The sequence below is a fragment of the Podarcis filfolensis genome (genome assembly GCF_964270895.1).
Source record: "Podarcis filfolensis genome assembly, chromosome: 6".
Taxonomy (NCBI): domain Eukaryota; kingdom Metazoa; phylum Chordata; class Lepidosauria; order Squamata; family Lacertidae; genus Podarcis; species Podarcis filfolensis.
Genome location: NC_139609.1, coordinates 64,793,636 through 64,926,304, shown reverse-complemented (window position 1 = coordinate 64,926,304; position 132,669 = coordinate 64,793,636). Strand labels below are relative to the sequence as shown.

General features: G+C 43.2%; 2 protein-coding genes and 1 long non-coding RNA gene across 5 annotated transcripts; 1 reads left to right on the top strand and 2 right to left on the bottom strand.

Moving 5' to 3' along the window:
* Positions 1–11,999: 11,999 nt before the first annotated feature.
* On the bottom strand, positions 12,000–13,926 carry LOC310764165 (putative CENPB DNA-binding domain-containing protein 1). Its single transcript, XM_083617610.1, has 2 exons — positions 13,362–13,926; positions 12,000–12,436 (listed from the first exon to the last, which is right to left on the bottom strand). The coding sequence occupies exons 1-2, from the start codon at positions 13,842–13,844 to the stop codon at positions 12,143–12,145; spliced, it is 777 nt and encodes a 258-aa protein (XP_083473736.1). The 5' UTR covers positions 13,845–13,926; the 3' UTR covers positions 12,000–12,142.
* A 31,328-nt stretch (positions 13,927–45,254) lies between these two features.
* Positions 45,255–51,195, bottom strand: LOC310764193. The gene is made up of 3 exons (XR_014549049.1): positions 51,080–51,195; positions 48,376–48,478; positions 45,255–45,416 (listed from the first exon to the last, which is right to left on the bottom strand). It is a non-coding gene; the product is annotated as an uncharacterized lncRNA (long non-coding RNA).
* A 9-nt stretch (positions 51,196–51,204) lies between these two features.
* Positions 51,205–97,012, top strand: SLC16A1 (solute carrier family 16 member 1). 3 transcript variants are annotated; one of them, XM_083617512.1, is made up of 5 exons: positions 51,205–51,550; positions 80,136–80,393; positions 90,204–90,347; positions 91,430–92,296; positions 92,995–97,012. In XM_083617512.1, exons 2-5 carry the CDS (start codon positions 80,177–80,179, stop codon positions 93,270–93,272), a joined length of 1,506 nt encoding a protein of 501 aa, XP_083473638.1. In that variant the 5' UTR covers positions 51,205–51,550; positions 80,136–80,176; the 3' UTR covers positions 93,273–97,012. The 3 variants fall into 3 exon arrangements, with proteins under 3 accessions (XP_083473638.1, XP_083473639.1, XP_083473640.1); XM_083617513.1 differs by having other exon boundaries at positions 51,473–51,573; XM_083617514.1 differs by lacking the exon at positions 51,205–51,550 and adding an exon at positions 52,545–52,672.
* The last annotated feature ends 35,657 nt before the right edge of the window (positions 97,013–132,669 follow it).

Genomic DNA, 132,669 nt, shown 5'->3' with positions numbered 1-132,669 from the left:
AAACTTTTTCAGCAACCCCTATATTGTAGTATAAGTTTTCATGGACTATATAATACATACACAGTGAAGGGCTGTAAACTGTAGTCCATAAGAGTTAATGCTGTATAAGCCTACACACCCACACAGCTTTTTTTAAATAACACTATTCACCATTACGGAGTATCACCACCTCTTTTTTTTGCTGCCCATGACAGCCATTTTAGGCTAGCACACTCAACACCTTTGTCAATATATTTGCACTGGTACCTTATTTTTCACCAAGAAAGCACTGTATGGGGGTGGGGAGAGTGTGTGTTTTAAGGAACCACACGAGTCTTTTTTGTGTTTGCTGCAACAAACTAATGCAACTACCCTTCTGGAAATAGAATATACCCTAAAGTAAATGATATCGGTATAATAAGGTTACCGTCTTTCGATTTTCCAAAAGTAGAAAACAAACAAACCAGTGCTTATTTGGGTTACTCTTAGGACTCATGTGCCTTTTAGTATTTGCAACGCAACCGCAAATCTAACATTCTGTTCCCATCACAGCATCTCCATGCTACTTGAAAAGACTTTGTCTGTTGAATTTATGTCTGATGTGCATTTGTTGAAGGCACAGAATACCTGTCAGAGAAGATATTGTGTACAGTGCCTCTGGTCAGGCAAAACAGAGCAGTACCAAATAACAGTCCATTCAATATTGAGTACTTCTAGATCATATTGAATGGGAGAAAATTAAACACATTCTTCTCACTCAAAACCGAAATATGAAAGTGTTCAACTTTGGGTAGATCATGCCCTATGTACTTAATATAGGAAGAACTCTAAGTGAATCTTCAAAACTCTTTGGTCACTGTCATCAGTGGTCTAGTTTCAAACTGTGCTCTTTTTGCAATAATACAAATTCTTCCTATATTCACATTTCTGTTTCTTCTCAGCAGAAGCTGCTCTTAGTTTGAAATTTCCTTTAAGTAGTGGCACATTCCATTGTACTCCTGTATTGTAATTGTTGTTAGCTGGTACACATCTGCTAATTTTGAGAGGAAGTCTTTTCTAGCAGGTTCAACCCAGTCACACTTACATTGTAACTATATCAGCTCTTTCCCACCTCACATGACAAATTTGTCAAGTTTCTGTTTCTCTCTCTCTCTCCCCCTAACTGGATTAGAGGTTAATTACAAAGTGGGCCTATTGTGATTTCTTGTGTTAAATATGCAAGAGGTTTGCTTACTAACAAAGGATTATAATAGACACTGTAGCTTTTTGCTTTTTTTAAGGAAGTCTGCTGTTTGCCCTGAATCTGAGTGTTTGCTGTCAGTTTACATTAAAGAGAAAATATTTTCCACTATATATATAACAAATCATGGAACAATGAAGACAGAGAGGAAAATGCGCACGTGAGGTTGCCATGGTTTGGAAAACACCATGTCTGTATTGAACCTTACTGTCAAAACAAACAACCTGCAAAAACAATTGAGCATAGATATTTGTGGTATTACCTTTTGCAACCATTTCCTTATTCATCTCATAGCACTTTTCCAAATCCCTAGATTTGAAAAAGCAAAATGAAGAGAAGGGATACAGCCAGACTACTGAGCTAAGGCTCCTCCCTAGAATGAAAGCATATAACTAGGTAGAGAAAGACACTGTTGTGGCACTGTTTAAGTATGTGTTTCCTGTAATTCACGGACACAATTACCTATGTTCCTTCTTTCCATTATATACAGAGGAACAACTTAATGTGAGCTACCACATATGATTAAAATATAATATGGAAAGTGGTCCTCTTAAAACTCAACTGAAATCATTTATTTTTAAGTGCTTTCTTACTAAAGCTACAGGAACAACTGACCTGATTGTGAGCCTATGATGTGGGAGAATATTCCACTGAAATTTAGTTGCTTGGGGTTGCTGCCCTATTCTCATCTTAGGGAGTAAATCCCATTGAACTCACTGGGAGTTACTTCTGTGTAAGGCTACAGAGAGGCCAGACTGTAAAAGCTGAACATTTGCTCAAGGAATGAGGAAACACAAAAGTGTATAAGCCACTTTTTGGACAGGTTTATGCCACCAACTAAGAAACTGTTGTGCAAGAAATTATAAGTTGTTAGCTACAAAACCCTTAGTTCAAATCTTGCCTTGGCATGAACTTACTTGGAGACCTCAAATCCCTGCCTCTTGGTCTCAGCCATGCATTTGCAACTTGGGTTCAATACTACCCAACTACTTGACAAGTTAGTGTAACAGGGGTCAGCAAACTTTTTCATCAGGGGGCCGGTCCACTGTCCCTCAGACCTTGTGGGGGGCTGGACTATATTTTTTAAAAAATAATAATGAACAAATTCCTATGCCACACAAATAACCCAGAGATGCATTTTAAATAAAAGGACACATTCTACTCATATAAAAACATGCTGATTCCTGGACTGTCCACGGGCCAGATTTAGAAAGTGATTGGGCCAGATCTGGCCCCAGGGCCTTAGTTTGCCTACCCATAGTAGATAGCAAAAAGGAGTTATCACATTTCCAAATATAATCCTATACTTATTTTTTTTTAGTAAAAAAAATACTTGGAAATGTGATGTCAAAGACTGAGCTTGCTACAACACTTCTCTTCCAGGTGTTAAGATTCTTTCATATGCAGTATAACTCTTCCTTTTTAAAAAAAAATTAATCACCTATGTAGACCTTCACATCCTTTGATGTTAGAAGAATAGCTGTAAAGGAAGTACCTAGCCACACTGTTCGCTATGCTGATTTGTGAGAAGAGCCAGTGGTAGTCTGCTGAAAGTGAATGTTTAGGGGCATCCTAAAGTATGGTATGGGACGCGGGTGGTGCTGTAGTCTAAACCACGGAGCCTAGGGCTTGCCAATCAGTAGGTCAACAGTTTGAATCCCTGCGACGGGGTGAGCTCCCGTTGTTCGGTCCCTGCTCCTACCCACCTAGCATTTCGAAAGCACATCAAAGTGCAAGTAGATAAATAGGTACCACTCCGGCAGGAAGGTAAACAGCATTTCCGTGCACTGCTCTGGTTTGCCAGAAGCAGCTTAGTCATGCTGGCCACATGACCTGGAAAAACGGTCTGCGGACAAACGCCAGCTCCCTCGGCCTATAAAGCAAGATGAGCGCTGCAACCCCAGAGTCGTCTGCGACTGGTCCTAACGGTCAGGGGTACCTTTATCTTTTAAGGTATGGAGGGGTTTTTCTTAGGGTATGCAAGACAGAAAACCAAAACCAAAATGAAAGTCTGTTCTTATTAAGTATCTTCTATGAATGGGATTTGTTGGTGTGTACTCCCTACTACCCACAGGTAGGATGGAAGAGTTGGTCATTACAGCCTACTTCCTGTTGTGCAAGCCCTGCTGAGAACCTCCCAGGCAACATTCCATTCAGTTCTCTACAAGTGTTTATTGGCAGGACCAGTTAGACAGGTGTTGCCAAAATGCAAGAAAAACATACCCCCCCCCGCCTCGGGTGCTTGCCAGGTGTGGGGGAAAGCCACCCAGGAAGTGACAACACCCTCTGTTTGATCCCCTGCTTCCAGTATTATTGTGATCATGCTTGCCTTTCTGTACAGTACAGATTCATTTCGGCTAGCTGATTTCTCTCTCTCTTTTCTGGGTCAAGCTCACTTTTCCATCATTACCGCCCATCTCTCCTAGTGAGGCATCTTCCAAGCTTTTGAAGATAAAGACGTCTACAAAAACCTTGTATTTCCTGAATCACCAAAGAAAAATATGAATTCCTGCTGTATTTCTTTCTGAAAATGGACAGTTTATGTCTCCTGGTTCAAGGAGCTTCTGGGTATTCAGTGTGTCTGCTGAATCATGGGGACTTCAGCAATTCCCACCCCCCTCAGAAAAAAACTGATGTTCCATCAGTTTGAGTGGCTATTATGAAGTGGAAAGTTGATTTGAGGGTTGTATGTGTGGACTTGATGTGTTTACTGACTCTGATAAGCTTGTACTTTTTGTCTTATCACAGCAGGGATGAAGTAGCACCTCTTATTTCAAAGCAGGGGCAATTATGTTATCTCTGCGGGTGCTATTTGCCAATCTTCCACATGCCCAGTAAATAAGCTCTTCCAAATAAGCTAAGCAGCAGAAGAGATTTGTTACACTAACATGCAAGGCTACTAGTATTTTGAAAAATTCCAAAGTCCAACCAAAATGTCAAGCTTTTGAGTCTCCTAGAACTCATAATCAGGTAGATGTTAAGCAAGATGGGAAGAAGTTGAACGGAAAAAGCTGGCTGGGTACTGAATCCATAGTGTCTGTGTTGGTGAAAAATTCATTTTTGCTATATAGGCAACTATCATTTTGTGCATGTTGAAGGTACCATTGCCTCCTCTCAATAAAATCAGGATGATTACTCCATGAACAGGTCATTTAGAAGTAACCCTTGTTTCTCTGAAAGTCATCATAAATGAAGGGGAGATGGAGGAGGAGGAGGACAGGAGCTTCCTCTATCTGTTCATACTCCTCTCTCCTGCATTTAATGACACCCACACTTTGAAACACACTCCCCTTGGAAATTAGGATGGCACCAACAATTTGTTCTTTTAGGTGCCTCCTTAAGATTTTCTTGTTAAATAAAGGCATTTTCAGAGTAGCATTGTTGGATATTGTTCCTGTTGGTTTTACATATAAATTAAATGTATTTTCCATGTTTCCATGTTGCTGGGCTTGGTTTTGGTTTTTGTTTTTATATCACCACAATATTTTTGAATGGTTGGTGGTTCATAAATTCTTTGAACAAACAAACACATTTATCATCTAGTTAGAAACTATCTTTCCAGTGAGGACAAAGCAAAACGTTTATTTAACACTTCAGTCACACAACCTGCTCGGTGCCTGCTGAGCTCAGCTTGTGCTAGCAGCAGTCATACAACCTCCCTCTGAGAATGTGCTACCAGATTGAACTCAACATAGACTAACTGTATTTCCAGCGGCATCTGTGTTTCCGAGCCATAAAATCTCAGCACAAAGTCTCCACTTCGGAGAGATCCCCGTCTCCACTCCTGCTTGCACGCAAGTAGGAGCGGGATTGGGCAGCTCAGCTGAGGAGCACCCGGCTGCCTTCAGGTGGTGCAGGGGCTCTCAGATGCAGCTTCCGGGCTGCCTCCATCTTCCCCAACCCCAGCTGAGCAGCCCAATCCCATTCCTACTTGCCTGCAAGCAGGAGCAGACTGGGTGGGTGGGTGCGACATCCGTTGCCTGCTCTCTTGCCAGCCCAGCCCGATTTGAACTGTATTTTTCTCGATTTGAACTGTATTTATTTTTCCTGATTTGAACTGTATCCTGTACCCTGTGGTGATTTTCTTGAGTCAAAATGAGAGTACCCCTAAACATTTTTTAGGAAAAAAAGCACTGAGTTATACCATAAAAATATATATCAATGGAAAGATAATTTAATGAAGAATGTAATGTAATGTAATGTAATAATTGTTATGAATAATTTTAATAAGAATGTAATGTAATAATTTTTATGAAGGATTATTTATTACAACAGCAGTCATAAAGAAGAAACGTGAAACACACAGAAAAAAATGAGATATACAGATTAAATTCCCGTGTTGGCACTTTGTGATAAATAAGTGGGTTTTGGGTTGCAGTTTGGGTACTCGCTCTCTAAAAGTTTCACCATCACTGCACTATAAGGTAAATGTTTCCTTAAGAAGATAGCTCTGAGCGATCCAGCCCCCCCCCATTTAAACCTATTGCCAATTTCCCTAAATCGCTCCAACTCACATTAATCAAGCACTGGGGACTACACCTGCAGTCTTCACTCAGGTCCATAGTGTCTTTCTTCTGAGGTCTCTCAGGCATCTCTCAGTACTTCTACTGCATTCTAGGCTGAACATTTGTTGCTAGCTCAGGTATTCAGCAAGGCTGCTGCCTCTTGGCTTTAGAACTCTCTCAAAGGCTGTCTCTTAGACACTTTTCTGTGCAGACTTCCTCAAATCCAGCTAGTGGTTTCAGCTCTCGTCTTCCCCCAGGTGTTTGAAGCCTCTAGGCCTAGATGTTTTCTTCAGTCGAATTTTCCATCGTCTTCCTTACATACCCTCAAGCGGTGCTTTTTTCTGGCTGTACACAATGGTACGCAGTACGATCACCTTGCAGGGGGGAGGTGGCAGGAGGGTTCTCTAACCCCTTTAAAGCATCACACTCCTTCCCTAAGCTAGGCAAATGCTTCCCGGGCTTGGAGAAGGAGGCATGAGTTTGTGTCCCAGCAGAATGTTGGATGGTATGACCAGGGCCAGATTTAGGTTTGATGAGGCCCTAAGCTACTGAAGGTGGGGGCCCTTTATATGTCCAGCTGTCCTTTGTCAACAACAAATTGTCACTGTTTTTTGGTGTTGAATATATGCTATATGGCAATTTATGGACCTAACAGGTATCCAAAGCCATTTACACATAACAAATAGGAGCCTACACAACACAAAACACTGTTGCTGTATGTACGTAAATTTTATTTTATTTGTTTTTTATCTTTATTTTGGAAATGTGCATCCAGTTTTTTATTTCCTTTAAAAAATTTTGGGGCCCCCAAGAGAATGGGGCCCTAAGCTATAGATTGTTTAGTTTATATGTAAATCTGGCACTAGTATGACCCGGTAGTGAAAATAGGCACACACAGTCAGGTACTGAGACTACAGAAAAAGGTATGGTGTTGCAGCAAGTCATTTAATTATCATGCCTCATGTAACAACTATATACCAATATCTTAATGAAGTTCCAGTAAAGCATGTACCGTATTTTTCGCTCGATAACACGCACCTGACCATAACACGCACATCGTTTTTAGAGGAGGAAAACAAGGGAAAAAACATTCTGAATGAAACAGTGGATGTATCATTTTTGTGCTTCATGCTGTGGCCACAGACATGTGATCTGATGGTGAATTTGGGGTGACCCAATGCAAAAATCCTGAGAATCCCTGTGGATCCATGCTTTGTAACCACGTTTTTGCACCATTGCAGCCCCAGGCAACAGTGGGTGTGTGATTTTGGGGGGGGCAGGCTGTAGCCATGGACATGCTATGTGCTCTGATGGTGAATTTGGGGTGACCCAATGCAAAGATCCTGAGGATCCATGTTTTGTAACCACGTTTTTGCACCATTGCAGCCCCAGGCAACAGTGGGTGCGTGATTTGGGGGGGGCAGGCTGTAGCCATGGACATGCTATGTGATCTGATGGTGAATTTGGGGTGACCCAATGCAAAGATCCTGAGGATCCATGTGGATCCATGCTTTTTAACCACATTTTAAGTGGGGAAGGAAGGAAAAATACAGAATGGACAAGGAGCACGAGAGGGGTGTGCAGAGAAGCAGCTGGCTAAGAATGCAGGAGAGGGGTATAACGGGAGGGAGGAAAGGAAGGCAAAAGTTTTCCCTCACCTACCCACCCAAGCCAGCCAGCTCTCTCTCTCTCTCTCTCTCTCTCTCTCTCTCTCTCTCTCTCTCTCTCTCTCTCCCTCCTGCATGTTTTCAGCAGCACCGGAGCACAGAGACGACACTCTGCTTTCCCCTCTGCTTGCCTGGAGGGGAGGGGCTTTCCCTGCTCTTTGTTCCGTTTGAGCAAACACAGCAAGGAAACAGAGGAGGGTGGGCAGTAAGACCCTGAGGCAGAATGCAGGAAAGCAGCCACTTCCTCTTTTCAGGTTTCCCTTCTCCGAGACGCGCGATTTGATTTTTGCCTGATTTTTTTTGCCATTTGGCTCCAGGGACCACACATTCGCTCAATAACACGCACAGACATTTCCCCTTCCTTTTTAGGAGAAAAAATCTGCGTGTTATAGAGGGAAAAATACGGTAATTGTTTTACATGTAATTGTTTTTCCTGGCCCCGATTAATTTTTGCACCCAGGGCAACCACCCAGAGTACAGGCATCATTTTTTCTCGTAACAAAGCACTGGTCAAAGCTCACACAGATCAACATTCACTGAGGTCTGAGACCTGCCTTTTATGCCAGAACAGGGTCTCTCCAGCCAAATGTTTTAAATTTGGATGGAATTCAGACCCCGCTCTCCCCAGTCAGGCCAAAACTGATGGGATCGAGCAGTAGGTTCACTGCCTTAATCAATTAGAACTCACTGGTTTTCAATCCACTGTGTCTAAAGACTGAAACCTCGATCTCAGAACAATTTTTGTTCTGACACAAAGTGGCAGTTAATTGAACAGCCACCAGCAGTCTCCCCTCTGATATTTTGCATACATCACAGCCCATAACAGAGAACTGAGACATTTTATGGCCGGTTAACTCTTCCATTTTTTAAAGTGAATTTCCTTGTCCCTTCTTTTAAATATTTTACCCCAGAAATAAAACCTGATTTATTCAAAGGGGCAAAAAGCAAGATCTTATGTCCTGGAGAAGACTGAGCCCAAGTTATTTTCCTTATCATCTAGTTTTCTATAGGGAGGGTTTTTTGTATGGAGAAATATTCCATTAGAATTAGGTGTTGCCTACCACTGACAGATACCTGTTCCTATACTGCCACCAAGTGTCTGCATGAAAGCTCACAGTCTGATACCTGATGTTTTTCTGAGCTCTGTTCCAAATGGTGTTGGCAAAAACGTTTGAAAATCAGACTGCAAATGCCCTGGGTTGCCCTCAACCCAGGGCAGACAATTCACAGCTACCTGCTGCAGATCATAGCAATGCTGCTGCCTGCCACCATCACCGGTAGCTGCATCATGAGGGTCTCGCTGATGCCAGGGATGCCACCAGAAGACATTTTGCTGAGCGTCCCTGTCATAGCTGGCATCAGGCCATACCCAGAAGCAGCAGAGAAGAGCATGAACAAAAGGACTCGTGAAAGGGTGGGGTGAGGGGCACAATGGTTACATCCTGTCTCAGTACCCCAGAGCACTGAAAGACAAGAGGCAAGTTCCTGGCAACCTATTTATTCACGTAAATCAGGAAAAAAGGAACCTTTGTCCCTCCAAAAGCTGTTTGGCTTTATCAGCCCCAGGCAGCATGGTAGTCCCTTGTGGCAAAAACATAGAATTACCCAGAATACAGTTTCCCTCTTTCTGTGCCATACTGATTTGGGGTTTATTTTTCTCAGTTTAATGCTAACTACCAAAATGGTCCATCTTACCCACTCTAGCATTAGGCTTCGAGCTGCCTGGTTCATCCTGGAATCTTGTTGTGCTTTTAATGTTGCTAATCTATTCTACCCAGTATTACTAATGCACAATGTGTGAACAACTCAGCATATGCGTCCATCGTTTTATGGAAGCACAGTTTCTTTTTGGAATTCTTTGGTTAGATTTCCACTAGATGGCATGAGCATTCCATTTTTTGCTCCAGCTCTGGGGCAAACAACATGCTGTATAACTTTCTGGAGGGATAGCTGTGTCAGCCCGTTCCAGAAATGATGGCAAAAGAGCCTTGTGGTCCCTTAAAAGCCAGCAGACTTGTTGCAGAATAAGCATTTGTGGACTAGAGCCTGCCTCATCAGGTGTACAAAGTTTTATCTTCAGTTGGCAGGTTTTATTTATGCATCTTTCTAAGTTGCCTTTGAAAACTATAGCTGTGCCAAGGTGGTTTACATTAAAAGACAATACAGGTATACAATGCATTTCATATGTTTTTTGGCTGTTGTTGTTGTTTAATAGCAACTATCTGTGGGCTGGTTGTAGTGTTCAGGATTGTGACTGTGCTGTATGGAGAGGGCTTTAAAACTCTTTCCTCCCATGCTGATGTCCTGCCCCCACCTGTTATTTGCCCCCAAATTGATCCAATGGGAAGCTTTCTTCCTGGATAAAAAGCAGCTGGGAGAGGTGCAAGTTCATTAGGACTACAGTATGAGAGCAAAGGGTTAACCTTCTGCATACAGTGCTACCTTGGATTAAGTACTTAATTCGTTCCGGAGGTCCGTTCTTAACCTGAAACTGTTCTTAACCTGAAGCACCACTTTAGCTAATGGGGCCTCCTGCTGCCGCTGCGCCGCCGCTGCACGATTTCTGTTCTCACCCTGAAGCAAAGTTCTTAACCTGAAGCACTATTTCTGGGTTAGCGGAGTCTGTAACCTGAAGCGTATGTAACCCGAGGTACCACTGTACCGGAACTGATTCTGATTCCCCGGCAGCTGCTTTTTAAAAACCTGGATCATCAAGCTATCTATATACATATACATGCCTACAGAGCAGCTTCAATCCCATTTTTGGAGATGCTGGAGAATGAACCCGAGACAAGGAAACCATGGAAGGGGGTGAGGGAAATCGATGTTTAGTTTTCATTGTAATGTTTTATTGATGGTGGGAAATTGTAATGATGAGAAACATATCTACTGTCCTCAAATAACTGGGGGAGCATTGTAGGCTGTGGTACAGACCATGGCTATTTCAAGGCCTGGTGGAGTCTGGTTTTATTCCTGGTGCCAATAACTGGCTGCTACCCAGGAGCCACAGGACTTGGACAGGTGCACCTATATTGCTGCTGAACTCAACTGCCTCTGTTACTTAAAACCATGCAAAACTTGGTCCTCTGCATATTTAGCTTCCAATTAAGTGTGCCTATTAGGATTTCAGCTTGTTTGATTCCCTGTATATCCACATACCTCCTATCCTGAAAGCCTCAAACACTTTTCCCATTAAAGAAAACATGAAGCCTTTCATGATATTAAGGCAATAATGACTTGGATTATTTGGAAGGCCTGTCTTTTGATGTTGTGTACTATCACCGTAGCAAGGCACGAGAGAAAATGAAGCACCGTAGTCCAGCCCCAGCAAAGCTGTTTGCTGTTATGAACACAAACCTAGTCATAAATTGGCAGGCCTTAACAGTATATCATCTATACCTGCTAGAAGATCTTTTTCCTGTGGCTCTGGACATGTTCTTTCTCTGGTAAATGAGTTACTTTCTGACTGACAGGAAGCTGATAACATCCTTCAGATTTGCATGCTGTCTGCACCTGTGCTCTTTAGCCCTGGAACCTTGAAGTCACAGTTATTTGTATGATCCTGTTGTCTCTTTCCTTGTTTTGGTCCATTCTGCAGAACAGAACACTTGGAATAGCTGGTGTTATGAAATATTTTTTCCTTTGATCTAAGACGAGAGGGGGAAGAATGCCTTGTCATTTATAGTCTGGGTTCATACAGCGACCAAGTCATAAGATACTAAAGATTCAGAAGAGATGCTTCATATTGATTAATGCCTTGTGTCTTACTAGTATACCAGCTTTTCTGATAAATTGTTTGTTTATTAAATTTCTATACTGCTTTATATTTTTAAGAAAAAAATCTCAAAGCAGTTTCTAAGCTACTGTAATGGCTTTTGGGGTTGCTTGTGTGTAATTTACCGCGGCTCTGGGCTAGGTTGGCTGGTTAAACCGTTTCTCGCTGGACAGCCATCCACTCCGTGGCTGTTCAGTCGCTGGCAGAATCCGTCAGTGGGCGTTTCTTAAACCTCTTCCAGCAAAGAAGTTATTTGACGCCAAGTCGCCGCCTACTTTCCCTGCGCGGAAGTCTTCTGCGCAGGGTGGGTGTGGGCAGCGGAGGACCTGTGCTCTCCCCGCTGGTGTCCAGTGAAGAGTCCCGGAGCCTGCTCTCTGCTTCCCCCATTGGCCCCCCTCTATCCCTGGTGTTGCGCTGATTTTCTTCCCCAGCCGGAGACCTGCCTCTCTCCCTGCTTGGCCCCTCTCCAGCATCACTGTGGAGCCTCGCCTCCTCCGCTAGTTCCGATGGCAGTTCCCTGACAGCTACATTACAACATTAAACAGAGAGCATAATTCTTGTATTTCCGGGAGTTGGACTAGCTGAACCTTGGGGTCCTTTCAAATATTATTCTAAAGCAATCTAGAATAAAACATTAAAGAAGAAAGTCAAATATAAAGGATATATTCAAAGCAGCATAACTACAGTGGTGCCTCACAAGACGAAATTAATTCGTTCTGCGAGTTTTTTCGTCTAGCGAATTTTTCGTCTTGCGAAGCACGAAATCCCATAGGAATGCATTGAAATTCAATTAATGCGTTCCTATGGTCAAAAAAAGTCCAAACAAAGCCAAATTTCGTACAACAAGAGTTTATTAACTGCTCTTTAAAGTCACACATACTGTAAAGAGCAGTTCAAAAATTGAAGGAAAAATAAATTAAGTTTCTAAACATGACAGAAAAACATTTAAAAATCAACAAAGTGTACTGTACATTTTCTAAGACTCTGGGGGACCACTCGAAGAAGGTTCCTCTTCCACTCTTTGCTTCTTGCTGAAGAACCTGTCCATGGTCTGCTGCTTCACCTGCCTTTTCAGCACCTCCCTGAAGGGCGACATGACCCTCATATCATAAGTGTTCCCAAGGTCATGTGCCAGGTCCTTGTCAGGGTGGTGCCGCTCTGCAAAAGCCTGCACATCCTTCCACTTCTGGCAAATGTCCCTCAGTTCTTTGGAGGACAGCCGTTCCTCAGTTGCTTCCTCCTCTTCCAGCGAGGCCTGCTCCTGCGCAGCCTCTGCCTGCAGTTCGACCAGCTCTTGGGTGGTCAGCTCGTGGTCGTGCTCCTCCACCAGCTCGCTGACGTCCTCCTCTGTGACCTCCAGGCCCATGGTCCTCCCCAAGGCAACAATGTCCTGCACCACTGTTGACTCTGGTGCATCAGAGTCACTTGGTGCCACACAGTCTGGCCACAGGCTGCGCCAAGCGCAATTCAAATTTCTCTGGCTGATCCCGTTCCAGGCCGTGGTGATCATCTTCAAGCAGGTGACGATGTCGAAGTGGTCCTTCCAGAATTCCCGCAGGGTGATGGTGATGCAATCAGTCACCTCGAAGCATCGCCTGAAAAGCTCCTTGGTGTAGAGTTTTTTTGAAATTGGCGATGACCTGCTGATCCATCGGCTGGAGCAGTGGCGTGGTGTTAGGTGGCAGGAACATGATGTTGATGAAGCTGAACTCCTCCAACAAGTCCTCCTCAAGGCCTTTAGGATGAGCAGGAGCATTGTCCATCAGAAGCAAAGCCTTCAGTGGCAGGTCGTTGTCCAGCAGGTACTGTTTGACAGCAGGGCCAAAAGCAAGATTGACCCAGTCCACAAACAGCACACGTGTGACCCAAGCCTTGCTGTTGGATCGCCACATGACACTTAGCTGCTCCTTGTCAACCTTGTGTTTCTTGAAGGCCCGTGGGTTCTCCGAGTGGTACACCAGCAGGGGCTTGATCTTCAGGTCGCTGCTTGCGTTGGCACAGAAGAGCAGGGTCAGACGGTCCTTCATGGGCTTGTGGCCAGGTAACTTGGCCTCCTCCTGAGTGATGAAAGTCCTTTTGGGCATCCTCTTCCAAAACAGCCTGGTCTCGTCGCAGTTGAAGACCTGCTGTGGAACGTAGCCCTCCGTCTTCACAACCTCCAGGAACTCCGCTGCAAAGTCTTCAGCCGCAGGAACATCAGAACTGGCAGCCTCTCCCTGCCTGACCACGCTGTGGATTCCAGATCTTGTCTTGAACCGGTCAAACCAACCTCTGCTTGCCTTGAAGACTTCTGGCTCGCCTGAGGTTCCTGGCTGTCCCCGGACGAGGTCTGCGTGCAAGGCCTTGGCCTTCTCGCAAATGACGGCCTCAGTCACTGTGTCCCCTGCACGCTGCTTCTCTTCTAACCAGATGAGCAGCAACTTCTCGACCTCCTCCAGAACAGCTGGGCGGTTCTTCATGATCCTGGTGACTCCCTTGGCTGCATCCATCGCAAGGATCTTCTCCCTCATCTTCAGGATGGTCCCGATGGTTGATGGATTCCTGCCGTACTCCCTGGCGAGGTCTGTCACACGCATTCCACCGTCGTGCTTCCGGATGATCTCCTTCTTCATTTCCAGCATCACCTTCTCCTTCTTCCTCTCGCCGGCCTCTGCAGCAGCAGTCTTCTTGGGTCCCATGGCAGCACAGCTCCTTCGTAAACTCAGAAAAAGAAAAAAAAAATCAGTGCTTCACTTCCAAAAAATTCAAAAGCACCCAGCCACCCACCACACAGAAAATCAAACACAGAACCAAGTCCTAGAATTCCAAACACCCCAACCCAAAATCCAACCCCCCCAAAAAAAGTTTTAAAAGTCTAACTTACAAAATGGCTGCAAATCACCAAAGTCTTCAACATCCTCAAATGGCTGCAAAAGAAGTTTTGGAAAAGCTTTAAAAATCACTAAAGTCTTCAAAAACCTCAACTGTTCCCCCAGCCACCCACCCACCACACAGAAATTGCAAACCCCTCCCCAACTGTTGCAAACCCCTCCCCAACTGTTCCCCCAGCCCCTCCCCAACTGTTGCAAACCCCTCCCCAACTGTTCCCCCAGCCACCCACCGCACAGAAATTCAAACCCAGAAAATTTTTTGAAAAAACAACATGGCCCAATGGTCACAGAAAATCATAAAAATGCAGAAAAAAATCCACACAAGCTCCCAGATTCTTGCAAACCTCTCCCCAACTGTTCCCCCAGCCACCCACCACACAGAAATTCAAACCCAGAATTTTTTTTTAAAAAAACCACATGGCCGAATGGTCACAGAAAATCATAAAAATGCAGGAAAAAACCACACAAGCTCCCAGATTCCTGCAAACCTCTCCCCAACTGTTCCCCCAGCCACCCACCACACAGAAATTCAAATCTAGAAAAATTTAAAAAAAACACCACATGGCCCAATGGTCACAGAAAATCATAAAAATTAAAAAAAAACCACACAAGCTCCCAGATTCTTGCAAACCCCTCCTCAACTGTTCCCCCAGCCACCCACCACACAGAAATTCAAACCCAGATTATTTTTTTTTAAAAAAACCACATGGCCCAATGGTCACAGAAAATCATAAAAATTTAAAAAAAAAACCCACACAAGCTCCCAGATTCTTGCAAACCTCTCCCCAACTGTTCCCCCAGCCACCCACAACACAGAAATTCAAACCCAGAATTTTTTTTTAAAAAAACCACATGGCCCAATGGTCACAGAAAATCATAAAAATTAAAAAAAAACCACACAAGCTCCCAGATTCTTGCAAACCCCTCCTCAATTGTTCCCCCAGCCACCCACCACACAGAAATTCAAACCCAGAATTTTTTTTTAAAAAAACCACATGGCCCAATGGTCACAGAAAATCATAAAAATTCAAAAAAAACCCACACAAGCTCCCAGATTCTTGCAAACCTCTCCCCAACTGTTCCCCCAGCCACCCACCACACAGAAATTCAAACCCAGAATTTTTTTTAAAAAAAACCACATGGCCCAATGGTCACAGAAAATCATAAAAATGCAGAAAAAAAACCACACAAGCTCCCAGATTCTTGCAAACCTCTCCCCAACACCAAGTCCTTGAATTCCAAACACCCCAACCCAAAATCCAAAAAACCCCAAAAAAGTTTTAAAAGTTTAACTTACCAAATGGATGCAAAAGAAGTTTTGGAAAAGCTTCAAAAATCAGCAAAGTCCTCAAAAACCTCAAAAAAGGCTACCACACCGCATGCTATGTGTTGCTCCTCGAAGTTCAAGTCGCAACTGCACCTCTTCAAGCAATGCACGCTGGGTATTAACGGTTTTACAAAAAAGGAAACAAACTTGCAAGACGTTTTCGTCTTGCGAAGCAAGCCCATAGGGAAATTTGTCTAGCGAAGCACATCGAAAAACGAAAAACTCTTTCGTCTAGCGAGTTTTTCATCTTACGAGGCATTCGTCTCGCGGGGCACCACTGTAACAGGAAACTAAAATATTATCTTAAAGATTTTAAAGCAAAACATTACAAAGGAGGTCAAGTACAGAATGCACATTTACTCACTCCAATGACATCTCTCTAGATTTTATTGAGACGGGCACATGAATCACTTCCCAACCAACTCATGGCTTGCAAAATCGGATATGGAGATTTGCATTTCCTTTAGGCTGTGATTGCCATTGAGTATGGCAACAGCATGACCTATAAACAAGGTTGAAGTATCAACAGGCTTGGGGAAAACGGAAGGTTTTGCAGAAGTGCAAAAAGCATTTATTTAAAAAATCCTCTTTGGAAGTTGGGCCTTCTAAAATAGTTCAGTGAGTACTGATTATACTCAATGCAGCCTGTTGTAAGGGAAGATTCTAGGGTTGCCATATTTCAAAAGTAAAATTCCTGACAAAAATTTGGCAAAATTCCCCTGACCCCATTTTTACACCCAAAAACCAGGACGTCAGGAATTTTCCTGACGTATGGCAAGCCTAGAAGAACAGAATGGCTGGAATCTTGAACTCAGAACTACAGACTGCAACATGTAGCTGCAGTTTCTCACTGAATGCATAAGGAAGGTTATTTTTCTAGGGGAAAGCCTGTACTGCATCTGGAAAATGTGTTATGTGAACCAGCCCTTACAGTTCATGGGACATTTCAGAATTACACACATTCTGGATAACAGCAAGCTTTGCTCCTGAAGCATTTACTTGAATGTTCCTCCCAACACCACATTTTCCTGATACAGGACTATTGTGACTAGTTACATTCATTGGAAGGTAAGTGTGGTATATGAATGAAATAAACACAAAAAAGTGTATTGTACTCTGTGAGATAGACATGGCCACAACTGAACCACCTCCCATAATGTTGCTGGTGAGTAGCAGTGTGTATCAAACCTTCTATTGCAATATTTTGCAATGTGGTATTAGTATTAGTCATAAAAATATAGCATGCAAAGTGGCCTTGAGAGTGTATGGCAGTTGCTGACATGAACTTCTTTGATTTCTCTTGGAACCACCAGTAGATGGCATTAGAAGGCTAAGCAACAGGGTTTAACCTGGCGGTCTTGATGACCTGGAGAGGTTCTGAAAACAATCAGGTTTCTGAGACTTTTTGAACTTTCAAAATGGGCTGTACCTCCTGGGCCTACCCAACCCAGCATGAATTTGTTCCACGCGTGAGAACCCAGAGATCTTTGCGTGCCCTTCTGTGCAGACAGCCTACCTCTGTGTGCAAGGGCCTGAGGATGAGGACATTAATCTCAGCACTGGAATTAGAAAAGGCATAGATGCTTCTTAACGCTTCAGAAAGCCTAAAGGCAAAGCAGCAGCTCTTTCTGAACCACCTTCTTCTCAAATCATGTTGGCATGATAGGGCACTGAAACTGCCGCCATCCACAATCTGCTACGGATCATTGAGGATCCTCTGCCCATAGGCAGATTTAGGGGAGCGTGACCAGTTCAGTTGCACTGCGCACGGGGCCTCACAACTGTAATGTAAAATGGAAGGCGAGAGGTGGGGGCACCAAATTTTGGTGTTGCACAGGGCACCGTTGAAATTTGAGACACCAAAGCCCACTGCTGCTCTGCCAGGGCTCATTCAGTGCACCTACCGTAGGTTCTTGCTGGTGAGAGAGAAGGTTGCCACCTGGTCTTGGATTTGATTCCCACCTTGGAGCTTCATGCAGGAGATGCTGACAAAGCTTGCCTCCACCACAGCTGGGATTAAATAGTGTACTGCTGTTCCATTTCCCACTTCAGCAAAGTGATTTGCCCATTCCTCACCGTTGCACCTGCTAACAAGTGAATTGGTAGAAGAATGTCAGCTCATTTGAAATGCCTGCAAAGCTTCTCTTGCTTGACAGGGAGGGGACTGCTGTCTCCCTTCCCTCCCCCGATAAAATCGACCCCCAACACCTGTAGCAAACACCACGCACAAAGTGAATCTGGAAAACTGCCACACAGCAACGTCTCTGTAAAATAGTGGTTACTTGCTGCAAAAAACTAGAACAAATTTTATCAAACATGTTTTGATTCAGCCGGAGGCAGTGCAGTTGGTAAGAGCATTGGGGAAACCGGGGTTCAAATCTCTACTCAGCCATGAAGCTCACTTTGGACCAGGCACTGTCTCTCAGCCTAAACTACCTTACAGGGTTGTTATGAGGATAACATGTGCAGGGGGAGAACTGTGTATGCCACCTTGAGCAGCCTTGAAGGAAAGGTGAGATATAAATGTAATAAATAAGTAAAGAAACGCTAGTGTGCACGTTCAAGACCGCTTAACATAGCTTAATTATCTCACAACTTCATTGAACACCCAGTCAAATTCACAATCAAGGTGGTAAGAGGGGTAGATTTTTCTCCACTCCCTTTCAGTGTGTATTTGCTGATGAACTGCTTTGACTTGTATTGATTCTATTGCTATAGTTGCTATCAGTGAAATAATAAGTAGGCACAGCACATGCTTTAAAAAGGCACAGGTTTTGTGGTGTGTGTGTTTACAATAGAATACACATTTAAACCTTGCTGTAAGTCTTATCCTCCTGCCCCTGAGTGGCACAACTCCTTTGAGATCTCCTTCATCAGCTGGTATTCGGAGACAAGCTGCCTCTGATCCTGGAGATAACCGAAATCTAAGCTCTTTGAGATAAGTCACTATTGTTTCTTGCCACACACACGGAAAACAACAGCCAGAGGTGCTACTTTGCTCATGTCCTGCTTGTGGGTTCCCATAGGCACCTGTTGAGCCATGGTGGGAGAAAGGATGCTGCACTAGATAGTCCTCTAGTCTGATTCAACAGGGCTCTTCTTTGGTTCTTGTTATGTCCCAGCAGACCCCAGGACAGCAGAAGCAGCTGCCTGCAGGAAGATTTACATAAAAATGCAGTAACCAAGCCAGCACACCTTGGTAAGTCACCTCCTCTAGGGCAAAGGATTTAAAATGCTTTTCTCAATTCTGAGCTGAACCAAGAGGTACACGAAAAAGAAAACCAGCCAACCTCATGTAATGGCAGCTCCAAATTAGAAGGCTCCTGAGCGTGCTTTGCAGAGCTTCACTCTGCCCACTTAAAATTTCTGGCTCCACTATCCCATATCCTGCTATGAATCAGACCAAAGCAGTTGCATTCTGGGGTAGTCTCCTTCCTACCTAAGGCCAGACCATTTTGTAACAAGCTGCACCTCTTGTGGTCCGGCACCTAGGCATATTTGTCAAGCCCTAAGGACAAAACAAACTCCCCCTGAAATGCAGGGAGGGAGTCCTAAACCCTGAACTTCTGTGGTAGCTCTCTGATGGGATAGCCACCCCACCCCCACCCCCACAATGTCCACATGTTAAAACATCACATTTACATAGAGCCCCAAATATACATTGCAAATGTGTATGGGCTTCAACCATGAGATCTGTACATCACAAAACGTATAGGGCGTTCAGTTTGTGGAGGCCCCATGGGAAAAGTGACCTGCAATGCACAGAGAGGGCAAGTGTTGTGTAAGTAGCCAAGTATTGCTCAGGAAGAAACTATTATCAAATTGATGGGATTGTGCGCAGTGTATCCAGTGACTTCTAGATCTTAATCTCTGAGCCATTCTAGCACAGCTGTGTGCCCTGAAGCTGTGAGAAAGGATTTGCATCTTTAGAAGAATATCTTCTAAAATGAAATTGGCTACATGTACAAAACTTGCATAAGTTGTGCTTGTGCTGTTATTAATTACAACAAGAGATTTAGTATGCTTCTACCTCTTCAAACTTAAATAAGAGTTGTTTGGTGAAAGAGATTAATAGTGGTTGGCAAACAGAATAATTTGAGCAATGTAGTTATCTTTTTTGGGAAATATGCCTCTCAGGGAGTATGAAATAAAGAAAAAATAATGATCTTCCCATATTGGGTTTTACAAGAAATAAATTAGGTACAATTTAACATTTAGCCCAGTGTGCAGGTCAAGAGCTGAAGTAAATTTCAGAAAACCAAGATCAAAAGGCTCCCCTCAAGGAACCACAAAGCAGAAACACAAACAGCTAACCTTTACTCAGAGTAGACCCATTGAAATTAATGGACCTAAGGTAGTCATGGCCATAAATTTCAGTGTATCTACTTTGTGTAAACAAATATAACCCACAATCCTGACTGAATGAAAATGAGAACTGCAGTCTCAAAATCTACAGATAAAGGTAAAATAATTCAAAAATCGTGCATCACTCTTGAAACAATACATAAATATATAATTGAAGTAACAATGCCAAATAACACCACTTAGACACATTTAACAACCCAAGGATTGACCAAGGGTCATAACCCCCCCCCCCATTTTATCATATTTAAACATATGTACCACCACCATTTTTCCCCTCTAAAAACCAGCAGAATTCATGGGTTATATACAACAACATCATCCTATTAGTGCAAGGCCTTTTGCCTGTGCAACAGGATTTCTGCTACTTCTTCTCTCGCCAATGGCCTCCCGTGCCCCAAATTCTTCTCCAGAGGGTTGGAGGACCCCCACAACATATTTGGGGTGGCAGAAGGGAAGGAAAAGTCCTAGAGGTGGAAGCGATTTCATAGAGCAATAAGCTTCATCCAGTCCAATAAGCTTCATCATGAAAAATGATTGCTCATTTCTATTTTTTTCAGATATATGTAGGTCAATGAGGAAAGAAAACTAATATTTAAAAACAAGGTTAAAAACAGCTCTATAATGTTCTGTGTTTCCAACATCATGTTACATGAAGAGGAAGCAGAGGCAATTTAGGTGTTTAGAACAAAGAAATAATTTTCTAAGCTATACATCAATCCGTGGTATTACAAGAAGAGTGATCCAGTGACATGTACATGAAGTTTCATTTGTGGGGAGAGAGTTTTGAAACATTTGTGCATTTATATAAGAAAGGCAATTTACAACAATAAAAATTCAATTCACTTAAAAATAGAGTATTAAAAGCCTGAACAGAACGGCTTAAACAGAAGCAATATTAAAATATGTTGACTGCCAGATCAGAATATACACTCATTCTGATAGTCCATGAACAATGTATACATTTTTAGTGCATGTGGTTCCCTAAATCCCCTTAATATCTTGAGATCTATGGCTGACCCCATCATTAGCAGAATGAGGCAGTTGCCTCAGGCAGCAAATACTGGAGGACAGCTCTGGCAGCATCCATAGCCATTACTTCTGAGCCCTGGCTATTCCTTTCTGTTCCAGATCACGGCTATGTTTGCCACACAGTCCACCAGGTAGCCCCTAAACTAACCTGTTGCCCTCAGTGGGAGATGCTGTGTTGGATAAATTTAAAAGAGGGTTCCTAAACTGGAGGTTACCCTCACAAAAACCCAAAAGAAATAAAATGCAGGCTCCAAGTGAAAATATAGGCCTTTACTGAAATACAAATGTGTGTAGGGACAGCCTCAAAAATAGACAGGAGACTGCAAAGAACCACAGCCAAAACAATATTTTTTATACACTTCTAGATTACATATGTGATTTCTATTCACCAGTCAAAGGATCACAGCAATCTTTATAGTTGCAACCCAATGTCATCATGTTGAACAAATCAAAATCATTTGGCTCTTTGGATCATCCCTCATCATCATGTGATTACATATTTTTGAGTGTCTTTCCTTATTAAAGCTTTGACTAATTTTCGTATTCATTAAATGTCTCCCAATCTCCTCTTTCATCTGTTTACAAAACGATTCAAGATTAACCACAATTGCCATGCCTAGCCGATTCTCTTTTCATGCTTACAGTGGCCACCATAGATTTTAACAGTTTGTTCTTTTCAGTGCTGTGGAACAGACATTCTGTTACCCAAAAGCAGCTTGTGCTGTACAGTGGTACCTCAGAAGTCAAACAGAATCCATTCCAGAAGTCCCTTTGACTTCCAAAACATTCGGAAACCAAGACGCAGCTTCCGATTGGCTGCAGGAAGCTCCTCCAGCCAATCGAAGCCACGGAAGTTGCGTCGGACATTCGGGTTCCAAAGAACATTTGCAAACTGCAGCACTCACTTCCGGGTTTGCAGCGTTTGGGAACCAAAACCTTTGACTCGCAAGGCGTTTGGGATCCAAGGTACGACTGTACTATAAAAGGCACTGGAGCTGGAATAAAGGGTAATATGTACTCAGTCAAAAATGCCTTCAGATTCAATGGGATTCAATGGCCTACTAACAAATTTAGGCTGCGGAATTAAAGTTGATTTAGAGCTCTTGCACAACAAACCCACCTCCCCAGAAATCAGATTTTTGTGATAAGGAAGTGAAAGAAAAATGCAGTGGAAAGCTTAGGATAGCACCCGCTTTGATGCGATGTTGTGTAGCCTCCACATGAACAAATCTGAGTGAATGCTCATTAAATAGCCGACATCATTTAATCTTCCTGAAAACAAATCAGGATAACAGATCAACAGATACATTGTCTGGACATGCCAAAAAAGCTAACTCTAGTTTGGGAAGTTCTATGCCAGAAAGTCAAAGGATATGTTGTTTCTTTGCATACATGAACCTCATAGGCCTCTGAGTAACAGGCTGTACTCCAACTGGGGCACAGGGTATCCCTGTGGAAGCCAGCAGGGATGTACTAAGCTAAGGTCAGGCCCTTTGGTTTAAAAATGTCCTAAAGCTGCAACAGGATTCAAAGGCCATTTTATTTTACAAACTTGAAAGCCAGAGCAAAGTTCAGCCAAACATAGGATACACACACTTGGCACAAGCTGGACGCAAAAGCTGTGAGTCTGTTCGTACCGATGACGACCGTCTGACAGCTACATTACAAAGTACTCAGCACTGACCCCAAGAGAAGCGGGTTGCCTCATCTTCCATTTTCTCTGCCTTTGCTGGATGCTCCTTTCCCCTCTGCACCCAAGTGTGATCAAACTTTGCTCCTCATTGCCCAAATGCTAAACATTATACAAGTTGCAGTAGCGAGTTGGCCTTTGGGCTTTAACTTTTCCCCTCCCGGACATCAGCAAGTTCAGACCAGTTTGCAAGGTGCACTGCTTACAACTTTACATTTCTTTCACAAGAATATTAACAGTAAGGCTGGAAGATCATGCATTAATCTAAGCACAGGGTACCTCAAAATGTGGTAAATTCCATCTAGCCTCTTTCTAGACTAGTCACCCTTTGTGGATGTAAGGGTGTGTGTGTGTGTGTGTGTGTGTGTGTGTGTGTGAGAGAGAGAGAGAGAGAGAGGAATGTGCACTTGTGTATTTGTATAATATAAACTCACTGTTTTGTTTTTATGGGTGTTTGTGTGTAACTTGATAAAGTTGCTATTTAAAAAATAATAATAATTTGAAGTTCTGTTTAAAACTTTGTGGTCAGTTGCCTTGAGACACTGATTAGGGTATTGATACAATATCTTCAAGCTCAACTTTCATGATGTACTGGTTCAAATTACCAAATCACACAACTGGCCAATCTCAACTTTTATTAGTTTATTTATTACATTTATTCAGTGCATTTTTTCTGGTGGGGTACGCATACCCCTAAACATTTTGTGAATCTTTGTACTTTTGTCTATTTACTGTATTTATTTTTCATGATTTGAACTATAAAATAGTTATTTTCTTGAGTCAAAACGAGAGTACCCCTAAACATTTTTTTAAGAATAAAGCACTGCATTTATTACATTTATATGCCACCTTTATCTTCCAAGGATCTCAAGGTGGTGTACATGGTTCTCCTCTTCTCCGCTTCATCCTCTCCACAACCCTGTGAGGTAGGTTAGGCTAAGAGATGGTGATTGGCCCAAGGTCACGGAGTGAGCTTCATGCTGAGTTGGGATTCCAACCCTGGTCTTGCAGGTCATAGTCCAACACTCTAACCATTACACCATCCTTCATTTGAGGATCACAGGACAGTTTACAATAAAAACGCAATCTTCCATGGAGCCTTGTGGCTTCATATTTTCAGTTGTCATTTTTTAAAAAGCACTTGGATCCAGAAATAAGGGACAAAAGTCTCTTGCTTCAATGAACTGTAAATTACTTCCTGAAGTTCTTTTAGTTGTATTTGGGGATCTCAGCACAGATTGCCGACTGTTTTCTTAGGGAGTATTTAAATGCAATTCTTGTTGTGTCCACTTATTCTTTATCCCAAGACCTGTCTTTGACATCTTCACATGCTTTATTGCTCTATTTCCATAAGAAAAAAATCTTTGAAATGCACAAGGCTGTTTAAATCAGCATGGGGTCATAAAGAGTCTCTTGTGCATCAATCCTAGGGAGGAGATCACTTGTGATAACTTGTGACAGGAGACCCTGAGCTTTCAGCACGAGAGGCACATTTCCCTGTTGCCTTCTCTTTTCTAGTTGACTTGGGACCAACTTACACGCAATGAAGGGAGAGCTGTGTTTTCAAATGAGCATCTTCCTAATCACCTGCACTGCAGTTTTAAGTGGCATGTGGGCCACTTTCCATCTCCACTCAGTAGAAAAACTAGGTGCATCAATGGCATGAGGAAGCGTCAACTGCTATCTATGCACCCCTTTAAATAGATACTTTAAATTGCACTCCTACCACCTGCTTTAGATGTGATTGAGGCACACCAGTTGGTTATGCTGCTATTACATTAAGTTAATCTCTGCTGGTTTTGCTCCATCTCTCCTTTTGTTTCTATGTCTGAGCTATTTAATCCTGCCATCCTTGAGGTCTTCTCCCGGTGCCCATGAAGGCTTTGAGCCCCGCCCCCCGCTGGTCCACTAACTCCCCCCCCCCCCGCATGAGGTGGTAAAGGTATTACCTTTTTCTCCCTTGAGTAGAAGGAAGGAGTTCAAGACTGATGCTCTTTCCCACTTCCACTTTCAGCTCATTGTGCTTTTCAGGGCTAAGATCGATTCAGCTGGATCTGATTTTTACATAGTCCATTGGAAAAGCGAAGTCTGTATATGTGCATGTACTTTCTCTCTTTCTGTCTCTTGCGGGGGTTGGAGTGAGCAGAAACCTGAGGGGTTTTCCTATGGCACTTGCTCAAAAACCCAAATATGCCTACGGAACTAAAATGTTGGTGACCCCCTTACCTCTCGCATGATCACACAGTAATTGATGCTGTAACCAGCATACCACAAAGGCAGTTACTGTTGCTTGAGTCTCTTTTCTAAAGGGCGGGCAGAGAAAGTTGTTGCTCCCTGATTTTCACCAAACTGCTTAAGGCAGCCAGTGTGGTGACATCCAAAAAATTTGAGGTACAATTTGTGTCATCATGCTCTTTAATACATGGATCCTTGTGGATCAATTTAAAATAGATATTGTCCTCAGTTTGAATGGGGAGACCAGCACTTTTGCTGATTTGGGTGGAATGGGGTTAGTATACCTTTCAAATACCAGTTAGCGGTTCTCAACTTGTGGGTCCCTGGATGTTGTTGGACTACAACTCCCATCATCCCTAGCTAGCAAGGCCAGAGCTCAAGGATGATGGGAGTTGTAGTCCAACAACATCTGGGGACCCACAGGTTGAGAACCACTGTGAGTAGCTACTTGAGTAATTTCTGCTCTATGCTAAACTAAGCTAGGCTAGGAAGGGAGGCATGTCTGCTATCCCCACCCCTGATGCATCCTGCTGACCCCACCTCCTTACCTAATGCACAGAGGCAGGGCCAACTGGGCTCAGCTCTGCTCCATCCTATTCCATTTAGTTAATGCAAGAGTAGCCAACATGGTGTCATCCAAATTATGTTGGACTACAATTCCATCAGCCTCTGCCAGTATGGCCAATGGTCAGGGATGGTGGCAGTCATAGTTCAACATTTGTTGGCTACCCGATTAACACATGGAGACAACATCTGAATGGTGTTTGCAAGGCCTCTGGAAAAGAACAAACCCGGAACAGCCCAAACTTTTTATTAGCGCTCTCTCTCTTTCTGCGTTCAGTTTGTATTATTTTTGGATTCCTCTGGGGAATCACTGGAATTAAGAGATAACAAATAACCTCAATGAGTTCAGGCCACAACGCTCCCAGGATCTGGTAGGATGTTGAGCGTGCCCATAGTTCCCCAGGGGTAGGTTAGTTAGTTGGACACATTTGGGTTATTGGCTTAGAGGCATCTGAGGTCAGCATCTGAGTGCATCATTCCTCAGTGCTCCGCCCATCCCCATGTGCTTGTGTGGCACTGTGAGTTGATGACACCTTCAGTCCCTGCCCTGGTATGAACCACAACAAAGCAGGCCTGTTGCGCACACATTCAGTGTGTATGTGAGCATGTGTGTGTGAGAGAGAGAGATCTCAAAGGGAAGCTGAGTCCAAGACTTTATCTTGCATAGGGCTTTGTGCAACCCATCACTAATAACATCAGGGTGTTCTGCCAAGTTCTCCAACGAACCTGTGACTTTATCCAAAATGACGGGGGGGGGGGACTGATTTATTCTACCAAAAAAGTGGCATTAAATAAACGTGACCTGAGAGAATCCCAGCTCTACAATTCCAGTCCTGTTTGGGCCTGTAGGGAGAGATGAAAGCCTTCCCTATAATTCCACTGTGCGACCCGGAATCCCCCCTACTTGATCTGCCAAAGCCTTTGGCTGCTGTAGAGCCCTGCATTTGATTGCCCTGACAGAAGCGGCTTATTAATTGCACTAATGAGGGGCTCAGCAATAAGAAGCAGGGCAGAGAAAGATGGAGAGAGTCCAGTGTGGCTAATAAAACGTTTGAAACCCAACAGAGCACAAGGTCACCCTGTTGCCAAGCTACTAGCTAAGCTGCCTGCCACACTAAATTGAGGACCAGGAGGTGACTCTGGGGGAAAATACCCTTCCCCAGAGAAGTTGCATTCTTAACAGGACAAGCAATGTTTTATTTTCTTAAAGTAGATGTATGTTATAGCAGGTTGGAATGATGTTGAAGCCTTCCATCTCTGGCCTTGGTGTAAGAAATAGCTGGGTTTTTAACAAATTCAAGAGCGATGTGTGTAAATTGGAAAGTAGACTGGACCACAAAATATGTTATTAAAGAAAACATTGAAAATGATTACACTTCCTTATCATGCTAGTCCCTTCCTTAAAGCCTGAAGCCTGGCTAGAAGAAGGAGAGATACAAATTCCCATGTTGCTTTCCGATGACAGGATCTTTTCAGTGGTGGTTTGCTGATTGTGGAATGCCCTCCCTAGTGTGGCTTGCCTGTCTCCATCAGCAGGAACTTAAAAACATTCCTGCTTACTCATGTACTTGGTGGCTGAAGAATACGGATCACTGGATGAAAGTATGTTTACTTGTAATTGCTTTTAGATTGTATTTTACTATAACTGTGTTTAGATGTTTTTATTTATAATTGTTTTTATAACATTTTAATCTGTTTTAGAATGTTTTTGGTCTTTAAATTTTATATCTGTATGCTGCCCTGGTCTACTTGCAGAGGAAGGGCATGGTATCCAATAAATAAAATATTAAGAATGAGTATTGGAGCCACCCTGAATATGTATTATCTGTGTTCTGGTCAGATGAACAATCCCCTTTTCAGATCGGAGCTCGAGGTGCTATCTAGAGTTTCCTAAGAGGACTTGCCATGGCAGCAGAAGAGTATATGGACTGCTCCTGCAAAAATCGTTCTGGGAGGATGGTGGGAGACAAAGGGCAATGGAAAAGGAGGGGGCATGAGATGCTGAACACCATCAAGCCAGGTTTGTGTGGAAGAGTAGGCATGGGGAAGTGGAATGCAAGAAGGATGAGAATTAAGCTGGGGGATCTGGACCTGTGCTGGGGGCCTGCATAAAAGAAATCAGGGTTGCAACTGCAGATAGAGAGTATGCAAGAAGATCTGTACCTCAAAGAGACAGTGCCAGAGAGTAACAGCAGTACGGACTCAGCATGAAAGTTTTGTAAAGACTTTACTCTGCTCTATGCTTTTAAATAGGGGTGGCCAACTTCCAACAGACTGCGATCTACTCACAGTTAAAAACTGGCAGTGATCTACTCCCTTTTTGGGGGTTCAGGTCAAAGTTGTTGAGCTTCTTTAGGGAGGGAAGACCCGTTTTTTAGGGGTGCAGGGCAAAGATGTTGAGCTTTTTTTAGGGGAGCCAAAGTTTCTTTGGGGGGGAGCCACTGATCTACTGGTGATCTACCACAGACATCCAGTGATCTACTGGTAGATCACGATATACCTGTTGGACATGCCTGCTTTTAAAGAAGTTTCCTGTGTCAGCAGCAGCATGCTGTGGCAACACCTCAGAAAATCCTCTTCATTTTAACAAAGCATCTTAGTAAAATATATGACCTTATGTGCCTATAATTTTGTTTGGAGAGTATTTGGGTTTTATTGTGTCCTGGTCTTTGGTCTTTTGGATCAGGAGCTGCAGCTAAATTGCTTGCACCTAGCTAGAGCCACTGGAAAAGAGGGTCTTGTTTTTTCAGACTTCCCAGATTCTGAGATTTCAAAGACTCAGCATGCTTGCCACCAGCATTTGGCACGTACATGGAGAAGAAATTTCTTAATCATATTGACTCATAGTAGATAATCATTAATGAAACATGACTGATGTGATATATACAAAGATTATTTTTTGAAACCAGAGGAAAAAACCTGATAAAATGTTTCTTTGCCAGTTTTGACAAATTGGGAAATGATTCTCTGGGGCTATTGTTCTGAGCAAGAATAAATCCTTGTTGTCTTAAAAACAACCATAAATTTGATTGTCCAAAATACGGTAAAAGGCGTATTGGGGAGAGTGAAGAATTAATCATTATGGGAGGAGCCATCCCCTTCCAGATGCAGCCTGAGAAGGACCCCTGTAATTCTTTGCACTAGTGATAAGTGGTGTTTTATAGTAAAATAAACCACTGCGATCCATTAGTAAGTTGCTGTGTCTGTTCTTATGGAAAGTTTGAGAACAGCTCTAATTCTCTAACACTGTGCAGCACAAAATTCTTAAGATAGTATATCCTTGGAACACATGGTGGATGAGAAGTTAGATTCAAAGAGCATCAGACTAGCCTCAAGCCTCTTTGGCTTCTTAACCATATTTATCTTATTGCTTTTCTGCTATTTGGCTGACCAAATAGTAAAGGAATGTTCTGATAGATAGAAGGGGAATTTAAGCTGGATTTAAGCTGACAAAGGTTTGGGTTTCTGAACATACATGAGATGGGAGCCAATAAACAAAGGCTGAATCCTGATAAGGCAGAGGTGCTTCTCCCCAAGTGGTTCTCATCAGGTGGATGACCTCTGTAAGGCATTGCACTCCCTGTTGAGAAACAGGTTCGTAGTCTGGCAGAGACCCTCGATTCCATTCTGCCACTGGCATGCCAAGTGGATTCTGTTTATGTCCAAGCTTAGGCTGGTTCACCATCTACAACCATTCCTGCACTGGGACAGCTGGTCTCATTAGCCATTGCTCTAGTGATCTCCCATCTAGACAACTGCAGTGTGCTGTACGTGGGGCAGTCCTTGAAGATGGTCTGGAAATTGCAGCTAGTGTAGAATGCAGTTACCAGCTTGGTGAGCTTTATGGGAACAGTAGTCTTGAAAACACTACACTAGCTGCCAGTGAGTTACTGGGCCCAAATTACTAAATGGCCTGGGGCCCAAGTACTGAAAGATTGCCTCCATCAACCATCTCAGTGGTATTAACACATTTAGACTCTCCTGCGGAGTAGCTGGCATGAGACGGAAATCCCAAAACAGCAAAATAAAAAGCTGTTGCCCTCCTGACATGTTCTTGCCTTGTTCTAGTATGAGTGCTGCTTATCCTCTGCTCAGCCGTGCTTGGCTAAGTCTGTCATGTTTTCTGCTTTGCCTTAGTCTTGCCATGTCTTAGCCAAGCTCACCAACCGACTGCTGAGGCCTGGGGTAGCTGGGAATCTTGGTTCCGGAGCAGATGAGGCAAGGAGGATCAGTTCAGGAACTTTTCCTAGGAAACAGTTGCTCAGACAAAAAAACCAAGTCTGGAACAATCCTTATATTAATTCTTAATTCTAATCAGATCTTAGTGATTCTATATCGGGGTGGGGAACTTCCAGATATTGTTGGATTCCAGCTCCCAAGAACCCTAGACAGCAGGGTCAAAGGTCAGGGTTGATGGGAGCTGGAGTCCTGCAACATCTGGAGGGCCACAAGTTCCCCATCTCATGAGCCTCATACTTGTTGCCTCTGACACAGATGCCAGTCATTTCCTGGCAAATAAAAAATGAACAAAGCACCCACTGTGAATGACAAGCTCTTCTTAAGATCCAACCTCAGTCCTCTCATCTACAATCTAATTCTAACCAACTCATGCTGGGACACAGCAAGACTGATCTGTATTTCACTCATTCCATTTCCAAAAGCCAATTTCCATATCACTTTTTTGTTTCTTCTAATCCATACATTTCCCTGTTTATCCATCACCAAAAAAATAAAAAATAAAAATACAAAAGAGAATGCCAGTTTGCATAAAATGTGCATATGCTAATCTAGTTCTTACTCTTTTCCTCAGCTTAAATTGGTGGGAAACTGGTGCTTAGACATCACTGGACTGGAATTAGTCTGTCCCAGCTACTTATGAGTGGTGCATCCACGACACGTTTTGAATTTATTTTGCAGAGCAGATACATCCTAAACTGGACATTCTCAGATAAATGTATTAATTGTGAAATCCTGCACATGTTCCATCTTAAGGCTACAGTTAGCTTAAGCCAAGCTTTGTTTGATTTCTCAGCATCCCAGCCAGGTTTGCTATCTGTGTGCAATGGGCAACTTCAGTACTTTTAATGCATGGATAAGAACCTGTAGAATTTGGGTATCCTTTTGCGTGTGTGTCTTTTGACAGAGTGCCCTGCATTCTAGTTCACACACAATGATCACATTCGGCTCTAATCTAACTCATTTCAGGTGTAATCCGCACAACATCCCTGTAAGGTAGGCAACCTCAGATCATCTAAGTCAATTCCTGACTGAGATTAGGTTTAGAACTGGGACTGTTGTCATTCACAGCACACATTCTTAGCCACTCGTGTAACATCCGCTCTTTTGCTCGCCTACATTCTGCTAGAAAAACAGAGTACCTTTGTGGAAAACAGATCTCAACAAAACTTGCAACTTTTCAAAATTCTTTGCTGTGATCAAAGAGCAACTTACAAAAGACTTCATTGAGGTACTAGCATAAGAGCTCTCTAAAGAAGTGCTGGATCAGCTTTTGCCCTCAATAGCAGGAAAAGTTCCAGATCCAAGACCTTGCGCTTTTGAACTTGGGGTATAATGTTGCAGCCTTGACAGGGGATGGGGAAAGGGTAATAATACTCTCCTACAGTATTTCGTACTCATACAGACAGTCCCACTGAACTATCTGTAAGTATCTATAACCAGGGCGTCTTTAAACTCAGCAGCAAATGTTTTGCTTTACTTTAGAATAGTTTAGGAAGAGGGTCCAAATCGTAGGCCACAGCCTTGGAATAAAATAAAAAGAAAGGATCTTCCAAATAAATATTTATTGGTGAGTGTGATGCCAGCTGGTTTGATTGTGTCTTAGCTGTTTGTTCTCTGGAGTTCCCTGGCTGCATGACAACCTCTTTGAAATCTGGGGAAGCAGCTGAGTTTTGATGACTTTCCTTAGGAACTCTAGCAAGCCTAACTACTCCTTAGTGAAATCTGAGCATAGCTATGAGACATAGTTACAGTGGGTGGTTAATAGATATTCCCTTTGTGATGATAATTGTAGTTTGAATGCATGTGTGTGTGTGTGACAGAGAGAGAGAGAGAAGCTGTCTAACAGAATTTTCAGCTCGTTCACCAAACTACAGTTCACAGTCGCTGAAGAACTCATCAAGGAGACATGCTGGGTGTATTGGTCATTAAATCCAAAGACTAATTGACCAGCTGTCACCACTGAATGGTAACCATCACAAAAAGACAGCAACAGCTACAAAAAGAATCAAGAGTGGATCCCAACACACGTGGGCATCCACAGAACCCACCCATCCTGTTTCTAGGGAAAAGTCCAAATTCTCTGGTTCTGTGAGGCTAGGTAGGTTGGAGAGTAGACTTAAGCCCTTTAAAACTCTGTATATGTGTATTTATTAGGGAAATAAGTAATTTTGCAGGCATGAAAGATTGGGAAGACAGAAAAACACTAGGTATTGCTGCCTACTATGACTTTTGGGTGTTTCAAATTCTTTCAAAGGTTCCAAATTCTTAAGCCATTTTTAACTGCATGCTGGTCACGTCTTTTTTCTTTAGCAAACAAAGGGGTCTTTGTTGTCCCCAGAGTCCTTTGTCTCCTGCCACCTCCCCCCCCCCCCCAAGGAACAAAGTGAATTCTATGAAAGGGGAATTTCCTCTTCAGAACTCTGATAAACTATGCAACTCTACCTTCCATTTGTTGTGGGGGAGGGGGGAGGTAATTTGGATTATCTGGGTTTAAAGAGTTTCCATCACACCTCTGGGATACAGGATGTCTGCTTTGAAGGTTGGGCTATCAGGAGGAAATAGGCAAAGTTGCCCAGCTATTAAGGGAATTTTGAGAACACTTAACTCAAAGGAAAACAAATGCTGAGATAAAAAAAATGTGTGATGTTTCCATTTCACAGGAAAAACTGCAAGGAGCATGGTCACACCTTATATATGCTCTGGCCTGAGCAAAGTCTGTTGGGAACAAGGCCAGAGCATGGACCTTTCTTGACTAAAGTTTGCAAAGATGAAATCGGGCTTCTCTGCTGTCATTGCAGTTAAACTGTTGTGCAGTCTATCCATTTTGAAACACAGACATGATCTGACTTTTTTCTTTGTTGTCCATAGTCTAATGAATGCTCATAATCAGGGTAAAATGTGGCATTTTTGAAAAGCTTTTTGGGAAAGCTGACTGGATGATTTTAACCTTCCTTTGGCAAGTAACTTGTATTTGCTTTCTGGCTACTTATTCATGTTTTACGGTTGCTTCAAGATTCTTTAGTGTTTCTCTTATTGTTATGGTGCTATAAAACACCATGCTGTTTATGGCAGATAATGTGGCTTACAATTGACTTTTCCGCTTTCTCATGGTGATTAGTGAGAATTTAAAACAGGGTTGGCTAAAGTTTGTCCCGGGGGACCTGATCAGACCCCCAAGCAAATTTTTCTAGCCTCTCAGCAAGACCCCATTGAGTTTGGTGGCAAAAAGAACAAAAATAAATAAATCAGCCCAGCACTCTGATGGGATGCAATAAGCCCCCAACATTCATCAACTGATCAATCAATTGATCAATCAGATGATAATTAACTACAAACCACAAAATTTGGCAAACCCTCCAAACCTATGTCATGGATAGAGGAGGTTAACCAATCGTGTCTTAAAGACACAATCACATATTTTGAAAAGGTGAAGGAGCTACTGGGTGTGATCCCATGGTCAGAAATATTAAATGAGAAGGGAGTTCAAGAAGGATGGGAGTTTCTAAAAGGAGAAATACTGAAGGCCCATATGCAGGCAATACCAACAAGAAAGAAAAGTGGGAGGCATCTAAGGAAAACTGGTGTGGCTGCATAAGAAGCTTACAGATGAGCTGAGAGTCAAGAAGGGCATGTATAAGAAATGGAAGAAAGGGAAATAACAAAGGAGGAGTATACACTAGTAGCCAACAGTTGCAGGGGGGGGGGGAGTCAGGCTGGCTAAAGCTCAGAATGAGCTCAGGCTTGCAAGAGAGGTTAAAAATAATAAAAAAGGTTTGTTTGGCTATGCTCGAAGTAAGAGGAAGAACAAGCAAGTGGTAAGTCCTTTGCGTGGGGAACACAGAGAAATGCTATTGGGTGACAGAGAAAAGGCAGACTACTCAAAATGATGTAAGGAGGGAGCTACAGTCCAAGATAGGAAAATATATAGTAAGGGAACACCTAGCTACTTTAAATGAATTCATATCTTCAAGGCCTGATGAGCTGCATCCAAGGGTACTAAAGGAGCTTGCAGATGTAATTTTAGAGCCTTTGTCTCTTACCTTTGAAAATTCTTGGTGAACACCTGAGGTCCCTACAGACTGGAGGCGGGCAAATGTTGTCCCCATCTTTAAAAGGGGGGAAAGGAAGACCCAGGTGACTACCAGCTGGTGAGCTTGACATCGATACCAGGGAAGGTCCTAGAACAGATAATTCAACAGTCGGTCTTTGAGCATTTAGAAAAGAATGCTGTGATTACTAAGACCCAGCATGGGTTTCTCAAAAATAAGACATGCCAGACCAATCTGATTTTTAAAAAAATGGAATTACAAACTTGGTGGATCAGGGAAATGCTGTGGACATAGTGTATCTTGATTTCAGTGAGGCTTTTGACAAAAGTCCCCCATGAAATTCTCACGAGGAAGCTGGTAAAATGTGGATTGAACAAGGTAACTGTTAGGTGGATTTGTAGCTGGTTGACTGACTGAATCCAAAGAGTACTCATTAATGGTTTCTCATTTTGCTGGGGGAAAAGTGACAAGTGGGGTGCCGCAGGGTTCTGTCCTGAGCCCAGTGTTTTTTAATGACTTGGGTGAAGGAATTGAAGGATGCTCATCAAATTTGCAGATGACACCAAACTGGGAGGGGTAGCTAATGGCACAGAAGACAGAATCAGAATTCAAAATGACCTTAACAGATGGAGAACTGAATTTCAGTAGGAACAAATGTAAGGTTCTGCACTTAGGCAGGAAGAACCAAATGCAGAAATATAGGATGGGGGACACAACACCTGGCTTACTAGCAGTACATGTGAAAAGGACCTAGGGGTCTTGGTGGACCACAAGCGGAACATGAGTCAACAGTATGATGCAGCAGCAAAAGAAGAAGAAGAAGAAGAAGAAGAAGAAGAAGAAGAAGAAGAAGAAGAAGAAGAAAAAGCTAATGCTATTCTAGGCTGCATCAACAGAAGTCTAGTGTCCAAATCAAGGGAAGTAATAGTATCACTCTATTCTGCCTTAATCAGACCACACTTGGTCCAATTCTGGGCACCACAATTTAAAAAGGATGTTGACAAGCTGGAACTTGTGCAGAGGAGGCAAACAAGATGATCAAGGATCTGGAAACTAAGCCTTATGAAGATCACTTGAAGGAGCTGGGTATGTTTAGCACAGAAAAGAAGAAACTAAGAGGAGATATGATATCCATCTTCAAATATCTTAAGGGGTGTCACATGGACTAGGAAGCATGCTTGTTTTCTCCTGCTCCGGAGGGTAGGACTCAAACCAATGGCTTCAAGTGGCAAGAAGGGAGATTCCAACTAAACATTTGGAAAAACTTTCTGACTGTAAGAGCTGTTCAGCAGTGGAACAGACTCCCATGAGAGGTGGTGGAGTCTCCTTCCTTGGAGGCTTTTAAACAGAGGCTGGATGGCCATCTGTCATGGATGCTTTAGCTGAGATTCCTGCGTTGCAGGGGCTTGGACTAGATGACCCTTGGGGTCCCTTCCAACTCTAAGATTCTATAATATATTATATGTCTTGAAATTCTGGCTGGGCTCCTCACCTCATCTCTACCATTCAGCGTGGCACACAGCCTGAGAAGTGGATTTCAGTCCCAAAAGCAAGAATCCTATTAGATTTAAACACTATGTGGATGCTTTTGCTTCTCAGGCAATTGTTAGGGAGACCAAGAGTGCATTGCCAAACCCTGCCTGCCTCCACGTGCCACTTACCTCTTGTTTGAACTCCTCCGGGTGTTACAGGGCTGCCTTCTGCAGGGAGCCTCTGTATATGATCAAGAACCAATGCAGGGAGCTTTCACAAGTAGAGGAAGCTCCATGCTGCAAACAATCATCCTTCAATTCATGGAGGGATATAAGGAGGGAAATGGTGACACGCTTGGTGGGGGTCTTTCCAGTGTACCTTCTCTTTCTCCTTTGAGGCAAAGAAACATCCTCATAGTGTCCTGGTGGCCATTGGATCAGGCTCAGATTTCCCACTGATGCAATTGCAAGAAAGCTGTAGATGGAGTACCTAATTTACTTGCATTCTTCACCTGAAGGGAGAAAGATGGAACCTTGTAAGATTCTAGAAAACCAAGGTTGAAAGTAAAGGCAGGCAGGCAGATTGCAAGAGTCTGATGAACTGAATTCCTGTTTTGTTTGTTTCCTTCTTCTTTACAGCAGACAGTAAAACTAAGGTTGAAACTAGAGGTGGCTTTCTCTCGACAGCTGCTGAAGGTCATCAGCCATTTAGCACCATATGGTGTAATAGAAAGCTGCTTGGTGTGTGGAGCCTGTTAAATAGAAAGGTGCTCAGGGTGTGGGCAACAGTAAGCTGCTTTAGGAATTGTTTGCAAGAAGCATCGAAGTATTATGTGGATTAAGATGTGTTTGCACTGTTTGTATGCAGGTTATTATGTTGCAATGGATTAATTTAAGTTTAATACTTAGCTTGATGTCCAGAACAACAAATTAAAGTGGAATATCAGTGAGACACTGATAGGGCTGGCTCTACAGAGTAGTATAATTTATATAGTACTGTGCCTCCTGCTGGAAGAAAAGTACATTCCAGCAGACTCCTCTCACTTTACTGTCATCTTACAGAGACCAGCCCAACCATTAGGCAAAGTGAGGCAGTAGGCTCAAGTGGCAGAAACTAACCTGTTGTTCATAGGTGTTCCTGGGATGGAAAGAAAATTCAGCTGCCAGTTTCTGTACCTGGAATTTGGTTTGTGTGTGTCACCATCTTGTTCTTTGTCTCAGGCAGCAAAATGCCTTGGGCTGGCTGCTTGTTTTCGCATGGGTAGTGGGGAGGAGGGAGAGCACTAGAATCAGGCAGGGCCTGTAAAATAAGTTGCCAACTGCCTGGTGACAATCCTGCCAGTGCAGATCCAGAGCGCTGCCAGAAGAATGTCTCTCTTTGGCTAGTTTTGAGGCAGAAGCCAGTGTTCCTTCTGAAACATAGTATTCATAATGTGGTTGACTGATGACAGATGCTGGCATACTTTTTTGTTAGTGGAATTTGCTTGATATCTGTATTTGCTGGATATTGGAAGAAAAACAGAATTTTGGCATGTCACAGAGATTAGAAGGTTTAATCTAGATTCCCTATCTGGATTTAAAATGTTGTGTAACAAGTTGGAACACTAATGGTTGGGTGGGTGGTGCAATAATGAATCTTTTCTTTTTAGTCTGATCTCTGCTGTGAACTCATCTTGTGACCTTGATAGACGAGTAATAGATTAGCTATGATGATACACATTTAATAAATTTGTTACTGGATTAAATCCTGGAGCTGCAAGAAAGTCATAATCGTCCATGAATTAGCCCTATTAAATCTGTGTGACATGAGTAGATGAAATAGCAGTGTGGATAAATTATTTCACAAGAATGGAAATGGCAGGGGCGGGCTGTCTTATAAAGGTGGTAGTAAGAGATAATTAAAGCTTTGAAAATGCCAGCCCCTTTGTGTTTAATGGATCATGACCACAATTAAGTGTGCATAGGATTGTTCTCTCAGGATCATGCTCACAACTATATGACAAGGTATACAGAAGAGTTTGGATTTGATATCCCGCCTTTCACTCCCCTTCAGGAGTCTCAAAGCGGCTAACGTTCTCCTTTCCCTTCCTCCCCCACAACAAACACTCTGTGAGGTGAGTGGGGCTGAGAGACTTCAGAGAAGTGTGACTGGCCCAAGGTCACCCAGCAGCTGCATGTGGAGGAGCGGAGATGCGAACCTGGTTCACCAGATTACGAGACTACCGCTCTTAACCACTACACCACACTGGCTCACAACAGCCCAACAATGCAACAACATAAAACCCCCAGCAGCATACAAATCAATATAGCTACCGTAATTTGACCCAACAACCCCCACCCCCCTCTCACACAAAGAAAACTCATTGCAATCAACTGAATGCAACCAACCATGCTCTGGGCTCTCCAACCTCTTGCATCGCCAACAAAAGCAAACAGATAGACAAATAAAGAACCTATCCTCGTGACCCTACACATACACTAAGCAAAAGTATGAAAGATCATTACTCACCCTTCTTTCTCCCCCCTACTTCTCCATTCTCTCCCCCGTAACCTCACAATGTCTATGACAGCAATGTCTCACATTGAATGTAATCAACCTGTAGAAAGGACTCTATGAATTGAAAACAGAGACATTGTATGTACTGTTGTTATCCATGAAAATCTTTCAATAAAAAGATTTCTTTAAAAGAAAAAAGAACTATATGACAAGCCACCTTTGGGATGCTAAATTGCTAATTTCCTCTGCACCTTTACCAAATATCAGGTTTAGGAACCACTTGTGTCTATCTTTGGTCATGTGTGTGTCTTTTTAGCACCCAGGTATCCATTACCCCTCTCTATCTGCTGCTTGGGGTGCCTTTTGGCCAAAACATGGTATATCAATAAACCAGAACAGAACACAAGGAATAATAGACAAGGGCCATAGCTCAGTGGTCAAGCACACACTTTGCATGTAGAAGGTCTTAGGCTGAATCCCTGATTTCTCCAGATAGGGCTGGGGAAAATGCCTGACCAAATCCCTGGGTAGCCACTTACAATAAGTGTAGAAAATATTGAGCTACATGGACTTATGGTCTGACTTGGTATAAGGCAGTTTGCTATGTAATAGGGAAAGATTGCAGCTCAGAAGTAGAAAACATGCTTGCCATACAGAAGGTACCAGGCTGGATCCTCTGCATCTTCAAATATGGCTGGGAGATGCCCCAGTTTGAAACCCAGGAAACCCATTCCCCATCAGTGCAGAGACAGTACTCAGCAAGATGGAGAATGTTGAGACTTGGGTGTTATGCAGCTTCTTATGTTCCTGATGTTTGAACTACACTCCACCATGTACTGTGGTAGCATGTCAGTATCACATGTAGAGGCTGAAGAGTCACCGGGCAGTGGATTTCCTGCATTGATAGGGGAGCAGACTAGATGGCCTTTGAAGTGCCTTCCATCTCTATGATGGAAGGTACTTGCCACTGGCATGCTAACACCCGCTTCCTGGAAGCTCTATCTGGTTCTGTTAAACCCCTTCTGGACCCTTGCCTTAGGAATTATACTGACACATTTGGGCTCTCTACACAGCTTTCTCCCTGAAGGATATCTAAACAGCATATGAGAAGCTAAAGCAGTGGGCAACAGGAGAGAAAGCATTTATCAATGTTAAGATGTCTGATCAAAGAGCATTGATCAAAGACTGTGCTTATGCCCCAGAGAGCTGACAAACAGAACCAACAGTATCTGGCAACCTCATGCCTCTAGAAGTTTTGGATTGTCAGTTCCTGACAGCATGAAGAGGACAAAGGCTACACTTCTGAGTGTCTTGTGATCAGGTTAGGAGACACTGGGTGATGCTAGAGTGACACACAGGATTAGTATCCATCAAAACATTCTAAAATTACCTTCCAAATAGCCAACTGAGGAATTTCATATTTCCTTATTTTGACAGCACAGAAGTTGCTTGACCTGCCACTAATGCTTGCTGATTTGAAAGGGTATTTTTAAAATTAGCCTGTCTTGTAAAAAGAGAACGTTTGTATATTGTGTAGATTGCTATAGGGAAGAAGTGGCTTCTACAAACTTGTTGAAAACTGGAAATGTACTGTATTCCTTCTGCTGTTCTGCAGTTGCTAACTGATTTGGTTCACTATTCATCCGGATGGTGCCCTGGATGGATTGCTAATTGGTTCTCATATTGCATGTAGAAAGTGTCCCAGAGATGCAGAAAGCCTCACAAGTCTCTTTCTGCTGTTTTTATGCAACATCAGCCCTGCCAAGTTCATGGTCTCTCTAAGGACTGCTGGAGCAGGATGCTGAGCTGATGGCTCTATTCCCACCACACATGTCATCTTTATTCATGCAGTGGCTCTGGGAGTCAGGATTTCCCAAAATGAGCAAGAAAGTGCAGCTTTCTCCTGGCTTCTGCGGGCCACTTAACTCATTTCAGGAAATCCCAAGTCCCTCTTGCACAAGATAGCAGCTATATTTGTGTTTTGAAAAAGCTGTCCTACTCCCTCCAGTCAAATAAAGAAATGTGCCTATTTTAGGCCAAAATATCAACTGGGTTTGTTTCAATCTGTTTGGAGACAGTAAACTTGGTGGTTGGAATTAAGGGAGAAGCATCCTCCCTCCTCCTCTGTTGCCAATGCTATGGATCTGCTCCTTCTTGGGGACTGCAACCCTACACAGAACAGGCCTGTCTCCCCAACCTTTTGAGTCAAGAACATGGAACACATAACACCTCTGCATTATCAGGATTCAGCTTCGGTTAACAGGCCCACATCCAGCCCACCAATGGTTCCAGCTTTCTGTCTCCCTCCTCTCTGCCTCCTGTGGGGCAGTGTGAGGAGGCACCTCTCTTTGGAGCGGGGGGGGGGCAGCTCAGAGACCAAGGGCAGCATCTGTGGCTGCTCAGAGAACTCCCAAGGAGAGGGGAGGAGAGAGGAGGCTAAGGGAACACTCCACAAGGGAGGGTGTTCGAAAAGGGGTGAGGGGCTGCTGGCTCTGCAGGCAAGGGGTGATATAACTGGGCTCATGAGCCCCACAGGGGCACCGCAGAAAGAATGCAGTTGGTCAAGGAAGCTGTGGACCCAGAAAAGGTTGAAAACCTCTGCTTTACAAGATAGGTGTTGTGCTCAGTGGCATTCCTCTGCAATCTACAGTTTACCTGTAGTAGTACAATTGGTCCTCTTAGGCCAATGAATATAACTACGGATTTGGGTGGAAAATCACATACCTCGCTACCTACTGCTGAAATCAATGGAATGCCCTATTGTGACTGGTGGAAAAGCAGGCCCAATGTATCTCATGCTGAGCTTCAAAAACAGTTAGAAATAATTGCTTATAATTGCATTGGGCTCAAAGCCAGGAGACTGGGAGATTTGTGAAATATTGCCTACTTTAGAGTTTACAGCATCAGGATTTTTCCATTTCACCATCTACCTTCCATCTGGTTGATGTATCTGTGCTTTAAGACTGATGTATTAGAGGTATCAGAAAAGTGATAATCCTCAGATTATGATTATTTGATTAAAGCAATGGGTTCTGGACCTTTTGTTTTGGCATAAGAATACCTTCAGGCCCTCATCTTGCCACCCGCCTAGCTACCACAACATTGTCATAATTTCTTCTACTTAAACTACCTTATTGCTTCTTAGGTGGATCATCAGAACCTAAATTGAACCTGGAATTCTGGTCATCAATACATCATTCTGATTGGTGCATCTGCCTCTTTGGTGGAGTTTTGTCTGTTGACCAAAAATCCATGTCTCTCCTGTGGCCAGTAAGGTTGCTTGAAATCTTCACGTCCAAGCATATAAACTCACAATTGATAGTAAAGGGCAAGTAAATCCAAACATGTAGTGTTGCATGTACTAACTACCGTATTTTTCGCTCTATAAGACGCACCAGACCACAAGACGCACCTAGTTTTTGGAGGAGGAAAACAAGAAACAAAATATTCTGAATCTCAGAAGCCAGAACAGCAAGAGGGATCGCTGCGCAGTGAAAGCAGCAATCCCTCTTGCTGTTCTGGCATCTGTGATAGCTGTGCAGCCTGCATTCGCTCCATAAGACGCACACACATTTCCCCTTGCTTTTTAGGAGGGAAAAAGTGAGTCTTATAGAGCAAAAAATACTCACAGCTGTAGCTGTTGTTTCTTCTGGTAGCTGCATCTCTGAGGCTGACCCCACATGCCCTTTGGTTTGGAGTCCTTGCCTCTATTAGCTGATGAAGAGGATTCTCACTCCTGGTCCCTAACAGATAAAGAGGACCGGAGGGCCCCATCTGGCCCCTGAGACTGAGGTCTCCCATCTTTGCTCAGTGGCAACAACCTTGGGGACAGGACACACACACACACCCTGCCCCTGTAACAGCCAGTTTGGGATATGCATTACTGCTGTTTAGGAAGAGTAGCTGATAAAGAATATGAAATACACTGATATCTGGCAAGAGAGGCCAGCAACAGAAGGGACAGAGTAAAGAACAGAGACACACTACTGTATTTTAATTAGATTCAAGAATTAACCATCTGCTCCCCAGCTGGAAATCCTCCCCACAAAGTACCCCTGTACAACAATTAGGCTTGAAAAAAGCTTTCTACTGCCTACAGTAGAAGGCTGCCCCCCACCGCGCAGCCTAACTGCAGTGGAAGGAGGATCAAGGAAAGCATGCAGCAGGCTTTTGATTTCCCTTTTTCCTGTAGAAGTGCTGTATAGTATAGGCAGCATATGTGGCTCACCTCTGACACAGTTTCTCCTCACAACAACCTGTGAAGTAGGTTAGGCTGAAAGTGATTGCTCCAAGGTACCCAGTGAAGTTAATGTTTGCCTGGGGATTTGAACCCAGGTCTCCCCAGTGCTAGACTAACACTGTTGCATTATATGGGCTTATCATGCTCTGTTAAAGAACTGTTCAAATTCCAGTTGAAATATGATTGAGTTGGTTTACGCAGCAGTCAAAGAAAGATGAGCCCCCACCTTAGATAACTGCAATTTGAGATCTGTGCAATTAATACCCACACACCGTCTTGTACAGCTACTGTTTGATTTCCTTTGCCTTAAATAGTTCCCTCAGAAACTGAGATGCTAAGTTCTTTTCTCCCTGAGAAGAAGTGAACTACAGTAAGTAAGGATGTGTGAGGACTCTTCCGCACAGCACTTAACTTTCCACAAGAGGCAACACTCTCACCTGATACCAACTTACAGGCAGGTAAGTTATAATGCAATTTTACATCTATCATCTCCAACCAGACTTTCAGAGTGTCTGCAGACTGTCAGCATTTTGCAGGAAAGGTTCCAGCGCATACTGGGGAATTCAAGTTTGCACAGTTATAGTGGATTAAAGCACTCTATTGCTTTAGTTGCAAGAAATCCATTTCTAAGGGACCTTTGAGGTTAGGAAAGGAACAGGGGAAAGCACTGAAAAGTATGGAAATATGTATAAACAGCACACAATAATGAATGCAGAATTAATGCTCTTTGTCACATAACCTCCTTGGAAATATTTCAGAGCAAATGTTCAAAGAAGGCTGGGTAGGGCCAGCCCTATACATTTGGCAAAATGGTACTTCCCTCCCCACCAGGAAAGAACTGGTGAGGGAAGATCTACATCAGGAACAAGAAGGAAAGAAGGATTGGTATCAGACTCTGCTGCCCCAATGAATTCTGCCACCTGATGATGTTGCCTCAGCTTGCCTCATGGGTGGGCCAGTCCTGATGGCCAGTGGTACAGTGCAACCACAGCATAAACTAGTTACAGGTAAGTAGCTGTGTTGGTCTGCCGTAGTCGAAACAAAATAAAAAAATTCCTTCCATTAGCACCTTAGAGACCAACTAAGTTTGTTATTGGTATGAGCTTTTGTGTGCATGCACACTTCTTCAGATCTGTGAAGTGTGCATGCACACGAAAGCTCATACCAATACCAAACTTAGTTAGCATAAACTTTGTGCAAGTAAATCGGGGTGAATGCCCAATAAACAGGTAATCTGGCTCTCTTCTCGGAAGCACTAAAGAGAATTACATTTTGACAAAACACCCCAATAGCCTGCTTAAAATCTATGCCTTGGTGATTCCCATCAATGATGCATCTCCTGACTGATAATGTCCCAAAGTGAAGCCATGATTATTACTCACACATAGTAATTGGTTATTTGCTTAGCTAGTTACTGGCTGTCAATCATGCATGCTCCCAGCTGCTAGATCTGATTTTCCCAGTTGAAAATCCTCTGCTTGTTCTCATGCATGGCCGCTACTCACAGACAAAGTTGGAATGCCCCTTGGCTGGAATAGCTATATATGTGGCACAATGCCCAACTGCCAGTGCTATAAGCCAGTCGCAAAACTCCTGTGCCAGAGTTTACACTGAGACCCAATTCCAGTGTAATGTTCTGCCCTATAAGAGTGCTCTTGGAATGAATCCCATGGAGGAATACTTGTGGAAACTATTGTGACAGAAATAAAAATCCATGGCTTCCCAGGGAAGGTCCAGGAGTGGGGTACCATATACCTGCAATTGGCTTCTGCCTGAGGATCTTTAAGCTGTAACATGGACACTGATTTTCAGTTCTGACACGTTTTCCACATGTATTTCTTCTTGGGAACACTGTCAGTAGCATCCCTATGGAAGAAATTATCACACCAGCTCTGCCAGCATTAGAGATTCTAGCAAAACGTGCTGCCCACCATTTAAATGAGGCAAAAGAATACAAGCAATATATTTTTGTGGGGGAAAAGATGGAGCTGGCAAGATCACTGTGTCTTAGTCTGGGTGCCAGTTCCTTTGCAAGCCATCAGGAAAGGAGGTGGAAAAAGTAATTGCACCATTGGCACATATGGGGTGAATTGTCATTTACTTACTCTGATTTTTAAGGGAAATTTGCCCATTGGAAACAACAGAAGCTGTTTATATCGGCCAGCTTACAATGATCAGCTTATAATACTTTGATGCCCAAACAGTGCCTGATCCCTCATGGATCACTGAAAATCATGAGTTCAATAGATGAGCCCATCAACTTTTGGGGGGCAGCCCACTCAAATATTTTATTGGGGGGAGCGAAGGGACCTCGGCTCCTAAGAGTTGACTCCTGGTATTGCTGGCCAGGACCAGACTTGCTTAGTTTCACAAGAAACAACACCAGTATATTTGAAATCATTCTTAGTAGCAGTATACATGCAGCAATAATATGACTTCCCATCCTATATACAGAATATTAAAAGCTGGGAAACAGAAAAAGCTGTGTTCAAGAGATAGAAATTCAAGAGTCAGCTTTGATTTGATTTTTTTGGCTCTAGGACCACATGCAAGTAGAAGGTGTGATCAAAAGTGGGTGTGGCCACCAGTATCCCACTCATACAGGACACTCAGCCTTTATCCTAATGAATTGACTGATTTATCAAGCAACTGCCATGTGTACTCATTTATTTTATTTTTTTGTTGGCCTGTTGCAGGGTGGCAGCAGAAAAATGTGCTTGGGTGCCTGTATGAGGTATCTAAGTTGAGAGTTAACTGCTGTTTTAAATTTGTGTTTGTAAGCATTGCACATTTTGTTTTTAGTATGTATGATACAGCAAGCCTCCTAAAGATACTGACCTAGATTTTTATTCTTTAACTTTGCTATTTACTCATAAAGCGGGCCCATCTAACAAGTAAATAGCAGGCCTGCAGAATGATCCGTCCCTCTCTTGCCAATCCACACTCTTGCCTGCATTGCATTCCATGACGTAGGTAGTTGATGTTCAGAATGTCTCAGGTTCAGTCCTTGAATCCCCTGCCTGAATCTCCTGGAGAGGCACTGCCTGTCAGTGTGGGGTATACTGAGCTAGTTGGACCTGTAGTTTGACTTGGGATAAGGCTTGGGATAAGGAAGCTTCCTATGTTCTGTGCACTTGTCTGTGTTGCCGTCGGTTAAATACAATACTGTTATACAGATACATCCTAAAAATGTGGTCCTTTCTTCCAGGCTGAGGTACCCAGTTATAAACTGCCACCAATCAGTCCAGATTTTTAAATCTTATCAGGGGAGTAGATAAGGAGTGGTGATTACGTGAGGAATGGATGGTGATTGTGTGAGGATTAACTCTCTGTGGAAGGTTCCTTTTAAAACAGAAAGTAGCTTTTGTCTGGCTTTTGACTTGAAACCTGGACCATTCAGCTGAGTTCTACCTTTATGCACTGATCAAATTGTCTTGGCAGTAGGGATACATTTCCTTTCCACCAGTCATGCATCCTTTTGAAAGGGGTAAAAAAATATGCACAAAACATGTTTGTTTCAGCTCAATACTTGCAATATTTTTATTGATTGATTTTCTTTACTCAGGAACACAGATATTAGGATCACCTGAGAGAAGATTTTCTTAGAACTGGATGAACTTGCTGTTTCTCACACAGATATTTTCTTTTCCATTCTATATTTTAGTTGCCTCACCTATGTGGCAAAAAATTTGAATTATGAAGTAAATGCTCAACAGATATTAAATCTTATCAGCGTGAAGGGATGGGGGGAAAGCCTGCTTTGCATCCACCTGACAGGCAGTGGCATAAATAAAAACCAGAGACATCAGTATGTGAATACAGAGACTTAAGGGCAATTCTGTGATAAGATCTCAGCAAGGATTGGCTTACTCTTCAGTGAGGAAATGTTTGTTAAGCTGATAGTAGGTAGAAAACACAATAGAAAAAAGTACCTGAAGCCTTTGCTTTAATCTGGCTTAATTAAGGAAATACTCGGGAGAGGCAACATTAGATGTTTGGTCCTTTTAGGTAATGAATGATTTTCACGTAATGATTTTATGAGGGCAGGGTATAAAAACATCAAACAAACGGCCAACAAAAAGTTTGTATATTTTGAATCAGCAATGATGATTTTCTTCCGTTGGTAGTTCTCTGAACAATCAAGGAAGTTTATTACTCTGCAATTAGCATCTTACAATAGCATCTCTTTATCATCTGGTGACTAAACAAACACATCAGCTCAAAGTATCACCAGAACTGCCTAATTAAATCATATAGTAATATAGTTTCATATGTGGAGATGGAAAGCCAGGAGTAACAAGTGCTCCTGGGATCCTGTTTTGTTTAGGATCTGCATTTGATAACATTGGGCAGAAAAGCACAATGTCTCTGCATGCAAATAGGACACAAGGCACCTGCATTTAATTATTGCTAGGGTTGTGGAAGGTAATTTAATTAGTTTAAGCTCTATTGAAAGCTGAGGTATTTTTATGTGAGTGATAGGCCAGCTTTGGATGCATTATTTGTTCTCTACATGACTGTGATGGTTTCAGAGGATTTAGGCACATGCTGCAGATAGGAGAAATTACATAAGTTTTATAAGATACAGATATAATTGTATCTTAATAACATGATTGTGCATTAGAAAACTGGGATGTACTATAGCACATCTTGCCAAAAAATATCAAGCAGGTGGTTCTTCAAGTCTTTACTAGATTTTTTTCTAGTAATTGCAAGCCATTATGCACCAGTTCCCATACACAATATGAAGATTATAATGCAGAGTTTACATTACACCCATCAATTGCCAATACGGAGATAAATCCAGTCTGTACAACAAGGTTGTTGACAACTAGTATCTCTTAATTTCAAACTACTTCCCTCCAACCCTCACACTATGAAAAAATATCTCAATCTCACTCTAATCCCCATCTCCAATGGAGATGGGTTTGGAGCAATATTGTATAGTTTATTTCTCAGCTCCTGGTGCAAAAGCATTAGTAGGGCAATTTGTAAGTTTATAAATTTAAAAACAAATAAACAAATTTTCCCCTAAACAAAATGAACTGAATTTGAAAGAGGGCAGACTTTTGGAGTGGAGTGAAGAGATGCTGCTGCCAAATTAAAGATGTAATGAAGTCCTACATGTCTTCACTGTCTCCTTTGGCTACCTGACATTGAGTGAAAAGCAAGAAGGAAGTCCTGTCTCCAGACATAGGAATTATTAGTCTACAACTTTGTAATGTCAACGCTTATAAACAAAGGAGATACAGCATTTCCATGAGGGGGTGAGACACTAAAAGTTTGAAATTGTTATTAACTAACTTCTTCAATACTTTCTAGGCATGAGGAAACAGCTGATAATTTCAGAGGAACATGATCCCTGTTTTTAGTCTCCTTCAGACATGCTTTATATTTTATTGATTACAATATTTTAATCCCATCTTTCCTCTAACAAACTCAGAGCAGCTTTCATGGTTCTCCAACCCCCAACACCACCATATTATTCCCAAAAGTGTGAAGTAGCTGAGAAACTTTGTTTGGCAACTTTGGTGATTAAGTGGTATATAAATAGCTGCAATAAAAACATAGTTATTTATAGTTATTTTCTTTAGCGAAATTATACAACTTTTCCATCCAAAGCTTTTCAATGCACCTTTCCATTTGAAGACGCATGTGCTTGTGTTTAACATTGTGTTTATCATGGCTGCACCAGTATATTAATACAAGTAAAATGTGAACAGCAGGTGCCTAACCATTTAGTTCACATGCCTAGAAGGGGAAGGGGGATAATTCTGTCTGGCAAGCAGAAATGCTTGTGCTGATGCAAAAATCAGAGGAGCTCAGTGTTGAATTCCTCCCATTAGGTTTATTTTGAGTAAAACCTAGTTGAATGTCACCCAATAATAATACAATAAAAAAGGAGTATTTCTTTGTAAAGAAACCTTTTGACGAAAATTGGCCAAGCTGTATCTAACTCACACTGAGACTCTATCAGCATACTTGACTGCATGTGCTGGCCTTCTAGAATGAAAGAACCCTGAGGCAGTGAGTTTGGCCACCTGATGACACATAGAAACTATGAGAGTGATCTCAAGCTTACTTTCCCACAGGCCAGGAGGCACCACCGTGCTTCAGTCCTCAGCATTTTTAGGTCTGTCCAAAGTTCACCCTTATGATTACCAAGCAATTGAAACAGCTCTTCTAGAGCTAGCAAAATGGCCAAAGTGTATGGGCAAAATGTTGAGACGAAATGGGGATGAGTGTTACTTGCCCCTCTTCAAAGATGCAGCAGCTTCAACAGTTTTCAAAGATGTCTAATGGTTGTGTCAGCGCCAAATGGCAATTAACTTTTCTTTCAAGTACAGTACAGTCTCTCAGGTCTGGGGGGAAAGTGTAGTAAAGCCTTGGGATTTTAAAAATTCTGCACAAGATGCAATACTGAGGAGTAAAACACTTAAAATTCAAATAAATGTTTAAAAGAACCTTAGTCAACCCACCAGTCTTTATGTCTATACGTAATATGATTTTAAAAGTGGATGAGTGGAATGGTTATAATCCCTGGATTAAAATAATTGTGTTATTGTCCAATGTACAAGGTTCTGTTTCTATTTCTCAGCATCATTAAGTGCCTTAACATTTATGAAGCGTACCTTGAATGATCATGCCTGGTAGAAGGATGACTTTTCCCTTTGATGTGGCAGAAGAACCGTTTCCCATCTGTTTAGTGTCACTGGATTTGTTCCCCATTTCTTTCTAATATGGAGCAAATGACAAGATATTAAACATTTATCCTCTGGGAAAGGCAAAATTGGTCTGCCTTAGTCAATTTCAGGGTACAATGACAGGTGAATCACAAATTAAGAGAGCTCATGGCAAACAGCACTTTGACAAGAATTGTAATGCATCTCAAAAATAAGTTTTACCCTTGGTTTCTTGGTACACAATACTTTAGCTGTTTAATTGTCTAGGTTTCATAGACAGAAAACTCTTTTGGTTAGGAGAAAGCACAATCACTATATGGCAATTGTACAGACAATTGTTTGATCAGTGTGTGCACACATGGAAATCACGTACTGGCAAACAACATTCCACCCTGATTGCCAGTGTGTGTGCTTACTACTCGGGAAAAGTTTAATATTTCAAGTGGTCTTTACATAGTGACAGTATCTTGCTACTCTTAAGTTTTGATAGCAGGTCACGTTTACAAATACCTGATTTTCCAGGCTTTATACACTGTACTGGGAAGTGCCTATGATGGCTCATTTAACTGGATGTTTTCTCTTAAGTGACATATGGACCTTGCAAATGTTTTATAAAAATGCATGTAAATTGTTTTTTAAATAATTTTTATTAATTTCCCATTTAAACATATATAATCACATCATTATTGTCCACTTTACCTCTTTGGCTCTTTAGAGCCTATCAACTTCCTTCCCTCCCACCTCTTGGCTTTCAAAGTTAACCTTTATATCACAGCATTTTATATATTTTCCAATTCTAATAAGACTATCACAAAATCCCTCCAAATTTAAATAAATAAAGGTAAAAAAAAAATCTCATTAGAAATCTTCAGATAACCCTACTAGTGTTGTTAATTGCTTACAATGATCTTTCAAATATTGTATAAATTTACTCGTCGGTTTTGGATTTCCCCCGTCAGCTTTGCCAGTTCTGCAAAATGCATGCAAATTAAGTCATCACGGCTGCTTGAAAAAAGGGAGTGTTTTTGATTTCTCACAAATGTTATGTTATATGAAATGTTAATGTATTATATGAGTTCCTACCCTTTCCCCTATGGTGTTGTGTACTGTATCATTTAGAGAACCAATACTGTCATTGGTGAGGAAGAGGACAAGTCCATCCATTTCCTTCCTGTAAGGATTCCAACCGCCATCAAGTCTAGTGTCCGCTCCTATGCGGCAGGAGCAGTTCTGCTCTTTCTGCCTGGACCTGCTTTGCTCCCAGATCTGCCTGGGGTGGGTGAAGAATTTTCTTGGAGAGGGGATAATCTCCAATACAGAATTATATAACTGCATTGTAATAACTCTAATAATTGATGTCTGGGGTTGCTTTCTTCTTCTACCCTCCCCATCCCTCTTTCCTCACATCATGTCCTTTAGATTATGAGACTGAGGGCAGGGGCTCTCTACTGATTTTTGTAAGTTTACCTGGCAGACTTTTTAGCTAAAGAGCAGGGTATGAATGTGTAAATAAATAAAGACGCTGTTGCTCTTGTACAGATCATTTCCAAACATTTCATTCCCTCAGAGATAATAATAATTTATTATTTATACCCTGCCCATCTGGCTGGGTTTTCCCAGCCACTCTGGCCGGCTCACAACAGAATTAATGATGATAATAATAATAATAATAATAAAGCGATAAAACATCAGACATTAAAAGCTTCCCTAAACAGGGAATAATAGCACTCAGAGAGATTGTTCCTGCTCTCAGGCCACCTTTCGTAGATATTCTTTACCTGGTTTCCCCAGCTTTGGCACTGTGGACTTTGATCTGATTTTACGTCCTTAATGTGACTAAAACCAACCATAAACATGCTTGTTCAAGAAGCAACTCCCACTGCCCTGAATGGGACCCTAGTTCAGGACTGCAGGTTCATCGATTGCAGGGAACACAGATGTCTGGAGGGTGTGTGCAGGGCCGGATTTAGGTTTGACGAGGCCCTAAGCTACTGAAGGTAATGGGGCCCTTTGTCAACAACAAATTGCTGCTGTTTTTTGTGTTGAATATATGCTACATGGTAATTTATGGGCCTAATAGGTATCTAAAGCCATTTGCACGTAACAGAATATGGATTTTATCAAAGTAATTGTTGAACTGAAATACAATTAAGAAGTATATTAATAGTGAAATTCAATTAAGAAGTATACTTTTGGGGGGTCCCCAAGAGAGCGGGGCCCTGAGCTATAGCTTGTAAGTAAATCCGGCACCGGTCTGGTGGGTGTCACCATTTCTGTGCAATTCGGAGTGCTAGGCTCAGACACCCTCAGGGCAGGGATCCACCTGCCCCCCTGCAGCAAACGGAACAGTGTGCTAACTTCTAAGGAGCACATTTGCTGAGGCGAACCTGGCTGAGTTTCAGTTGCCAAGAAGGGGGGGGGGCGGTCATTGAAGTCACGGCTTACCGTATCACAAGCACCGTTTCCAATTTTGCTCCCTCCCCGCAAAATATGAAGTGGGCAGGGCGTGTGTGTGTGGGAATTGCCTCTGAGCATATAAAAAGTACCCCGGGAGGGAGACAGACGTTACATTTAGGTGGGCTGCTGAAGAACCACTTATATATATATATATTTAAATACTAGTTAATAAGGGGCCCTTGTGTCGACCCCTTACTGAGCGAGACTGAGGAGCCCACTGGCGGCCACAGGGAGACCCGAGGCAGCCCCACTCCTTTCTGGCAACGCCGCCGCCAGCTTCTACGTGCAGAAACGCCACTTTCCATTTGCCCCTGGTGGATATTTCCCCGCCTCTCCTCGCGAGCGGCGCCCCCGCTACAAAGGCTCCCTCAGGCAACCTCTCTCACACAAAGGCGCCTCTCTCTCTCTCCTATAAGGAGAAGCCGCTGGCTCTTTGCAGCCGGTGGGGGAAGCCAGCTGGTCAAGCCGTTCTCTCTCTCCCTCTGACCCGCCAGCGCAAGAGCCCGCCCTTTGCCTCTCGGCTCCTCCTCCTCGCCGCAGGCAGGCTCCCCGCCCGGCCCGTTATAGTGCGTGAGGGGGCGGGAGCGCCTGCGAGTAGCGCTCTGGAGACTGTCTGGAAGGAGAGACGCGAGAGACGCGGCGTGGGGAAAGGGCAGGAGCGCGTCGTGTGAGTGCCGCTGCGTGCAACGGGTAGGGAGGGCTTCGGCTGCCCGGCTGGGGAGGCGGGAGGCAAAGTCCTCTCGGGGCTCCTGGAGCCCGCGGCGCTCCACGTGGCGCGGCAGAAAGGGGTGGCCGCCGGCCGTCTTGGGGGCAGCTTTTCGGTCTGCCCGCCAGCCCCGGAGTAGCACCAGCGCGGGGAAATGGAGGGGGGGCGCGGACGGGCGACCCGAGCCTGGGGAGCCGGGCACGAGGTGGAAGGGGCGCGTGGCGACGGTGGGGTGGTGCTGGCACAGAGCTGTGGGGAGGGTTTTAAGCCCCGGGGGATGCACTAAAGCGAGGAGGTCCGAGGCCCAAGGTGGCCGGCCATCCTGCCACGTTGGCCATGGGGAAGGGGGTCCCGTTACTGATCGTTTATCGCTTTATCTTTAAGTGAGGACTGCTTGGGTCAGGGGCCATTGCATTCGTCTGTTTCCTGATTCCTGGGGATTTGCTGGGCTGGCGGGGAGGAGAGGGGACTGGTTGGCTAGCTTCTTTGTTTGAATTCAGCTGCATGTGGGGGTTTGGGGGTGCATGGCGAAGAAGGATTCGTTAATGTTTCTGCTATGTATCTTACAAGGGTTCGAGTTGGGTATGAGTAGTTTCGTGCATGGCTTGCTTGCTTTGCATGCCTGCATTCGTCTTGAGAGATCAGAGGATATCTGACTTCCCTGTTGCACAGGCGTGCATCTCTCAGCGCTGAGATGCAGGTTTTGAATATAGATAAGCCTATCTAGCCCACACTGGGTAGCCCTAGCAACTCACCTCAAAATGATTTGCAGCAGAAGTGCAAGAGGGCTTACCATATTCCTTTAAATGTCCTATTATACTTGACAATCCTCGATTTCTCACCGCTTGGTTGTAGTTCAATGTGTGCTCTGCCTCCACTTCAAATACTTTTGTTTGACTTAATGTGAGGTGGTAAATTAAAAGTTCTATCTTTGATGGCTTTCACACACTGATGTCTTCACTAAATGTTGCAACCTCCAAGTGATGGCAACCATGTGTGAATCGACTCTTAAGTCTAGAACCAGTGGATTACTTACAGTGAAATACAAGGATGTGAGCTTGCCTTGTGAGATGATGCTAACAGGTATGTGGGACTGCTTGCAGTTCTGGTTGTGGCAAATGAACAAACATTGTTCCTTGAGTGCATCACCTCTTGTATCTTTTGAAAAGGAGACAAACCTTTAAGAATAAAGCCTTGCCTGTTTCTTGTGTGAGCTCATCAGCATTTCAAAATAGGCACTCTTTGGACTGGGGGAGGACAACTTTCTCACAATGTGATTTGCCTAGTTTACTGTGCCTTCTTTTGGTGACATTTTGAACCTTAAAGACTGCTGACACATCAGGTTAGCTTAAAGCATTCTTGGGTACAGAAGCAATTGTGCTGAACTAGCATACCGTCTGTTGTTTTCTTCAGGCTCAGCAGTTAAACCTTCCCAATAAGGAACCAGTAATTCTGTGTCCCTCTCTGTTTACAATTTTTAATAAAGAAAGTTACCCACCTATTTAATACTTTAGTTATTTCTTGCATTTGTTTACCACCTTCCTTGGTAACGATTTCTTGCATGACCTGAGTTTTGTTGTATGGGCCTATTGTCATATGGAATCTCAGGTCTATGTCAGGAAACTATGTTACGGAGTTGTTCAGGTCTCTGTATCTTTTGAAAAGTACTACAGATGGTTGCATAGCTTGAGGCACAGTTATCAATAGGACTGAATCATTGTTCCTGCTATCTGAGAAAGCTGATTAGGTTATGATTATGATATATTCTTTTGCATTTTTCATTTTCAAGCTGTTAATGTCTTCAGTTTTAAGTAAAATATTAATTGGTTGCTATTGAGCACACTGCATTTCCAGATACAGAAAGGTGTTTCCAAACTTTTTTGCTTCTTCACAACTTCAGTACTTATTAAACTGAGAACCTTCTAATTACACAGCAGCCAATCATGGGAACATGACTGTAGTTAGAAAGCTGGAGAGACATGGATGCATCTATGATAAAGAAGGCTGATCGCCGAAGAATTGATGCTTTTGAATTCTGGTGCTGGAGGAGACTCTTGAGAGTCTCATGGACTGCAAGAAGATCAAACCTATCCATTCTGAGGGAAATCAGCCCTGAGTGCTCACTGGAAGGGCAGATCCTGAAGCTGAGGCTCCAATACTTGGACCATGTCATGAGAAGAAGACCCTGATGTTGGGAAAGATTGTGAGGGCACAAGGAGAAGGGGACGACAGAGGACGAGATGGTTGGACAGTGTTCTCAAAGCTACGAACATGAGTTTGACCAAGCTGCGGGAGGCAGTGGAAGACAGGAGTGCCTGGAGTGCTCTGGTCCATGGGGTCACGAAGAGTTGGACACAACTAAACGACTAAACAACAACAAATGATATCTATGATAATACCACAGAAAACAAATGGCCTGTAATGTACATGCAGACCTATTTCATTTTTATGTTTAAGGCAATGGGATGATTGCTCATTGTTTTGCTGTGTGATCTGTTCAGTGTATCTTTGCCTCAGCATGTGTGTCTGTCTGAGTTCTGCACGCATTTGATTAAGCCATGTTGATGGTGGTTAGGCACCTATTTCTGCACATTTCAGAAATAGGTTCTTCTTCTTTAAGAAGAACTGCCCAGTAGAATATAGTAGTGCTTTTCACCTTCTGGTTTTGCAGCTGGCTGTTGTTAAAGAAGGAACAAAACAACTCCTTTGCACTTTGCCATTTCAGCTACAACCTTTTGGGGATGAATGCGTGCCAAGCCTGTGAACGGATAAGGAACAGCCTTGGTTTAGGCAGGCATTCTCTATAACTTCTGACCCACATTTCCAGTCCTGTTGTAACAGCTTGGCTATGGATATGCATGTGCCAAGAGTCATTTCGTTTCTTATAGTTGCAGATAACTCTCTAAAATACATTCTGGTTGCATCATGTTGCAATCATAAGCTGGCCAAGTGTCAATCAAGGTAGCATTGAGTGTGTAGTATGTTTTGTGTGTCCTTGAGTCTACCACCTTGGCTCTAGGCATGCATACCTGGTCAGCATCACCTATATTTTTCCACCAACCTTGTTATTTCAGTTTACCAAACGCTTTCCCTATTTCTGTTTCATTTCCCTTGTAGCCCATAGTACCATATAGCTTTTTGCATCCTGACATTCTGAGTTCCTTGCCTTCTTTGGTGTTGCTGGTTGAGTTCTGAACAAATAAGGGTGTGTTGGCACCTGTGTACTTTGCAACTTATCTTTTCATTCTTGTCCCCTCCCCCCACATTGCCCTGGTACTAATCTTTTCGCATTATCTTTTATATATGTATTTCCTCCTTTTAAGACTGGTGGCTTCAGCTTTTTTCCTAAAGTAAAGCTGCATTTCCATAATTGTATGCATGTTAATAGCATAATAATGGAAGACAGGGGAAACTTTATGATGAAATGGATGTGTCTGTGCAAGGCTAGAACAAGTATCTCTTTTCTACTCTATAGCTTCTAATTCATACTAATTATACTTTAAACCAGCCTTCATCTCCTAGTGAATAGTAAAAAACATTAGTGAGGTGTATTGTGAATAGGCATGTTTTGGCAAAATTGTTATGTAGAAAGTTTCCATAATAAGGGAAAGGGCAGTGGCTGGGAAAGATACCATGAAATAGTTAGATCTGGCTGATCATGGGATGATATCAACTCAATAGAAGGTGAACTGAAGACAATGAGAGTAAAGCTAGATATGGTCTGAGGCAGGGGTCAGCAAACTTACCCCGCCTCGGGCCAGTGTCTCCAGTGCCGGAGGGCGGGGGAGCGTGTGCCCATATGCGTGCGCATACACTATTTCCGGCGCACTTCCTGGTCGGAGGAGCACCGGAAATCGCTTGTGCGCATGTGCATGGGCATCCTCCGACCCCAATGTGCACTAGAAATAACGCATGCACATGCGCAAATAATGCTTGTGCATGTGCGCAAGCTATTTCCTGTGCTCATCCGACCCGAAAGTGGGCAGCTGTGCAGTGCAGTGCTGGTAAGAGTGGGCGGTGGGGGTCACCGCGGGCAGCATAAACAAGTCCCTCGGGCCTTAGTTTGGGGACCCCTGGTCTGAGGTGTTAATACATCTTTACTCCTTTTAAACTTTTGCAAATAACTGACGAGATTTTCTTGACAAAATAATAATCCATGACTATATTTTTAATTTTTTTATAATATGGAAAATAATAGCTTTTGCCATTTTTCATTAGGAATTTGATGCAAGGGGGAAGGTTTAAGCCTCTCCCCTATGCTATGATCCAAATGCAGACCTCTCAACAACCTTTTGGAAAGTGTAAATGAAAGCAGAGATGCAATCCACTCGTTTTTGCTCTCAGTGATGGATCATGGAGATATAGACCACATTAGTTCTTTGTATTATTACATTCAAACATAATAAAAGCCCCTCCAAATCCTGCCATGTTTGACATTTTGAAATTCCTTTACTTCAGTAGGAACAATTCTTTGGATAATTTGGCATTGTTTTAAAAGCGGTTAAGCGTTTTTCACAATGATTAACATGAACAGCCAATAGGTAAGTTCACTTCTTCCCACTCTCACAATTTTACAGTAGATCAACTTGAAATGTAATTCAAATGAAACTCTGATTTGCTATACAGTGAGAAATGTTCAAGCAAAGCTTCCTGCTCCTTATGGAGCATTATCCATGAATCTTGTGCTTCTCATGCAATCTAGAGCTGCCAGTGGATTAACTTCTTTAACAGAGCTGTTTTGATCTTAGCTACTTAACTGAATACTAACCCACAGCAGTGAGGGTTTATATAACACTTTGGCAGCCCGATCCTATAGTTCTCCTGCGCATAACTCTGGCAGAAACCACAGTATAGTGGCATCATACATTAAATAAAAGGAGTAGGGTCATAACAGGCAAAGAGTGCCCCCACCGCAATACCTGCCTGTACCCTTAACTATCTGTGTTCAAAGCATAGTGTTGCAGAAGGAATTTGAAGCAGGGCTGTTTTGACTAGGACCAGGAAGACAGTTCAAACAAGATAACTTGTACACCAGAATATACTGTAAGAAACCGTCCCTGTGGAAAATTATTCATGCTGCTTTCTAACCTTGGAGCACACACTGTAAAGCAGGAAAAAGATTTCAAGGCTTTGGGTGGCCAGGCACCTGCTTTGGTTTATTTATTTATTTCCAGTGGTTGGATTTGTTGCTTGACCCATGTTTTGGCATTCAGGATAGCAGGTTGTCCTAATGCCTATTCTTTTAATTTTTTAAGTTTTTTACTGTTGGAGGGACGCGGGTGGTGCTGTGGTCTAAACCACTGAGCCTAGGGCTTGCCGATCAGAAGGTCGGCGGTTTGAATCCTCACGACGGGGTGAGCTCCTGTTGTTCGGTCCCTGCTCCTGCCCACCTAGCAGTTTGAAAGCACGTCAAAGTGCAAGTAGATAAATAGGTACCGCTCCAGCGGGAAGGTAAAGGCCGTTTCCGTATGCTGCTTTGGTTCGGCACATGACTCTCTGCTGGCCACATGACTCAGAAGCTGTATGCGAGCTCCCTTGGCCAGTAAAGTGAGATGAGTGCCGCAACCCCAGAGTCGTCCACGACTGGACCTAACGGTCAGGGGTCCCTTTACCTTTTTACTGTTGGATGTATACTGTTTTTATACTGATTTGCATCATTTTCTACGCAAAATATTTAAGGATATACATCAGTATCCGTTAATTTACTGACTTTATTCAACATTGCATAAAAGTATTCCTCTGTTGTAGGGGAATGGATCTACAAAACTGTTTTTAATTTTCCTGGAGCTGGAAGCCTAAGCATTTCAAGTCTTTTATTTAAATGAACAGGGTTTGTTTAGATGAGTAATTTGGAAAGTCTAGTGAGTCCTAGCACAAATAAATTCCTGAACTGACAGCATGTTTTGCATGATGCAACTGGGTTATATAAGGTATTGGTAGCATTTTAAGCTATCGGAATAGATCGAACTGAATTGTAAAGATCACAGAGTAAACTGAACTGGTGTAAAACACTGTTCTAGAAGTCAGTCCTAATAAGGCAGAGAAACTTCTAATTTTTGTGTGGAATAAAGGCCTGGTTACAGAGATGCTGTTCTGTGAATAGGAGATCTATCTAGCTGGTGCCTGAATGGGTTAGCTTTTTGTTAATCTGTGCTAACTCCATTTACTTCTAATATTTAAGATGTGCCGATATTAATTAAAACCAAACTGTTCAATCAAGTGCTGCCGATGGGAACAATTGTACTGAGTGGCTCTACGAGATAAAAACATTCTGTCAGGGCGTTGAGCTACACTGCAGTATATCCACATAAAGATGAATATTGGCTCATAATCTCTAATAAATCTAGAAATGAGAACCATGGAAGATCAAATAAAAATCTATAGTAATTTAAACAAGAGATGCATTGAACATCTCATTAAACAGAACTGCAATATGAAGGTTCTGTACATTAGTGACAGAGCACAGAGCTCATTCTCTCTCCTGCACCTGATTGACGGTCCCATGTACAACCTATGGCAGGCTTTGTCATCTTGGTGCCTTCTAGATAGTCTGTACTACAGATATTTTCAGCCCCAGCCAACAAAACATTACTTACATGGAACAGGATTCCATCTTAACATATCACAGTCCTCTTCAGGCATTACATGGGAATGATACTAGGGCATCAGCCATCTTTCCTCAATTGTTACCAGCTGTGTGGTTGCCACTTATTGTCCTACACTCCTCTTGAGATTTGTGGGATAACATGAACATAAATACATTCCGTGTTGAGATTATCTTTATTAATACATTTGAATTCTGAATGTACTTTGGAATTGTACCATAACCTTGGAAGCAGGGTGAATGCTTCCATCTTGGTGATGATTTCTAGTCCTGAACTCTTGTCTTGAGATGCTTCACAACTGATGGGAAAAAATACAATTTTGCTTACGGGTATCTTGATTCTAAGTCAGTTTTTCTTTAGTGAAAATCTGAATCTCTTATTTCATTCCCTGTAACTTTGAACACACTGAGTTATAAAAACAAATTGCACTATTCATACTAATTACACTCTTGTTTCTGCTATAAACCAGCAGGATAAGGGACTTCAATTCAAGCTGGCTCTGTTTTTGGCTAGCTATGCTGTGCCACAGCATATTGCTTGCAAAACTGCATCAGTTCCTAGTCACAATCATGAGTAATTTAGACTTATGCTTGTATTGAATGAGTCTCTCTCTGGGTCATTTTGGATACCGTTAGCCTGGTGCGCACTAGATGTATTCATTGTGAGAATTAACATATGGATAGGACCCTAACTAAACAATAATATAATACTGGGGGGAAATCTAATAATATCTTTTTAACATTCATAGCCTTATTCACTTGATCTGGAGCCAGTGACTAGTGTTTGAGATGAAAATATATTTGTTTGCACGCTTTGTTGTACTTTGATCTTGTGCTGACTTCTCAGAGCAGGTAAAGTTAATATGGCAAGACTGTGCGTTTTAATGTCCTCTAACTTTGTATGCATGCAATCTAATGAGTCCCATTGTAAGATGCAAGACATTTTAATCTGACTTTGTTGTTTTAGTGTTGGTAAGTAAGTAATGGGGTGCCTTTTGTCATAATTGTTAACATGATTAGTATCTGAAAAATAAAATTTTGAAACTGACAGGTTGCAATTTTATTTTTCTCTGATATTTCACTTTGGGCTGAGCTTGAGCATTGTCACATATAAGTGATTTAACACTGTCCTTGCTGGTCCATATTTCCATGACAGACTGCAGATGGTCCATAGTTCAAAGACTGGAGCAACAATTAGGAAGAAAACGGTTGGGAAGAAATGTGAGAGAGGGTGACTGGGAATCATTGTGAACTTCCAGGGGAAGGAATCACTTTTGTAAACTGATGAAACAGTGGCTTTCTCAGATCTGAGGTTTAACTACTATGTTACTTCAAAATAGATAGGCTTTTTGCCTGGTGAGCTGGGGAGGGGACAATATTCATGTATGTATTGATAAGAACGTGTGAACTCTAGAGGACATGTTGGGGCTGAACATTTATGAGTAGTGTGTCAGAATGGAAGATCTCAGTGATTTACTCAATTTACTTCCAAGTAGTATGCTTTAAACTGCTACCCATTAATACAATGGAGATTTATTTTTCTGTTCTGGAATATTTTTCAGAACCTAAAATTCTTAAAAGTTGATTTCAGCTTGAAGGAGGCAGACAGTAATGTTACTTCATACTTGATTTCCAGCAATTGTGCTGGATTGGTAATATAGCAGAATATAAGAAGAGCCTGCTGGATCAGACCCACCTAGTTCAGCATCCTATTCTCACAGTGGTCACTCAGATGCCTGTGGGAAACCCCCGAGCAGGGCCTGAGCAGAGGAGAGCACTATCCTCTTCTGCAGTTTCCAACAAGTGGTATTCAGCAGCATATTGTCTCCAATAAGAAAGAGCACAGTCATCATGGCTAGTAGCCAATTATAGCCTCTGTCACATGCTTTTAAAACTTCACATGAACCTCAGCCTCTCTCACCTGCAGCTCCTACCTGTGTGCACCTTTCCTCTGATTATTCCGTTTTTCCAGTTTGCCTTCTCTTGCCCTCATTCCTTTGGTTAGCTTCTGTGACAGTCTTCCTCTTCTAGGACCTCATTATTATCTAGGTCAATGGTTCCCAATTAGCGAATTACTGAGGACCTCTGTTTTTTCAAAAGCCAAGCCACAGACCCCCTACTTTTGAAAATTTTGATAACTCTCTGGTAGTTACCTCTGCAGAGCAATTTTTGAACCAAAACAATGGATAATAAGCAAAGGATAATGAGCAACAATTTTAGGTATGCAAAATAATAACAGATTAGGGCTGAGCGATATCTGGTTTTCAACATTTTGATATATCAGCAGCTAAGCGTCACAATATATCACAATGTCTGAAATTGGAGATTGGAGGCATGGGGATGAGTGAAGGAGCAAACACAAGAGATCAGACGGGTGGGGTGTGTGTAGATCAGGCTTGGGGATGTGGGAAGCAGCAGCTGCGGAGATCCTGCAGGTGGGGTGAGTGCAGATCAGATGGGGGTTGGGGGGAGGAGACGAAGCAGAGTCACCTCCACTGATGGATTGAGTGGGAGGAGATAGAGATGGGGTGCATCAAGCCGCTGTCAGTGGGGCAGCCAGTGGTGGCAGATGGAAGAAGCGTTTGGCATAATAATCATTTCCTACTGATATCTGTTCCATCTTTTCCCTCTGGCAAGGAGTTACTCAACTCATGAAAAGCACAGTCATTTGTTCTGCAGTTCTTGTGGCAGCCTCCTCATTTTAGGCAGAGTTGCTAATCCAGAAGCTCTATTGTTCCCTTTCTACCCCCATGTGATTCTCCCACCGCATGAAGCTTCTTCTCTTCCCATTCATTTTGTACCTTAACACCCACTCTCCCCCAGTGTCAGCTTCTTTCCTTCCTGGTCATTTTACATTCACTTCTTTCTTGTATAACTTCTTTCCCCTCGCATCCCCTTAACCATTCCCTGTCTGTTGTTCCTGTTTGCTGCTGTTATATATTAACTTTTGATCACTCGCTATAAGTTGAACGCTTTCTCTGGCCCTTTCCTCTCACAGCATGCAAGGAGGTGCTGTCCCAACACAGTGGTACCTCGTGTTACGAACTCCGCTAACCCGGAAGTAGCTGCTCCTGGTTGTGAACTTTGCCCCAGAATGCGAACTGAAATCGCACCAGAGGCAGGCCCCATTAGCGAAAGTGCGCCTCAGGATAAGAACAGTTTCAGCTTAAGAATGGACCTCCGGAACGAATTAAGTTCGTAACCAGAGGTACCACTGTAACAGGACTAAGGCATGTCTGGGAGAGCAGGGGAACAGGCAAATGAGGAAGCAGGGCTGTGGCACTGTAAGTAACGATTCTGAAAGTAGCCCAAGGCCCACTATCTGAAATGCTGCTGTAGAACAAATTTGACTAACTTCCATATCTTGGCACCTAGATGTGAGTTTAGTTGTGTGGAGTTTTCCCCCTCTGTGCATTTTAGTACTAAAATCACCTAGCACCAGTGTTTGAAACTCTCATTGTTCTAGGCACATTTTGTGATAGGCAATTTCATTAGCGCAAGCAGTTTCTGAGCAATGGACACATTACTGTGCCTAAGATTTTGGATTAAAACTGCAGAGTGGAAGGCAAGGAGGACATTTTTCTGCCTCCCCACTTCCAGCTACTAGTTAAAGGCTGGAGAAGAGACCCTTTTAAGAATATTAAGGGGGTGGGCAGGGGAAGGACTAGACTGTGAAAAATGAGCATAATATTTTAGCTGCAGTTCATTCATTTTCAGCTTTGTATTCTTGTTATTAAAAAGTGTGCCTAGACGTTCCGTTATTGCAGCCATATTCTTGGTTTAAGGTGCCATTCAGCTCCTAGCTTTCACATCTCAGTTTCTAATGCTGCCTGGCATCAAACTGTTAGTGTTCCCAACTCAAGATTTGTACACTTACCATACAAGTATGAATTTAGAGGTGTCCCTGAGAGGGATGTTTAAGCATAACTTTGGAAGGCTGGGACACGTGTGGTGCTGTAGTCTAAACCACTGAGCCTAGGGCTTGCCGATCAGAAGGTCGGCGGTTCGAATCCCTGCGATGGGGTGAGCTCCCGTTGCTCGGTCCCTGCTCCTGACAACTGAGCAGTTTGAAAGCACATCAAAGTGCAAGTAGATAAATAGGTACTGCTCCGGTGGGAAGGTAAACGGCATTTCCGTGCGCTGCTCTCGTTTGCCAGAAACGGCTTAGTCATGCTGGCCACATGACCCAGAAGCTGTCTGCGGACAAAAACCAGCTCCCTCGGCCTATAGAGCGAGATGAGCGCCCCAACCCCAGAGTTGTCCGTGACTGGACCTAACCATCAGGGGTACCTTTACCTTTACCTTGCTTGGAAGGCTGCTAAATGAAACTTTTGGTCTGTGCCACTTGTGTGTTTATCCATAAGCCCGTTCCGCCCCATTTCTGCATTCTTTGTTTTTAAGCCAGGGGAGAGCATTTGTGAACCTGTTCCTCACCCTCCTTAAAATATACGTTTTATATGCATTACATGTACTAAATGGAGGAACTCCTTGTCACCCTCATAAACATCCAATTTTATTATCCCAGGGGGGGGGGGAAACCTACAACAACATTTCAAGACGTTTATAAAATACTGTGTAGATAATCTTTAAAGATATACTAATCCATTAGAATCAATATATTCTGAATTCTTAGAGCACTGTTTAAATAAAGTATCTCAGCACTGTCAAGCAACATAAGTGGAGAATTCAAAGAGTTTGGTTTTTCTTTTTATGCAGAAGTTTTTGAGGGACCAGTTATAGTTTATATGTTCTGGCAGTACAGATGATGCCCAAAACAACTAACAAATAAATAGCTCCTTTTTGCTTCTCAAGAAATCGTTTGATATTTTAACAGAATCTGGCTTATACTGTGATCTAGTTCTTTGGTTTCAATTGGCTGAGGAGTAAATAGTTGTTCCAGATGCTGTTTGAAGGAAGTATATGCAATTCCTTAAAAGTAGTGCCATTTTAACAACAACCAGCAACAACCAGCACTGCACAAATATGTGCAAATTAATCTCTCATAGAGGGATGGGGGACTTGTGGTGCTCCAGCTGTTACTGGCTAGTACTCTGGGATTTTGAGCGGTATAGTCACAGGTTCCCCATCTCTGTTCTAGAATAAGTTTACCATATTTTTTTCAATGAATCCGGGGATACTTTCTGGATGTCCCATGGTCATATTATAAAGTACCTTATTTTTTGCACCATAACATTCATTTTTTTCCTCCTAGAAAGTAAGGGGAAATGTCTGTGCGTGTTATGGAGCGAATGCCTATGGATGGCGGGGGGATCTGCTGCAGTCGTGAGCAGAGGCTAGCTTTGAAACAGCAAAGCGGGAGAAGAGCTGCTGAGTGGGGAGGAGAGAGGGACAGAGAGCCTGCTTGTTTTAAAGGAGCAAAGCGGGAGAGGAGAGGAGCCGCTTACACGAGTGTAAGCGGCTCCTGTCCGGTTGGCTCCTTTAAAGCAAGCAGGCTCTCTGTCCCTCTCTCCTCCCCACTCAGCTGGCTAAATAGCAGCAAAGTTTTTCAGCGAGCTGGGGAGGAGGGAGAGAAGCAGAGCCTGCTTGCTTTAAAGGAGCAAAGCGGGAGAGGAGAGGAGCCTTCTCCTCTTATACCCCTCTTCTGCATTATTAACAGCATCCTTCTCCACCCACCCCACGCGTGTTCCTTGTCCCTTGAGTGCTTTTCCTTCCCTCCCCACTTAAAACGTGGTTACAAAGCACGGATCCACATGGATATTCAGGAGTTTTTCACTGGGTCACCCCAAATTCACCATCAGATCACATAGCATGTCCATGGCTACAGCTTGCACCAAAAAAATCACGCACCCACTGTTGCCTGGGGCCGCAGTGGTGCAAAAACGTGGTTACAAAGCATGGATCCACATGGATCCTCAGGATTTTTGCATTGGGCTACCCCAAACTCACCGTCAGATCACATGTCTGTGGCCACAGCATGAACCACAAAAATCATACATCCACTGTTTTGTTTAGAATATTTTTTTTTCTTGTTTTCCTCCTCTAAATACTATGTGCGTGTTATGGTCGGGTGCGTGCTATAGAGCGAAAAATACGGGTAGTTGTGTTCTGTGTTATAAATCAAGCACTGCTAGGAGTTGTTTCTTTTCCTTTTCCAATGTATGGTATTTCTCATCAATAAAAAAATAGAGTCTGGCACGAGCAAATTTTTATTCTGAAAGTGTGGCCTGGACTAAAAAGTTTGAGAACCACTGGCCTAATCTATTAAGGTTGTTCTTCCTACACTTCATCTTAAGACAGACCAATTTTAACACCAAGCCACCTTTTTCCTCCCCACTCCTGCTTAGATTAACGTCCAGCAGGAAAACCGGAAAGCTTGGTCACTGTTAAGTGTCATATTGGATGGCCTAAAAAACATATTTACCTGCTATGAATCTAAAGTGCTGACAAATTGCATTGTTCTTGTGAAGGAGAGGCACTGCTGCCGCTTTTGTAGAAGTCTATCAGTCTTCTGCCTTTCCTTTACCCAAGTTCAGAGACTGACCACACAAAGAACATCTCTTTTTTCAGGTTGCTTATGGGATATGCTGTGGCTGATGTGAAAAGGAATGTTGTATCGTTTCCACTAGTTGAAAAACCCTCAGTAGTTCTCTGTCTGCCTGTTGCTGACCTTAGTTCACCCTGTGAGCTTTGTAATAACCAAGGAGGCCCTCAATTGTCTATTGTGTGGTGCTGAGCCCTTACAAGCCCCAGATAGTCACGTATACCAGGCAGAGCCAGATTTTCTTCTAGCCAAGGGGACTGAGCAAAACTCCACTTGAAACAAATTATTTTTGTCAGATGAAACAAGAGGGGAAAGTGACTATGATGAGCTTTATTTAAGCTTGTGCCTCTTCAGATAAATACTGTTGAGATTTTGTTCTGTTCACATGTTTTCTTCCTGTTGAGGAAGAAGTTTATCCCCTTTTAACTGCCTTACAGTTTTTTTAACCTATCCAATTAACTGGGGAGAGGTTTTCCTCTGTAGATAGGGTGGTGAGACAGCTCCATTTGAAAAGTGCACATAGCCAGATAAAAGGCATTTAAACCTATTCAGAAGCACTATGTAAACCAATCTTGTGCAGCAGAGGCAGTATAGGGTAATTGCTTTATGAACTGATAGGAGAAAGACCTTGCTTGCCATATAGAACAGAGTTTGTTATTTACCCACTCCAGTAAAACTTTAGATATGTTTTCATGTTTTAATTATTTTGATACTACTGCCAGTGTCTGGTAAATATTGATTCCAATGTCTTTTAGTTTAATCCTTGCAATTAAATTGACTCTCCCAAATCCAACAATAATTAATTAGGGTGGACTTCATAGCCATAATTTGAAATAAAGCAAATGGAGCAACTTGCATCGTGTACATTGTGGCCAAATTGTTTATATAAAAAGCTGAAAATGCTTATGACCTTCTTGAATGGGCCAGTAGAGCAAATCTGGCCAAGCTTTTTCAGGAGACCTTTCTCAAGGGGCAGGCACTGGAAAAAGCCCTGTTTCTGGTAGCAACTAACTGCTTCAAAATCTGGTGACACCTACAGAAGGGTCTTGTCGCTCAATGCCAATGGTTTCTCTCTCTGTGTGTGTGTGATATGAAGATGCATAGCTGGACTTAAATTTGTTGGCCTGCACCTTTAATTTTGGCTGGAAACAAAATTATAGCTAGTGGAACAAAGTAGTATCCAGGAAGCAAACCTACGAAATCACTTACAGCTTTGGATGTCAGGGGCAAACCTGGACCTAGAGAATTCCTGGTTTGTGAATCTGATTTTTAAGCAACTGTGACATCAAACAAGATCAGCATATATACTGCCACTCTAGGCAGTGCGCCAACGGTTATAAGTCTGGATTGAGTATCTCACTCATCTAGTCCGCTACTAGACTTTAGAAAGATGTTCAGGGAAGCCACTGACTCCCCTGTCTTTGATGATAATACAAGAAGGGAGCATACCAAATAGACTTGTCTCCAGTTCCCAGATACAGTTAGCCTCATAAAAGATCCCTGTGGAACTTCGCTGGATCTCTCCCATGAAAAGCAACAGCCTCATCAGTCTCTCAGCACCACCTTCAAGGTCAACCTTCTGGAAAAATAGAAGCGGAAGCATTGCAGAACACCTGCACTTCGTCTGCACAATTGGCTTGTAACTGGTCCATGTTTCCCCTATCTACCAATACAGAGTGTTGACCAGGAAGACAAAGGCACTTTCTGCCCTGAAGTCCAGCCAAAATCCCATTCCATCCAAGAGTGCCTGAAGCTGCTTGGCCATAGCTTATTATAATGACTTCTGACTAGAAAGGAGAAGCTAGACATTGTTCTGTAACTTCCCAGTGTATGAGGTTCCATGGAGACCCTCTCCCTATTTTAGCAGAGGCCTGGGTATTACTGCTGAAATATCTTTCTCCAGGTTTAATGCTTGCAAGTTTATATGCTCGGTTGTTTTTTAAAATATATAGGCCTGGTCAGAGACTTAAAATTTCCAACTGTTCCACTTGTTCAGCCAAGTTATGGAGCAATGTTATGAGCAGTGCCTATGTAACATTACTGCAAGTCAAGGCTGTGAATGGCATGCACAGCTGGGCCCCTGGAGATGGGCATGTTATGCTCCATGTTCAATAGCTGGCTTATGTACAGCTAACACCTACTGGAGCTTTGGGAAACTTTGGTCCAAACAAAGCTAAGCTTCAGGAGCAAAATACTTGACAAATGCAGGACAACACTATCTCTCTAGAGAAAATGATGCAACTAAATATGGTATTGGGCCCTGATGAAGGCTGCTCATATGTGTGTTTGTGTACCTGCACTGATCAGGTATTTACTAGCTGTTAATAAATATGGTAGTAATTTGCAAAGATTTTAATGAAGGAGCAAGTGACACTAGCTGGATTTTGATAAAACATTTGGTGACAGAGAGGTACTTCATACTTGCACCTCTTTCCCTCTGCACCACAGAAGAGCTGGAAAAACATTACAGTTGCCCGAACAGGTGTGTCATGTTCATGCTGGTCAGCAGTTGTTCATCTGTTACAGGCTTTGGTGTTCCTTAGCTTCCTTGCATCTGTGTGGTGATGTTTGTTAGATCAGTTTCTGGCATTCAAGATTGTACAATGTAGATGTACATGGGCAAGTGTTCTCAGAAACCAGCGACAATAGTAGTAAATTGTGTTTAGGTAAAGGTAAAGGGACACTTTCTTGGGTTCCATGATCACTGCAGATGGTGACAGCAGCCACGAAATTAAGAGACGCCTGCTTCTTGGGAGGAAAGCAATGACCAACCTAGACAGCATCTTAAAAAGTAGAGACATCACCTTGCCAACAAAGGTCCGTATAGTAAAAGCTATGGTTTTCCCAGTAGTGATGTATGGAAGTGAGAGCTGGACCATAAAGAAGGCTGATCGTCGAAGAATTGATGCTTTTGAATTATGGTGCTGGAGGAGACTCTTGAGAGTCCCATGGACTGCAAGAAGATCAAACCTAACCATTCTTAAGGAAATCAGCCCTGAGTGCTCACTGGAAGGACAGATCGTGAAGCTGAGGCTCCAATACTTTGGCCACCTCATGAGAAGAGAAGACTCCCTGGAAAAGACCCTGATGTTGGGAAAGATGGAGGGCACAAGGAGAAGGGGACGACAGAGGACGAGATGGTTGGATAGTGTCTTCGAAGCTACAAACATGAGTCTGACTAAACTGCGGGAGGCAGTGGAAGACAGAAGTGCCTGGCGTGCTCTGGTCCATGGGGTCACGAAGAGTCGGACACGACTAAACGACTAAACAACAAAAAAAGGGACCCCTGACCATTAGGTCCAGTCATGACTGACTCTGGGGTATCGGTGCTCATCTCGCTTTATTGGCCGAGGGAGCCTGCGTACAGCTTCCAGGTCATGTGGCCAGCATGACTAAGCCGCTTCTGGCAAACCAAATGCCGTTTACCTTCCCGCCGGTTGTTGTTGTTGTTTAGTCGTTTAGTCGTGTCCGACTCTTCGTGACCCCATGGACCAGAGCACGCCAGGCACCTCTGTCCTCCACTACCTCCCGCAGTTTAGTCAAACTCATGCTGGTAACCTCGAAAACACTATCCAACCATCTCATCCTCTGTCGCCCCCTTCTCCTTGTGCCCTCCATCTTTCCCAGCATCAGTGTCTTCTCCAGGGAGTCTTCTCTTCTCATGAGGTGGCCAAAGTACTGGAGCCTCAGCTTCACGATCTGTCCTTCCAGTGAGCACTCAGGGCTGATTTCATTAAGAATGGATGCATTTGATCTTCTTGCAGTCCATGGGACTCTCAAGAGTCTTCTCCAGCACTATAATTCAAAAGCATCAATTCTTCGGCGATCAGCCTTCTTTATGGTCCAGCTCTCACTTCCATACATCACTACTGGGAAAACCATGGCTTTAACTATACGGACCTTTGTTGGCAAGGTGACGTCTCTACTTCTCAAGATGCTGTCTAGGCCTGTCATTGCCCTTCTCCCAAGAAGCAGGCGTCTTTTAATTTCGTGGCTGCTGTCACCATCTGCAGTGATCATGGAGCCCAAGAAAGTAAAATCTCTCACTGCCTCCATTTCTTCCCCTTCTATTTGCCAGGAGGTGATGGGACCAGTGGCCATGATCTTCGTTTTTTTGATGTTGAGCTTCAGACCATATTTTGCACTCTCCTCTTTCACCCTCATTAAAAGGTTCTTTAATTCCTCCTCACTTTCTGCCATCAAGGTTGTGTCATCTGCATATCTGAGGTTGTTGATATTTCTTCCGGCAATCTTAATTCCGGCTTGGGATTCATCCAGCCCAGCCTTTCGCATGATGTATTCTGCGTATAAATTAAATAAGCAGGGAGACAAAATACAGCCTTGTCGTACGCCTTTCCCAATTTTGAACCAATCAGTTGTTCCATATCCAGTTCTAACTGTAGCTTCTTGTCCCACATAGAGATTTCTCAGGAGACAGATGAGGTGATCAGGCACTCCCATTTCTTTAAGAACTTGCCATAGTTTGCTGTGGTCGACACAGTCAAAGGCTTTTGCATAGTCAATGAAGCAGAAGTAGATGTCTTTCTGGAACTCTCTAGCTTTCTCCATAATCCAGCGCATGTTTGCAATTTGGTCTCTGGTTCCTCTGCCTCTTCTAAATCCAGCTTGCACTTCTGGGAGTTCTCGATCCACATACTGTTTGAGCCTTCCTTGTAGAATTTTAAGCATAACCTTGCTAGCGTGTGAAATGAGTGCAATTGTGCGGTAGTTGGAGCATTCTTTGGCACTGCCCTTCTTTGGGATTGGGATGTAGACTGATCTTCTCCAATCTTCTGGCCACTGCTGAGTTTTCCAAATTTGCTGGCATATTGAGTGTAGCACCTTAACAGCATCATCTTTTAAAATTTTAAATAGTTCAGCTGGAATACCATCACTTCCACTGGCCTTGTTATTTGCAGTGCTTTCTAAGGCCCATTTGACTTCACTTTCCAGGATGTCTGGCTCAAGGTCAGCAACCACACTACCTGGGGTGTACGAGACATCCATATCTTTCTGGTATAATTCCTCTGTGTATTCTTGCCTCCTCTTCTTGATGTCTTCTGCTTCTGTTAGGTCCTTACCACTTTTGTCCTTTATTATGGTAATCTTTGTACGAAATGTTCCTTTCATATCTCCAATTTTCTTGAACAGATCTCTGGTTCTTCCCATTCTGTTGTTTTCCTCTATTTGTTTGCACTGCTCGTTTAAGAAGGCCTTCTTGTCTCTCCTTGCTATTCTTTGGAAATCTGCATTCAATTTCCTGTATCTTTCACTATCTCCCTCGCATTTTGCTTGCCTTCTCTCCTCCGCTATTTGTAAGGCCTCGTTGGACAGCCACTTTGCTTTCTTGCATTTCCTTTTCATTGGGATGGTTTTCGTTGCTGCCTCCTGTACAATGTTACGAGCCTCCATCCATAGTTCTTCAGGCACTCTGTCCAGCAAATCTAAATCCTTAAACCTGTTCCTCACTTCCACTGTGTATTCATAAGGGATTTGACTTAGATTGTATCTTACCGGCCCAGTGGTTTTTCCTACTTTCTTCAGTTTAAGCTTGAATTTTGCTATAAGAAGCTGATGATCTGAGCCACAGTCAGCTCCAGGTCTTGTTTTTGCTGACTGTATAGAACTTCTCCATCTTTGGCTGCAGAGAATATAATCAATCTGATTTCGATACTGCCCATCTGGTGATGTCCATGTGTAGAGACGTCTCTTGTGTTGTTGGAAAAGCGTGTTTGTGATGACCAGCTTGTTCTCTTGACAGAACTCTATTAGCCTTTGCCCTGCTTCGTTTTGATCTCCAAGGCCAAACTTGCCAGTTGTTCCTTTTATCTCTTGATTCCCTACTTTAGCATTCCAATCCCCTATAATGAGAAGAACATCCTTCTTTGGTGTCACTTCTATAAGGTCTTGTAAGTCTTCATAAAATTGGTCTATTTCAGTTTCTTCAGCACCAGTGGTTGGTGCATAAACTTGGATTACTGTGATGTTAAAAGGTCTGCCTTGGATTCGTATCGAGATCATTCTATCATTTTTGAGATTGCATCCCAGTACAGCTTTCGCCACTCTTTTGTTGACTATGAGGGCCACTCCATTTCTTTTACGGGTTTCTTGCCCACAGTAGTAGATGTGATGGTCATCCGAACTGAATTCGCCCATTCCCGTCCATTTTAGTTCACTGATGCCCAGGATGTCAATATTTATTCTTGCCATCTCATTTTTGACCACCTCCAACTTACCTAGGTTCATGGTTCTTACATTCCAGGTTCCTATGCAATATTTTTCTTTACAGCATTGGACTTTCCTTTCGCTTCCAGGCATATCCGCAACTGAGCGTCCTTTCGGCTTTGGCCCAGCCGCTTCATCAGCTCTGGATCTACTTGTACTTGCCCTCCGCTCTTCCCCAGTAGCATGTTGGACGCCTTCCGACCTGAGGGGCTCATCTTCCAGCGTCATAACTTTTATATGCCTGTTGTCTTTGTCCATGGAGTTTTCTTGGCAAGGATACTGGAGTGGCTTGCCGGTTCCTCCTCCAGGTGGATCACGTTTGGTCAAAACTCTCCACTATGACCTGTTCATCTTGTGTGCCCTGCTCGGCGTAGTTCATAGCTTCTCTGAGTTCTTCAAGCCCCTTCGCCACGGCAAGGCAGTGATCCATGAAGGGGCTTCCCGCCGGAGCGGTACCTATTTATCTACTTGCACTTTGACGTGCTTTCGAACTGCTAGGTTGGCAGGAGCAGGGACTAAGCAATGGGAGCTCACCCCATTGCGGGGATTCAAACCGCCGACCTTCTGATCGGCAAGCCCTAGGCTCAGTGGTTTAACCCACAGCGCCACCCGCATCCCCTAAATTGTGTTTAGGCCTATCTTAATAATTCTGACCAGATAAATATACAGTGGATCTATAAACAATATGTAACTATTTTAATATTTTGGTTTTGAAGAGCTTGGAATAATTTGAAGCGAAGTGGGCTAACCTGAAGAGGACTCGTTGGAAATGAAAATTCTTAGTATTTTGTTGAACTTTTGCTTTCCAAGAGGGAGCAGAAGCGCCAGCTCAGTTCTTCCCATTGCTGTCTCTCATCAGCAAGTCTTTTTCAAAACATTTGGCTTTAGTTAGCTGGCTAACGTGAAACAAGAATAGGTGGTATGTGGGTAACTGAGCACTTCCTACAACTAAAACGTTGAGCCTCCTGCTGAAAAACTGGGAAAACAGCTATTTAAGAAAGTAGGTGGTAGGCACCAGTTAAGATGAGGAATTCACTTTTCTTTTCCACATAGGATGGGGTGCTTAGTCTAATATGGTTGCCTGTGAATATAGTGGTACCTCGGGTTAAGAACTTAATTCGTTCTGGAGATCCGTTCTTAACCTGAAACTGTTCTTAACCTGAGGTACCACTTTAGCTAATGGGGCCTCGTGCCACCGCGCGATTTCTGTTCTCATCCTGAAGCAAAGTTCTTAACCCGAGGTTCTATTTCTGTGTTAGCGGAGTCTGTAACCTGAAGCGCCTGTAACCCGAGGTACCACTGTAACAAGGAAACAAAGGATATTATTTCCCAACAGCTTTGTTTGTATGCAGATGCATGCAGATTTAGTCAGTGGGCACTGCAATTCCAAGGTCCCTTGGAGGGTAGGTTGGGGAAGAGTAGGACATGTGGGATCTCTCTGAGTGTGGAGAGTGACAATGGAACTCAGAGGTAAGTAGGGCAAGGCAAAAAGGTGGTGTGCTGGAGGCAAGCTGCGGGGAGCAGGGAGGCTTGGGTCAAATTTCTTCCCAGTGCCCCTCTCCACAATAAACCCCCTAAACCAGGGGAACATTATCCTAGCCTAGGAGCTGTTGGTGTTTGTTTCCTTCTAATTGTTGTACATGGGAGGGAAATTGTTGCTGTGTGTGTGTGTGTGTGTGTGTGTGTGTGTGTTGGAACCCTGCAAATGAACAGAGGAAGTGCATTGTTTGCTCCTCTAATGACCTGGTAGGGCTCCTGCTGGCAGGGTAGAAGACTGCATTTAGTTATCCCCAGCCTTTTCTCAGCATTGTAATCCTGTGCATATTTTCCTAACCCCAAGCCGCACCAAGCACAGTGGGGGCCAATTTCTGAATAAACCTGTGTAGGTTTGTGCTGCACTATCTCTATTACTGGGTGACAGCACTAACTCCTTCCCATAAACAAGATTATTCCATCCCATGGAAAAACTCATAGGAACACGAGACTTAACTACTCATATGGTGATCATGATTTTCACTGGGATGGTAGAAATCTTACTATTGATTACATTTATAACGCACCCTGCCCTCCAAGGAGCTCAAGGGGAGGATGCATAGTTCTCCTCCCCATTTTATCCTTGCAGCAACCTTGTGAGGTAGGACTTTATCTTGTGAACTGCCCTGAGATCTTATGATGAAGGGTGGTATATAAATCTAATCTAAAATAAATAAATAGATGGATGGTAGCAGCTTTCTTGAATACCATATTCTGTGGTGGCACTGTCCTGTAAGTTAGCGAGTGGGAAACACAACTGTGTGTTTCCAAGATGTGGAGCTGAATGTTCCTTCCTGGACTTAGATATGAGAAAATTGTTACTGTGTCCTCCATAAAGAATTGTAAAGAGAATCCTATGTCAGATAATTATGTTGCTGAATTTACAGTACTTTGAAAGTGCTGTGTAATTCTACAGTTATAAAGTTTGCTTCTTCATAAAGTGGCACAGTTAAAAAAACATCCTGGGAATTTGTGCAACATCCTGGGAATTTCTGCTTTGCTTCAACACCCTAATTGAAGTAGAAACTTGGTGAATGACCCATACTTCTCCTTGCCTAAATAAGAATTAATTCAATTTTCTTCTCTTTGTACCAACGTTTAGTCTGGGTTTGTCCCTATTCATAGAGTCTGGAAAAATGCTTTTTATTCATTTACAGCATCACATTTGACTCAACCATCTTATTTACTGTAAATGTGGCTTTTAAAATAACTATCCTTGGCTAGTATCTCTGAATTCCACTTCCAAGCACGCCTGACACGTAGCAGTGTTTTCCAAACAAAGCTGGAGACTTTACAAGCTGTGCTTTAAACTTCGAGGAAACATTTGCATGTAGAAGTTGCTGTCTGAACTGGCTATTGCCTTTTCTCTTTCATATTAGGATGGAGAAGGAAATGAGCCCCACACTCATGGAAATAAGCCTGCAAAACAGTGTATACATCAAATTTGCCTTAGGGGCTTAAAGCAATAAACTAGCACAGTGTCACTTGAGCTGAATTTACTGAAACTCTGACCAGCTCAGGAAAACTTCTAATGCATTCAGTGTGTCAGTATTTGCACAGCAAAAGAAGATTTAAAACCGAGGTACTCCTTATGGGTGCTCCCTGCCTTTTAGTGCTACTGAGACAGTGCTTTGGCACATTAAGCCATAAGCAAGTTTTAACAACTGTGGGTCAACACCTCACCTAATAAAGCGCTTTTTTCTTCACTGCAATTTTGCAATAATGTGTCTGATTCAGTGGAAGTACAAAAAGTAGTTGGGCGTTGCTGAGCTGACTGACAACAGCTCTTTATTTCTTTTGTAAACACAGAAGTAAGTCTCCTAAATTGTTACCTTTGGTCAGCAAACGTTTTCCCTCGGATGTTGAAGATATCTCTGCCTCTCTGCAACATTGCTAAAACTGTTTATTAGTTAGTTTCCAAGAGCCTGCACTATTCATCTTCCACCCTGAAGCAGAGAATGGATGCATTGGCATGGCTGACAGAACTGTGGTTATTAAAGAGAGTTACTTCATGAAATACATTCTTCCCATACACAAATTCTCTGTATAGGGAGAAAAACAGTAGCTCTTCATGGGAGGGTCTGTTTCAGCCAAAGGAGATAGAAAACTGTGCAACTGCTGGAACGTATAATGATGTCCACTTACTATGAGTCTATATATGGAGCTGACCGAAAGTGGAATTCAGGATGTCTTGGTATGAATATAAAGCAGCGTGAGCTCAACTTAACAGGGCTGTGATCCTCAAATGTGTATAGTAATGACATTTTCAAAGTTTGCCTTTGGGCTGTTTCCCCCTAAATGAGGCAATTGCCTCACATATCAGCCCTTTTGATATCAGGCAGTGATAGAGGGGCAGTGAAAGTAAAGCAGAATATCTATAGCAAGCTGTAGTGCAGGAAAGTCCTTGTGTTAAATGCTCTTTGATCAGTAGCTCACTTTGAACATGACTGTGTACAGTACATAACTATATGCAAAATAGGCCTATCTCTTCTACATGAAGAGCATCTCATCACTTCATCACTTGTGTACATCATACTGCCATGTATGTTTTTTTAAAAAATAGAACTTGGGAATGATCAAGGATGTCTGTTGCATATTATACTTATGGGTATCTGTATCAAAAATCTGAGCTGTATTCCAGACTACTGTGTCCCTTAGATAGTGTTAGAAACCGAGATATGAAAGCTAGGAGCTAAATGGCACCTTAAACCTAGGTTGTGGGCACAACAATGGAACGTCTAGGCACACTTTTTAATAACAAGAATACAAAGCTGAAAATGAATGAACTGCAGCTAAAATATTATGTTCATTTTTCACACGGTCTAGTCCTTCCCCTGCCCACCCCCTTAATATTCTTAAGAGGGTCTCTTCTCCAGTCTTCAGAGTGTAGCTGGAAGTGGGGAGGCAGAAAAAGGTCCTCCTTTCTCCTTCCACTCTGCAGTTTTAATCTAAAATCTTAGGCTCAGTACTGCGCCCAGAGCTCAATGAAATTCCCAGTCACAAAATGTGCCTAGAACAATGGGATTTTTGAACACTGACCTTAGGTGGCATTAAGACTTCTGCTTGTGATTTCTTAACTGGTGAATGAAGGTAAAAACAACTGCTATCATCTAATACACAATGGGAAGAGGGCTGGAGAGAATAGTTAATAGGGTTTTGTGTTAGTGTGCATCTTGTGAATGCTTTCTTAAGGTTCAAATGTGACTTGGCTGTATGCATTGTCATTATGTGTTGTGGTAGTCTTGATTAAAAACAGTAAAACCAATATGGCTAGCGGTTGCTAAGAATTAAAAATGATCTTAAAGGTTTGCATGGAATCTGTTCCAATATTTTTATTTGGGGGGGGGTATTGTAAATTCTGGTTCTGCATTGTTTTGATATCAAAATAAGTTAAATATAAGAACAAAAGCATCATTTTTATCAGGAGATAGTGGTTAGAATAATGCCCCAAACCTCCTTAAAGTAAAAGATCTTAATATAAAGCCGTCAAAACAAAAGCCTATAATGGTCAAAATCACATAGTTTAAAGTTCAACTAACCTAATGAAAAATGTAAAAAACATGAAGCAGGCTTAAAACTAAATTCACAAACCGCATTGAATGTTGCAATAGTTTCCTAGCTAGGAATAGTATGTGCAATAAATAATATATGTGGCTGATCTTAAGCAGCAATTAAGTTCTGAGATAAAGATCCTTTTTCTGCAGCCATCTGATAAAGCAGGGGTGGGCAAACTTTTCTTTCTTTTGAGGGCTGCATTGCCTCTTGAGATTTGGCTACTTGAGTACTAGTATGGTGAGGATTTTTGATACAGCTTTTGGTAGAGCTTACAATGGTACCTCAGGTTACATACGTTTCAGGTTACATACACTTCAGGTTACTGACTCCACTAACCCAGAAATAGTACCTCGGGTTAAGAACTTTGCTTCAGGATGAGAACAGAAATCGTGCTCCGGCGGTGCAGTGGCAGCAGGAGGCCCCATTAGCTAAAGTGGTGCTTCAGGTTAAGAACAGTTTCAGGTTAAGAACGGACCTCCAGAACGAATTAAGTACTTAACCTGAGGTACCGCTGTATTTAAAAAACACATAACTATAGTTGAGACTGAAGTTTGTGCAGGCCTGTTAGTTTGTGCAGGCTCAGTAAATTTGGGAACCTGGGGCTAAAGTTTACCATTTTCTGGTTCTCTCTCGGCTCATGCCTCCCCCTTTCCACGCAGAAAACCAGAGGTACAAAGTTTGCTACAGAATTAGTATCTCTCTCCCCCCCCCCCAGTTAAAATAAATACCTGTTGCTTCCTCATTTTGATTAATTGCTCCTGAATGACTCCAAAATGGGAGAGGGAGGTCAGAATGCTGTGCTTCTGATGGATCTCCTCATCCCTAAGTGCTTATAATATTTGGAGTAATTTTTATGCTGTTAAGATGCCAAATATTGTTATTGGGTTATGTTGACAAATAGTGTGCTGCAGCACCCATTAAGACGTCAGCATACCCTAAAGTGGCAAGAATGGCACTATGATGGTGGGAAATCTGCAACATGAGATACAGTACATTCCAAAACAGTCAGGAATTCAGAACTCAAGAAGCCTATACAAAGCACGTAAGCACCTATCAGAACTTCCTGTTGTTATCTACCACTGCTAAATTTAGACTTGTCTACTGACCTTCAGGGCTCTTTTCAAGAGTGACTGTAAAGGGTTTGGTATTAGAGCTCTTGGACCTTTCTACACCAGAAAATGTGTTCTTTAAAATCCTGCCCACTCCCAGTCTCAGCTTCTGGTCCCCCCTTCTTTCAGGTTTGCCCTTCCAGACCCTTTCTTTCTGGAGTCTTGATACCTTCTAAGACCCATCTACCATCTAATTTAGAAAGCAGTCCTTTGACATCAAGGATGAAGAGAACTTATTTGATACTAATACAGGACTTCTTACCTTTCCAGAAAATGTTTTAGCTAATTAGTGTGCTCTCCGGACATGTTAAAAGTTTTAGATTTAAACACTTAGATTGTGTTAAGTTCTGTAGCTTGAGGAATGATCATTGTTAAGCACAACAGCAGTTCATGGTTGAATAGGAGTACCCTGAGAGAGTCTGCCACTTCTGAAATGTAGCTGGAGAAATCTTTCTGTATACAGCTCTATACAGATACAGAGCAGCAGGAGCCCAGTGTAATGTGATTCCTCTGACCCCAAAAGGCGTAGCAGGAAACAGTGAGCAACAGCAGCATTGCAGAGCATTTGGCAATAGATGAGTATCTGGTGTCGGTTCAGAAAATCTTGGGCAATGTTACCACGGAGAGCAGTGACCATTAGGGATCCTGAGAGCTTCTGGCAAAGTAGCTAAGAATGGGTCCCTCAAAGCACCAAATGGAAAAGTGTGGTTCTAGAACTAATGTTAAGTGGACTAATGTAGAACAATAGGAGTCCCAATAATTGAAAAAGGGTTATAGGAGAAGGTGCACAGTGACAATAGGATGTGGAATGTTTTAGGCAGAGTTGAAGAAAAGGTGTGTGCAATTTCCTTCTGTCTTTTTTAAAAAACAATTTTATTTATTAAGTGGTCATAGCTGTGCAGAAGCGATAAAAAATACTGAAGTGCTGGGTTAGTTTCCCATACTGCCTCCTTCTACTCCTTTTAGGAATATGGACTTGTGGCTTTTTCTGCTGTGATACTAAGGGATAGTGAACATGTAGACATTAAAATTCAAAACATGTTGTTGTTTATATTGGAATAGCCCCAGAGGATATTCTCTCTGCTGAACACCACCAGTCCAAAGTGTGATTCATGCAAACTTTTGTTGTGGCTGAGGTTGGGATGGTTTCTTATAAACCAGGCTGACTTCATAGTGTTATGGTGGTCAAGTGGGGCAGCATGGTTTGAATTGGTGTGTCACTATGTTTGTAGTGAACCCAGGATGCACTCCAACACTCTTGAACTCAGCTGTTCTTTGGTTCCCATAATTTTGATTGATGGTATGTGCTGGTTGTTGGCCCTTTTAAGAAGATGTAGCCTAAATAAACCTCTGTGAAAGTCATGCTCATTGGAACTAATGCTGTTGACTGGAAATGCAATGATTTCCTAACCATTTCAGCAGCCAAATGCTTTGTAATTGATATGTCTTGTGGGAGAAACTTTTGCAACTATTATGCAACTTCTAGGTCCTTGTCCTTGCTTGTAATTTATACTTCATGCATCTGTTTTATTGCCGAAGTTTTGTGTAACTATCTCTGACTTCAGGACCTAGCTATCCAGCATGAACAGTATCTATATTTTTCATATTTTTAAGTTTAAATTTGTATCTGCCCTTCATGCAAAGATCTCAAGGTGGTTCACAGCAGTGTTTGTACTGTGAGCTCCTGCATCCTTTCTTAAGGCTGTATATATATATATATAAAAGCATATATCCTAAAAAAAAGGTGGTTCACAGCATAATTTATCGTAGAGTCTTTTTGAAAATGCTGAACAAAGAGACTCACCAGAGATTTCTAGTTCTTACTAACTCATTTTACTTGAAAATCCCAGATTACGAACAATTAATCTATTCTGTTTTATTTCTAGTTGCTCAGACCATGTATCCTAAAAAGCGAACCTTATATTTTTAAGCTTGCAAATTTTATAAACTAGTTTTTCCTATAATAGGTAAATAACTTCAGAAGAAAGAAATGCCAGTAGTGGTCTCTGGCCTTTAAATGGACATGGGTTTCAGGGTGGCATAACCTTGAGCTGTTCAAATCCAGCCTTGGCATTGCAAATGCCCATAAACAAGAAGCTTTTGATACGATTTGGTTCTGGAATTCAGAAACCTAATTGCCAGAAAGAATAAATGCTGATTTGAACTTAATGCTGTAACATTGTTTTACATAATGAGAATGAACTTGTTTCCCCCTGGGATCGCACACTTTCCCTCCAGTGTGGCCACAAAGAGGAGTTTGGACAGTTTTGTTTTTTGTCTTAAATTAACCACAGCTTGCCATAGCATCAAACCCATACAGTGGTACCTTGGGTTACAGACGCTTCAGGTTACAGATTCCGCTAACCCAGAAATAGTACCTCGGGTTAAGAACTTTGCTTCAGGATGAGAAGAGAAATCACGCGGCAGCGGGAGGCCCCATTAGCTAAAGTGGTACCTCAGGTTAAGAACAGTTTCAGGTTAAGAATGGACCTCCAGAACAAATTAAGTTCTTAACCCGAGGTACCACTGTACAAACTGTGGTTAATCACAATGGTCGGTGAAAAAGAAGCCAGCTTCAAAACACAGTTAAGAAACTGATTTCTTTGTTTTCATTAATCATAAATAACCACAGTTTGCCTGGGTTTGGAGGCCGTAGCCTCCCATAGACCTTCCAAACAACTTTTTAGGACTGCACTGGAGGAGGCAGGGGGAGTCCAGTGGGAGGCAAGGCTTTTTCTCACAGCACTAAACCATGTGTAAGCATTGCATCCAAATGCAACCTAAAGCTAGTGTTAATTTCTATGGGTTTTTATACTCTTCAGCTGTTTAAAAAACAGCCCTGTGAGTCAAAATTCAAATGTTGGATTTCATTCAGATGGAGTGTTCCTCTCAGAAGCTTCTGTGTAGGAGTAGAGGGAAGTTTCAGCTTGTAGAATGTGTCTCATTTCAAGAGACTTAGAAAAAAATAAAATGGAATGCTTCTGCAACCCTAATGATCTTACTCTGTTTTCTTCACAGATCTTTGATTTCTAGTTGAATTTGCTACCACTTCAATCAAGATGCCACCAGCAATTGGAGGCCCTGTGGGATACACGCCACCAGAAGGAGGGTGGGGCTGGGCAGTAGTTGTTGGTGCCTTTATCTCTATAGGCTTTTCCTATGCATTCCCAAAATCCATCACGGTATTCTTTAAAGAGATAGAAATCATCTTCGAAGCATCTAGCAGCAAAGTGTCCTGGATCTCTTCCATTATGCTGGCAGTTATGTATGCAGGAGGTAAGTTTGCAAGCAAAATAAAGCTGCATGCCTTTACTGTGTCATATGTGGAAGCTTAATTATAATTGTGACTCCTAATTTAATCTGTTTTAATTAGAGGCAGAAGATTCATTAATAGATTTGTTGTGGGTACCTTATTTAGTTTACACCCACACTGTATATTTAATGCAGTCTTGTACCACCTTTAACTGTTATGGCTTCCTCAAAGAATCCTAGAAACTAATTAACTGTAGGTTAAGGATATCTGGAGTTGCTAGGACTATAGTACTCAAGTCCCTTAAACTACAGTTCCCAGGATTATTTTTTGGGGGGAGGGGAGGGGAAGCAGTGACTGTTAAAATGATATAGGAGCACTTTAAATACAGTGGTACCTCGCAAGACGAAATTAATTCATTCTGCGAGTTTTTCCGTCTTGCGAATTTTCCGTCTTGCGAAGCACGGAACTGCACCTCTTCAAGCAATGCACCCTGGGTATTAACGGTTTTAAGAAAAAGGAAACAAACTTGCAAGACGTTTTCGTCTTGCAAAGCAAGCCCATAGGGAAATTTGTCTTGCGAAGCAACTCAAAAAACGAAAAACTATTTCGTCTTGCGAGTTTTTCGTCTTGCGAGGTACCACTGTAAATGGTGTAGATGTGACCCTTTGTCTCCCATGTGGTAGAATGAATTCTTGATACCCAAAATGGGATGGGGGTGGGGTGGAGAAAACCCAACTCCAAAGCTAACTTTTCTTCCTCCTTTACACTGAAAATAAAATATTTCCGGGGTACTATTTCTGACCTGGCAGTCTTTCTGGTGTGCCTCTCTGACATCATTTGTAAGGAGGCTGCTCCAAGTTAGCTAATTATTCTTATTCTTTATTAAATTTGTATTTTACCCTCCGTCCAAAAATCACAGGGTGGTTCACATCATAAAAATACAAAATGAGAAGTCAAAATACATAAAAAAACCCCAAACCAATAGCGCCCCCCCCATACATTTTTAAAAACCATAGAATGCTCTATCAGCCCAAGGCGGCCTGGTTATAAAGAAATGTTTTCGCATGGTGCCTAAAGATACTAATGAAGACACCAGGTGAGCTTCCCAGGGGAGAGCATTCCACAACTGTTCTCATGTTGCCACCATCTGGTACCTCTTGTGGAGGAGGCACACAAAGATGGGCCTTAGATGATGACTGCAGGGTCCGGGTCAGTTCATATAGGAAGAGATATTCCCTGAGGCACTGCGGTCCTGAACCATTTAAGGCTTTATAGGTCAAAACCAGTGCTTTGAATTGGGCCCAGAAACTAATTGGCAGCCAGTGCAGTTGGGCCAGGAACAATGTAATATTCTCAAACTATCTTGCCCTGGTCAGCAGCCTGGCTGCTGAATTCTGTACCGGCTGAATTTTCCGAACCATCTGCAGAGGCAGCGCACATATAGCACATTGCAGTAATCTAACCTAGAGGTTACCAGAGCATAGACAACTGGAGTTAGGCTCTCTCTGTCCAGATAGGGCCACCAGCTGAAGCAAATGAAAGGCATTCCATGCCACCAGGCCATCTGAGCGTCAAGCGATAGCAAACGATCCATCAGTACCCTCAAGCTACATGCTCACGCCTTCAGAGGGAATGAAACCCCATCAAGAACAGGCAACCTTCAAGCTATTTGGTCTAGGGGACCATGCCGCTAACAGTCCCTCCCTCTTATTTGGATAGAGCTTTAGTTCGTTGGCTCTCATCCTTTACCGAGGCAAGACATTGGTCTACAACATCACCCGCAGATGTAAAGGAGAAGTAGAGCTGTGTGACACCAACCAGCTACTTGCTGGCAACACACTCCAAAGCTCCAGATGACTCAGTGGTGTCATATAGATTTTAAAAAGCATATGGGATAAAATGGAACCCAGAGGAACCCCACATTGAAAGCTGCATGGAGCCAAAGAGCACTCCCTAAGCATAAACCTCTGAAAATGACCATTCACACAGGACCAGAACTACTGCAAAGCAGTGCTGCCACCCCCCAACTTGGACAGATGCTCCAGAAGAATACCATGGTCAATGGTATTGAAATCCAAGGAGAAGTTGAGGAGAATCAATAGGGACATATTTTCCTTGGGTTTCTCCTGGCAGAGGCCATCATACAGGGCAAGTGCACTGCTTTTCTGAGTTAGCCTGGTTAAGGAAAGACAGTGGATGCTCAGCACTGCAAGTCACAGGAAGATACATTGTAGGAGCAAATAAAGCATTGACTATATGTATATCGGGACGCGAGTGGCACTGTGGGTTAAACCACAGAGCCTAGGACTTGCTGATCAGAAGGTCAGCGGTTCGAATCCCCGCGACGGGGTGAGCTCCCGTTGCTCGGTCCCTGCCCCTGCCAACCTAGCAGTTCGAAAGCACGAAGTGCAAGTAGATAAACAGGTACCGCTCCGGCGGTAAGGTAAACGGCGTTTCCGTGCGCTGCTCTGGTTTGCCAGAAGCGGCTTAGTCATGCTGGCCACATGACCCGGAAGCTGTACGCCGGCTCCCTCAGCCAGTAAAGCGAGATGAGCGCCTCAACCCCAGAGTCAGTCGCAACTGGACCTAATGGTCAGGGGTCCCTTTACCTATATGTATATCAGATCTTGTTATTTCAGAATTCCTGTGTTTTCCTGTTTTTTATTACATCCTAGTAATAATAAAATTAAACTTATCTTGAAAAGATAAGTAGGGTCTGGTATGGTTTAAAATTGGATGGGGGACTGTGGGTTGAGATTCATGCATTGCAGGGAGTTGGACAAGATGGCCCTCAGGGTCTCTTCCAACTCCACAATTCTACTGTTTTTATTATATTATTTTAGTTGCTTTTAGGTTTTTTAGACTGCTCAGGGATTTAAAAAAATATTAAGTGGTCTTGAAATGCTGCTAAATAAATACAGTAGTAAGAAAACCTGCCCAGGGTAGAAGCTTTGGCTGAGTTATTGCTTCCACCCTGGCTTCTTGCAAGTGGAACTGAAATGTGTGCTGTGAATTTTCTCACCTTCTTCTGTTGGAATGACCTGTAAGGCCCCAAAGTGGGGGTTAAGGTACAAGGATAAGAAATCTTTCCTCCCTTGCTGCTTTCCATAATGAGGGTGGATTACAGGTAGTATTTAATCAATCATTTTCTCTGAAAATTGTAACTATAAAACAAAATCTGCTTTGTTAATAGAAAGAGGAAACAGAGCAGCAGGATAGGACTTCTAATTTGGTGAGGAGGGGAAAAGATAAAAAAATAATACAGTGGTACCTCTAGTTGAGGACTTAATCCGTTTTGGGGTGCCATTCGCACCTCGAAAAGTCCACAACTAGAGCGCCTCTTCTGTGCATGTGCACGGCGCGATCGAGCGCTTCTGCGCATGCGCAGGCAGCGAACCCGGAAGTAAACACTTCTGGGTTCACTGCATTCGTAAGCTGAAAGTCCGTAACTAGAGCAGAACGCAACACAAGGTATGACTCTACACGTTCCAAATAGTTCAATATAAATGTTCGTGCTCAACTCTTGTTAGTAGCCATTGATGTTTCTTACTGGCATCTGCACTGTGCAACATGTGTGATCCATGGTTAACTATTTTCAGAGGTTTTGACCTGATAAAGCAGGATCTTGACAAATAAATCTGAGAAATGAAGAATGTGAGTGTGTGGAAATTTTTTATACACTTTTATGCAAGAGAAATCTGAACCAGGCCACCATTGCCTTAATGTTAGCGTATAAATTATGTGCTACCATGCAAGGTGTATAAACCTTGCATGAAAGCACATGAATTATATACTAACATTAAGGCAATGGTGGCCTGGTTTGAACTTCACATGCCTAGTTCCAACAAAGTAGGATTTGTTGATTGGGAGTGACCAGTGAGGTCAAGCATTTTTCCCACTTCCTGGTGTGTAAACCCACAAGTTTCCTGCTATGAAGATTGCAAAAAAAACAAAACAAAAACCCTCTGGCTTAAAACCCTCAAGTTGTATTCTATGATGCTGGGCACATGAAGGCAGGAGGAGGGAGTGTTGAAATTAGCTGGCTGGGTTGTCCCCCCCCCCCCCCCCGATTCAACAAATCATATTTGATTGGGAAAATGGCATTTGAACCAGAATTACCTGTTCATCAGCATTTCAATGGCTGTGGCTGGAGGTCTTTCATTAGAATGGTCTGTGTATAGAAATAGAGAAGCTAACAAGATACATCTGATTTAAATTTTATTTGAACTGAATTATTTCCAGTCTGCTTTCAAGCTACAGGACAAAGATCCCATTCTTTTGTCATAAGCATCTGAAACACAGGATCTGAAAGGCTTGGGGCAATTATGGAATGCAGTGTCCAGTTTTCTTTTTAAAAACAATTTTCCCCCTCCTTGTGCAGGGAAGTGGTCCTGGTTAGTGAATAGTACTCTGTATCTTGCCCCCCTCACCCTCGTGTTCTTTCTCAACGCTCATATTCTCAGTATTCCTCTCACTCAACCGTGCCAACTCATTTCTCTGTATCCAACAAAACTCCAGACAGTGCAAACAGAATGTTATGTAAACTGTACCCTTTACTAACTTACAAGACTGAGTTTTGGCTGTCTTGGTGCAGTATGTTGCCAGACCCTGGATATTGTCCTGTAATTGGAGAAGGTAGAGACACCCCCCTCCCAAGCTACTGCTGAATAGGAATCTCAGCCATGGCAATTGCAGCAAAACTGATGCATGCCATGGAAAAAGGGGCCCAGGCTATGCTGAGTCAGGAGATTTTCTCAGGGCAGATAGAAAACAAATATATATATATTTCATTTGCTACTGATACTAAAGCAAACATCTCTTAAAAAACCCTAAAACCACTGATAAAAATCAACCTATTGGCTACATTTGGATGAGATGCTAAATCGGGTCAGCAAACTTTTTCAGCAGGGGGCCGGTCCACTGTCCCTCAGACCTTGTGGGGGACCGGACTATATTTTGAAAAAATAATAATGAATGAATTCCTATGTCCTACAAATAACCCAGAGATGCATTTTAAATAAAAACGCAGAGATGCATTTTACTCATGTAAAAACACGCTGATTCCTGGACTGTCCGCAAGCCGGATTCAGAAGGCCATTGGGCCGGATCTGGCCCCCGGGCCTTAGTTTGCCTACCCATGTGCTAAATGGAAGGAGTGCTATTTGAGCAAGCCTAGTCTGCCCCATAACTCCCCTTCCCCTGTTCTGCATGGCTGCGAGAAGTCTGGAAGCTTTTGCTTTCTCTTAATTGGACATCCTGAGTTGTCTTAATTGGGGATCAGGGCTTAAACTTAGTTCATTTCAAAACGAGATACCTTCAAGTACTGGTGAAGCTAACATAAAGGTAAAGTCAAAAAAAGCAGTATAAAAGTTTGTAAAACAGGACATACTGAATAGCACACATACACACACACGCCTATGTGTACTGAATTCCGATTCCCTTCACTTTCTAACCTGATGTTTCCCTTTTGGGATGACACAGCATAAGTTCCTCCTTTGGAAGCAGAGCTGAGTATTTGTGGCTTCAATGCTGCTACAGTGTTGGTGGGCCAGACTTCTGTTTTGCATTTTGCCTCAGAAAGCAAGTGACGTTGTTGCATGAGACTTTTCCTTGGAAGGGAACAGTCTCTGCTTTGTCCTTATTCAGTTGGTGAGGCAACCAGCAGACTTCCCTGCTTCAGTGTTACAACAAGCACGTAAACTGACTTAATGAGCCGTCTGTGATTATTTGCTTTAAAGGTTTAGATAATCCGTTTTCTAAACACCCTATTTCTAATCGGTGCTCCTCCAGCCCTTTCTCTTCTCTCTTCATGGGCTGGGGATGCAGAGGGGAGAGGCGCCCAGAGTCTTCTGGGCTCAGCCTGGAGCTCCCTGGCCAGCCTTCCCAAACTCTCTCGGGGCTGCTCCTGCCCAGCACATGAGTTGGCTTCAGGGAGGGCAAACAGAGCTGCAGGAGGGTGTGTGGGCCAAACTCTGAAGCCCAAACAGCAAATGGAGGGTGGGAAATGGGAATCCCTTGCAGCTCCTTCCCTCAGGAGGCGCTAAACAAACACTTCCCTGTAAGGGAGGGAAGGTGGGCTGTGTAAACACGAGGGGAACTAAGGCACAGAGAAGTAGCATACTCAGATTTCTGAGGTGATTTCTGTGCCCCCAGCAGGGGTCAGTTTTGCCAACCCCCTAGTTTAGCCTTTGATTGCCAAAGTCTTTTTTCCCCTTGGATGCCTGTCCCCTTTCCTCCTGCTTTTAATTTTTATTGTTGTTGTTGTTGTTATTGTGCATAAAGCTGAATGCACACAAGTTAAATGCATGTAAGCTGTGGGTGGGTGAAGATTGGCTTTTCCTTTGTTTGGAATAATAAGAGAAAATGAGATGTTTGTTTCTAAGATGGGACATAATTAATTCATTAGCTGTTGGTATACTTCCAAAATATCCAGGCTCCAAAGAGCAATATTTTCTGGTCTCACTTGGCTATAAGTGTCGTGAATTTTTAAAAAACTTTTTTGGTTATTTGTGGCTGACCTTGCTAAGTGTGTGGCTTACTTAGTCTATATGCTTGTTTGCACTGTTGTCCTTTAAACCATTTTCCAGTAAAATGAATCTTTTTAAATTAAAATTGCATATTTGTCCAGAAAAGGACAGTGCTCTTTTTCAAGGTAGTGACTAAAAACTTGGTGGAAGCTCTGCTGTTTAGGAGTTTCATATAACCACATGTCAAAGTTCATGTTCTGCAAAACTTTACATAAGCCGCTCCATTGATAGATGAGATTTTACTCCATGAAGTGAAATGTAATTTGGCTGTGTGCTCACTCTGTCAACTGGACTTGAATTCTGCCAATTCTCCCTTTTATAACATGGTACAATTCAGTAGTGTCCTCTTAACAAACACAGAACTTTAGTGTTTAATATCCATGTGACACTCTGAAGCTATTGTGTGCTTTGTGTAGGTGTTCTGCAGCTGCTGAAGCATCTGGATGTTGCAATGATATAAGAAAAGACTGCTGCACAAAAGCAGTAGCTGCAGAATGCTGCATGCCTAGTGTCATTCCTACATAAGACAAGTGGGTGAACTGTGGTCTGGGGGCCACATGTGGCTCCAACCTAATTTTATGCTCCTTCTGACACCACCTAAAGCTGCCCTGTTCCTCCATCTGATCAGAATTCCTTCCTTCCTGCATGCCCTCTCAGTTTTCCTGGCATTTAACAGTGACCCACTTTTATGTAGTTTCAGTAGAAGTTGAAAGGATGTTATTTTATTTGATGAAAATAAATGGGGGTTTGTTTTAAATTACCCTTTTGTACTTATTTGCGGTGTGTGTGGGGGGCACATTTAAGTCTGAAAGGAATTAATTTTATTTGTTTTCCAGAACAGTAGTTATTTTGGTTTGTTATACTAAAAAATCTTCTTACCTAATTATTTGAGTGATATTGTCAAACCCAGCAGGTCTTAAGTTCTAAGTAGGCCTCCATAGGATTGGACATTCTCATCCAAGGGTAGCTACAGTGAAAATTGAAGCATTCTTCTTCCAGATTAGTTAATCCATAAGGCTTTTGTTTCTAGCTCCTTGATAGAACGTACTTCTTGAGGGAAACAATGTCTACCCACCCCTGCTACAGGCAAAATTTCAAGGGAGAAAATTTCAGTGATTTATTTACATTTGCCTTGTAAAAAGAAAATGATGGGCAAAGTGCCATGGTGCAGTGGCAGAACATATGCTGTGCATATGAAGAGTCCCATATTGTCTTTCTGCAAAAATCAGTATGATTTTGGTTAAAGGGCACAGTAGATTGTATGCATGGTTAAGCAAACTAAGATCCAACAAGCTTGTGAAGAGTAGAGCAGGTACGACTTTAGCACTGAAGGTGAGAGTCATCTTTGGATTGGCAATCTTCTTGGTTCCTCCTCAGAATCGATAACTCTACCTACAACTTCCTTCCCAGCTGACTCTTAAGACCTCCTGGGGACCAGATGGGGCTCATCCTAATCCACTGGGACCCTCCCCAGGAACATCAAACTGTAGCTTTTCAAGCTTCTCCCACCCTTCTGGGGGGGGGGGGAGCACTGCATAGACCTATGCCTGAGACCTTGGATTTTGGTTGGCTGGACAGGGCAACTTCATATGTATTCAGGCCTGGAATTTGGGAGCCCCATATTGAATTCTTGATATTTCTTATGAATCGGCTACACAGCTGTAAAATGCACCAATCACTTTACCATGATTTTTTAAAAAAAGCTTTATTAGGAAAATAATAACTGACACACAGAAAGGAGACTGCTGTACTTTGTGTACTTCTCTAAAAACAATTGGAACAGTACCAAGTGGGACAAGATGTGACCCAGCTGGAACTTGTTGGGATTTCTGAATGCCTTGGTTGTTGTTTTTTCTAAAAACTAGGATGCTGTTATCAAGGCCAGCAAACTTCTATTTAGTTATCCAGGGTCACCATGGGGCTGAGTACCTTTTTATCTGCTAATGGAGAAACCAGATCAGTTAATATCCAGGGCATGCACATTTGGGTTTATTTAAATGGGCTTTATTATTGGTCCTTAGACACTGTTTGCTTTGGATTTAGGAAAGTACTTTAAATACTGCTGTGTAGCTTTATCAGACTCATACCTTTTGGTTGGTAATTAAAAGAATATAGTATATACATAAAAGATATTGACTAGAGAGGATTTCAGCTGTGATTTCAGCTACTGACTAGCTTGGAATTTGATACACAAGTAATACTAAAATACCCTCTCTTTTGTTATCACTGTTTTATATCTGGTTGAAACTGTTCAATTCATCTGTTATGCCAATCGTCAAACTACTTTTTACCACTCAAGGAGTTGCTTTGGAGCTGAATCATACATTTACATATTTGGTAAAAAAAACCCAAGTTTACTACAGACTGCCTACCCTCACAACCACTTCAGTGTGTGGTTGGCATAGGAAAAATCCTGCTGTCACCTGTATTAGCCTGTAGCAAATTGTTTTTATGTATGCCAATTCTGCTACCCAAAATTCTTCATTTTGTAAGTTGTTTATAAAATGCTAATTCAGCCAGTTCTAAAGTAGAGTGTTCAGCTGTGTGGACATGCCCATAATACAGTGGTACCTCGGGTTACAGACATCTCGGGTTAGAAACACTTCGGGTTATAGACTCCACTAACCCGGAAGTAGTACCTTGGGTTAAGAACTTTACCTCAGGATGAGAACAGAATTCGCATGCTGGCGGCGCAGCAGCAGTGGGAGGCCCCATTAGCTAAAGTGGTACCTCAGGTTAAGAACTGTTTCAGATTAAGAATGGACCTCTGGAATGAATTAAGTTCATAACCAGAGGTACCACTGTACACACCCCTAACCCATGGGTCATCAGCATGACTCCTGTGGGTGCAGTGGTCTACTCCTGACGCCCTTGGATCATCTAACCACCTCCTTCACTGTCCCACTGGTCATGAGATGTGATAATGATTACCTTTTTCTTCCTTGAAAGGTACATAGAGTGGAAGGAGGAAGTTGGAATTTCTACGCGCGTGCGCGCGCACACACACACACGGGGGGGGGGCATTTACATAAGTCACCCAACTTGTAGGAACAGCTTCTCTTGCTGTTGGAGTGGGAATGTGCTTTTCCACAAGCAGAGCTCCAGTTGCAGTTCTTCGATCCAAATATGGATCAGCCTGGGACAAGCAAGCTAATATTTAACATGGTGATTCATGTATAATATCCACAGCCTTCAAAAGTTCATGCTTTGCTTGGCAGGCACCTGTTCCAAAGTGTAGGAAATGAACAGAAATGTAAAACCCTTTTTCACACCTAGATAACTATTGTCCTTTCGATTTTCTCCTAGGTCCCATCAGCAGTATCCTGGTGAACAAGTATGGCAGCCGGCCAGTCATGATGGCAGGCGGCTGCCTTTCAGGGTGTGGCTTGATTGCTGCCTCTTTCTGTAACACAGTGGAAGAGCTTTACTTTTGTGTTGGGGTTGTAGGAGGTGAGTGGCACGGCTGCAAAACATCTACTTCTTCCTCACCCAATCCATTGAACTCTTCTCTTCCTTTGAAGTCATGATACTGGATCCTGAGAAGGATGCAAAGAAACTAGTGTAGCCTATGAAACAGAACTGAAAGGATTATAACAAGTAGTTGCCCAGGCTTTTAGAAAGGCTAAACCTATGTCATTTTTTGTTTTCCCTTTTGTTTCAAGTGAAGACCTTTTTATTTGCTCGGGCTTTTTGGCTGTTGCGTTTTTCAATCCTCCTTTGGGTTTTCTGTGGTTCTAATACTTTCATTTTTAATGTTCTGCTCTTTTTATAATGTCATATTTAAGACTGTTTAAATTTATGGTTTTTAATTGTTGTCTGCCTTACGTGCCCTGAAAGGTGTGATATAAATAGCTCAAAATTAAATAAGCTTGCTGAAAGATACAGAGCGGTCCAGGAGAGAGTTGCATGGCTTCTTCTTTGTATGCACCTCTCTCGGCAGGAAGCAAGAGGGTGCCCAGAGTCCACTGTGCCTTGAAGAGAGGCACTGGACCGAAAGGGAAGGAGGGTGCATTGCCCTCAACCCAGCAATTACCCCTCTTCGGGAAACCAGGTGTCACCACAGAGACTTCTGTGTTGATGTCTCATTTTGAAGCTCCGCATGGAAGATGCAGCATATAACCTCTTCCAACCTTGGAGTTTGACTGCAAAGCACAGCACTGCTTCTTACCTTGCAGGTGCCCCTCCTGGGAAACAAATGGGGCACTTGTCAGGTACGAACCCCTAATTCACAGTCTATCCCTACACTATTTAGTGTCTTGGCTCTCCTTGTTTTTTGTTTTTGTTTAATAACCTCAATCGCCTATACCTTAAATCCTTTGAATCTCTGTTTCATACATACGTCAACAATGTAGAAGCTGAGTCAGAAAATCATACCCCCACCTTCTTAGTAGCTCAAAACAGCAAATAAAAGTGCATAGACCCAGTTTCTCTCACTCAGCCTACTTCAGTAGAGTAAATATGTTCTCTAAAGCAGTGGATTTGCAGAGCTGCCATTCTCATACCCTTAATTCAACTTTTTTTTCTGTTCCCAGGCCTTGGACTTGCATTTAATTTAAACCCAGCCCTGACCATGATTGGCAAGTACTTCTACAAGAAGCGCCCATTGGCTAATGGACTGGCTATGGCAGGCAGTCCTGTGTTCTTGTCCACACTGGCTCCCCTGAACCAGTATTTCTATAGCATTTTTGGATGGAGAGGAAGCTTCTTAATCCTCGGGGGCCTCTTGCTGAACTGTTGTGTTGCTGGGTCTCTGATGAGACCGATAGGTCCCAAGCCGGAGCCGCCAAAGAAAGAAGTTAAGGAAGTGTTGCAGGAGGCTGGCAAAGCAGGGGCAAAAGAAGATGGTGCAGGAGATGTCAGCGCAGACCTTATTGCTGGGAAGTCTAAAAAGCAGAAAAGCACAGTTTTGGGGACTGTTAACAAGTTTTTGGATTTGTCTCTCTTCACGCACCGTGGCTTCTTGCTCTACCTGTTTGGCAACGTGGTCATGTTTTTTGGACTCTTTACTCCATTAGTCTTTCTCAGTAATTATGGGAAGAGTATGCATTTCTCTAAAGAATCTGCTGCCTTTTTGCTCTCCATTCTAGCCTTTGTAGATATGGTTGCCAGGCCATCCATGGGCTTGGTAGCAAACACCAAGTGGGTGAGGCCCAGGATCCAGTACTTCTTTGCTGTGTCTGTAGTTTATAATGGAGTCTGCCACCTTTTGGCCCCTATATCCACCACCTATGCCGGCTTTTGCATCTATGCTGGGTTTTTCGGATTTGCCTTTGGCTGGCTCAGCTCTGTCTTGTTTGAAACACTGATGGATCTAGTTGGAGCGCAACGGTTCTCCAGTGCTGTTGGCTTGGTGACTATTGTGGAATGCTGCCCTGTTCTTTTGGGACCCCCTCTCCTAGGTAAGAGTATTTTCTGTATTTCTCTTGCAGAGGGTTGTGTATGGTGATGCATTTGCCTTTTGGTGAGAGAGAAGGGGGCAAGAAGGTTAGTCAGGGGCGAGGAAGCTTAGTTCTGGGAGCCAATTGCTGCCCTCCAAACCTCTCTATCCGGCCTGCTGAACTCCCCCCAGGCAATACCCGTCTGTAGCCCTACTCCATATCCTCCTTGAGTGTTTTTGCCTGGCTGGAATGTGTCCTCATGGTTGCCTCGATAGATGGGTGTGTGGTGAAACTAGCCTATGCTATGAAGGTAACATTTGCATTTGTTGCCTTGCCCTCTTTTGTATCTGGTCTCACCTACCAAAGGCAAGTTGTACGCAGAAGGTGGTCCAGATGGGAATAGGGCCTTCATTCTGAAAAAGATTTCCTTCTCCTCCAGAGTCAGAATTATGTTGCTTCTGGCACTTTGCAAATGCCAGAACAGTGATCTCATCAGCCTGTGGTACAGTTCCCATATCCCTGTATTACATATATATGGTAGAGCTGATCCAGCTTAAAACATATGGATTTTTTTACCTGTGTAGGAAATAACCTACAAAGGGAGAGGAGGGCTTTCCCACACTCCTTGGTATTAAGGCAGAGACGTTCTCGTCTAGCCGTGAAGTAAAACGCTAATGATCTTTTAATGTACTCCCCCCCCCTCCTTCTTGTCCTATTAGGTAAACTCAATGATATGTATGGTGACTACAAATACACCTACTGGGCGTGTGGCATCATCTTGATTGTCTCTGGGATCTTCCTGTTTATTGGAATGGGCATCAATTACCGGATGCTGGCAAAAGAGCAGAAGGCTGAGGACAAGCAGAGGGCTGAAGCGAAAGAAGAAGAAACCAACATTGATGAGGCTGAAAAACAAAAAGAACCCAGTAATGATGTGGCCAGTCTGCCTCAGAAAAGCACAGAAGATAGTGTGAAAGAGGAGGATAGCCACATGTGAGAGAGACTGGTATCTTAAATCCAGGAGGGCATGATGAAAGATTATCAATATGATATGTTGTGCTTGGGTGCGGGGAGCACTGTTGGTAGTGAACAGTGGGGAGACGTTTATAAATCAGGTGATTTTTTTTAAAAAAGCTGCAAATTGTCTTTTTATCAGCATTTGACAGTAGCAGAGCTCAATGGGCAGTGCCATCTTTTTATTGGGTATTGGGTGGGGAGGGAGGGAAATTTTTATACTCTGGCTTTTTTAACAGTAATGTGAATGTACTAATATGTGCCTTAGAGCTTCCACATTTAGGCTGTTCTGCTGGAAAAGCCTTACCTTAGTTCTACAAACTGTTCCACTTAGAATTTTGTAGTCTGCTTAGGCTATATCTGTAAAGGATATCTTGACTCCTTTTTATGCAGTAGGTTTCAAGGTTGGGTGTTAAATAAACACTACTTCACATGCTTCTAAATTCTGTTACGGCCAGACTTGGTAGAAGTACAAATAGCTTTGGAGCATAGGTGATGAAAAGGTTGGTGGAGTTTTAATCAATATTATTGCAGTCCTACTGTTTCTAGATTCCAGGTACATGCCAGCTTGATTGTGTTTCTAACAGTTTTTGAAAACTTTTCTCATTGTTGTGAGTTGTTTTGTTTTGTTAAAGTCCCTTCTTGGTTAAATGTGAGTTCCCGCCATTTGAATAAAATATGCAAAGAGACATTTCCACTGTCTTTCACTTGACTTATTATGGAGTCAAGCCTACTTTCTAGTCACCATTACTTTACTTACTGGTTGTCATCAGCCTAGAATGTCTGCCTTGAGAAAACATTTCAAAATGAAACGGGTATCTGTGCAAGTAGTTGAGTTGGTTACTTTGCACATGCCTTGTGCATCAAGAGAACCCTCATTTATACAGTTTTTCTATACCCGTTTGACTCATTCAGTGTCTGAGCTAGCTTTGGAATAGGAGAGACTAAGGGTGTCACCCTAAGCACAGCTGCTTGCTTACTAACCCCACCACTTCCAAAGGGATTCATTTTCATTCTCATGTTCCTCTTGTAAGTAGTGATCTGACTGGGTGGCGATGAAATCTGGTACCCCATTTTGTGGAGATTAATGCTCAGAGAACAGTGTCTCAGCACTAGCTAAACTGTTGAGCAGATACTTCTTTCTAACCTGTGCTAAGGATAGATTGGTGGAAAAGCTGAACAGAGACATTGCTTTTCCTCAGTTCCTTGTGCTTTCTGATGTGGCAACTTACTCCAAATGGGCTAAGAATTCAAAATGAGATGTAGCTGCTCAGCTGCAAGACGCTTTATTTGGTAAAAGATGGGAGAATCCTTTGTATATATTTATTCATTTTTATTAGTGAGAGTGAAAACCACACTTGGAAGGATAGCAGAGCCTCTTGCTAGTCGTAAATCCTACTAAAAGTTAATAAATAATCCTGTGAGACATTTACTTTTTCAAATAAACTTGCATCAAATGCTGGTAGTTTTTCATGCTACTTTCAACGATTTTTCATAGCCACATTCCAAAGTGCACAAGTATATTGACATATATCTTGTGAGTCATCTAGTTAGAAGATAGAGGCAAATGATCTCTGTAGGTTGTAAAGTTAAGTTCCAATAACTGAGCCCACATAGTTCAATGGGACTCACTTACAGATTAGCGTATATATAGAATTTCAGTCTAAGACATGCTGTTGTGAGTCACCCAGTCTTGTGAAAACCTGTAGAGGAGTATAAGTAACAGAAGCACAATTTTCTTGGAATGTACCTGATGCTTGTGTGTGTGAACAGTGTGTGTTTCAGTGTGTGACTGCCGAAGTGAACATTAGCACCTTGCTTGATGTTTAGGCCAGAAAGATATGTGGGGAACACGGAAAACAACAATGTCTCCTCTGGTAATGTCTAGTAATACAAAATGCATTGTATGTGCCACTGGGCTCCTTGTTAGTCCCACACTACTCAGTTTCATTGGTTGCTGCTTGCAATGGCCAGGAAGCCCTTAGCATAATGTCCTTGTTGTATGTTTTGTACTATTAGGGAAGAGAAGATGCTCTTTGTTTTTGGTGGGAGACACAAATATTCTAATGTCTTGTTCTAGCCTCAATGTATAAAGTTCATAATATTGTGGTACTGCATTTGTCTTTTTAGAATATGGAAAAGAAATAGATTTTTAAGCGTGTTCTGGGAATCTGAACCCAGCTTAATATGAACCAAATTCCGGCTCTACAATTCTGTGATTCTGTGAATTTGTGCAGTGGTTGCTTCTTGTTTTCCTGCAAAATAGTGTTCCATTCCAAACAGCTGGTGTGTAAGTATTAATGGGTGTTCTTAGTGTTCTCAAATTTTTGGCCAGATAAATTGAAATTCTGTTGGGTTTTTCCCTTCTAGCGTAGTGTATTTTGATGATCATCTGCACAGGAACTTCCTGTGCTTTTGATTTAGCAGTTTCGTAATAAGCCATAAGCACAGGAGGTTCCTCTGCAGGGACTGCTTTGTGCGACCTAAAAGCAGGTTTGTTGTGTGGCACATCAGTTTCTCCTTCCCACATTTCCACTTACAGCTGCAGACTTTGTACTTAGAGCTTTTATCTTGTGATTGGCCTCAAGTTGTAACAAGGAGGACCCTTCAGATCCTTTGGGGTGAATAGCACACATTTGTGTGGCTTGTTTTGTGAAGAGTTAATAACAGCAACTATCCCTGTAATGTGTAATATGTGATGTCATGAGTTTGTCCTTTGACAGGTAGGCAGATTGTAGGAAGATATGCAACTTCAAGCTTTCAGCATCAGAAAGTTTGCTAATATGAGTGGTGAAATGAATTATGATTAGTAACACTTAGCAATAATTTGTCAGTCCCCACAAAAAGTCCATGCATACACATCCTTAGAGGCTAAATATAACACGATGCTCTGGCAGGGGTGGCTAATCAGTGGCTCCCCAGATGTTGATGGACTCCAGCTCCCTTCAGTATTTCCCAGCATGGTGATTGGTGAGGGATAATAGGAGTTGTTGTCCAATAACATCTGGGGGGGGCATAGAATAGGCACCCCACTTCTATTAGTTTCCCTCCACTTACTAATGCCAGCATCTTTAATTAAAGGGTAGGAAATAGATTAACAAGTTTTAAACCTTTGATTCTCCTTCACTGTGTATCCTACTTTTTTTTAAATCAAAGGTAAATTACTTCTCTGTGAAACTCTTGCCTTGTCAAAGCTCATACTGAAGAGAGAATTCTTACCATTTTGTGGAAACTCAAGTCTGCTTTCTTAGAATGTTACGCAAATAGTAGTTCTAATAACTGGCCCACACTTTTGGTTTATGCAAATAAAGCTGAACAAATTGATTTTGTGTTTTTCATTTGCTCACCCCAAATATGTAGATTCTGACAAGTAACCTTGTTGGGTTTTTTGTTTTTTTAAAAAAGTTTCTGGAACTCTCTTGCCAGTATTACACAATGCACTGTGAAATCCTTTTCTGTTGTATTGTTTGCTTAGGTTTTGGATTTTTAATTATTTTTTTTTGTAATTGCATTCAGCTCTAAAATTGTACAAAAAGGAACAGGTCAGGGTATTTTCATACTTTAGAATATGTTTGTTTATAAAGCCAATAGAGTATTTTGTATAAACAGATTTTATTGTACTGTATTGAGCTGCGACATAAAACCAAGTTATATGTTCAGAAGTTCCATGTGTCAAGAATTCATAATAACTGGTTCACATTGCAATAAACTAACAATGAAAAATTTCAGGTGTGATCAGTGTTTTTTAGTAGAAGGAGTCATGACTACAGCAGTATAGATGTATTTATTCTCAGTTTACTGGACTTTCATGCAATGATTTCCCCTCCTCCTCCTCCTTTTCTCCCACAGCCGTGCACATACCCCCAAATTTGCTCCAGAGGGTCTTCCAACACTCTGCAGCAGATTCTTAGTGGGAACATGCACTGAGCTGAAGGAGGGGGTAGCATTATGAAGTGGAAGTCCTGGTGCATGAGTGTATGTCTGTTGCACTCACATACATGCACCAGTGGCTACAAACCATTGCAGCTATAGCCATCCTGGGAACATGATTGGAGAGTGGGGTAAAAATGCCTGTAATAAAATGAAAAGATAAAATGAATTCTCTATTTTAGTGTACGGAACACGCTGGCACCCCCAGCTAATTTGTGTTGCTACTGTTTCTTTTGGCATTTAGAATGGCTTCCACTCTTCATTCATGAAACTGTATTTTAATTTAGCAAGGGTGGAGGTGGTTGTCTACTTTGTAGTGAAGCTCTTTGGGAACATAAAGAATCCTGCTGGGTCACTCCATAGGCATCCTCTTTCCCACAACAGCCTATGGGAAGCCCTCGAGCAGAACACAAGCTTACTTCCTGTTGTTATCCAATGCATGCTATTAAGAGGCCTCTGATCCTGGAGGTAATTATATAGCCATTCAACACCAACGCAGCAGACCAGCTTTGTGAGAGCAAATATAGACCAGTGGGGAACACTGGTTTTTGAGCTAAGCAACGATTTGGAGTGAAGCTTAGCAGTTGATTCATTTTGCCAATCATCCTGAACAAACCAATACCCGTTTTAGTAATAACTGGGTTAAGAATGGTCTGGACTGCAAAACTTATATAAGGATCAGCAAAGATTATTGTAAAGCACATTGTACATACAAAGCCTGATCCTGTGTTCTTCAGGGTATATAGAACAGGTGAATCCTGCCAATATAGAGGACATCTAGATGAGTGGTTCCGGATGCTGAAAATAGGGCAGTCAGCTTTTCTGAATGGGGGTGTACGCCCCAGAGGCATCAGATATGTAGCTTGGCAATGCTCCTGTCTCCATCTTTGTCACTAGAAGCCCAGGTGCTTTCAGTGACATGGAACACCCTTTCTGCCACAGGTGGAGGCAGTCATGCTTGTGAATACCACTTGCTGGAACCCACAGGGAGAGGCGAGTGCTCTTGTGCTTGGATCCTGCTTGGATCACTTGATGGCACGATTCACTCATCATACCACAACTTAAGGCACTGGGAGAGTCTTGGATATAACTGCATAGAAATCTTTCATTGTGGCTACCTGCTTGTTAATAAATGCATTTAATTTCACAGTGCAGTTTTAAACTTGCAAGAGGTAGCTGGTCAATAATGTTGCCTAACTGGGGACTGAAAAACTCCCAGCTTTGAGCACCACCCCTCCCCACCCCCACCCCGACTTGAATTTTGCCTGGTTAATTACATATTGGATCAGTTTCACAAGCTCCTAATAACTCTCCCCACACCCCTTTTAAAGACACATTCTTAAACTTTCAGTGGAAAATTTCTGTTCTAGGCAGGCTTCCTGACTGGAAGGAGGCATTCCTGGAGCAGCTACTCATGCAGAGCTGCAATGGGCAGCATCCTCTGTGGGTGGGCACTTTAGGTTAACAAGAGCCTTTGAATATTGTTCTTCAGTAGAGTGGTACCTCTGGATGTGAACGGGATCCGTTCCGGAGCCCCGTTCACATCCTGAAGCGAATGCGATTTGCCGCTTCCACGCATGCGTGAGCAGCGAAACCTGGAAGTAACGTGCTCCATTACTTCTGGGTCGACACGGAGCGCAACCTGAAAATATTCATCCCGAAGCTACTTCAACCCAAGGTATGACTGTACTGGCAATCCACTTGTGGATTCCTTTTAGGACCTGGGATCCTGCTTGGGGAATATGTAAATACATACCAAATATCTATCTATCTGAACTATCTATCTATCATCTATCTATCTATCTATCTATCTATCTATCTATCTATCTATCTATCATCTATCTATCATCTATCTATCTATCTATCTATCTATCTATCTATCTATCATCTATCTATCATCTATACTGGTAATAGGCAGATGAGTTTTCAAACCCAAACACTTCTGTATTGACTCTAATGACAGACTGTCCCAACAGGTAAGATTCAGCTAACAAATGTACTGAAGTGAGCAGCTCAAGGTGTGGAAATAGCACACCTTTATCTTGATGTCTGTGATAGGTTGCGCCTGGGAAGGTTAGTAACTGAGTACATCTGTCCTCTTTTGCTTCTGTAGGCCAGGTTGCTGGGCAGGAATCCAGTTCTGCAGATCTAGCCTGAAACATAGAAAGGGAGTAATGTAACATTCAAAAGCCAACAGCCTCTCTATTGCCAAACAAACTACCTTTTCTGTCTTGGCATCTGAACCATTACATTGTATGCACTGCTAATTTTGAAACAAGCAAATCGTTTGACTAACAGAAATTGATATATGAAATGTTTTCTTTTTATAGCATTCGGAAAAGTTATTCTGATTAAGACCAGTCCTTATTTTGACTTCTCTGTAACCTGTAGATTTAGAAGTAACACAAGTAAGACAGATATGGGGCCTTTGTGTACTGCTAGTATTTAACAATGTGCAATGCTTGTATCTCCATTCTTGAGCGACAGGTTTGCTTCTTGTCACATTCCTGTGGTTACAGCCTCTCCACTGAGTGATAGTCTAACTGGTACAAAGCTAAGAAGTGTTGATAACAGTCCATTGTTAAGCAGAATTGCTCTCCTCAGGAAAAGAAAAAAAGGCGGAGAGAAGATCCAACCTAAAAAAATCAAACAGCAATAAGCAAGTGGGAAAATATGTTTTAAAAATTTTTCAAATACTGGACAGATAAATCTATCAGATTATATAAAATAGAATTCTAGGTTGTGGGCATGCAGGAGAGAAGAAGAAACTGCTCCATTCTACCAGGTCGTGTACAGGGGTGTTAAAAATAAAAATTAAATCCCAACTTGTTTGCTGCCTTGGCTCCAAACATAAGTGCCTCAGAGTAAACTAGATAGCTCAAGCAATTGTCTTAAAAAGGAAACCAGAGCATCTAGAGGTCAGAAATCTCCCCGTAATTTTGTTTAATAGCTTTACTGCTTACAAAGGCAAGGAGGTTGGGAAAGAGATATTGCCAAGCTTCCTTCTGTAGCTGCTGCAACTGCACAAATGAAACCAATGAAAAGGATTTACTTGCAGCTTGTTCCGTTAAATCATTTCCAGTGTGGCTGCTACTTACCTACCCCCCAAAAATATGTAAAAGGAAGCTAGGCAAATTAATGAAGGATAAGACTATCAATGGTTACTAGTCATCATTGCCGTGTACTAGAATTGTAGAGTTGGAAGGGACCTCAAGGGTAATCTAGCCCAACCCCTTGCAAATACAGGAATCTGCCCAACATATGGCTCAAACCCACAACCCTGAGATTTGAAGTCTCGTGCTCTACCAACTGAGCTAGCCCCTCCAGTATTGGGGGCAGCAGACCTCTATAAACCCATTGCTGGCTATCACAGATGGGGAGAGTGCTATTGTGCTTAGGTCCTGTTTTTGCAGGCTTTCCTTGGGCATCTGGCTAATCGCTGTGAGGACCAGATTCTGGCTATTTTCTTTCCTTCCCCTCTCCCATATAGGTTGCCACTGTGGAGATGCCAAGGGACTGTTCTGTGGCATTCCTCGATTCTGCAGCACCAGAACAAAAAGGAGGAAATATTTGAGGGGAGGGAGGGAGACAGAGGAGAGTGCTGAGCTTGCTCTCTGCAACTAGTACTAGGATAGCTGAGAACAGCAGAGCATCCTGGATTAAGTGTTCATGCCTTTAGGGCAAGTTTCTACTAAAAGGAAGAATTCCAATGTGAATCTTGCATAGGTCAAGGATGTCTTTTAATAGCAATGTGAAAAGACTCGCGTTCATCTCCCGACCAAATTCCATCATAGGCAGCTATCATAAACATTCCTCTTCACCAGCCTGGCCCGTTTATTTCTAGGCTATTCTTAAACTTGAGGCCAGTTCACTACCCCTCATCCATTTCCCCCCTCATCTTTCTCAGTTGCCTAGGATATTTATGCTCTACTTGTAGAGAAAGTAATACCTTTTTTCTTTTTTTCAGGATTGTTCTTTTGGCCAGTTCTGGATAGGTATCTACTAGGAGTGCTGAATGTCGGTCATGAATGTTCCATCTTAAGGTGGTTAGGTGAAAGGCTTATGCAATACAGAGAATTTTCTGGTTTCAAGTTTCTTTTTTCCTAGTGTTTTTGGAACAACACACACCTGCATGTTGCACAAGAGATCTGTGATTGAATCTCCCTCTGGATTTTTATATTAAGTTTTTAAGGCAATGACAGCAGACGGAAAGAGGTATGAGGGTTGAATATTCCCTATCCTCTCACCACTGCTTGGATAAAAATTTGCACCGCACTTAGGAGCGTTGGCTGGATACTGAGTGAGTGAGCACCAGTAGAATTGGGGTTGTAGACCAACTTGGAAGAAAGAATCAGTAAATTTATATGCTGCCTATTTGACTGGGTTACCCAAACCACTCTGGGTGGCTTCCAGCAAATTAAAACCCAAACATGTTGATGTCGTAAAACAATTTACAGTGGTCTGATATTGGAACACGAACAAGCTTTTTATAATTTGGAGAACGAAGATACTGACCTGTGAATCCTGTAGCTCTTTGGGGAGGGAAGTGAGTCAGGAAAAAAATATGGGGTCTTACTGCCAAGTTGCAGAAGCCCACCTATTTTTAAATAGCATTTTCAAACAGCCAAGTGCACACATGCTCCCTTTATATCTACAAATCCCCAGATCTTTTATTGGAACAAACTGGATTAAGAAAGCAAATTCACTTGTTCCAATACTTAGTTTTGCATGCTGTCTTGTGTGGCTAGGGAATGGCATCTTAGTGAAAGATTGGTACAGCCATCACTAGGTCAAGACCCCGTAGGCAACCAATGATTTATTTTTCTTCCACCCTGATGGAAATAACATCAGCTATTTCCTCTGCTTGGCTGGAACTTCGAAAAAGCAAACAAATCCCTGGCTGGCATGAAACTGGTTTGGGGACTTAAGTATGAGCATGCTGTTTCTCCAGTTGTCTTTCTTTGCTTCCAGATTAGATTGATCCTGGTCTGGTCCGTGTAGTCTAGCGGGTAAAGATATCTTTGCTGGGACTGAACAGAAAGTAGTGATCAGCCCTTTCTACAGTGGTCTTGTGGAGAGGATTTTCAGACATAAAGATGCAACAGATTAATGGAAACCACATCCCCCAATCTGTGACATAACCACAGAACAGAACAGGACCCTTTCTTGACACATGTAGCTAAGTTTTCAAACCATTAAGGCTGATGATTTCCCCTGTGCTAAACTTTGGTCTACTGCAGAAAGACTTATCTTCATTGCCTTTTATTTCTAGGCATTCGAGAAACGTTGCATCGTTAAAATAGCTTCCTATCTAAATATAGAGCTAAGGCACAAAGTGGCATGGAACTTCAGCTGATGGCCAGGGCACTTTAGCCTGGGCACATTATTTAGCCTTATCTGAGTACAAGCAAGAGCATGTCTTCCCACTGACTCATGTGCATCACCCTTTTGTGACTGTAGAGAACCCTCTTCTCCCACTCATCTGCTCCTAGGTCAAAGTTATCTCAGGCAGAGATCCATTTTCTGCCGTGGACTGTCGTACCAGTTGCAAATAAAAAGCTTACAATATATTATTGAATTTGTATACCACCCTTCATCTGAAGATCACGGGGCTGCTCACAGCATAAAAATACAAAACTGAAACACAAAATGCAGAATGAAACAAAAGCAAAACAAACCCATTCGCATAGTCAGATTTAAAAGGCCATAGAATGTTAATCTGGTTGAAGAGATAATTTTTCACCTGGCGCCTAAAGATATGTCATGAAGGTCCAGGTGAGCTTCCCTGGGGAGAGCATTCCACAAATGTTGCCACCTTCTGCACTCATCATGGGGGAGGCACGTGCAAAGGGTCCTCAGATGGTGTTCACAAAGTCCACATCAGTTCATATAGGGAGGGGCGATCCTTGAAGTATTGTAGTCCTGAGCCAGTTAAGACTCTATCAGTGAAAAGCAGCACGTTGAATTCCTCATGTAATAAATTTTTCTTAACGCACACAGACCTCTAACACTGTTAGAGATCAAAGGTCCCTCCTGACTTTCAGTTGCTGCAAAATGTAGGGCAGTTTATGCTGTGTCCAGACAGAGGGGGGGCCATATGGGCCACTTGGCCCGGGCCTCTGATTCCAAAGGGGGCCTCGGTCAGCATATTCACAATCACAGGGAATGCACTGGGGCGAACGTGGAGGTGCAAAGGTGGCAGTTCAAGCCTTGAAATAAAATTATTTGTCAACATAACTTTTGTGAAAATTATTTATATACTTACTTATTAATAAGACTTCAGTTATCCCCAGGGTAAAAAAAAAGGGGGGGGCACATTATCTACCTGGCCCGGGTCTCTGCCTGGCTCTGCAAGGCCCTGGCTGTGTCTTGCTTGTGGCATAGCAACACTGCCTTAAATCTTGTTAGCATCCATAGACTTTGAGCATCTACAGCTACATAACAGTGATTTGAACATGTTCTGCTCTCTGAAGTGAGCCATTGGCTTGTACCAGCTTGCCCTGTAGTTTAGCTTTAGATGCATGGAGTATCTTCACATTGCTGCAAGTAGCTTACAATAGATTTTGGGCCCCTTCCCCCCTTCCTTTTTTGCATGGAGACTAAGCAAGCAGCTGAGCAGCCTGTGAGTTCATGCTGTTTGAAGCTTCCTTCCTTCAGAATCCAATTAATGGGGTCCAGTTGCTGAATGTGGTGTTGGAAACACCCTAAATATTTGTCTTTCATGACGTATACATTGGGTGGGATGTCTTTTCTAAATTTCACTGTCTTGTCTTAATTTGCTTTCCTGCAGCAAAGCAGAGGATTGGTCCCTTCCAACTCTACAAGTCTATTAAAAACCTGACCACTTTAGCAATGGGAGCCTCCTCCTCCTTTTGCTGGGTCATGAGGCACACACAGCTCGGCCTGCCTTTCCGTGTATTGAAATTGTAGCTCTCCCTGTAACATGTGCTTGAACTGCTTCTCACTTAACACGATAGCATGCCAACATTACTAGAGCGGCTGTAACCACAACTGCCTGTTATCTCCATCCCGGCATCTGATTCTTGATGCCAACGTCTTGCTAGCCTGTCCTGTTGGTTTTGCAGCAGCAGCAACTGCTGCTGCAAGAACTTCTTTCGTGCATTCTCTTGACTGCAAAGACTTGGTTTGAAGATGGCATCGCTTTCCCCCTCACTCCTCTTTCTGGCATGGAAGAGGCCTGTCCTTGTGATCTTCCCCCAATCCCCTGACACACACAGGCAGGCATTTAAAAAAGAAAAGAAAAAGGGTAAAGCAGCTTAATCATTACCATAATGCACTTCAATCCCCTTCCAAGACAGGAACTCTGCTGAGCGCATTCATGTGATGGCCATGAGAAGGGGATTGGCATTCTTGCATGTCCGCCTTGAGCCCAGGGACCCTTTATTTAGATTTGCCAGAAGATTTGAGCTCTGCTGAGTCAGGGGCTCCTTCTGCATCCGAATTGCTTTTTGTGAAGGTGTTGCGAGGTTTTAGGCGAACGAGACCCAACTGACCCCAGAGAAAATGAAGGATGAGAAAGCCGCTTATCCAAAGCTCTATGTCTTGGGAAAATTAGGTCTAGAAGGAGCTGCAGGAAAGCCACAGGACAAATAGTCACTAAGCTCCCATGTCAACAAGCTTAATATGCTTTCCTGCCTTAGAGCACCTGTTCCTTCAGTATATTGTTAATTTGTTCTGTGTTTATTATTATTAAATTATATGCTGGCTTGGGGATGATTTTCTGGAAATGCAAATGATGCATTTTATTTGTTTGTTTTAAAAAAACAAACAGTTGCAAGGGCAGCTTGTGAGCGGGATCAAATCTTGCACACTCGAAAGAAGCCATAGAGCAAATAGCTGTTCTAACAGTAGCCTGTGAGCTAGCACTAGTGCAAGCAAGCACTCAAATAGGCCATCAGGGCTTCAGTTCTTTGGAACTAGTGGAGGTGTACCAGTGCTTGTACCACAAAAATTACAACAAAGGGGTTCAGACTAGCAGGCTTGGTAGTTATAGCCGCTCAGGTTACAGTCAGACAAGTAACTTAAAAGGCATATATCCATAAATGTGTCGATTGGAGTATGTATCCTATAGTTCCCATAGACCAGTGATTTTCATCCATTTTGTAAGCATTACCTTTTGAGATGCCGCCTTTTCAGGCTCCATTTTCCCCGTCTACAACAGAACATGCAAGAATATGTTCTGCATTGCAGGGGGTTGGACTAGATGTCCCTTCCAACTCTACAACTGATTCTATGATATCACAGCAATAGTTAACACTATAATCCATTTTTAATGTTAATATAAGTATATATTAGCAGCATGCTTTTGAACAGAGTTTGAGCATGCAGTTGAGGGAGGCAGAGAGATTGTCTCTTAAAACAGAAGTCACCAACCTTTTTGGATTAGTGGGCATATTTTGAACTTTGAGAGTGCCGGGGGATCCTGGTTGCAAAATGGCTGCCTTGGACAGGGAATAGAATAACAGGAAAATGTCTGCCATGCTATAACACAAGATTAGAGAGACAATCACCTTGGATAAGCTTATGTATACCATGGGAAATCAGTTATGTCTTGCTGGTCCTGATTATGGAGATAACACACATGGATACTTTTGCTGTCTCAATGCCACTAAAAATACAGTACACAAGGTTGGCATACCACTCTCACTTCACATAAATTGCTTAGAAGGTACTTGCACATTTTGCCCCATAACTGTCTTTCTAGGAAAGCTAATGACTTACTTTGTTGCTGGCATGCATCCATCTGTTTGGAGAGACAATGGCATGCGCCTCTGGGGTTGAAGTCAAACCACTGGAGAATCAAGTGTCTTCTGTGGCTGCAGAGAGCAGTGACTCTTGACTGTTGCACCCTGCATTGTTTTTGGTGCATTAGCAGAGCCAAAGTGACCTCTCTGGGGTGCAAGCCTGGGCAGTATGTATGGAAGACCTGGGCTGCCCAAATGACAAGACCCACCCACCCCTCAGACTTGCTGATGTGATTCAAAGGAAAGCAGAGCAATACATTAGACACCAGCTTGATTGAAGGAGTTGATGGAGGGAGGTATACAAGACACCATCCAATGCCATCTTAGGGACCACACTCTGGATTTGTGTAAGGTTTATTCCTTAGCCATTTCTTCTCCAGAATACCGTATTTTTCGCTCTATAGGACGCACTTTTTCCCCTCCAAAAATCAAGGGGAAATGTGTGTGCATTCTATGGAGCGAATGCAGGCTCCTTGGCTTCAGCGATAGCAACGCGAAGCCTCCAAAGTGCAGAGGGAGCGCTCCCTCTGTGCTCCGGAGGCTTCGCGTTGCTTTCACTGAAGCCTGGAAAGTGAGAGGGGTCGGTGCGCACCGACCCCTCTCGCTCTCCAGGCTTCAGGGATAGCCGCCTGAAGCCTTTGGAGTGCAGCGCGAGTTCCCGCTGTGCTCCGAAGGCTTCGGGTTCCTTTTGCTGAAGCCGGGAGAGCAAGACTCTCCTGGCTTCAGCAGAGAGGGAGAGCTGCGCAGCGCCCGTTAAGCAAAGCGGGAGGAGAAATGGAAGGGGCTCCGTTTCTCCTGCCGCTTCACTGAAGGGGCACTGAGCAGAGAGGGGGAGAATTTTTTTTCTTGTTCTCCCCCTCTAAAACAAGGTGCGTCCTATGGTCGGGTGCATCCTATAGAGCGAAAAATACGGTATGTCATTCAGGGCAGTGGGTATGGATTTTTCCTCGGGGTTTACTCCCAAAGCCTTTCTCACAAATGTGTATAGCTGCAAGGCAGCTGAGTTTTAGAATCAGAGCTTTCCTTATTCTAGTTGGCTACCTTCCCAAGTTGATGAGCCTCATCTGCCCCTCACTTTCCCTCTACAGCACATACAGAAACTGCCTTATTGACCATTGCATATACTATTGGTCTCATGCGCTCAATATACTGGAACCTGTCTTCACATGCAGGGGAAGTCCCTAACTCATTGACCCATCAGCTACCCTCACCTGCTTTAGCTAGCCAGTTGAAGCTGCTTCCCAGGTGTGGCTGCTGTCACATACTGACAGCTTCTAGGAGCCACAAGTGAGAACTGAGTGCAGGGTGGGGAGTAAAGGTGTACAAATTACCCTGGAAAAAGCATGTGTCTCCTACCAGAGGTACTACCTCCCCAACACCCCAAAGTGACTTACTTTGAAAACTAATGTGAAAGATCAGAGTCTGGGGCTCTTGCCCAAGGGCACCCCTGGAAACCTTCAAAGGTACCAGGTTGGTGATGCCTTCTTAACACCACCATGACTTCTGTGCTGTTGCTTTATCAGCCTTAAACACAGTATGGGCTGCTTTGTCGGTGATCTGTTTACATACTACAGTATATAATTATGGCTGAACTGTATTTACATTCTATATACATAACTGAATTGCCATTATTTCCACAAGCAGGAAATCTATCTCCTAAAGCTGGGAGCAGCACAGCCTCTTTCTGTAGTCAGTTTACACAGTCATAAGGTTGTTGCTCAAGGGGAAAGTTCAGGTGCCATCAGAGCTGCAGGGCTTACAACTTACTCTGCTTTCCAAAAGGTTTACTGAACCCCGTAGAGGCAACCCTTAGGCTGTAAGCCTCCCTGTCAAGGATCGTAGTTTAGTCAGCAGTCATACACTGTGTACTTTCTGTTCCTGAAGCAGGATAGTGGGTGAGGGCTGTAGAAGCAGTGGGTGCTTGCTCCAATTGGTTCGGAGCAAGGACAAAACAAACAAGCCCTCTCTTAATATATCAACCAAGCATCACTAAAAGGGCAAAGATAATCAATCTAAAACAAATTAATCACCCATTATTCTTCCCGCAGATTGCGCTATATTAATGAGAGCCCACTTGCTATGTTAAAATGCTATGACTGGTTTGGATAAATGGGATATTTCTCTCATGAAAACAACAGTAGATTAGGTCCTGCACCCCAGGTTCAGGGTAGGCCTTGACATCTTCCATGCCTATATTTCTGCCTACACAAGTATTGTCCCATCCATCTTCGATGTGACATGTTGAAAGTGAAACACATCTGGCCCCAGATGTGTTTGTGGGTGGGAAGAAACTATATCCCTGGCTCTGGGGCTTGCCTACATAAAACAAGTGCTTGTGGAGGGAAATAATACAAACATTACCTCACCAACTGAGCCATACGCAGACTGATGATTGTAGTAAATATCTTTTAAACTTTTTATACACCGTAGGCTGCATACCGTCCAACTTCATCCGATGCAAAACTGGGATGTGTTCCTGGGTGGGTCACATGGCCTGTGTCTCCTTCTCACCCTGGGGTGAGATCTCACACTTTGGCACTCCCCAAAACGTGTGTTTTGTTGTGCCATGTGAGATTGCGGCCCTGAAAAACCCCTCACTGCCAAGATCTTGTGTGAAAAATTGGATGTCCCATTTTTTTCCCAGGGCACTTGGACGGTATGTATACTGTGCCACACATTGGAACAGCTGAGTAGTTGGGCAGATATTCTACTAATGAAGTAGGAATATGAGATGCAAGGAATTACCTAAATCAGCCTGGATAGTTGAGTTATGTGAAAGGATACATGATTTTCTTATTTTTCCACCCTGCCACTAGGAGCAGTCCCATTATAGAACAAATGCTGTTTCAGACAGTTCATTGATGTTTCTGGGTCTGGTCCAATGCCAGCAGGCTTTGTCCCATGAATGTGGTCTCTGTGATTCCTTAAAGGAAGAGCTTTTGGCAGTATTGGCTGTCTCCATCTTGAGACTTTTAAGGCACAGACAGGCATTGAGGCTTGCGGTAGCAGCAGATTGCAAACCATTCATTCCCTTTGCACTGGAAAGCTCAGGTGTTTTCTCAGTTATTGCAGGGAGCAGCCAAGCTGGTGAGGCTCCCCTTGTTTCTGCTGTCACCACATCTTGTACCAGATTTTGTGTGTTGTTGCAGTGGAGCTGTTCTGCGCACGCAACCCCCCACCACAACACAACATTTTGCTAATAGGAGCAAATCTTTGTGAGGAAAACATCTAGTATTCATTAATGGGCTACTGGCTTGCAGGTAAGTACCCAAAACACAACAGTCTAGAAAACATTAATATCTGCTTGCCCATTCACACATACCACAAGGAGAGAGTGGATTCAGCAAGCTACATATCAAAAGGGGTTTCTTCACCCTCAGCAAAAATGTCTTAAGTTCATTTGGGATCTGCTATTCCCAATAGCAGAAACATCACCATTTTTTCCTCATAGGCTGTTAGGTGCTTTGTAAACTCTCAACAAAAATCTGGACCTGAAATTTGTGTGTCAAAAATGGTTAGTTGAAGGAGTTAGTTAGGAAGAAAGAGGTGTTAAGAGGTGAATGAGTAAAACCTGAAGGGCAAGGCTGGGTAAGCTGTGGCCTTCCAGATGTCGCTGGATTATAACTCATCCCTGCAAAGGCCGGAAAAAGAACCATGCAGTACAATCTGTGACAGACCGAGAGATAGGGCCTGACTATGGAAGTAGATAAATGCGCTTAGGGGTTTGTCAGGCAGGATGAACCTGTTTCCTTGCCTCAGATTGAGGAAAAGGACCTAGAAAGGGGCTAGAGATGCTATTACATGAACAGTAAAAACAGATAGCCAGCCTAGAAGCAGACAGTTTTAATAGAAACAGTTCTATTTTCTTATAAGATCTTGGTTAAACCTGAAGCAGCGTTTCTGTCAGAAAATAAGTACTGTGCCTTTAATAGTGAATCTGTCAATCTTTATACCTCTGAGTGTTTGTTTCCATCTTGCCTCAGCTTTAATTGATACCAAGTTCAGGGAATAAAAAGTTTAAAAAGGTAAAGGACCCTTGTACGGTTAAGTCCAGTCAAAAGCGACTATGGGGTTGCGGCGCTCATCTTGCTTTCAGGCCACGGGAGCCGGTGTTTGTCCACAGACAGCTTTCGGGGTCATGTGGCCAGCATGACAAAACTGCTTCTGGCACAACAGAACACTGTGACAGAAACTAGAGCTCACGGAAACGTCGTTTACCTTCCTGCCGCAGCTGTACCTATTTATCTACTCACACTGGTGTGCTTTCGAACTGCTAGGTTGGCAGGAGCTGGGACGGAGCAATGGGAGCTCACCCCGTCGCTGGGATTCAAACTGCCAACCTTCTGATCAGCAAGCCTAGGAGGGAATAAGTTGTTACAGCAACCCCCAGTATCAAGAGTCTTTGCTGTTGGTTTATATTATATGCTACCACATAAAGAGAACCCCTGAATTCTCAGTTGTTATAGACAGGGAGTGACCTCAGACTAAATCACCTCAGACTGGTCATGTTGCACCACTCCCATCTTCACTCAGGGAGTGTATTACACAATCCGATGCATATTTACTTAGAAGCAGGTCTTACTGGTTGGGATTCACCTAATGAGCCTCATCAGCAGAAGCCCTGTACAGAGGTTTCCACTTGTGCAATGGGGCTTTCCCCTCACTCCCCCCACCCCACATCTCCTAGAATTAGCTCTGGGGGCATCAAGAGAACACCAAGAACAGTGAGCAGTTAAGGGGAGAGAAGGGTTGTTCTCTCTGGCAAAGCTTATATGCTTGCACAGATGGAACATTCAACATCACGCAATGTTGACTTCCACTCACTGAGTTCAGTGGGGCTTATTTCCTAATATATGTGTTTAGCTTTGCTGTTTTAATGGCTTTACTTCAATCACAGATATTTAAGGTGGTGACCCCATGCACACTTACCTGGGAGCAAACCCTACTGAACTCAGGGGGGCTTGCTTCTATGTGAAAATGCATAGGATTTTGCTGCATGGCTAGAGAAGAACTGAAAGTCATATAATCCAATCACCTACATGGAGAAACAGTCGTTTGACCAAATTTGTGTATAACATATAGGCTCCAGCGTGTGCCAAATGAAACACAAGGAAGCAAGGTGCACTGTGCCCCAAATGATGATTGAATATTGTTCGAAGAACAATCCTAAACTAAATGGCTTGAAGAATGTGAGGGATTGCCATGAAAGGGATGGGGCTATGGGGGACATCTTGCCTGAGGGATCCTAAATGGCATTCCTACCATCTGTATTTTACATCCTTCCCTTAATGTAGGGCTGGCACTCAGGATGCCAACCTATTACCAATAGAGGATATTTTATTCCATGCTAAAATCCTTGGGTTTTTTTAGTCCAAATAATTTGAAAGTTTTTTCTTTTTTCTTTTTTGCATATTTGTGCTTTCATGCAACAGGGAGAAAATGATTATTTATTAAGGCTTCTAATTTAGAAGTGGGTGTCTCAGTCCCACATTTGACAATTAGCCACAGTTGAAAATCCAGTTTCAATGGATTCAGACTAACAGGGCAACTATAACTTTCAGGATGATCAATAACTGGAGTTTCTTTGCCTCTAAGCTAAGGGAAAGTTCTCAGTAAATATGTGAAGAATCCAGGTTTCACTTATCTGGCTGCCATATCCTTCCTCTTTGCCCAGGAATGATGGGTGGAAGGTGAGAAAAGCTTGAGGCCCTTTCTCTGCATATCACAAACAGTGACAGGTTGTGCTGACCAGGCGTGTGTGTGAGAGAGAGGACGTGCAAATTAGACATTTTTTAACTTGGAACAAATGTTTGCTCCCACTAGAATATATATATAGCTAGAAATGCATTTCTGGAATGCCTTGCATTGTTTAGACAGCATTAGCAAAGAACCTGGGCTGCACACTTCTAGGAACTGAGATGGAAGGAACTGCAAGACTCATATTTCTGACAATTGTTGTACAGAGGGTATTCTTTTTGTTTCGCCTGAGGCCTGGCTTGATTTTGCAGTTTAGGGCAGCCTCTAGTGGCAATTTGTCTGATTACATCTCTCAGCAACCTAAAGGTCAAATAAAGGTTCAGATGGTCATAGGGCTCCTCCAAGAATGATGCTTTATTGCAGGTGTATTCCGCAGCACACTCTTGACACAATAACAGCGCCTTAGTAGTGTGTTTATTCTGCTTTAGCTTGTACTGCAGTGCTTCCCGCAAACTACCACATTATTGCTGGTGCTTGAACAATTCTCTGCAGCACAAATGAGTTGCAAACAATGTGCTTTAATATGGTGGGAATATGCAGATCTCAGAAGAGAGTTTATTTCTGAGATAGGCACTTAGGAGTTTGGAAGGCAAAAATGGTTGCCATCTTTTGACTGGACCAGCTCCTATGCCTTTTTCAAAAATCATTTAGTAGTAGTAATAGTGATAAAAATAATAATGTATTCATCGCTTTTTTGCTTGGGAACTCAAAGTGCCTTACAATATTGTAAGCAAAAAACAAACACATGCTTACATTAAAACCAGCATTAAAAAAACCCCAAAAGATAAATCTATTTTTTTTAAAAAAAACTAGATTAAAACATCGCACCCACACAACAAGGCTATAACTAATTAAAAGCCAGAGGCCTGATCAAAAAGGAATGCTTTTGCCTGGAGCCTAAAGATATGTAACAAAGGCACCTGGTGAGTCTCCCTAGGGAGCCACTGCAGAAAAGGCCTGTTCTCGTGTTGCCACCTACTGGACCTCTTGTGGAGGAGACTCATGAAGAAGAGCCTCAGATAATGATTGCAGGGTCCTGGAGAGGTACTGGGCTCCTGAGGTACTGGGCTCCTGAGCCATTTCACTTCCTAAACCTCCCTGTGTCAGGCAGTTCTTAAAAGGTACCGTATTTTTCGCTCTATAGGACGCACCTGAACATAAGACGCACCTAGTTTTAGAGGGGGAGAACAAGAAAAAAAAATTTCTCTCCCTCTCTGCGCAGCACCCCTTCAGCGAAGTGGCAGGAGAAACGGAGCCCCTTCCATTTCTCCTGCCGCTTTGCTGAAGGGGCACTGTGCAGAGAGGAAAAGCTGTGCAGTGCCTCTCCAGTGAAGCCAGGAGAGCAAGATGGATCGGTGCGCACCGACCCCTCTTGCTCTCCTGGCTTCAGCGAAAGCAACTCAAAGCCTCCAGAGTGCAGGGGGAGTGCTCCCGCTGTGCTCTGGAGTCTTTGCGTTGCTTTCGCTGAAGCCATGGAGCCTGCATTCACTCCTTAAGACGCACACACATTTCCCCTTACTTTTTAGGAGGGGAAAAGTGCGTCTTATAGAGTGAAAAATACGGTACATGAGTGGGAGACTTTCTAAGAGAGGAGGCATAGGAAACTATTTTATACTGAGACAGAGCATTGGCAGAGGCTTCCCATCGTTTCATGGAGGGCTCTCTGACAGCCCTACCTGGAAATGCCAGAGATTAAACATGTTACCTCCTGCATGCAAAGCTAGAGGCAAACACACACACACACACACACACACACACACACACACACAGAGTTTTGTGATTTACCCCTGTTAATTACATAATTATGAATGTTTGTAATTTTCTGAACTTCATTTCATTCCCTTATCACCTCACTGTTTACTATATGAATGTTGTGCTGTAGAGTGATGCATTTTCAGTCCAAAGATGAGCCTCTGGAATGCTGCTTCTAACACTGCGCACTTCCAAGTTGATGCTTCCCATGCATAAAAGATCAGCTGCCCCTGTATCTTCCCGAGAATCAGGGAGTAATTGCATTAAGAAAAAAAGTAGCACCGAATAAATCAAAACAATCTGATCTTGATCATAATGAGCAAAGTATTAATTAATGGTTTACCTGTAGACAAGATAGTTAATTGCTTTCTACACAAAATCAAGGGAGGGGTGGAACGGAAGAAGGGAAGGGGGAAAATGAATGTGTTTAACGTTTAATTAGAAGCTGCACGTCATGCATGTGGGCGAGCTTGTTTCTTGCAAATGTAATTGTTTGCAATTAAAGATCAGCATCTCATATTCATCTCGTCCCTGTCAGGCAATTAGCCATTTCCCTTCTCTAGTACCACTTGGCTCAGCGCATCCATTCACCTTCTGGCGAGCGGTGCAGCTTGGCGGGTATCGTGCCACTGAGCCAGGTGAAGAGGAAAGCTGCCAACCCTCCCCAGGTGCCCTGTTTAACAAATGTTACTGGGATTTTAATGTCATTGCACAAAAAGACTTAGTGCAGCGGGACAGAAACATGCCAAAACTGCAAAGTATCAGCAAAGTTCAGCAGGTGCAGGTTATTTCCATGTTAAGAGTTTTGCACGTCGCATTTTGGATTGGAATGCGACATATTCCTCTCCAGGTAACGTGCGGAGAGTGTGTACCTTTCCAAGACAGAAGGCAATTTATTACGGACTTTGTGCTGCACAGGCATGCAAGGCCACCCCTCCCCCCTTGGCCTGTGCCATCCCCTCACTTTTAAATCCGGATTTCCCCCCGAGTTTATTTTTTCCTTATCAGATTTTTCCATGGAAATGGTGCATTTATTTATCAAATGTTTATAATGCTTACATAATGTGGAAAATCTCTAAGTAGTTCATATAAAACCAATTCCATAAAATTTCCTAAAAGCTTGATAAAAATGAGATTGAAAACAAAACTATATTCCGCAAATGAAGCTGAGCATAGATTTGGATTGAAGGGGAAACATCTGGATTAAATGGGAAAATAAGATGAGATGGCATTTTGATGAGGCCATCGTTAACTTGGCTGAGTCCACAATTAATTGCCACGTGGTAGCGCCCTTAGTAATACCGCCTAAGCATTCTGTGGTCCTATTTCCCACCCCCTCCTGGCTAGAGTCCCAAGCCCTTAGCTACTGCATCTGAGTTAAAAATTGAATCGGGAAGGCACACCATCCTTATGCAATGTTGCATGTGATGAATTTTGGCACGAACCTTGCCAGAAAAAGTGGAATCGGTTCCATGTGTTAAATCCAAGAAATGACCCACATATTCCACATGTTAATGAGATTCCTTTTTATCTGCCTTGGATACCTGAGATTCTACCATGAAATAGTGTTGCCTGTTTATTTTTTGTCCTGGCTTGGCTTCTGTGCCTTAGGTTTTTCTACATGGCCTTGGAAGGCAGGGTGCTAAGGCTGCTGAACAGACTCTTGGGCTGGGGTATTGTTTAGGGGGTTTATGGGGGGAAGGTTTGCTGCTCGTATTGATATTATTTTTTTCTATCTTTATTTTAGATCTTATTATGATTGATGTGGAAATTCTTTCAATTTGATTGCGTACTTATTGATGTGTTATTTATTGTTTATGTCTGCTTTTGTTGTGCTTGCACTTCTGTATTTTTCACGTAAGCTGGCAATGTGGCAAAGAAATAAAATGATGTATGTATGAACAGAACAGAAGCTTCAGATGCAGTGATGGGGAAAGCTTCATCAGTTGGACTTCCTCCTAGCATGCAGCTGTTAAAGGTACAGGAACCATGCCAGAAGAAGGTGACAAATGTTTAGCGAGAAGCAGCTGCACCTGCTGAATTACTGACTGCTCATGGCAGAGGGGCTTTGTCAGGAAGAAGGTGGCAATCACAGCTCCCAATCAGCTTGCCTAAATAGGATCGTGTGCAAGTTTCAAAGTTGAGAGCAGAGTTTGTGAGAACAAAGGAAAGTGAGATTATGTGGTTCCCCACTAACCTGCCCACACTCACTCTGTCTGATTTATTTATTTGTATTATTTATTTTTATTGAAAGACTTTCATGGATAACAAAGGTACAAATAGTGTCTCTGTTCTCAGTTCACAGTGTCTTTTCTACAGGTCAGTTACATTTGGTGTGAGATACTGCTATCGTAGGCATTGTGATATTGGGAGGGGAGAGGGGGAGGGAATGGTTGGTTGCAGTGAGTTTTGTTTGTGTGTGTGATGCGGTTGGGGTTGTTGGCTCAGATTAGCCATATACTCCTGACAGGTTAGCCATATACTCCTCCAGCGACCCTATCTGATTTCTGAACCCCCAAACCTACTTTTCCTTGCAGTTTGGGGACCTCAAATTAGGACATGAATAAATGCACTGTGAACAGCTTTGTGTCTCTTAAAGGTAAAGGGACCCCTGACCGTTAGGTCCAGTCACGGACGACTCTGGAGTTGTGGCGCTCATCTTGCTTTACTGGCCAAGGGAGCTGGCGTACAGCTTCCGGGTCATGTGGCCAGCATGACTAAGCCACTTCTGGAGAACCAGAGTAGCGCACAGAAACACTGTTTACCTTCCCGCCAGAGTGGTACCTATTTATCTGCTTGCACTTTGATGCGCTTTCGAACTGCTAGGTTGGCAGGAGCAGGGCCTGAGCAACGGAAGCTCACCCCATCGCAGGGATTCGAGCCGCCGACCTTCTGATCAGCAAGCCCTAGGCTCAGTGGTTTAGACCACAGCACCACCTGTGTCCCTTTGCATCTCTTACTGATATCCAAAGCAGTGCTCCCATTTCAAAGAGTGATTCCTTTACTAGAACTCTGGTTTCAGAAGCTTGTACCTGTCAAATGCTGAGCCTAACTTTGCACCAGCAGCCTTTTTCCTGTGGCAGGCCTCTGCAACAAGGAGATTGCTTCATCCTTAATGGCTGCAGACAAGAGCACAACAGGGAGCCAGAGAAATAAAATGAGTTCTATGCTAATGTGCCATTTCCCCCAGCTGTGCCCTGACTCTGAACATTTAGACAGGGATTCTGCAGCCGAGGAACAGCTGACCTTGTTCTGAGAAGACGCACCTACGGAAGTTGAACAGAGAGGCAGATTTCAGCCGATGATGAGGCTTGTTCCAGATGTGAAATCAAGAGTCAGTGACTGATAGCAGGAATGGGCTCAATGTCCCATGGTGCTGAAAGAATATGCATGAGGAAGTAGTGATCCATATCATTCTCAGTGCATCCTGTTGTGATAGGCTTTGAACAGACAGGCAGCACACAAAAAAACGATTTAAAATGCAGCAGTGTCTAAGATTGCTACCTTCCCCTCTGGGCTCCTTTACCTTTAAGAGTGGCAGAAGACCTTTCCTTGCCAGCTATGTAGCTGCTAAAGGAAGCAAGCAACCAAAATCGATATATAGAAACTACACGTTACAAGGGAAGGTGAAACTTCTTAGCCATTCATGATCACTTACAGCAATATTGATCAGCAGGAACAGATATGATTTTTACATATCATCTACAGTGGTACCTCAGGTTACATACGCTTCAGGTTACAGACGCTTCAGGTTACAGACTCCGCTAACCCAGAAATAGTACCTCAGGTTAAGAACTTTGCTTCAGGATGAGCACAGAAATCGTGCAGCAGCGGCGCGGCAGCAGCAGGAGGCCCCATTAGCTAAAGTGGTGCTTCAGGTTAAGAACAGTTTCAGGTTAAGTACGGACCTCTGGAACGAATTAAGTACTTAACCTGAGGTACTACTGTATGTGTTTGTGTATAAAATGGACATATACCAGACTTAGAAGAACACAAGAAGATTCTTCCCTAAGAGTAGCCAACCAGATTCCCAGGACATGAGCACAACAGCATTCCTTGCCAGTGTTCCTTTAACATCATTTGGACTGTAGTTCATAGTAGGTTGTTCTCAATGTCACTTAGGGTGAGATCCACAAGCCGCCCAGATATTTTTACACCTAGAGATTGAAACCCACTGCTTCACATTCCAGTACTGTGGAAAATTAGAACTGTAGTTGCTGGTATCTAGACCTTTACAGTGATGACCTCTGAGGTGGAAAGCTCTACCTCCTTACTCAGTTTCAGAAAGGGATGCAAGTTGTAGCTGTTTTGGGCTAAGCTAGTAAGAAATTTTGTATTGGTTCTAAAACAAACAGATGTAAGTGCATGCTATGTATTTAACATAATGTGTGGTTGGTGCTCAGAGTGGCATGTGAGTTCTGGTCAGGCCCAGGCCTGCTTAGCTTCAGAAACACAATGACCCCAGGACTCTTCAGGCCATTCTCTGGCCTATGGTCTTCAGCTACATTTATTTATTGAATTTATACACCACCTGTTTCTCTGAGGAGCTCAAAGCGCTGTACATGCTTCTCCCTCTCCTCAGGACACAAAAGTTGTTTAAGCAATCAACCTCAAAATCCCAGACCTGGATGCTATTTTCACCGGTTAAATCCTGGGCATGTCCAGGAAATTTTGGACATACGGCACCTCTAATTTTATCTGCACAGCAACACTGTCAGATAGGTTATGCTGTGATGTGGTCACCCAGTAAGCTTCTTGGCCAAGTGGAGATTTGAACCCTGGTCTCCCAGGTCCGAGTCTCACGCTCTAACTGTTTATATTGCACTGGCTCTACAGTTTGAAAAACGTTGAGTTTGAAAAGTACTGTGCTGATAGCCAAAGCCACTTTCTACAATACACAATTGATAACATATGCAGAAGCTTCCAGTTCCATCATTTGCTGGACTGCAGTTTAAAGCAGAGGTGGGTAACCTCAGGCTTGGGGTCCAAATGTGGCCACTAGGGCTCTCTATCTGGCCATTGGGCTCCTCCAAGGCTACAACCCCTCCTCAGCCACACACCCTTAGCAGTCCTGCTTCATTGAGTGTTTTTGACAGGCTGGAAAGTGTCATTGTCTAATAATGCCTCTTGGCTGCTGGGATGGAGGCTAGAGCATCAGTCTGTAGAAACTAGTCTCCTGTACAAAGGTGAATTTTAATTTGTTGCTTTGCCTGCTTTCACCCTGGCCCACCAGGGGGTTGCCCAGATGGAAATGTGGCCCTCAGTCTGCAAAGGAGTCCCCCACCCATGATATACAGTGGTATCTCGGGTTACAGACACTTCAGGTTACAGACGCCGCTAACCCAGAAATAGTACCTCAGGTTAAGAACTTTGCTACAGGATGAGAACAGAAATTGCACTGGAGCAGCTGGAGGCCCTATTAGCTAAAGTGGTACCTCAGGTTAAGAACAGTTTCAGGTTAATAATAGACCTCCAGAATGAATTAAGTTCTTAACCCGAGGTACCACTGTACAGGGAAGTTGATAGTATTTTCCTGCTTTCCAGGCCAGGCCTCAGAAGACAGCCATATAAGTATGTCTGATTACGGCAGTTCTCAGGTTATTTCACAAACTATCCCCCTGCGCTTTCTTCCTCAGCTGTTTTTCTTTGCAAGTCTTCTTTGAGCAAAGGCTTATGGTGATACATCTTAATGAACAGAGCGATCCACTTCCACAGGTGCTCTTGCCATTTCCGAGTGCTTCATTGACCTCTCTAATACCCCTCTCTCTTTGATGTCTGTCTTAGGAGTGCAGGGAACCTTTAGAAAATGAAATGCTAAAGCTAACCAAGCTTTGAACTTACAATAAACTGTGGGAAAATGGAATCGATCCCACAGCTTGATGAGTCAGTAATGAAGAGTCAAGTCTCACACCACTGAGTGTCACCTTTCTGATGTCTTCATTGTCTTCATCTGCATGGCAGGAGGAGGTAGCGGAGCTGCTGAGGCCACAGCAAATGGACTGCTTATTATTCCCTTCCCACAGGAGTCCTAAAGGCTAAGCCCTTTATTTGCCTCAACACATCCAAGCGGCAGGGAGGTTGTGAGGATGAATGCATTAAAGCCTGTAGCACATCATGTTAAAACGGCCAAACTGGAGGCGGAATGTGTTATTCTCAACAAAACCAGGTACTATTTACATCCTCCTAACACAGGGCAGCACTGGAATGGATTGGCACATTCAGCTCAGATATCAAATCTTAGGTTAGGCTGCAGATGCATTCTGGCCCGTAGACTGGTGTGAGGTTTCCAAAGCACTATTTAGGAACAGCATTCCTTTGGGTACTTTCCAACGAATATCCTGTCAGAGGCAAAGCAATAAATCCTGTGGCAACCTGCGGTCTTTCATATGCCATTCAGGTACAACTCCCATAAGCCCAGACCACTGGCCATAGGAGTCAGGGTCCAACTGCATTTGGAGGGTCCCTGATATCGACCCTTCCTGTAAATAATCTCTGCATTTCCTAGACCTGTACAGAATCTGTTGCTTTGGCATGCACAGTCTCAAATAGGGGAGCCTGAAACCTGGGGTAATTAGACAGTCTGATCAAGTGTAAAAAAAAAGAAGTTTCTAAATAATACAGCCTCTTCTCTAGCTCATTTTCTGGAATATTGCCATCACTTAAATGTCATTAACCCCATTCCTGTAAAATATGCACACAGCTCCCAAATGGACCAAAACAGAATGGGCATTTTCATCTCTTTTATATCTATAGTATGATGAGTCCATTTCTTTGAAATGCCAGATTTTTCCTACCGCCTGTCTGCCTAGGTGTGATAGTGGCTCTTCTTCTCCTTGTCTGCGGGGAAAATGAATATTGCCCCAAGCAGCATTTGGGAAAGTTACTGTCTCTCTGAAGAGAGTTATTAGTTAATATTTGAGCAGAATTCACTAATAATAAGCCCCACAAGATACTCTGAAAAACGCTGCTGCCTCAATTGCTAGCTGAGAGAAATTTCTCTAATCTTTCAGAGGAGAGAAAAGGGATGTGTATGCCTTCCCGCAGGAATATGAATGGTTTTGACGCTGGTGCTGGAATTTGGAGGAGGTTTAAGGATGTTAAACTCACTCATGTGAAGATGGCTGGCAGAAGGTGCCACGTAAGTCCCACCTGAGACAGTTCTCTGTGATGGGGATGGAGCAGGGCCTGCCCTACTGTTAGGCAGAATGGCAACAGAGGAGTTAGTTACAGATCCAACGCTTTCAACTTTACTATATATCACAGGGGATGTGGGACTGGGGCCCCTGCTCATTTCCCCTTGCTTCTCACATATCTCCCAAGTAACGTTTGATAAGAGAAAGATGTGCAATTAACATGTTTGCCCAATCCATTGGCAAGTGACCTCTGGCCACTAGCTTGGCTTTGCTCCCAATGCTACAGAAACTGTTTTTCTGGAGCATTTGTGTGGTTTTTTTTGGGGGGGGGAGGAGTGGCAGAGAGAAGGTTGCCTTCGCAGAAGTATGGTGGCTGTCATGTGTTTATGCTTGCAGACATCTTTTACCCAACCGTAACTTCAAACAATGTAACTTCCAGGACATGGGGGGCAAATCTTGATACCAGAGTGCTGATTTCTTTTTCAAAAATACAAAATTATTTCATTTTTTTCTATAATAAGCAAGGATGCATCGAGAGGTGGGGGGAGGCCTCCCAGGGCACTGGAGCCCTGGCATCTGCCTGTGCATGATTCATAATGGTGCCAGCCCTTTTACTGGAATGTTATCCCCTCACACAATTAGCTGCATGAAGGGCAGAGTGAGGCCATGCCTACTGGCTCCATAATACTACTGTGCCACCCTGACCCCATCTACACTTTGGGAGAAGGTTTGGAGAGGAGATTCTGCTCTATTCATCTAGGACAGGTTCTCCCTACAGGTTCTCCTGCATGATCAGGGTTCTGAATCCCCTGGGAGGAAGAATGGACATATGCACATAGAGTAACCTTCTCCTTTCAGACCTCCCATCCCAGTATCTCTCAGTGAGAGGGGCTTGTGGGAATGTGATGACAGGGCCAGGGTCAGCAGGTGTGGGACTTCTCCAATGTTGAACCCATGAGAGTAAAATGAGACTCTAGAACAGGGGTCAGTAACCTTTTCCAGCTGTGGGCCAGTCCACCGTCCCTCAGACCATGCGGTGGGCCGGACTATATTTTGAAAAAAATATATGAACAAATTCCTATGCCCCACAAATAACCCAGAGATGCATTTTAAATAAAAGGACATATTCTACTCTTGTAAAAACACGCTGATTCCCAGACCATCTGCAGGCTGGATTGAGAAGGCAATTGGGCCGCATCCAGCCCGCGGGCCTTAGGTTACCTACCTCTGCTCTAGAACTAACTCCTTGGTCCACCTAATACCACTTTGCTACTAGTATAGAAGGTGCCTGTATACTCTTGGCGAAGTGTGTGTGCAAAATCTCAGGCAAGCTTAATGTGATTTCAAACGCTACATTTGCACCATGTTGTAATTGAGATACCTGAGAATATAATGAGAGATAATACAGCATTGTGGCCAGCTTGCTACTAAAATGTATCATGTAATATGCCCTGCAAACAATCCAGGCACATTTCCTTCTTCCTTAATAATGGTATTATTGGTTTCCGCTCCTTTGGAGAACCACCTAGCCACCTAGATATTATGTTTTGTTTTGTTGCTGATAATTCTTGCTGAATCAGTTTTGAAACCGAGCTGATTGCAGTTGGTTGAAAAACCAAAAACAATACTGCAGAAACATATTTGGCAAGGTGTGCCACACTTACCTGCTTATTGCTCTTTCAGTTTCCAGGCAGTAAATGTGATCTGCAGCTTGGACAGGGTTTCCTGCTGCAGGCAGATGAATAGTGCAGGTCTTGACCTTGCCCGAATGTAATCCAGCGTGATTCCTTGGAGAGTTAGGATTAGCACTGGCAGCATATGGATGAGCGACTCTTATGCTGTTTATTTAACAAGAGCAACAGTGCATTCTGGGAAGGGTGAATGAAGAATCTTAGAACTTCAGCATAAGCAACATCCCAGGGATGCTGAAGAATTGGATAGGAGAGAAAGGGCACTGATTTTTGGAACTGGCTTTTTAGAAGGTTCTTCTTGTGCATGTGTGTGTAACCACTGATGGTGGATTTGTGACTGGAATACATATGAATATTTCACTTCACTTTAATGCATTAAAACAAGGATACAGGACTTGAGGTCCTCCAGATGTTAATTCGCCTGCCACCAGCCATAGCCAAGATGGCCTATGCTCTGCAATGACAGCAACATATGGGGGTCAATGGGTTTTCCATCTCTCCATTTAGTGCTCAGGTAGACCTTAATTTGAGACAGTATTATTAAAAGGCTAAGTGCTCCAGTGCCTCTGGGCATGTGCAGCATACCTTTTCCTAACCATTTTGATTTGCTGGATCCGGGGGTTAGGAAGGTTTCTGCATATAGTCTACCTACTCCCCCCCCACCCCAAAAAGCCTCATAGCAATACTATCAGTAAAACCAGTTAAAGGCAAACATATTTTATATATATATATATATATATATATATATATATATATATATATATAAAATTTATTATATATATACATATACACATATATATAAAATCAGTGATAAACTGAAAACAGATTAAAACACACGTCCACATTCTACATATCTGGGTAACAACAGTGTTCTCTGGTGGCTTACAAAATCAAAACACAATTTAAAAAAATCAATTGATTATCAGTAAATAAACAGCAACATAAAAATAGGAGCCGCAAATAAAAAAGTATAAATAGTTCAAAACAGTGTGACTAAAAATTCAGAATTGAAAAAGCCCAGATCTAAAAAGCCTGGCAAAATAAAATCAAAAATCTTCACCTGGCACCAATAAGAGTTTAAGGTTGGGCCCTAGGTGAGCCTGAGAAGGAGAGAGCATTCTGTAACCAGATGTCACCGCTGAAATTCCCTTTCCCTGTCACATGGCACTTGGTAGGGGCGCCCAGAGAAGCATAGCCTTCAGAGCTCTGGAATGGCAGCTAGATGAGTACATTCACCAGTGACTGTGGCTGATCATTCAGCTAATGATTCTGGTCACTTCCGAATGACCTTTTTTATTGAGCTTTCATCCTGATTAGCTTGCACAAAGTTCAGAGGAGGTGCTGAGGATCACCAATGAATCAGGTGAGCTTGATGTGGGATCGGCTTTTAATCACAGCAGCAGGGAGTGAGGCAAAATGGAGGGGAAAGGCAAATGTTCAGAGGGGATTGGAGAAGGTATGGTTTCCCTAGAGAGCATTGTTTTTCTTTATTTTAATTTATTCTACTAGGGGGAAAAACATTTCTTCTTTCCTATTAGTCTTTGGCCCTGTCGCCTTTCACCTTTGGCCCCATCTGCATTGGAATGTGGCTGTTGGACGGTCAGCCATGTTTGAATCCAGCCCTCAGGCTGAGGGAGGTTACGCAAAGTTGTGCCAAGCAATTGCTATCTCACAACTTCTCATTTTCCTGACACTTTTCTTACTCCAAAGACTTTGAGTTGTTTTGAAAGTGTGATTTGTTTTGAAAGCAGGTATGCTCCTCAAGGGAGCAAAATCCACTTTAATTCTGTGACCTACATTTGCTGGTATGCAATTAAATCTCACCTGCAAAATAAGAATGGTCTAGAAGTGCCTTGTGTTTCTTGTAATATATGGAGGCAGTTTACACACACACACACAAACATGTACGTGTGCGTGTGTTCTGCATGTATTCAATTATTGATGGACTTGTCTGTGTTAGTTACTTTTTTGGAGGGAGGAACTGAGCTGGAAACTATAATTGACAAACCTTTTGCTGAACTCAACAGGCAAATATTACACCTAAGAACATAAGAAGAGCCTGCTGGATCAGGCGTGTAGTCCAGCATCCTGTTTTCAAAGTGGCCATTAGATGCCCCCGAGCAGTACCTGAATGCAACAGCACTCTCCCCTCCTGTGGTTTCCAGCAACTGGGATTCAGAAGCATATTGTATCAAGCCACTCGTCACCTTATCCTCCATGGATTTGTCTAATCCTCTTTGAAAGCCATCCAAGTTGGTGGCCATCACTCCTCCTGTGGGAGCAAATTCCATAGTTAACTATGTGAAGAAGTACTTTCTTTTACTTGTCATGAATCCAGCTTCATTGGATGAACAAGAGAAGTGGGTGAGACTATACCCACACTGGATCATGGTGCGTTAGAAGCCACACACTGACTGACTTCCCAGACCCAGACCTGCAGACCATGCACCCACAGAATCTTGCCAAGCTTCGGGATTCACATCCAAGTCCACCATTTCATCCAGATAGTTTTCCGGCTGTACATTTTCCTTGTACAGTGGTACCTCGGGTTACATACGCTTCAGGTTACAGACTCCACTAACCCAGAAATAGTGCTTCAGGTTAAGAACTTTGCGTCAGGATGAGAACAAAAATCGTGCTCTGGCGGCACGGCAGCAGCAGGAGGCCCCATTAGCTAAAGTGGTGCTTCAGGTTAAGAACAGTTTCAGGTTAAGAACCGACCTCCGGAACTAATTAAGTACTTAACCCGAGGTACCACTGTATACTGGGCAGGAAAAAATCCACAAAGCAGATAATGGAACACCTTGTCCTTTCAGGCTCAGATGACTCTCTCTCTCTTTTGCCATTTTTCATTGGTCAGTGAAGAGTTTTCTATATTGGCAGGCTTTTGCTATGCCACATTAGATAAAAGTTTGAGAACTCTCTTCTCTTTTATCTGTCGCTCATGCCAGTCTTTTTATATTAAATTGTACTTTATTAATATGTTTTGTTATGGTTGTGACTTTTACTTTATGTTAGCCACCTTGTGCAGAAGTTAAACTCCTAGAAAGGAGTAGAAATCTTACTCTTACATACATTTTAAAATAGTTGTGATTTCAGCTGAAGTCCTGTATGCTTTTTCACATAGCCAAACTACATAGCAGACAGCCTTGGAATTATGTTATATATGATGGAATAGTTTACCACTCTGTTATAAGCCGCCCTGAGTTTTCTTGTACCCGGGAGGTAGACATTTAATAAACAAGGGCTGGAGATGACCCTGGGCCAGCTGTTGACTGCCTAGCAGGGGAGGAGGGGGCTGCTGCTGGGATGAGACTTTTGTGTAGAGAAGTAGCTTTCAATTGAAAAATGGAGAAGAAGATGTCAGCGAGGAAGCCGGCTGTTAAATCCCTTCTTTCAGGAGGAGATAAGCCAGGATCAAGTGGCTCCAAATCTCTTTATTTAAAGTGTATCTGGCAGCAGGAGGGATTCCAGCTGCTGGGGTTTGCTCTCATTTGTTTTATTTGCAAAGCGTGGGGTCCTGAGTGATAGAGATATTAAAAAATACCTGTGATTCTGCTGGATGCTGTGCAGTGAGCGGTGACAGATGTTATTTGCCGATTCCTGCAAATTCTCTCGCAGGGATTTGCAGAAATTGCCCTGTAATGCTGCTGGAAATGGCACCATTAGACACTGTGAGGAGATGGAAGGCCTCCGCTATGGATGGATTAATTCTCAGCTTGAGCAGGGAGGAGGCAGATCTATATCAAGGGGCAACTGTAGCATCTCAGGGTCAAACGACACTGTTATGCTAAATGCACAGAGGGGAAGCATGGTTTTTCTTTTGTCTTCTTTAATTACAGGTGGAGAACAGCCCCCTCCATTTGCATCAGAACGGCAGCACCTAGAGAGGGGGAATTTAATGCTTCTGTCCTTAGTCACAGTCCCAATGAAGTGCCCCACCTGACTAGTTAACCTTAGGCAGCCTCCCTACACGGGCACCAAGGGGTTTTATTTTCCTAAGACTCATTGCAGTGCAAATGGACAGTTTTCATCAGCGCTGCATTTAGGGAAGGCAGGAATAAGCCTCTTCTCCTTGCATTCTGCATTTCCTAATAAATAATAATAATAATAATAATAATAATAAGTTTTATTTATACCCCACCCTAGCCAACCAAGACTGGGCTCAGGGTGACTAACACCAGGTATAAAAACAATTGATTAAAATACAACTTAAAAACAAGATTGAAATACAACATTAAAATGCAGCCTCATTTCAGTAGAAACTCAAATCAAAAACTTTTTGGGGGTGAAAACGTCAAATCTTCACCAAGGCCAACTATCCACACTGGTCCTACGTGGGCCAGAAAAAAGCCAGGGAAGTCCCCAAATAGGAGTTCCAACACAGAAGGAGAAAGAAAAGAGCGGAAGGGGATCAAGTTGATTCCAAGACAAAGGTGAGGCAGAACAACTCTGTCTTACAGGCCCTGCGGAAAGAAATCAGATCCTGCAGGGCCCTGGTCTCATAAGACAGAGTGTTTCACCAGGCTGGAGCCAGTGTTGAAAAGGCCCTGGCCCTGGTTGAGGCTAATCTGACTTCCTTAGGGCCCGGGACCTCTAGAGTGTTGCTATTTATGGACCTTAAGGTCCTCCGCGGGACATACCAGGAGAGGCAGTCCCGTAGGTACACGCACACACCAGCATTTTAAAGTAAAGGGGGGGCAGCGGCAGAGGAAGCCACTTGGGCGGGGCAAGCCGCCCTTAGGGGTGTGGTGCACTGCAGGGCCTCCGAAGTCTGCCTGCCTGCCTGCCACTCAGCCGCCCTACAGCTGGGGGGGGGGAGGCAGTGGGCAGACTGTTTGGGCAGTGCGGAGCTAGAGAGACACATGGCTTGGGCATGCTGCAGGTCACACGGTGAGTGCCGCCCAGCATTTGGCCACCCCCCAGCTGTGACACCCAGGGCGGTCCGCACCCACCGCACCCCCCTTCCTCCACCCCGGGGGGGGGGGAATGCCTGATAGCGATGGAATTAAAAACACCTCTAGCTTGTCCCTCCCCCTCATGCTAGGACAATGTTAGAAAAGGCATATCTCAAAGGCAAAACAAAAACTTGGACAGTGATTTAATTGTGGGCAGATGGAGTACATGAGGTCCTTCTTCACCAGCAGTATTTCTTTCCCCATACCATACTATGGAAGAAACGTCCCAATGGACAGATTCATTCATTTGCCTCCTGGCCTTCAGTAAAAGGCTGGATCTCGGCTAATTGTACCGTGTAGAAGTTGGAAGTGAGAATGATGAGAATGAACCCAGGGGGTTTCTTGCTTGTTTATGAATGCTCTCTGCCCTGAGTGCTGATATTTATGAGATTGGGAAAGAAAAATGGATTGGGTGGAAGATGTGAAAGATTTCCATGAAAATTTATGGGTGCAGCTGATGTGAGAGTTCATTAATGCTCAATTCATGTCAAAATAACAAACCACACTTTTGAATCGACCTGCGTTTGAGACCTGTACAAAGGGTGGCCCCAGGCTGTATGAAATATGACAGCCATGTGTTGGAGCACACTAGGTGCTTGATGAGACTCTGTCCTGATTCTGTGGTCCGCCTAAAGAATCTAAGACTCAAGCTACAATCCTGTATGCACTAACCAGGGAGAAAGCCCTGTTGAAAGCACTGAGACTTCCTTCTGAGTACACATGTACGAGACTGCGCTGCCAGTCACCTGTGTTTACTCATACCCAAAGCTGGTCCAAGAGCATTTTGACACCTGAGGCAAGTAGCTCAAGTGGTGTATATGGTCATGACGTCACATTTCACATGCACCAATGGGTTGAGGCTCAGGTCAGCGGCTCTGCTCCCACCCAAGAAGGTATGCATCTTTAACTCAATGATGTCAGAAATCATTCAGTAGCTTCTTCAACATTGCATTTCCATTTCAAGAAAATCTATAGCAGTTCTTTCAGCTTGCCACGCACCTGTTGAAGGCCCAGCATCTTTGTTTGAAAAAGCATTGGCAAGTCATGCCCGCCCCACAACTCCGAAGACAGGCAATTAACGCGGGTAGATCAGCACTAGAATGGGCTGCTTAAGCAAACAGGATTTTGTTTTGTTGTTGAGCATTAATGCACCAGAGACAATTGCAAAGCATCAAACAAGAAGTTAAAAAATAAAATAAAAATCTCCGTAGAGTTTCCCAGCAGGCAGCAGCATATCCTTTTGAACATTATGTCCCGGCCAAATTGTACACAGGATCTAATGAAACAATTGCAAGGCTTTATAAAATATTTAGGAAGTTCTTTATTGAGCTTGTTGCAGCTCAAAGCAAAGGCACGCTGCACAAAGGTCAGTAAGTGGTGCAATTTCTCAGAGACATCCTGTGATGAGAAGCTGCAGCACAGACTTAACTCGGTTGCCGTCGCTCTGCAAATGGGCCTTTGAAATCAACTTTAAAAATGGATGAAGAAAGTCCCCGAACCATCCCGGCCCAAGATTATGTTTCGGAAGATACGTCACACAGGGTTGGAAAGAACATAACGAGTGTAAGAGGTCACAGGATTGCTGGTTTCTTATATCACTAGGAACTTAACAATGAGCATTTTTAATGGTTCAATATTTTAAAAGGGGGGCTTATGCTAAATAATTCAGAAAGCTAATAAAGCTGGTATTACTGTGAAATGAACACGGCCTTCCCGAATAATTCCGTTTTACTTAGATATGACCTACAAGGTGGTACAGCACTATTCCCTCCCCACACTGCTTAGCTGAGTTGAAAAGTCAACAATATTTCTGCGACTGCTCATTTGAAAAAAGGCAGAGGAAAGATGCTCAGAGTGTGAGATATTCTGAGAAAGAAACGAGGCAATAAAACCATCAGTGGCCAATGTGGGGCCCTCTAGGTATTTTTGGAGTACAACTCACACTTTCCCTAACCATGGATTCTGCTGGCTGGGGCTGACAGGAGTCTAATGCCCCCTGCAGGACACCATCTTGTTTGCTACCCTTGCAATAGACTTTTTTAAAAAATAAAAATTGCTAGATCAGAAGCAACTGAACAATTCATGCAATCTGTTCCCTTCCCTCTCTAGTCCCTAGCATGCTAAGTTTCAGCATGCCGGGACAAAATACTGCACTGGCTCTTGGGAAATGTAGTTTCCCAATGACTATTGACATTGCAGCATTGCTGGATGGGATAATGTATTGGATTTGTAGGGTGGTATAGAAATTGGCTTTGCCTTGAAAATAAGCAGAGCATCTTCCCAGTTTTTGGAGGAGTTGTTTGGCTTATTTCTGAGCCAAAGTCAACATGAGGAAGCTTGTCATCTATGAGATTTAGCTGCTGCAGTTTTCTGCCCCAGCAGCTTTTATGACACTTGATGTCACTGCAAGGATTTGTGTCTGCTGTAGGACTGAAGTTGCTGGGTGTAGGGTTCTTGAGCTCAAGCCCAGCTTTCAGGCTTCCCACAGGAATCTGGTTGGCCACTGTGAGACCAGGATGCTGGACTAAAGAAGCCATTGAGATGCTCCAGCAGGCATTTCTCATGTTCTCATGTCCCTTTCAATGAAGACTAATGCAGATAAAGCTCGCGGCCTCTGCTGCTCACCCAGCAAGGCAGAGCCTCAGCAATAATCTTCCAGCAGTGATGGCACTGCTGCTTATGAAGGGGGAGGGGGTGAGGTGGGGACTGTACAGACTGTATCTGGCACTCCCACCAGTGCACCCACACAACTCCCACTTTGCCAACCCCTTGCCCCTCCCCCTCACAGGAAGTGGCAGTGATGCTCTGGCCAAGAGGCTGTTTCTGCAGCCCCAGCCCACAGGACAAACCACTCTTAGTAAAGGTAAAGGGACCCCTGACCATTAGGTCCAGTCATGACCGACTCTGGGGTTGTGGCGCTCATCTCACTTTATTGGCCGAGGGAGCCGGCGTTTGTCCGCAGACAGCTTCTGGGTCATGTGGCCAGCATGGTTAAGCCACTTCTGGCGAACCAGAGCAGCACACGGAAACTCCGTTTACCTTCCTGCCAGAGCGGTACCTATTTATCTACTTGCATTTTGACGTGCTTTCGAACTGCTCGGTTGGCAGGAGCAGGGACTGAACAACAGGAGCTCACCCCATTGCGGGGATTTGAACCGCTGACCTTCTGATCAGCAAGTCCTAGGCTCTGTGGTTTAACCCGCAGTGCCACCCGCGTCCCAAAAAACCACTCCTGCTGCAGCTTAAAACTTTTTTTGTTTTTACACTTGAATGCCTGCAACGTTGCTCACAAAATCCCAGCATCATTTGCAGAAATGTTGGTAGCCTTTTCCATTTGCAGTTTTCTATTTGTATTCTTGTGCTTGCAAGCTTGTTCTCAAGAAAGTAGGGTCCCATTCCTGCTAGAGCAGCGGTGGGGGACCTCAGCTTCACAGGCTAAATACAGCCTTCCAAGCCTCCTTATTCATACCCCAGGACTCTCCTCAGATGGGCCCATTAACTATGAACCCCCAAAATTGGGATCCTCTGCAAACCTGTGCCACAGTTTTGCTGATCTTTTTCAGTGTTTTGCATGGAAAACCCCACGTTTTGCTGCTCCCCACAAACTGAGTAATTTATACGTCAAACATGGGGTTTGTACTTAACATAACTAGGGGGTCTGCAGATTTTTCTTCCATTTTAGCAGGAGTTTTAATGCAAACCTCTTCCTAATCCTGGAGGAAGGCGTGTCCTACCACCCACCCCCTGAGCTGAAGGGTTGTGGCAACATGCCTTGCTCCAGCAAAGGAGCATCCAGGAGCTTACTTAAATCACCTGATTGCTCCTTTAAAGCCACACCTGCCCCTTTCCCACACCTGATGTCACCTGATGTGGGACAGATGGATGTGGTTTGCCAGGAATGGCCTGGCAGGTCAAATTAGAACTCTTAGTGGGCCCAAGTTGGCCCAGGGGCCCTGCCTTGAATCTTTATCTCTCTTTTTTCTCCTATCCTTTATATGCGCTTGCTTCATTGGTGACCTCTTTTGGTGTGGCATATCTATTTCGTAACCCAATTACAAACGTTATCTAGATGTTAAAATGGTGGTGGTGGTTCAGTGATAAAAGGTCATGTCAAAAGGGATAAGATTGCCCATTAGTGAAGAACATAGTTCTTCTCTGTCCAAGAAATGGGATCTTATCAGGTTTGACTGTAAGTATTTAATGAATAGCATGCAAGTCAGAACAAACCCAATTATAAAATGCACTTGTGTTAATAACTGCCTTTCAGGCAGTGAAGGAAGTTAATACACTTTGAATAAAAGGCAAGGAAAGCCATTATCTCCAAATGCCTAGTTCTTGGTCAGCCAAAGCCCCATGAAATCATTATGCTTAATTATGGGATATCAGACTGGAATATCAGCCTCAATAATTATTTGTAATGATTTGTGAGTGCACATTGCACTCTCTGAGACAAGGTAGTTAACGTTGTCACAGGCAGCTGAAGCCAATTGTGGAAGTTCCCTTTTGAGGGGAAAAAAGAACTAGGTTGGTGAGCTTCCTCTGAGCAAATTCATCAAACAGACTTTGCTTTGCAGGGGAGGTCACAGGCGTCACTTGCTTTTCTTATGACGCTACAGTCAGGGCCAGATTTAAGGGCCATCAGTTCCAGAGATGATGATTATGATTTTGAGTGGTCTCCTTGTCAGGCACATATCACACCAGTGCTAAGGGATTGAGACTGGCTGCCACCAAACCAGTTTTAAGATCCTGCTACTTTAGGGCCCCAAACAACTCTGGACCAGGTAACCCAAAAAACTGCCATTCCCTCCAGTGGCTAGTAACTATTGATAGCCTTATTACTCCATAAGTGAGAGCTGTTCAATAGTAGAATGGACTCCCATGGAAGATGGTGGACTTTCCTTCATTGGGGGCATTTAAACAGAGGTTGTATAGTCATCTGTCAGGGATGCTTTACTTGTGATACCTGCATTGCAGGGGGCTGGACTAGACAGGTGTGAATGAAGGCGTTGTGACACCTGGGGCGGGGCGTTGCTACGTATGACGCATGTGCCGTATGTAGCAACACCTCACATGTGCTGTACATAGTAGTTTGCCGGCAGCGCCGCTCCAGTGCCTTACAGACGGTGCCGGGACCCTCTGCTCGCAGATTCCACCGCCGTCCGTATGGCGCTTGAGTGGTGCCGGCGGCAAACTGCTATGTACAGCGCATGTGTGGCGTTGTAATGTACAGAGGCTGCACATGTGCTGTACATAGTGGTTTGCTGCCAGTGCCGGGATCCTCTGCTTGTGGATGTAGCCGCGAATGGAGGATCCTCCACTTGAGGCTGCAGTGGCATGATGGCTGCTCGAGCTGTCATGAGCCCCTACGGGGTGCCTTCTTGTCTTCCCCCCAGG

Excerpts from the sequence above, each read along its gene's own strand:
- SLC16A1 (XM_083617512.1), top strand. The coding sequence starts at position 80,177 with ATGCCACCAGCAATTGGAGGCCCTGTGGGATACACGCCACCAGAAGGA. Across the intron at positions 80,394-90,203 it reads GGCAGTTATGTATGCAGGAG|GTCCCATCAGCAGTATCCTG; the intron begins GTAAGTTTGCAA and ends ATTTTCTCCTAG. Across the intron at positions 90,348-91,429 it reads TTGTGTTGGGGTTGTAGGAG|GCCTTGGACTTGCATTTAAT; the intron begins GTGAGTGGCACG and ends TTCTGTTCCCAG.
- LOC310764165 (XM_083617610.1), bottom strand. The coding sequence starts at position 13,844 with ATGGGACCCAAGAAGACTGCTGCTGCAGAGGCCGGCGAGAGGAAGAAG. Across the intron at positions 12,437-13,361 it reads GAGAGGCTGCCAGTTCTGAT|GCTGCGCAGGAGCAGGCCTC; the intron begins GTTCCTGCGGCT and ends CTGCAGGCAGAG.